At 43.4% G+C, this 144,179-nt stretch overlaps 3 long non-coding RNA genes across 7 annotated transcripts; all 3 read right to left on the bottom strand.

Annotated features, from left to right (window-relative positions):
• Positions 1-39,776: 39,776 nt before the first annotated feature.
• Positions 39,777-49,687, bottom strand: LOC122464905. The gene is made up of 3 exons (XR_006289331.1): positions 48,278-49,687; positions 47,620-47,748; positions 39,777-45,761 (listed from the first exon to the last, which is right to left on the bottom strand). It is a non-coding gene; the product is annotated as an uncharacterized LOC122464905 (long non-coding RNA).
• Positions 49,688-55,461: 5,774 nt separating this feature from the next.
• LOC114020914 lies at positions 55,462-100,633 on the bottom strand. Of its 5 annotated transcripts, XR_006289330.1 has the most exons (7): positions 100,368-100,633; positions 76,859-76,971; positions 76,202-76,309; positions 74,920-75,019; positions 73,952-74,049; positions 65,721-71,405; positions 55,462-56,847 (listed from the first exon to the last, which is right to left on the bottom strand). It is a non-coding gene; the product is annotated as an uncharacterized LOC114020914 (long non-coding RNA). The 5 variants fall into 5 exon arrangements; XR_006289327.1 differs by lacking the exon at positions 100,368-100,633 and having other exon boundaries at positions 76,859-78,286; XR_006289326.1 differs by lacking the exon at positions 73,952-74,049 and having other exon boundaries at positions 55,463-56,847; positions 100,368-100,530.
• Positions 100,634-104,786: 4,153 nt separating this feature from the next.
• Positions 104,787-113,949, bottom strand: LOC122462242. The gene is made up of 3 exons (XR_006284686.1): positions 113,864-113,949; positions 106,074-106,157; positions 104,787-104,968 (listed from the first exon to the last, which is right to left on the bottom strand). It is a non-coding gene; the product is annotated as an uncharacterized LOC122462242 (long non-coding RNA).
• Positions 113,950-144,179: the final 30,230 nt, after the last annotated feature.

Genomic DNA, 144,179 nt, shown 5'->3' with positions numbered 1-144,179 from the left:
CATCGGTAAAAGTTGGGGTTAAGTGGTGCCTTTCTGAATTTCACTCATTGACAACAATGTTGTAACAATTACTTACAGATTGCAATAGTGAAGATTTACATGGTGACCAAGATAAAATTACATGACCGTAATAGTTTGGGCAGTACCACAAAAACAAACAAACAAAACCCTGCTCCTTATTGAGATCAGAATCGATTTTAGCTTCAGTAAAAAGAAAAACGTGATCCAGGAGTTTCTCTTAGCATTCAACCTTTTCAGAAGTCATCGTTTCAATTTGAACATTGTTTCTGCCAAGCGTAAACATGTTCTACAAATTCATTTGTTTTTATTACACTTGACATTGATATGATCAAGTTTGCAACTTTTATTTACTCTTCAGTGTAATGAGGGAATAAATATTTTGGAAAAGACCTTCTTTTGATCTCACTGAGATAACTGGCATTCAACTGGCAAAAGCATTTAAGAAGAGGATTTAAGAAGAGGAAACAACAATAAAGCCGTTTCAGAAATGCCACCGAGTTTGGAACTCTTTGTCTCCCACCTGCAGATTTAGAAGGTTTAGACTGAAATCAAGGCAGCTTTTGCCAACATTTTTTTGCAGATTTCCATTGTCTTTGCAACATACATTATTTTTCAAATAAAACAAGTTGGGTTTGTCTGCTCTTTTCAAAATGAGTACAAAATTCTTTTATATACAAGTTACATCAACGTTTTATTTAGTCTCACTGTTCAGTAGTTCTCCAGCCTTAACATCAAGGCCAGAAGTAGGCAGGTCTACGGGTGCACTGACACTGAACTTTCATATGGTTTCTGTTTATTAGAGAGCCAGAAGAAACATTGCATAATAGGTCACAGATGTTAAAAAGGAGATGTCCATAGACATAACAGAAATAAAGAATGTTCTCTGAAAATTTTATTGGATTAAATGGTAAATCCATTTCAGTGTGAGTGTGCACAAGGCCTGAATTATTTGTGAATGGCAATTAAGGTCCCAAATGACACTGTAGCTGCAATAAATGGTATTTGCAATATAAGGAGAAGAGGATTTTTTGCACATACTATATACTTTGTAATATATCAGGAGGAGGGCACAGGACAAGTTTGGCCTTGTCTTGAGGAGAGTATGCCCCACAGACATGGGTGATGTCACCACTACTAAATCTGATTTGAATTGTTCTAGCTGTAGGATGGCCATAATCATCAAGAGCTAGCAACTAATTCAGATTAGTGGAATGTGCGCTCAGAGACCAGCAAGGTTCTTGCATTGCATAACAGAATTTATGAGCAGCTGGTTGATAATAGCTTTTTACAAATAAAGATTGTGTAAATGCACAAGCAGATTGCACAAAACTCTCTGAAGCTCAGTGACTGCTGTTTTATTTTCCCTACCAGTTGCAGCCAGAGACACAGAAAGATGGTAATGAAATGATTGCTGGCTGCGATCAGACGAGCCCAGAAAGATGGTACCTTCAGTAGAAGAGCAAGATGCTGGCGCTCCCTAGTGCCGTGGTGCTTGGGGAATTATTTTAGAAATTACTCAGGGGAAAGTGCGCCACCTGCTGGATGGGGTGTGGGTCTTCTATAACAGTGTTTCTCAATGATCTGGTCCGTTGGCATAGTGTAGGAAGGCAGCAAGCCAGTCCCTGGTATCAAAAAGGTTGAGAAACACAGTTCTATTAAAAAGAAAAAGAGGACTTGTGGCACCTTAGAGACTAACCAATTTATTTGGGCATAAGCTTTCGTGAGCTACAGCTCACTTCATCGGATGCATCACTGCATCGGATGTAGTTCTATTAAACTACTCTCCAGGTCTAAGCATGCTTAGCTTCTGGGATCTGATGATTCATACCCCAAGGCAGTGTGGTTGCAGGCAGCATTATGCTATTTACATTCACTGTTTACCATATCACTACCATGTCCAAACTAATATATGAGAGCTCAGAATGACCTCAGAGGAATTCTGTGGTAGATTTTTTAGTTAGTTTATTTTGGATACATTTTAGAATTGGTCTGGTTTTTATGGACTGCAGTGGTTAGGTATTTGCTCTCCTGTAGAATGAGTCTGTGGGGTTTTCATTGTCTATAATTTGTTTTAGGTTTAGTTTTATTATTCAATGTACAGTGATCAGGTTACTTTTTAGTGCTCATTGGAAAACTTTCTATACACTGATGCCATTGCACTGGGTGGATACCACTGTACTCCATGTTACTGCAGTGCCTATTTAATACCATTGAGCTCACTTATTCTGGTCCCTCAATAGGAGCCAGAAGAGCTCCATTACCATGGTGCCTTATTAGCCCTGAGTGCTATGGGCCTGATATCGCAAGGCGCTGAGCACTTACTGCACAGCCCCATCCTGAGCTCCCGCAGGTCCCAAGGAAGTTAATGGGAAATGAGGAGGATCTTGGCACTCTTGCAGGATCAAGTTCTGTTACCAGGGCTGTCCATATAGTACCACTGAGCTCTGTTTCCATAGTACAACTGTGACCCAGGGAGCCTGGGTAATATTCCTGAGCCACGTACTGAGTGAGACCCTCCACCAGTGGCCTTTTACTACAGTGGCACAATAATACCACTGAGTTTTCTTTCTACAGCATGCTATTAGATTAATATAACCAAGGCTTTGCCTGTAGCGCCATGTTCATGTCACTGAATTCCACCCTCACTGTTTTATTTCCCCATTTGATGCAGTCAGGTGTCACATTTGCGCGAATGGTAGTGGCGTTCTGGACGTCCACTCTCAGCTTGAATTACCTTTATTGTAGACGAAGGGAAACAACCAAACAAAGACGAGCAAATGCGAAGTCTCCACGAGATGATGCAGTGTATGTCTCCTATGTGACGTGCTGAATGACCACTGCCTTACAAAATGGCCCTACAGAAAGCCAGGGTTTAATCCTCTGCTGCCCTGCACGTTGAAAAAACATTTACAGCCTGTGATGAGGTGTGCACCCCACACAGACAATGAAAGGGTTAATGTTGGCATGGAAGGCTATCATAAACATAAAGGGAAGGGTAAACACCTTTAAATCCCTCCTGGCCAGAGGAAAAACCCTTTCACCTGTAAAGGGTTAAGAAGCTAAGATAACCTCTCTGGCACCTGACCAAAATGACCAATGAGGAGACAAGATACTTTCAAAGCTGGAGGGGGGAGAAACAAAGGGTTCTCTCTGTCTGTGTGTTGCTTTTGCTGGGACCAGAGCAGGAATGCAGGTCAGAACTCCTGTAAAGAGTTAATAAGTAATCTAGTTAGATATGCATTAGATTCTGTTTTGTTTAAATGGCTGATAAAATAAGTTGTGCTGAATGGAATGTATATTCCTGTTTTTGTATCTTTTTGTAACTTAAGGTTTTGCCTAGAGGGATTCTCTATGTTTTGAATCTGATTACCCTGAAAGGTATTTACCATCCTGATTTTACAGAGGTGATTCTTTTACTTTTTCTTTAATTAAAATTCTTCTTTTAAGAACCTGATTGCTTTTCATTGTTCTTAAGATCCAAGGGTTTGGGTCTGTGCTCACCTATGCAAATTGGTGAGGATTTTTATCAAGCCTTCCCCAGGAAAGGGGGTGTAAGGTTTGGGAGGATTTTGGGGGGAAAGATGTTTCCAAGCGGGCTCTTTCCCTGTTATATATTTGTTAGACTCTTGGTGGTGGCAGCAATAAAGTCCAAGGGCAAAAGCTAAAATAGTTTGAACCTTGGGGAGTTTTTAACCTAAGCTGGTAAAAATAAGCTTAGGGGGTTTTTCATGCAGGTCCCCACATCTGTACCCTAGAGTTCAGAGTGGGGAAGGAACCTTGACAAAGGCCAATTATGTTACACCCAAAGAGGGGGCTAGGCTTAGTGATGAAGCCCAGCTGGGGCAGAGCTGGATGGTGTCTATAAAGCAAAGAAAGCCGGCATAGAAGGGGGCTGCAGATTGAGAGTGAGGAACTCTGTAACCACTCTCTGAGACAAAGTGTAGAGAGACTGGGAGGGTCAAGGAGGAAGTCCTTGGATCCTCTCTTAAGTCAAGTAGTCTAGCAGAAGGCCAGGAGAGAGATGAAGCAGGCACTGGGGGGTGGAGCAGGCTCCAGTAGTGAGCCCTGATAAAAGGGCAGGATCCAGACTTCCAGGGAGAGAACCTTGGGAGGTGGTCAGGGGAGGAACAGAGCAAGGGGGCAACTTAAGAGGCATAAAATGCCAAGCCCAAGGGGTGTGGAAGCGGGTTTAAGTTTATACCTTTGGTTTAGGATTTTATTATGGAATTCCAGGGGAGAGGCCTGTCCATAAGAGAAGGATGAACTTAGAGAGGCTGTGAGGAGATGAACTTGAGAAAGGCCACAGTAGGAAGAAGCCCATGGAGGTAGCAGGGGGCAGGCCTGAATAGAGAGATTTTGCCTGCTCACTACAGGGTAGCTAGGGTAGAACCCAGAGGAGTGGGAGGACCTTGGCTCCCCTACCAGTCACTGGAGAAGGTGGCATGAACCCACCCACCCCCAATGTAAGGGAATATAGACAGTCAAAGCCCAGAGCCAAAATATTGCGAGGACCACAGGGCCCAGAGGTTGGGCCAAAAACCTGTTGTAAGGGCATTAGACTGTTTTATTTGTGGGCCTGTTACCCCGGAAGGAGTGGACTTAAATGGGACCTGACCAAAGGGCTCAGTTATGGGAAGAGAGATTATTGCAGGACTGGAGTGGCTGTTGGCAAGGGGGCACCAGATGGGGAAAGGGCCTGCTATGCCACACCTGACATTGAGGAGGCACTTTAGTGGTGAATCCACTCTTCCATGCCATTGTAGAAGCAAGTGAGAAATGAGAATAAAACACTGTCTTTCTAATGTGTGATACCCACTTGAATTCCCTTTGCACAGGCCATAAGGCAGTGGGGAATCAGGCCGCTGGACTCCCTGGAAGCATAAAGATGCAGTACAGATCAACCAAAGTCACACCAGTGACAGGACACTCGTATGCCATGCTGGGTGATTCCAGGTTGAAGGGCATCTTGGGTGTTTGCTCCTCGGACTTATGTTGACTTGCCACATCATGGCAGCAGAAGCTAGCCAACTATTCTTACACTACTCCCTCCTGGCCAACCAACATGACCTACTACAAAGAGTACCATTAGGACAGTATCTGGGCTAGATGGCACTCACAAAGCTTTAAAAGGCACAACACTGTAGTAAAATGGAGGGAGATTAAAAAGGTAACAGAGTGTGCTGCAAAGTGCATGTAAAGCTCCTTATTGTACAAATCCTTTAGCTGTAACTTTTGCTTGGCCAATGAGTTTGCACAGTCCTTGAGAATCCACATACTCTTAAATGTTCTGGCCCCTGCAGTACGAGCACTTTTCTGAGCCTCATAAAAGAGTCTGTAAAGACATTTACATTCCAGAGCTGTTGTACGTCAAAGTACAACAGCGCTCAGATGCCATTGCTGCGGGATATCAGAACTGAGCCAGAGCCGCCAAGTTGAGATCTAGATCCCTTCCCCAAAGCAGGTGGGGTGGGGGCAGAGGTGAAAGTAAGCCGGCAAGAGCTGGTGCGCCATACTGGGGTGGATTGGCTTCCCCTGGCGTAATTTAAAGGGCCTGTGACCCCCAGCAGCGGCTGGAGCCCCCGGCCCTTTAAATTGCTGCCAGAGCCCCGCTACCGGAGCCCTGGGGTAGCGGCAGCGGGGCTGGGGCGGCAATTTAAAGGGCCCGGGGCGGTAGCAGCGACCGAGCCCTGGGCCCTTTAAATCGTCCCCGGAACCCCGCTGCCGCTTCCCCAGGACTCCGGCAGGCTCCGGGGATGATTTAAAGGGCCTGGGGCGGTAGTGGCGGCAGGAGCCCCATCCCCAGAGCCCCGCTGCCAGAGCCCTGGGGAAGCAGTGGCGGGGTCCGGGGACGATCTAAAGGGCCCAGGGCTCTGGCCCACCACTACCGCCCCGGGCCCTTTAAACCACTGCCAAAGGCCCCGGTTACCACTGTTACCCCGGGGAAGGGGAAGGAGGCACTTGCTGGTACGGGGTGGGCCGGGACTGGCTCTTACCTCCCCCAGCCCTGCCCCTTCCGCCTGAGGCCCCGCCCCTTCCTGGGGCCAGAGCCGGCCCCAGCCCTGTACCGGTAAGTCCCTAGACTTACTTTCACCCCTGGGTGGGGGTGTGTGTTTGGATCCAGAGATTTGGGTCACTCCATTACAAAGGCGCAGGAGGACTGCAACAGGACACACTGGAGTTTGTGGATGCTAGCCCAGGTCAGGTGACTGAACACTCATCACACAACTGATGTCACTCTGATGGTGACTGTACCTGGTTACTTTTTACAGGGGCTCTCCAGGAGGATCCAAGTTTCCCCTGGGTTTGGGATGCTTGGATCAGGGGTTGAAATTCAGGCCCTTTGCCATAGTGAAGGCCCTGGCTCAGTCCTGACACACAGCTCGTTACACCAAGTACTAAACACCAGGAGTCTAGGAGAGGTTGTATTTTTCAGTGAAATATTTCTCTAAAAAGAGGCTGGAAACTGTAGCCAAGAGGAAGGAAAAGGGTGGTGATTTTTATTTTAACATTACTGTACCTATCAATCAGGGCTGATAATGAGGCCTCTAGTTAGGTAGAACTCTTTACTTTTATTATTCAATTGATATGGTTTAGACAGGAGTAAAATACAGAGAGGCTTTATAGTTTATTAATTACACCTCAAAATGGTATGCAGCAAAGGAATCTACCATACGGAGAGCGAGAGCAAAGGAGAAAGAGATGATTTCATTGCAATATTATTATTAAATCTTAGCTCAAAATAAAGAATAGGGGTGTGAATCTGCAGCTGGGAGGGAAAGGAAAAATTTTGTTTAAATTTCGGTCACTTTCAAACAGAACCAATTCCTGCTTGACACAGTAAGAGAGAGAGGGCTTAGCAAAGCCCAGATGAAACAGGAAGCAGAATGTTTAATACAGCTCTCCTCTCTGTTCTGGAAGGCTCAGGGGATTGGAAACAGAGTAAAGAGCTTTTGCCTTGTAGAATCAGCAGTTCAAATCCAGCCCTGGTTGGTAAGGGCCAAAAGTCACCACCCCCTGATGAATATTTGGTCCTGTATATGAAATGAGTTGAGGGTCTCAGTCCAGTGCATAGTGGACAGGTACCCACATCAACAAAAAGACATCAGAATTAGCTCCCATTACTCCCCACTTCTGGCAATCTCAGCAGAGGGTTAAGGAAATAATAGCCATGGAAACGGATTTCCCTTGTTACTCCTATAGGTTGTCCCTTCAGATTAGGGTAGAGACATATTGGCAAGAGTAGCATGGGGAAGCTTCTGTTAACTGTACTGAACTTCTGTGGAAAAATAGAGGGCAAGTCTCCAGGGCTCTCAGTCTGGTACCTTGCGTGTGTGTGTGTGTGAGAGAGAGATCTTTTTGCTATATAGTGATTTTTACAGCTCTAGTGACAGGAATAAAGCACAGGCACTGCTGGGACAAAATGTCCTTGGAAAAACAACAGATCTTTCTAACTTTACGAATTTATTTATTACAGCTACACATAGGAAATGAGAGCTGTTCATTTTAATCTCCATAGAAACATCCAACCCTATTTCCTTCCTAACGTGTGTATACCTGATCATACAATATATCACTGTGGGCTAACAAGTTTTATTGGCTGTTTCATACTTTTAGTTAGCACAGCATATGTTCAAGATATGCAGTGATCAATTACATCTGAGGAATTTGAATAAGATGTCTGTTCTATTTACAGGAGCAATTAGCAAAAAAGATCAACTAATCACGTGTCCTTTCCTGCTCATAGTTCATAACAGGAAATTTGTGATTCTGAGAGCTGTTTGCACTGTTTCTTTTTTAACAGGCAACCCAGAGATATTTTTTTCATGCATTTCTCTAATTTCTGGGTTCCACTATGGAATAACGCTACGACTGTGAAAACAGCATTTACAGCCAGCGCTGGGTTTTTTGTTGGTGAACTGTGCTATAGACTGGAATTTTGCCTCTGGGACTGTGGTTTGAAACTAAGTTGGGGTCTTAAATGAATTCCAAGGACTCACTTCAAGAACTATGGCCAGCAAGCTAATAAAGACTACATAAAACAACTCTACAAACTCTCCCCCCACAACAAAAGGGAGTCTGATGTTTAGGACAGATGAGGCTGCCAACACTGTCTTTTGGAAACATTTTGATTACAGTTCCTTGCCTGTTTGCTGCTCATAACATTTTCATACACAGGAATTTTCACAGAAACATTAAGATAGTATTCAGAATAAATGCAGTATATGTATGTGACCTCAGGCACGCCTGTATTCGCACCCTACACACTACTGCAATAACATTTGTACAAAATATGCCTTGTGGGGTATCAGATGAAAGCTAATAACACACTGGTTATTAATATCATTGTAAAATGCATGTGTCAACCTTATATATAAAGTTATTAATTCCCTCTCTATGATGTTCCTAGAACATGTTTAAGATCAGACAGCCAAAACTAGGTAAAGATGATAAACAGGTCTGCCTGAAACAAAGGAAGGTGGGTTTACCTCAGCTTATGTATTAGTAGTAACCAAAGCCATTGAGCTAAACCAGTGGGGGTGAACCTGAGCCTGATCTTGAGAGACAGAGAATTAACGTGGCTCCTGCACACAGAGCGACACAAGAGACTGAATCCTGACTTGTAAGAAAAAGACATCCCATTGGGACTATAAGGAACAGAGAGAGACTCCATCAGGATCCATCCCCTTAAGGAGACAACCAAACCAAGTGATTTGATCTCTGTGATGGATCCTGGCCCGGTGGGCCAGTAAAAAACTAGAAAGGAGACTGGGGTGAAGAAACCATCTTGAACAAAGATTGTATCTTGCTAGATTAAGTTTTAGATTTCTAAGTGTGTGTTTTTGCTTTTGTTTGTTTGTAACCGTCTCTGCCTTTATTGCTTACGTGGTATCATCTAATCCATGGTCTTTTGTTAATAAACCTATTTTACTTTTACTGTAAACAGCTCAGTGCTGTGTTGGAAGTGAAGGGTGTAGTTACCCTAATTAATAAGCAGCAAACTTAATATCTTCTGTGAATGCACAGCGGTAGGGGCTCTGTGTTGCAGAGAAACATCTCTGAGGAGCTCAGGGGCGGGAGTTCACTGATCGCTACCTGCTAGGCAAGGTCTGGGCTGGGAGAGCCTTGAGGAGCCTGCTGGTGAGGAAGACAGGCTGGTGTGGCAGGGAGCTGACACACAGTCTGATCTCCAGCAAAACTCACTCTTGCTGAGGCAAAGCAGTGGCTCATAGCTCTGGGTACCCCAACAGCATGTGCTGTATTGCCACCCCGTCTTCTGATATCAGTCTCCTGTCCTGACAGGAGTGTTGCCCCTCTGCCAGCCAGTAGCAGATGTCCAGGCCTTTGCAGCTTGCCTTCCAGCTGGAGTATAAATCAGTTATGTGGAATCTGGGTATCCTCTCTGGGCAAGTCTACTCTGCAATCAGAGGTGTGACTGCAGCACATGTGGACAGCCCAGCTAGCTTTTATCTTGCTAGTTCAAATAACTGCAGCCGCTGCAGCCCAGGCTGTGCAATTCTGCCTGGGATCGCATATGTATTTGAGTGGCTAGCCCATGCCACCGCCCAGGCTGCCGCAGCTCCACTGCTATTGCTACGCGGACTAGCTCTTTGAGCTGGCGTCCCTTTGGGTGTGCCTGCACATGCTGCAGACGCCCTCTGATTGCAGTGTACAGCTACCCGAAGTGTAGCTTGTTTCACTCACATATATACACCAGTCCTGGAATGGCTCAAGATACAGATCCACGAACTGAAAGCATGAGTAAGCCCCTGGTTCAATCCCCAGTGTCAATGAAGATGGAAGCGGTCCCATAATACAGCCTTAGCACAATAAATCCCTGATCTCAGTTGCAAACTCTAGGTGCTACCATGATAATTCATTCTGTGGCCCATTGTGTCCTGGGTTTTTCTGCTCAGGTCAGTGGAGAAGACCTTGGGCCTCTATTTCCTATGCCACCTTCACCCATTTCTCCTCTACCAGTAGCAATTCAACATGCACAGCAGCCGGGAGAAATCTTACAGAAGAGAAATAAACAAATAAATATGCATCCCAGCCAGAAACATTTTTGTAATGAGCGTGGATTGACCCTTCCCCTTCACCCGAGTAACATTTCAAATTCATCTTTAGAACAAAGCAACTGAAATATATTTGCATTGAAGAGACATAAAATGGGAAAAGTCACACTAAGGCTTTGACATAGGCTCACAAATTCCATGCGTCATGGCTCGGCCTACCATAAATATTTCTGAATGCACATTGCTTTCGATGCTGCCTCTGCCTCACTTCAGTGGTAGGAGAGACGGGGGTGGGAGGGGAGTGCTCTCTGCAGCATCTTAACGTTGTTTTAATGGTAAACATTTTTCATATAGCACTCAGTTGGAGTTGGTGTCTGGAAACAGTGAGAGTGGAGTTAGTTGAGCATGAATTTGTAAAGGAAGAGGTCTAATGAACTAAGTTCACCCTCTCAACCACCATAGCGATAGATTTGGCCAATTAACATGAACAAGGTATAGATTAGAAATTCAAAACTGATTAAACATAGGCTCTGAGTTAAATGCATCTAAGATAATGCAGTTTTAGCAGTATTTGTGGAGATTAACTTTAAGCTACAACCCAAAAGACCAAGGGCCAGATCCTCTGGTGGCGTAAACTGACAAAGCACTACTGAAATCAATGAAGCTATGCCAGTTTATGCTCGCTGAGTATCTGGACCTAACAGCCAAATCCCCATTTAAACTACACCTCCATTAAATCCAGAGTGGCTAAATTTACATTAGTGAAGCTACTCCAGTTATACACCAGTAAAACTGAAAGGAACATCTGGCCCTCACTGACTATAGATTTAAGATGCACATACTCAGGCCCTGGTTCAGCAAAATACTTACACACATTCTTAAGACCAATGACTTCAACGGAACTTAACCATGTGCTTCAAGTTCAACATGTGCTTAAATGCTTTGCTGAACTGGAGTGTCGATTCAAAGGAAATAAAAGCTTGGCTGTATGGGGTGAGATAGGAGCATGCAGCCACACCTTTGGTGCTTTGGTGTTGCCTAAGCCCTTGCGGTGAGAAATTTACAAGTTTAGCACAAAAGTTTACAAAATGCAAAACCAGATGTCTTCATATTCTATGGAGGTCAGATTAGAAAATCACAGTTGTCCCTTTAGACTTTAAAATCCATGGATAAATCTGGTGAGGCTAGAAAGAAGCATAAGGTACTGGAAACACAAAAAGATGTTTCCCTGTTTCTTCAAGGATACCATGGAAAATGGGTTGAAAGCTGCTTGGCAGAAAAACTTCCATTTTTCCTCTTTTAACAAACCATTTCTAAAATACGAGATCGACTGTATTGTGGACACTGGGGTGGTATGTCTTGGTACTCCGTTTTTGTAAGGTGAACTCTCAGCTTTCTTCTTCCTCCACATACTGGCCCCTGAACTACTGCATTTCTCATATTGCTTGGAGGTGCCATGGGGAGATTAGGAGCATGGAAGACTGCATAAACGCACAAGAACAACAGATTAGCACATCTGCAGAAATACCTGGAACCCTTCCTTTGATCAAACGATGTATCTGGTTACAAAGAGACTAGAAATCTGAGGATTGTTCTGAAGAAGAATTCTGGAAGGGACAATGATTCAAATGAGCAAGAAACCAAGAGGATACAACTCCTTTATATATATGAACAAACTCTTTTATTTAAGGCATCAGAATTATACACACTAGCCTTTATGCTGTTTCAACGAAGGCAAAGCCATTGAAGTCAATGGGAGTTTGTCAGAGAAAGGACTTCTGGATTTGGCCCATTTAAAAAAATAGGAGTGAACAATTTTTCCCTCTCCTTTTTGTTACAATGGATGCAGGCCCTCACCTGTCAACTCCACTCTCGATGAGAAAAACAAAAAGAATTTGAAGCATTCGGACCAAATTTGGGCAACATTTTTGCTGGAAGTAGAAGTGGCCTCTTGAGATTAATGATGCATTCTGCTCCCCGTGCTTAACAAGGGAATTGGGGAAAAGCTTCCTGAAAAATAGCATCAGTCCTTGGCAATTGTAAAATATGAGTAATTGGATGGCTTTGTAATGCATGTGTTTCTCTGAGACCCTGCTTTCTCCTTTTCCTTCTCATTAACTCTCTTTGTCCCATGCATCTTATCTTTTCTTGCCTCCTTCTCATGTCAGCTCATCTGATACCGTTTCATCCTTGCTTTTGCTTTCCCCCTCCATTTTCTATGGCTTGTGTACTGCAGGAGGCTGCAGGAGATGATCAGAATGGTCCTTCTGGCCAAAAAATCGATTGATATTTCCTATGTATCCGTCTTTTCTCCTGCCTTTCTTCTCATCTTTGCCCCCACACTCACAATCTATTTTCTCAGCCCACCCTGTATTCCGAGATTACCACCCATTTTATCATCTCACTCCTCATCTCTTTGCTCTCATTTTAAATAATTAAAGGTGAGGCAAGCTGCCCTTCATCTTTGTAGACTAATCTTCTTTATATCTCCGTTCTGGTTTTTGCTTTATCTGCTGGTGGTTGGTTGGAATCCCTCCGTGGCCTCCAGAAATGATCACAGAATCGTAGAGTTTAAGGCCAGAAGGGATGACCAAACCATCTAGTCTGACCTCCTGTACATCACGAACCACTAAACCCATCCCAACCCCCCAGTTACTTCTTCATTGAGCCCTGTAATCTGAATTAGAGTAAAGCATTACAGCCTCTGGAGATTAACCTGCTGTGTGCCAAAGGCAGAGAATAGGCACCAATGCCTGCGGCCTCTGCAGTGGCAGGGAATTGGTTTGGTGAGATATACCCAGATGAACCTAGCAAGCAACTTGTGCCCAGGGCTGCTGAAGAAGGCAACACACACCTCCAAAAAATTGGCAGTGTGAGCCCGAGTATGTGAGCAAGACCCACCAGCCAAGTATCCAAGAAAGAGAATACTCTATATCACCTTAGAGACCTGGCCCTCCCTGTCCAATGTTCCATGTCTAGCCATGGCCATCACTGATGCTTCAGAGGAAGGAGAACAAAACAAAACAACAGAATACATCGGGGGGAAATTCCTTCCTAAGCCCTGCAGGAGAACCCCCACTCCCTTATATTGTAAAATTGTTTTATTATTAAAACTCCTACGATGGGCCAGATTCTGCTGTCAGTTATAATGAAATGACCCCTTGAACACAAAGGGGTAAAAATTAAGCCCAAGTGTAACTTCACAGAGTTCCACCAGGGATGAATTTAGCCTACTGGGACTGTGCCATCTGAAAACAAAATTTGAGCTGATTTCTGCGTTAACTTCAGATCTCAATTATCCCATGGTAGTTTCAAAATAACTGTACTGAAGCCAGTGGAGTTAGTTTAACCCTACCATGACTGAGTACAAACTGTAGCCCAGAGCCTTCTGTGTCCCAAAAGTCAACACTGATGATTTCGTGCCATTGCTCTGAAAAATGACCCTGTAGAGCAATTCTAATTTAAGGGGAATACTGCGGTCCTGGTTAGAATATCCAGTTAAAGACAAACAAATTCTACCCTCAATTACCCCTGTGTAGCCCTGCTGATGTTAATGTGGTTGCATAGATGTAACCGGGGGAAGGATTTGGTCCATTCATTCTAAATATGTCCAATTCCAAATACCTGCTGCCTATTTCTATCAAGTGTGAGTGGAGCATTCCTTTGTATGAACATAGGAATTATTATACTGGATCAGATCATTGATTCCTCTAGTCCAGTACCATCTTTGAAAGTGGCCAGTACCTGATGCTTCAGGTAAAAGAGAAAGAACCCCAATTATAGACTAACTTGCCCATAGGAGAAGTTTCTTCCTAATCCTTGCCAGTCAGAGGTTATTTTATGCCCTGAAGCATGAGGGTTTATAACCTTTCTAGCCCTTTTAAGGTCTTTTTTAAAATAATGTATACAGACGTACTATTACAACTAAACTGTAGACTTCTTTTGGTGGGGAGGAAGGTTGCACGTTGAATCTTGCAGCTGAAGGTCCCACCATAGCATGGTTATCAGGGAACTCCAGATTTACTTGAGACAGCCCTGAGAAGCAGACAGTGAACAATCTAGGACTTTATCCGTAACGTACAGAGATCCTCTTTTTCTGTTGGTGAAAGATTTCCATCTTCACTTTGGCTCTGCCCCAAGCCTACTACGGTGCAAAGAATCAATGTAATTTGATTGGTTTTACATCGGTCTTTGTGTTAGGTCCAAGGGCCACACAAGGACCTAGGGTCAGACCCAATGCTAACTCTACACAGCAGAAGGTAGGGAAAGTAGTGAAGCACTGAGGGAGGGCTGATTCCGATGAGATGTTAAAGAACTCTTCTGCTCAATTTGATTGCTGTCCAAATTCAAGTTAAAGATCCCATGGCAATTTGACATGGATAGAGGATAACCCTGGGGTCGTAGTCAATATTTCATCCCTCAGTAAAAAACAAGCTCCAGTAACCATGAAAGCTATTGCTGGGTGCAGAATGACTATGCTTTTGCCTACACATCATTGCATTACCATTAGCTAAGAACCAAATTGTGGGGACCTTAATCATGTAAAATTCCCATTGGCTTCAATGGCCCACAGGATTTGGCACTAACTCCTTATTGCTAAGTACTTTGGAACACCTCAAATATGAATGGCACTATTCTAAAATCCAATCCTATAGTAAAGAACCAGCTGTCATGAATTAGCACATTTTAGTTTTTGAGATGTGGACAGCTGTCCAGTAGGGAGTGAATGGAGAACTCAACTCATTTAAACTTTAAACCAGAGATTTTTTTTTTGCCTTTCCCAGAAAAGAAAACCCTAGGGATTTTAAATCTATAAACCACATATAGAGTATCACCCAAACAATTTTTCTGAGGTTTGAACAAACCTTGCTGCTAACTACCAGTTATAGATGGCCTGAAAAAAATGCAGTTTTAATGCTGGGTTTAATTAAAATGCCTTTAATAACAGTCATGGATCTTGCAATGTAAGTGCTAGAGGGCCATATCCTGCTTTTGCAGCCCTGTTGAGTTAAAAGAACAAGACAAGTGAGTAACATGAGCAGGAATTGGCCCAAACTTTGTAAAATGGATTTTGCTTCTAAGCTGACTGAAGTCCCCTTTCCAAATAAGAACATGACTTGGAAAGCAATGGATTTACTGTCTGAATTCTATCATTTCCTCTTCTGCAAAACAATAGGAGTGGAAAGGAAACTTTCCAATTCCCACCCGCCCCCTTTAATTAAGAAGACATTCTTTAGTGTGTGACAGGAAAAAATGTGATGAATGTACTTGATAGATTATGATTAATCATGGTCTAGGGAGGTTTTAGAGACATGAGACGCCCCATAAACACAGAATTAATAACAAAGTGAACATTTTTATAATGTCCATTTTGGCACTCTGAGGTTAGTAGCTTTACATATCATTTAATTAGCTCTTTAAAAAAAAACACAAACAGCTCTTTGCAAACCATAACAATTCAATGCATGACTTATGTGGGTTTGAACTGGCACAGTTAGCAAAAACATTCCTAATGCCACTTTATTTCCACTAGCCATTTGTATCGTAAACTTTAGCAGAAAGCTCCATGCCAGGTTTGCAGAGGTCAGGCAGAGGGCACTTTGAAGATAGGGGTCAGACACTGCCTGCTCATCAGAATTATTTAACAATATAATTAGCACTAATTAGGGGAAAGGAGGCAATCTGCACCAACATTATGGATTTTTGAACTTTATAATGCAGAATCTACAGTTGTGTGTGTTCTGGGGAGATAAATTGCATGAGTCAGATCTGAAAATAGTGGATCCGATTCTCCTGTCCCACTGGTGTAAATCAAGAGTCACTCCAGTGGAGTTAATCTAGAATAGTACCAGCTGGAGAGGAGAATCAGGCCCATTATTCATGTCTGTAGTGATATAAGATGATGAGATGAGCACTTGAGCGAAGGCCATGTGAACCACAAGTCCCAGGCCTAGGCCGCAGAAATTTGTATGATATTTTGTAGGACCTGCTAGGTAGGTAGCAGTGGAGAACAGGGGCAGAAGATGGATCCAGGTAGGCAAGGGGACTCGGAGGACAAGCTGGCAAAATTGTACATGTTGAGCAGCTACAGCTCTGGGCAAAATGCAAAAAAAGGTGCACTGGCAGGAATAGCAGCAAATGAAGAGGTGGGCCAAGGACATGAACTACAAAGCTAGCCAAGGACAGCCAGCCCTGTGGAGACAAAGGGAATGCCTCACTGCAGTCCTTTGATTTCTGAACACTGCTATCTAAAGGCTAAGAGCATGAGGAGAGCACGTGAAAGTTATGAGATCTCATGGAGTTTATCTGGCCCACATCACAAATAGTTATTATTTGACCCTGAGAAGATTCAGGTGTGGGATACCTGACCCATATTTTTCTAAGGGTGGCTCCAATGAGACTTATGAGGATTGCTTTTCGGATCACATTTTGTATCAGAGTTTCCCAGGTGTTTCCTAGTTTTGAATACATGAGTATAAACTGGATAGGCAGCTGCCTAGTGCACAGTGTTTAGGGACTGAGAGGAGCAATGTGAATGGGAAGAGTTCCACTGCAGAAACAGCAGCCTGGCCAGAAGACTTCCCTTTCTTACCATGCTTTCAGGAGTCCAGCCCCAAAGCACGGGCAGCAGGAGGAAGCTGGCTGGCTAGAAGACAGGCTCCTTTCTGTAGTGAGCAGAAGAAAGGAAGGGAGCCAAGATGAGGGAAAGAGATGGGGAACCTCCTTTGTTGACTTGGGTAAATGGGAAAATTCATCTAATCTAATGAGGGCTGGCTCTGGATGAGAGTCTGATTAAATCAACCATCAGAGGGCTAGATCTTCAGTTAGTATAAATCACTGCAGCTCAATTGACTTCAGTGGAGCTATGCTGCTCTATACCGCCTGAGGATCTGGCCCATACTCTTTTCAAATGAGATTTTCAATGTTGCTGAGCAAACATTTTCATAGATTCCAAGGTCAGAAAGGACCTTTGTGATCATCTAGTCTGACCTCTGGTTTACCACAGGCCATAGAGAAGTTCCCAGAGCGTATCTGTTATAAAAATATTCAATTTGTAAATTGTAATTGATGGAGAATCTGCCACAGCCCTTGGTAAATTGTTACAGTGGTTAATTACCCTCACAGTCAAATTTACACCTCATTTACAGTGTGAATTCGTCTACCTTCAACTTCCAACCACTGGATCATATTGTATCTTTCTCTGATACACTGAAAAGCCTATTATTAAATATTTGTTCCCCACGTAGAGACCTATAGACTAATCAAGTCACCCCTTAATGAGGTTTGAGTCTAAGGCACATTTTCTAAGCCTTTAACCAATCTTGTGGCTCTTCTCCGAACCCACTCGCATTTATCAACATCCTTCTGAAATTGTGGGCAGCGGAACTGGACACTACAGTCCAGCACCAGTGCCAAATACTCCTAGTCAAGATTCCCCTCTTTACGCATACCAGGACTGCGCTGTCTCTTTTGGCATGGCATTACACTGGGAGCTCATGTTCAGCAGATTATCCACCACAACCCCCCAATCTTTTTCAGAGTCACTGCTTCCCAGGATAGAGTCTCCCATCCTATAAACCTGACCTACATTCTTTGTTTCTCAAGATACACACTTACGTTTAGCCATATTAAAATGATTATTGTTTGCTTGTGCCCAGTTTAGCAGGCAATCCAGATCGCTCTGAATCAAAGACCTGTCCTCTTCATTATTTCTGCCATCCGATTTTTGTGTCATCTGTAAACTTTATCAGTGACGATTTTATGTTTTCTTCCAGGTCACTGATAAAATTGTTAAATAGAACAGGGCCAAGAACCAATTCCTGTGGAACCCCACTAGGAACACACCCACTTGATGATAATTCTGTTTACAATTACATTTTGAGACCCGTCAGCCAGCTTTTAATCAGTTTAATGTGTGCTCTGTTAATTTTATACCATTCTATTTTTTTAATCAAAATATCATGCAGTACGAAGTCAAATGCCTTACAGAAGTCTAAGCATATTATCTCAACCCTGTTGCCTTTAACAGCCAAACTTGTAATCTCATCAAAGAAGATATCAAATTAGTTTGACAGGATCTATTTTCCATAAACCCATGTTGATTTGCATTAATTATATTACCCTCCTTTAATTTTTTACTAAAGGAGTCCCATATCAGCCATTCCATGATCTTGCCGGAATCATGAGCAGCACGTAACCCTCCCTTTGGGGAGGCTATCCCTGGCCCTGCTCCTTCTGCCCGAGGCCCCCCCTTGCCCTCCAGAACTCCGAATCCACCACTGCAGCCGGAGGAACCCCAGCTGAGCCACTCCAAGCACCAGCCCACCTACCCCAGCCACCCCGAGCCTGGGGTTGCCAGCCAACCCGAGTCCCGGCCCACCTGCTTAAGGCAGCCTGACCCCCAGGCCACCAGCCAGCCTGAGCACCAGCCCATCCACCCCAGCCACCTCGAGCCTGGACCACCAGCCAGCCCAAGCCCAGACCTGCCTGCCCCAGCCGGCCTGAGTCCTAGGATGCTGGCTGACCCACGCACCTACCCTAGCCCCCACTGGCTTCAGGGGAGAGGTGGAGGGAGGGCGGGTAGAGGAGCAGCATAGGAAAAGCGGGACATGGTAGTGGGGCCTTTGGGGCAGAGTGTGGACAGGGTCACAGCCTGGGTGTTTGGGAAGGCTTAGCCTCCCCTGGCCTATTATACCTGCCGTCCATGCCTGGAATCTATGTCAGGCTGATGGGCCTATAATTACCTTTGTCATCCTCTTTGCCCTTTTTATTAATAATTTATCAATAATTGGCACAGCATTAGCTTTCTTCCAGTCTTCTGGAGCTTCCCCCATGCTCCAAGACTTATTGAAAATTAATATTAATGGTCCAGCAAGCTCCTCAGGCAACTCTATCAAAACTCTTGTATGCTAGTTATCTGGACCTGCTGATTTAAAAATGGATGCCCCATTCTTGTTCACTTTAATAGGCTTTGAAAATTCAGCTTTAAAAGAAAGATACACAACCCACTAGTTTTCTTTTTTTGGCAAGTGTTTCTCCTTGTAGAGTTTTAACCCCAGAACCTTAAAGCTTAAAAAAGGGAGCAGAGGGGGAACTGTCACAAGACGGCAAGTTAGGGTAAAGCCTTAGTGAACCCCACCCTTTCAAATTTCCTGTGCTTGACACATCATCAGGATGATATCAAAGTGAGTTAACCAGACATGACACTTCATTCCAGTGATGTGGCCAAGCCGAGGAAGTTAGAAAGGATGTGGCTGACGGCACTGAAAAGAATCATTTACCGAAATGACTACTGCTGTTTTTCAATTTAAATGAATTTTAACTCCTTCTTCCACTCTCACATGCCCCTCTCCTTACACCACTTGGAATGCTGGCATTATGGAATTTGCAAAGATAGCAAAAATTGTTTATAAACAGTTGTGATGCAGTCGTATTTCCTATTGTGTATTATTTCAACTGCTGTGCCTATTTATGGAACAATATAAATGGTTAATAATATTAGCAAGTGCCTTTGCTTTTCTGGAGAACTTGAATGAACTAGCAAGCATTAAATAATCTGAACACTGGTAAGGACAATGGTAAGAATGGCCACTAGCTCTCTTTTTTGGCAAGTGTTTCATTTTGAGACGGGTAATTACCTTGGGTCTGATCTCAATGCCATGGAATTCACTGCAAGTCTTTCCACTGGGTTCCATGGGGTTTGGATTAGCTCCACAGAGATTGATGAACTGAAATAGGGAAATTATTCTTTGCAAACAAATGAAAAAAAGGGGAATGTGTATTACAGAGATACCGCAGTGGCTCCATAGTTAAGGTTGATGTTATATTTACATTCAAGGCGGGAATTAAATCTGTTGATATATAAGAATCCTCTCTCCTGCTAAAACTTACAGAATGTATTAAGTACAGAATTAATTTTCAGAGAATTTTCAAGTAAGTCTGTTAATTAAATTTATGAGTTATAATAATTTTACACAGATCCTTTAAGTCATTTTTGGCAAGATTAAACTTTTTGGGCTCTCTCTAGCCAATACATTTGATTTTTGAGATTAGAAAAAAATTGACCCACTTATAGACTGTAGTCAAATCTAATGCACATGTTACTTTAGGTTTATCAATGTGCTCCTTTTTTCCATTTAACAACACTATTAGTCAGAACCATTTTCATCTACATCACATCAGAACATAAGAACGGCCATACTGGGTAAGACCAATGATCTATCTAGCCCAGTATCCTTGTTCTGATTGTGGCCAGTGCCAGGTGCTTCACAGGGAATTAATAGAACAGGCAATCATCAAGTGACCCATCCCCTGTTGTCCACTCTCAGCTTCACACTGATTGCCAGTGAACAGTGTTATCAATATATAAGCAGGCCTAAGGAATTTTAGGAGATTTGAAATCTTTTTCTGCCTTCTTTTGCACAAGAAAGAGCATTATATCTGGCTCTGTATGTGGACCTCATATTAAAAGATATCTAGAGTTCTTTCTGAATAAGGGTGCTAGGAAAATATAAGCCAGATGTGTTGTTTGTTGAGAAGCACTTTACATGCTATTTTCTCTTATTCCATTTACACCAATGTGTATGTGTGTGTTCCTTGTGAAGTTTTTGGTTGAAATTTTCAAAAGCACCAAAGGGACTTTAGGAGCCTACGTCCCATTTTCAGAAGTGCCTAAGTCATTTAGGTACCAGAAGCTTTTGTAAATTGGATTTAGGCTCCTAGGTTATTGAGGTGCTTTTGGAAACTTTACCCATTGTGCCATGTGTAAAATTAGATGTAAATTCTTCAGAGCAGGGAGCATGTACAATATACTGGCACTCTGAGGCACCTAGCATGCTTTGGGGTGCTTTAAATAACTAATAACTCTTGAGACTATGGCAACGATCATAGCCAAATATTCACAAAAAAGCATATTAAAGGGGTCCTGAATATTAGCAAAGCAAATTTATAGGAATTAGTCTCCAAAATATTCATGAATATGCTATTCTCTACTCTTGTCAGGACTATTCTGACATAGTCTGGCCTGAAAAGAGGCCAGACAGCCATTGAAGTATGTTATATTTATTTTTAAGAGTGAGAGAGAAAGAATATGTGACTCATACTAAGGAGAGACAGTACACGGTAACACTAACTGCTAGAGGGTCCAATAGATAAACACAGCCTCAAACCTTACAACCCCTCCAGTTAAAAGGGGATATCTTATTTCAGGAATGCAATTGTTTTTTTCTTTGTTTCTGTTGCTGCTTCTCTTTAAGGTGTACGTTTAGCACCTCAACTTCTGTTGCTGATACACGTATAAGAGGCATTCTCGTATAAGAGGCATTCTCGTAGCAGTAGTACATGAAGCTTTTTGGTAAATCTTAAGCCCTCAGAATTCATCTTATCTCTTCGGTGACAAGGATATGTTTGTAATGAACCAATAGGGCTTGTTGGGGTATGCACTGTTAGATAAAAGCTAGTGTTGCTGATCCAGGGCATTTCCCAGCTTCTTGAGAGGGTTTGAGAAATGGAGAAGTACTTGATTATTAATTAGCCTTGTCTAGAGCACCTATCTGACTGGAGTTAAACAATAATGATGCCAACAGACTCGAAGCTTAGTTAATTTACACAAGATGATAAGTGACTGTGGAATCCAAGGTGACTAGACACACTGTCATATGTGCTTTGTGGTGTTTTCATGAAGAAATGATTTAGTTTGGCAATCTGAGGTATTTTTGGTCAGGCTGTTGTTTCTGTCATAGAATTCATTCCTCAGATGGAGATCGGGAGGGACAGAGAGATACACACCAGCCTAGTACTAAGAAGAAAATAGTTCCCATGTCATAACCGTTAATGCTGGCATTGAACTCCCCACATAAGCCCACCTTCATTCTCACTTAAAACTGAAGTAGTGTCACAGCCCTACTGACAGATGGGGAAAGCTGGGGATATACACCAGAAAAAGGTGCAACTTTAAGTTTAAGCTAAACAAAGTTATCAAACTAACGATAATAGTGCCAATTTTTTCCTCATGGGACAGACTTCTCTTTTCAGGAGAGATGCCTCATTCTCTAAAGGACAACATCATCCAAAGCTGAGCTGTCCATATGTGAGAGGGGCCGAGGTTTCAGCTAGAAGAGACATTCCAGTCAGAAAAATCCATAATGGGCAATTATTAAATAACCTGCCCATAGGGGAAGTTTCTTCCTAATTCCCATCAATTAGTGACTGGCCCTGAAGTCTGAGGGGCAGCTGGGGGTTGCCAAGACACAGCCAGTTGTGTGTCACAGGGGACATATCAGGGGTGGGCTAAGGGCAGGAGCATAACACACTCTTGCAATCCTCACCAGCAAGATGGCACCAACAAGGCAACTCTACAAGTCAGGAGAAGTTAGAGCAGCCCTTAGAGCTGTCTAATTTGCACTGGGAGCCAGTATGGCCCCATGCAAGGATCAGGAAAGGCAGAAAGGTAGCTTTGAGCCATCTGTGTTTCCCCTCCTCAGGTGCAGTGAACTATGCACTGCTTCAGCTGAGGATTTAGACCCAAGTCTAAAAATTCAGCACGCCTCTGTAGCAAGGCATTACAGAGATCTCCACAGGGCAGGAAGTCTGTCATCCCATGTGTGTGGCAGCGCCTAGGCAAAACAGGGTAGAATAGGGATGAAATTTCGGCATTCTCTCTCAGGTGATTTCAATTCAGTCCGTATGGTCGGAATTGCACTTTAAAGTGTGTCATGAATCTGTGTGAATAGCCATTATGCAGGAATAACATTACGTAACAATGTAGGATACATTACATGACATTGCAAGCAGCAAAAAATAAAAAAAGTTAACTATTTACAGTAATTACAAAGGACTTTCTGGTGGAGTAATAAACTCTTTTTCTTTAGTTATAAAGTAATAGTATTTTTCCCAGTGTTTCTTTTAAACATCTATTACATTTTCTTTCACACAAACAACATATTGTTCTGAGGCCTGTACAGCAGCCATCCAAGAAGCCCCAAGAGGACAGAGGTCACTAGTTTTTCATGAGTTCTCACTCCTGAACTCAGCGATAATTCTAGCCTCAGTAAGAGAGAGCTAGTGGAAAGTACGGGAAACCCATGTTTTGATTAAATTCTCTGCTGATTTCTCCTGATTTATACATCAGATGTTTGCCAATGGGTGGGGGTGGGGGTTTTTTTTCCACTACCAGTTTGCACTTTGAACAAAGCTTTCAATATAAGTGTGTGTCAAATTTTTGTTATTTTTAGCCTTGTTGAAAGAAAAATGTTCAAAAACCAGCCCTCTCTTCTTTGGTCTCATTTGACATGTTCATGTGCATGTCCCTCTAGATCTCATTGTTCTTGAGCAAAGATTTATAGTACTTTTTTCCTAGAATATTTCAAATCAGAAACTATAGTTTCAGGACCATGAAACAGCACACATTATGATGGCTGTCATGTTGGGGGGTGGGAACAGTGGTGGTATAATCTCCAAAGGAAAAACTTTTCCCTTCAAGAAGCAACATCTTTTTGACTTTTTATGAAATGTACAGGTAAATGAGATCTATGCAAAGCATTCCAAGATGGTATCTCAGAGGGATCTGACCAGGCAGGAAAGTAAGATTCTGAAATGCTGCCAAGCTGGAAGGAAAGGCAATAGCTGCACATCTGTAGATATTATACAGACCAGGGAGCTCTGGGCGTCTGTCTGCAAAGTCCTTGCCATACACTGTTTTGTTGTGTTGTTTATTTCAATCTGACGCCGCCAAGATCAGCGGACAGTACGTATGTGGCTAATTGAGCAGTTTGGTGATACTTCATTGAAGTCCTACATACAACTTAGCAACCCTCACCAAAACAAAACAAAAAAAACCCCCAAAACCCTGTTTATTTTTTGAGAAAGGAAAATATTTTAAAACAAAAAACGAAACTGTTTAAAAAGTTAAAAATGAAACATGATTACTTAACCTGCCATCTCCCATTCTTTCTGAGCAAATGAAACATCTTATCAGACTAAGGGGAAGGTTTGCAAAAGCATCTAGTTGACATAGGAGCCTAAGTCCCATGTTCAAAAGTGATTTAGGACTGGATTTTTAAAGGTTTTTAGGCACCTAAAGATGCAGATAGGTACCTACTGGGATTTTAAACATTTTAGTCACCTATCTGCATCTTTAGTGATTGAATACTTTTGAAAATCTGGCCCTTATGCACTTGGGAGCCTAAATCCTATTGACTTGCATTGAGATTTAGGCTCCTAAATGCTAAGTCACTTGTAAATTACACTTATGTGCCTAACACACTTAGGCACACATCCTCAAAGGTATTTAGGTGCCTAACTACCTTTGAGGATCTTGACAAATGTTACTCTAAAGCTTCTATTACCATTCAGCTGGGCATTCTATAAGGCCATGGAACTGCTCCAAACACACCATGTACAACTGTGAGAGACATCGGTCAATTATCAGAGGGTTAGCCGTGTTAGTCTGGATCTGTAAAAGCGGCAAAGGGTCCTGTGTCACCTTATAGACTAACAGACATATTGGAGCATAAGCTTTCGTGGGTGAATACGCACTTCGTCGGATGCACAAAAAGCTTATGCCACAGGACTCTGCCGCTTTTATCAGTCAATGTTTGTGATAATCTTTAAAAATATTACCTTTACAAATTGCCATTAGATGCTAAGTTACTCACCCTGCATTGAGCTGTGGAGGGGTGGACCACTGTGCCCATGCAAGCTCACTGCAGAATCAAGGCCTATGTGATTATTATTCAGCTGAGTTATAAGATGCAGCCACAGGTGGGTTAAGTGCAGGGGTGAAAGTAACTTGAAAGTCTTACTGGTACAAGAGCCTTGGGTGGAAGGGGTGGAGCCTTTGGCAGAAGGGGCGGGGCTGGGGGGGTCAGCTTCCCCCAGCCAGCCCTTCAGTGCTGCCCGGCCTGCGCCACCCGGGGCTCTGGCAGTGATTAAAGAGCCCAGGGCTCCGGCCACTGCTGCGGTAGCAGCAGCGGCCGGGAGTCCCAGACCCTTTTAAATCGCCAGCCCCAGGGCAGCTGCCCCTTTTGCCCCCCGCTCCCCCTCGGTGGCCCTAGGGGTGGGGGGGGAGGGAAGGGGCAGCAACATTAAAGCACTGCCACGGCAGCGCTTTAACATCAGCTGTGTACAGGCTCGTATCGGCGGGCACTTCTTACCGTATGCCATGCCGGCCCACTTTCACCTCCGGTTAAATGGTCAAATTTATCACTGGGATTTCTCTCACTCCAACTGCTCTCAAAATACTAACTATGAAAGAAGGGATTGCAGTTGGGATGAGATTAGGTTGCTGGGGAAGTGTTCTAGAGTTGTGGGAGGCTGGGTAGAAAGGGTCTGCTGACAGGGGTAGTCAATTATTTTTTGTCAAGGTCCAAATTGGCCAAGGTATAGCCAAGGTCCAGACTCCAGAGAAAATAATAATTAAAAAACCCAGTAATGACAATAAAGTAAATAAAAAGATTTTGGAGTCCGTTCAAAAGCATCTGGTGGTCTGCCTGTTGACTACCCCCAACATAGACAGTGGAATTAGTAGGAAGTTATCATGAATATCCATACATTGTGTGCACAATGGAAAGCTACCGCAGATCCATTGACTTCAATGAGCTCTGTGTGTGTGTGTGTGTGTGTGTGTGTGTGTGTACATATAAAAGAAAACATCAAATGCGATTTTTTTTAAAAAGCCCCTGAATCATACTAAATCCCATCTCTTTGCACACAGTGCGTTTGCCAAAGCCTTCTTCAGTACTCTGCTACATATATTCCTTTGGATTTAAATGAATTATACTAAACTGAGCTGTGTGTGACAAGTGCTGTCTAAATGAGCTTTCCTTTTTGCATATGCGGAGCAATTTCCTCAGGATATAATTTTGTTCAGTGTCTCGCATGACTGGGATGGAACAAATGGGGCATTTTGTGAGCTACATTATATAGGTACATACCCTAATCCAGGAAGATATTTCTATAATCTTCACACAAACAGCCCTTTTCCTGTCTGTTTGATATTAAGTTAATGATGACAAGGAGTCATTTTTATAGGTCAGAGGCATTAGGTAATGTCTTAAGCAACCTATCTATTACAAAAATTCTGGCAAAGATAATTGTTACAGGTGGATCCTAGGAATGGCAGATTCAATGCAGTCACTTCTGCATGTAATTACTATCTTATGAATTTTACATGCAATGCAGGAGTAGAGCTGTTTAATTAATACAGTCCTGGGTATCTTCTGGCAATTAAATCAGAACAATCTCCCTCTCAAATCAACAGGGTACATAACCAGATGGAATGCATCAAGATAATTTCTCTACTGTATATGTCACCCACGACAGAAACAGCTCAACAAGGGATATTTCAGTCTTTTAAAGTCAGATTGTTTTGACATATAGAGGGCTATCCAACCTGACCATGAGGGAATCCAGTGCAGAGCTGGAATGCTGAACCTCTTTCTCTAAGCCTCCAGCTTTGCCTCTTTCCCCCACCTCACCTACAGAGACACCACAAAGATGGGCAGGCTAGAAATGCCATAGATAAATAGACATAGCCGTTATTGCTTCAGACCACACTAGGGACGAGAAAGGAAATTTACTCTGGGGCAGAGGAAGGTGGCAAAGAGACCCTGCCAGTAGGGCTGGCCCCACCCCTCCAGCCCTGTCAGTTATGTATAAAAGGGGAAGGCCTTTAAAAAGGAGGAAACAGCAGCTAGCAAGTGGAGGGGGAGAAGCAGGATTGCCCTGTGCAGCAGACTGTTGGAGTTATTCTTGAAGCTCAAGAAAGAACTCCCACCCAGGAGACCTTCACCCCAACCCTGAGGAGAGTACAGTGGCCTCCAGGGTAAGATGGACAGACTAAGCCTGACTCAGAGGCCAGCCAGAGCAATTTCCCAAAACCCATTATGCTGGCGCTGGAAGCATTGTAGACTCGCTACCCCCTCAAATGCATTGGGTTTTGTGACTTTCATTTTGATTCCCCCATCCGGAGAGACTTAAGGCCCACAAAGAGTAGGGCCCCCTTGCAAGGAGTCAGGAAGTAGGAACTGTGCTGGAACCACCCAGTGTAGATAGTTGGACATGGTCCAGTTCTCCCACCCTCTAAGGGAGGAACTGCAGAGGACACTGTTACATACACACACGCAACCCAGGGTGGAATTTGGCTCTGTATGTGTTTTTGATTATAAATGGGTGAAGCCCCAGTCCTGCAATGGACAGCGTGCAGACAAACTGCTAGGCTCAGGTACGGCCCCACTGAAGTCAGTGGTGTTATGCACAAGTATCACAGCCTACCCGTGCAGGATTGGCACGCACATCTGCCTGTTCCACTTGCACTTTCCCTTCTTCTGCAGATTGTGAGAAGCCTGGGAGCAGTCAAATGAGAAGGGAGTCACAGCCAGCTCCTGCCAGCCTCCCTCGGCTCCCATGGCGATGTAGACCTTTCTACAAAATGGAAGTAATTATCATGCTTATTCTCCTTTAGTCCTTGTTGGACAGGACTTTTCTTGTATACTTGAGAAAAAATCTTGCCTGAGTAAGGGCTACTTGACTTATAATTACTACACATTTTAAAGTGAAATTATGAAATGTACTGAATTGCCGACAATAGTATCTTTGCAGTGTTGTTGGAGCCATGCTGGTCTCAGGATATGAGAGACACAAAGTAATATCTTTTCTTGGAGCAACTTTTACTGGTGAAATAGACAAGCTTTCAAGCTCCTCAAACCTCTTCGATCTGTTCCACCTTGTATTTAGTTGTGACACTCTGATTACCCTGCCCAGCCCCGAAGTAAAGCGCTGTGTAAACTCGAAAGCTTGTCTCTTTCACCAACAGAAGTAAATCCAAGAAAGGATATTATCTCACCCACTTTGTCTCTCTACAGTAGTATAGTCATTTATGACTAAATTGCTCGACTGAAAATTAATTATGATTACAGCATTTTTATTTTACTTTGGGGATGGGGTGGAGCATAAAGGATTCTTGGATAGGAGGTGATGGGAGATTAAAAATGGGTGTGGTTTAGGGTCAGGGAAGGTTGAGACTTTCTAGTCTAGCACAATCACAGCAAGTTGTCGTTAATGGCTGACCACAGTGGTTATTTCATCATCGCTTAGAGTCTTTGAATTAAGACTGGTCATCTTTCTAAAAGATAAACTCTACTTCACGCAAAAGTTTGAAAGAACTATTCTCTCTGCTGCTGGAGTCACCGGGTAAAAGTCTATGACTCGTATTATGCAGGAGGTCAGACGAGTTGGTCATTATGGTCTCTTCTGGCCTTAATCTGTGAATCAACTGCTGAAAGATTAGTGAAAAATATATTACTGCTTTATGCATTATAGAACCAGAAGAGTGAGTTTTGACTTGCTTTTAATTTTTTTAAATAAAGTTTTCACCTTTACTTGGTGCTCATGTAAGCTAGAAATTCCCTCAAGGATTTTCTAGGAGTGCATATGAAATATTCAACTAGTTCAATAAAATCTGGCTCTGCTTCGGCTTTCAAGGAGCTTTAAAAATTAATTTCTATACCTCCTCCGAACTACATTTCTTTTTTTTCCAAGTATTTGAGAACCATGATTCCTGCAAATGAAAATCGTTATAAGAGGTAGGCAGTCTCTGAATCAAACAGGCAGCATTATGAAATCACTTTGTCATTTGAAATGCCATTATTAGCCAGAAGGGCCTTTTCCCCCTTCCCACACACCACTGCAAATAGCAATTAGTTCAAGTAGAAAAGATTACAGCCAGGTGCAGTGTTTGAATTGGCTTTTTTGGGAGGAGGGGGATTTCTCTTTTGTTAATTGTCTGCAGAATATGAGTGCAGTGGTAATTCAACAGGCATTTGAGGAATTTGGGATAATACAACCTTTTGTACTTAGCCAACAAAATATAACCTCCATGGCATTTGTGAATTGGGTGGAGGATATTGGGTTTATTGATGGTTGTCAGTCCACTGAAGTGAAAGATGATATGATGGAAGACTTATCAGTGGAGACAAAAGAAAGGGCAAAAAAATATTCCTTTACCGTCTGCTATAGCACCGTGTATTAACATTAGGATGTAGTTTAAGTGGTCACTTATGTAGTAGGGAAGATAAATCCCTCCACTGCAGAAATTACTGGGTGAAAATCTATGGTCTGTGTCATGCCAGAGGTCACAATAGATGATTACAATGGTTTCTTCTGGCCTTAAAATCTGCGAAACAGAGGAAATTACAGGGAAATATGTTCATATAGTATACAAATATAAGGTTTTGAAGAGACTGGTGCTATCAAAATTTCAGCAATTCCATAAAATATTGGATTAACTCTTATCCTTTCAATCATGGATAGGAGTCCCAAGGAGGAATGTAATTTTATTATTAAATATCATCAAATCTTTATGTTAAGAAATGGCATCTGAACTAAGGGCCACCTTCCCTTGTCAGTGGCTAAAGTTTAAGATCCTGAATGAATAAATAGGACAGCCATAAGGGTTTTGAACAAAGTTACAGATAAGTCAGGTGGATCAGCAGCCATTTCTTAGGGAGCAATGTGAACCTGCTCTCCACAGCCCCTAACAAGCCCTCTGCCTTTGATGATATTCTAATTGAGGAGCCATCAGATCTGAAGTCGTTTGGCATGGATGCTCTGAGCATATCCAGGGAAGCTAACTCAGAGGAGCCTGGGAGTGCTTCAGAGTTGAGTGAGCAGTTGGCCAAGCCCAGCGGCTTCTTTTTATTATTCTTAGTGCCACATGCTAGGCTGTATCTTAAGTGTAGACCCATAGCTTTAAAATGCAATAGCAGGACATGTATCCCAGGACACATCGTTTGGGGGGAAATATTATGGCCAATGTTTTCAAATTTAGGCACGTAGGCCCATATTTAGGTGCCAAAATAGAAGTGGCCACCACTTTGCGAGGTGTTGAGCATCTGCACATCCCAAACTTCAATCAATGTGAGCAGCAAGTGCTCAGTACCTCTGAAAATCAAGCCATCAAATTAATTGCCTAAATATGGGTGCAGGCGCCTAACTTTAATGACTGGAGGTCAGAGTCTCCACTCTATTATGGCCCTTTTATGTTGTAAACCTGATGGATGTGGCCCCACCCAGGGAATACACTCAGCATAAGGGAGTGGCCAGGTGGAGATAGGGGGGAATGCGAGGGAAAGGGGTGCGTAGCCAGAACACACTGTACTTTACCTATTCTCAGCTTGGGGACTGCTCCTAAGGCTGCTCTAACTTATTCCAGTGGTTAGACAGCTGTATGGAAGGGCCAAGCATGGAGCACAGCTGAGCTGGAAAGGAGAAGCGGGCCCCTAACTTTGAAATTCGGCCATACTGTTATGATGGTGGAGTATTTAAATCATATGGTGGTGTTACTCCTCTACTGAGCAGTAGCAGTTTTTGAAGGCGTGTAGGTCGGCTTCTCTTTGGAGGAGAAATTCGTGTTGCCAAGTCTGGTTATATTCTCAGTGCAACTTGTTTATTATGCACCGTGTGCACTAGCCCTTGTACATAGGTGATTACAAAGGGAATGCAGGCAATCCCTTTTTTTCAGGAATCCCAGCCCAAACATCAATGCCTGGTTCCCAAGGAGTAATTGATTCTAGTTAGAGAGATTAAGGAAACTCTCTTGCTCTTTGCCACAGCTCCCCACATAGAGAACCTACATCACATAACTAACAACAATACAACATATGTTCAAAGACTGTACACTACTTGTACTGTAAGCAAAAGAACTTGTAATATCATGTGTAATAGCACCATCTGGGGATTCCTGCCATAAGAATATATAGTTAAATAATGTATATATAAAACAGGTTTGCTTTTACAAATTAATCCTGGGTGCAACAGGATTAAAACATGATGGGTTAAATTTTGTGCTCAGTTAATGCAGTTACAATGCATTATTTTGCTTTGTACAACAGTGCAAGATTTGGCCCAATCACTTTTCTTTTGTGACTGGGAAGAAATCTGAAACTATGGGCAAACAACAAAGTTTTAGAAGAGATAACAATCCATAGCTCTTACACAGTAGCACTTTTCATCTTCAGATCTCAAGGCACTTAAAAAAATCGGTATTATGATGATCTAGTAACTGACCGTCTATTACTGCATAATTTAATTTTAGCAAAAAGATAAACATCAGTAAAAGAAATCTAAGCTACGGTGCAATCTGAGGAATAAATTCTAGGTGTATGGGGTTGCTTTCTCCATCAGAAAATTAAGACAGAAGTATGCACTGAAAGGGGCAAAACTGAATCTGTTGCTTCTTTCCACTTTTCAAAATTCTGAAAGGAAATGCAATTAAAAAAAAAAAACACCACTGGCCTAATATCTAGGAAGATAAGGCATTGGCAGTGCCCTCCCTAGTGCAGGTCATTTAAACAACACCCTGGTTTGACACACCAAATCCATAGTTTAGAATTTAGGAACCATAAACCAAATCTCTCTCTGCTTAAAACAAGGGCTTCGAGATTAGAAGAACCTTTAAATGCTGACGAGTGTTGTTGGGTTTCTACCTTGTGGTTTTCATCCTCCTCCCAGTTGCTTTTGTATGTATCAAAGATGTGTTTATCATACCAATGTTTGTGCTCTTCCCAAGCTCATTCTCTCCTGCTTTTTAAACATGCAGTGAAGTAATGATACTGAATTTGAGGCTCTCAGACATCCCCATAGAAACAGACTATGATGTCACACACACAGGATTAGGAGTTCCAGGCCCAGCTGAGCAGAAGGAGAAAGCTCTGATTCAAAGAGGTCCAACAATAGAAATGGGAATTTAGAATGTGACTAATCAAGTAAACCCTCAGTAGTAAATTGTTCAGAATCAGACAGGAACTCTGAGCCAAAATCTGGTCTCCAGGCCTGATTCTGATAGCATTTACATTAGTGTGAGGCAGGAGTAACTTCACTGAAACTAAACAAATATTGCATCAGTGTGTGGCATTAGAATTAAGCCCAGTTTCACCCATGTAACTCTTGAGTGTAAATGAGAGCAAAATATGGCTCTCAAAGCTTATGTCTTCCAAAGATTATAAAGATCAAATTTTCAAAAGCTGCTTCTAAAACTGGGCAATTTCACACATGCGGTCTTGGTGTCCAATTGCAAAACCTTGCATTTGTGGGTATAAACTGCATGTGTGTATACATGTAAAGTAAATCAGACATCCAACTACATTTCAATGCAAATAGATTTGAGTTTCTGCACATGAAAAAGTTTAGATGTGAAAAACAGAGGATGAAAAATTGTGGATGCAATTTTAGAGGCTGAGTTGGGACTCTTTAAAAATGTGATTCTTAAGATACTGTTTTTAATAATAGCGTACAGATGCACAGCAATCATAACAAGAAGACTGACAATTATATATGGGGAAACTGAGGCAAGTGCAGAGTGTCTGGGGTCATATAATGAGGCAGTGGCAAAGCTAAGAGAAGAATCCATGTTTCCTGATTCCCGATCTCCTGGTCTAGTCACTTGACCACACTTCCTCCCATCTTCTTAACAGATTTCTGACTTCTGCCACACACAAAAAACTGCTCACTGTATCACTCACCGTGTTTGTGTAAATTGACCTGTGATATCTCAAATATTAAAACAGATGTTTTAGAAAAATTTGTTGGACTCTTTGTAGTTTTAAAAAATGAATCCCCTGAACGTTCTCACCTCATTTGGAGTCTGTCACAACTTTTTAAGTCTTATCTGCCACATTTGAGCTTCTGTAAGTCAAAAAGTTCTAGCTACTTGTTAGATAAGGAGCTTTAACAAATCAGCATGTTGGACAAGACAGACATGTAATGCTCTAAGGACTCAAACCAATATATTTAAACAAGTTATCTGGGATATATCTAAGGTAAAATCCCGCCCCCCACCCCCAAGAAACCCCAAAACGAAACCAAAACAAAAAGCAAGTAGGAGACTAAGTCCCATTTTCAAAAGGGACTTAGGAGTCCAAATCTCATTGACTTTCAGTGAGTTAGGCATCTAAATACCTTTGAGAATCTGGACCTTAGCAGCCAAATTGTCTCTGAAATCAGTGAGAGTTAGGTGCCTAAACAGCTTTGAAGGTCTTGGCCCTCAGAGTGGGATCCACAGTGGTATTTAGATGACTAACTCCCAGACTCATGTGATTAACAAATCACTATGATCCACAGAACTCTTGTCAAACCCTCAGTATTTAAGTTTTTCCAGAATAGAAGTTCCCTAGCTGCCCATGTTTCTGCCTCTGTCATGCATATTGCTGCCTCACTCTGGGCATACAGATGCATATCTCCTATCTAAGCCCCAAAGTGAGTCACAAAACTGGGAAAGACAGTCATTCGGCCACCTAAGTTGCACACAGGGCCCAATTTTGTAGGCGTGCTCAGAGGCTACCAACTAGATCAGGTCCCATTTAGAATCCAGCCAGTAGAGGTAGAGGTGGTATCTACCATACAAGCTTTAGGCCAGTGGTTAGAGCATTCACCAGGGATGTGGGAGACCCAGGTTCAATTCCCCCTTCTGATCAATGACTGTTCAAGTATTTATCCACAGCAGAATAGTGAGTGGACCAGGGAGAAAGAGAATGACTCTAGCCCAGTGACTAGGGCACACACCTAGGAGTTTGGTGAACCCGGGGCCAGTCCCGCTGCTACAATCACACTTTGATTTTTTTTTTAAATACACAGGGAACTGACATTAGAAGAAGAGAGAGGTAGAGAGAGCCCTACATCACAATATCTCATAGTTCAGTGGTTAGAGCACTATCCTGAGGGGTAGGAGACAGCTGCTCAAATCCTTTCTCCCCTTCTAGCAGAAAAAAAGAGGGACATTGAACCAGCACCTCACACATCTCAGGTGAGGTCTCTAACCACTGGGCTAAAAGTTTTAAGGTGGGTAGCACCACCACCTCCTCCTCTGCCTCTTTTGTGTGGAACAAGGCAGGCGCCTAACTCATTCCCTCAAAAAAAGCAGTTTAGGCACTTAAGTCACCTGACTCCAGGCAGCAGGTTCCCATTTGTGGATTGCTAACAGAGACAGGTACCTCTCTGCATCCTGGACTAGGTGCCTATTCCTTGCCCAAGTAATTATTTTCATGTCACTTGTGATTGTATAATGACTCATTTGTGTGAATTAATGTCAGCTGTTGGTTGTTAGTGACTGAGAGAGGGGTGGGGATTAGCACACACCACTCTTGTCAGCATTCCCATTGGTTGGCTTAGGTGACTCCTCACTTAGCATGCTGGCTTTTGTGGATCCCATTCTTAGGCGCCTTTCTCTCCCTATTCCTGGCACCTAACTCGGCTTTGTGGATCACAGCGTTCCTGTGATTTTTCTAGATGCCTTAAAAAGTTAGGTACCATGATGCTCAGCATTGTAATGCCTAAATCCCTTTGTAGATCCCACCTTAAGGGCCTAACTAGCAACTGAAAATGAGACTTAAGCTCCTAAGTCTCTGAAATGCTCTTGGAAATTTTTACCCTAGTTTACTTAACTCAAATTGCAAACATGCAGGCTTATAATATTTTTCAATAAATGTCACTGAAGATTTTTTGTGCATGCATTATGGCCCTGATTCAACCGAACAATCACATGCGGACCCATTTTCTATTTACTCTAGGCCCCTTTTCACTGCCAGCAGGGTGTGAAGGGGCCTTAGTGTAAATGAGAATCAAGCCTCAGTTTTCTCTTCTGCAAGAGGATCCGTCACTTGCTAATGGTCTTTTAGAAAAGGCTTGTTGTGGTATTTTAGGCATGTGATGTAATAGCTACACATTCTCACAGCCATCACTGGTGCTACCATAGAAGTCTGAGCAGTTGTTGATTAGGAAAAATATAACATTCCAGAAATAAAACCGGGATAAAGTCCGATGAAGAAATGGCAACCTCATTAAAGTACTAATTTCTCCACCTTCGTTCCCTGAAACAAACAAGCAGTTTGACTGAAACACCCCACTCTACTGTTTCTACTGCCACTTACAGCATCACAATTTGGCAAAATCTACCAGAAACCAAACAGTGAGTAGGAATTTATATAAAGAGTGAACTCAACCTTTCAATGAAAGCAACAGCCTGGGGAGTCAGAGCAAGAGTGTCAGAATTATCAACCATCTAAATTGGGACTGGATATTGAGGTTAAGATCAACAATTTTGTTCCACAATATATGTGATGCCACCAATATCCTCTGATGGCATCATAAATTGCCATGTGTCACGGCTCCATAGGGTTGGTGCTAAACCCCAGCTTTGGAACAGTCTCTAGGAGGAACCTCTTCGGTGTGCCAGACCCCCCAGGGGTCTCACTCTTCCACCAGGGTAAGCAACACGACCTCACCGCCTCCTTAGACTGAACCACTAAGGCTCCAGCACTCCTGCTTCACATCGTGAGCTGTGTTCAGTGAGTCCAACTGAGACTCCTGCTAGAGACTTGTAAACTCTTCAGGAATTAACACACCTCACCAAGCATTTGCAGTGATGCTCACACGGCATTGTCAAAACAGTAGGGTTTATTAGTCAACTGAAACACAGCATAGGAAGTCCTTAGGTTAGCATAGAGAATTGAATGTTAAAACACAAACCAGTCTGGTTAGCCCAGAGCCCAGCCAAGCTGTAGTGAACCCCATTGTTCAAGCTTTGTCTCTTCATCTGACCTCCTTCGTCAGATCCTAGGTGAGATTCCCAACTCCTTCTAGCAGCCAGCTCTTAAACTCCCATCTCCAACCTTCCCACTCCTTTGTTCACAACCTGAGGGATGTTGCTCAGCTTCCCTGCTGAGAGGTGGGAAAATCCATCTTCCTCTGGGTCATTGGTTGCTAGGTGTCAGTGTCCCCGTGATTAGATTTGCCACTGTCTTCTGAGATTCTCCACTGATATAAGGTTGGCTTCAGACAATCCTATTTTAATGACCCATTCAGGCTCAGACAGCTAGGTGACATTCATATTTCTCTCTCTTAGCCTGCCCTGAGAGCAAGCAGTCCTTTCCCCCCAGGTAGTCTTACAGAATATAGGGAAAATGGAGGCACTCTTAGGATAAATAAAGTTATTCAGAAAACTCCCACCTTGTCACACCATATACCATTTACGTCAAAATTTACTGAAACCAGGACCTCAGAAGCAAGGATACACCCTTCTATTCTGTATCTTTCCTTCATGTGGTTCTAGCCTATCCACTCTCATTTTTCACTGGGCTACCTCAGAGTATCAACCCCTTGTTAACTAAAGAACTCAAATCTATCTTTATTTCTAAATACACCTACACATGGGTCACTAAACGAATGCTATGCACCTGCAGAATTACACAGAAAAATGTAGATCACACTGGGTGCATTTGTCCTTGCTTTTGCAACTAGAATGGATGAGCTGTGGCAGTGGTTCTAGTATTGCAAAAAATAGAAAGGCTTGAGCTTAAATGGCTACTAGGTTTTTAAGGCTAGAAATGAAGGGGAAGGCATTTTCTTGCAATTGAAATACAGGGTAATTGGGGAGCAAAGAAGACCTTCAGTCTACAAAAAAATTTCATTTCTACATAGAAACATTTCAATCCAGATATTTCATAGAACATTCTAGGCATTAATGGGCAAAATCTTATTGATTTTGGTGAAAATTCGAAAACCAGATGAAACCCTGGGTTGATCTTGCTCTGGCGATGGCATTACAATCCCCATTCTGCCATTCCCTTTTACCAGCAACACAGTCAATACCCTGCCTGACCCATCATAGTGTCTATTGATGTTTGAAACATCATCCAAAAATATGGTACTTGTAGCCTCCTATAAAGACATGAAAACAGCCAACGTCCACCTAATGCGTAAAGTACCCTGGAATATATTGTGGTGCCTGAGTGTGTGACAGATGACTCTCAAGGACACAAAGTAAGTAAGTAACAAAGATTAGCTTCAGTGCAGTTCAATTGCACATGGTGCTTTCTTGGGATGCACACTCATCCCTAAAAGTTCCTGAGAAAGAAAGGGGATGTGCTTGTTTTCAGCTGGATGACTTTAGTGGCATTCCCACTGATTAGCTCCTGTGTACTCTAGTGACTAGATTTTGAAAAGGGATCAGCATAACTTTTGAAAGAGCTCTGCTGTACTTAAGGCAAATTTAGCCCTAAATCCTACTTATGGCTTGATTCTGTGCAGGAGGCTTGCAGTGAGATTCATGGAAATCAGAAAAATGTCGTGTGAAGGACTTTCAAGACTAGTGCTTTTAGCAACTAGAGGGCCAGATTCACTTTTATTAGTGGCAGACCTGAGACATGTTGTGGTACCAGTGACTGATCCTCTTCCTTAGGCTTTCTACCAGGGGATCATTCGGAGTGGGGACTGCTAGGAAAAATGATCGAAGTCACATCCCCTGACTGACTTAGGCACATCTTCCCCCTGGCCCGAACAACCCAGTTTTCAGGCTGCACTAGCCATTTGCATGTTTTCCCAGTAGTAGCGAGGTTGTGTGGTCACTTTGCAGTAACAGAATACACCCACTTTCCTCTGGGAAACCTCCTCTCTTTGGGGTATGAAACACAGGGTTTAATCTATTCCAGAATGTTCCCCACACTATTCCCATGGTACCTGAATTCTCATCTTCTCTGAGGTCTCCATTTGACAGGTAGTCCATATCGAGGACATCAGCCTGGGTAAGTCCAGTAAGAACACAGGGCTGCATTAGTTACCTCAGGATAACTCTTGACCCCATAGGAGAGAATAATTTAGCTCACAGATAGCACATATGGGAAAGCCATCAGTGGCTGTGTGACAGTGTCACAGTAGGAGATAAACCTTGAAGGAAAACACAGATTGTTCTTGGACTGTTTACCCACTCTGAACAGACTTTGGAGCAATGGAGATCATTTACTTACAAAGAGGAGAACTCTGCCTCGGATATACATGATCCTTTCATTGTCTCTTCTGCTGCCTTCCACACAATCAAGGCACTTTCTGCAGCAGAACAACATGTACCAACTCCCTTATTTTTGTTTACTACACATGAAGAATCATCCAACGCTTTGTTCTTGTCCATTCAGGATTATGTTCCTTTGGTTTGTTGCCCATTTCTCTTGCCAAGTGCGGTGACTTCTTTCTTGGGCTCCTTTAATTTCCCTCTGACTGCACACGTTTCACAGGCACCTGTTGCAGTTCAATCTGCCTAAGAGATTATCAGAAAGTGACCCACACTGCAGGGTCTTCGTTTTCTCTGCTGCCAGATGGTTCTTGGTTTGTAGATACAAGAGGAAATAAATTCTAAGTCTTTTGTACATCGCCCAGAAATCATTAAAAAATCCCAGCATGAGAGATTGTTATGCAACTCTTAGGGATGAGCAAGTTATAAATAGTATTAAAAACAAAATCATCATTGACTCTGGAGCAGTTCCACAAATTTAAAAGCCTGTGGGACCCTCAGAATGGGGATAAACACAGATGGACAGCACCGTTGCCAACGAGGAGGATTACACAGGACCCATGAGTGACACCAGGGAATGGTCAAGTGGAGCAGAACATTTTACTTCCCCAAATGTCTTACTTTCTAACCGCTTCCAGTAAGATGATACAGGAAATTCTTACCCCCCATTAAGAATTCTTGAAGAGAAGACCTTTTAAGGGTGTGAGTGTTAGTTCTGTCTAGGTAGGCTCTTTTGGCATCCGTCTCTTTTGAAAGCTGACCACCATGAGCTTCGTATGTTCTTCCCACTTGTCTAGGATCAGGGCTCTTGATGTGCAGTGTCAGCCAGCAATGGGGAATGCCTGAAGCTGGTTACACTCTGAGTTATGCTTTGGCGACTTCCTTCAGCTGCTCCGTGTGTTCCTTGCTAACACAATTCTGCTTCTTTAATCAAGCTTAACTTCCCTGCATGGGATAAATTACGTCACTATATGGAGACAAATTGCTCACATGAGAATTCAATTCCCTCCTTGGGGTGAGGTTATTCCTTCTCCTAAACACCTAATTTTTGGAACCAATTAAAGAGTTAAGGCGAAATGCCTCTCATGTAGTGGCTTCTCAAGGGATGACAGTCCATCTGGGTAACAGCAGCACTTAGAAAAGGAAGAAATCTTGACATTTCCCCCCACAGAGATTTGGACTCAATGGAGGATACTTATTTCAATACACTGTATAGCAATGTTTCCTTGAAAACTGACTCTTTCCAGTGATACCAGCCTAGATGCAGATTCCAGAGGAACAATAGCTTCTCTCCACACACCATCACCTTACATCCAGTGCTGGGTGCTTTAATGGGCCAGGAAGAAAAACGTAACCATCCAGAGATGGCTCATTCTCTTCACATCCTGAGGGCCTTTAGCACTGCAGCACATACCTCTACCATCTGAGCTAATGCACTAATGGTACCATTTTCAAAAAACTTATGTTTTATGGCATAAACATAGAGAAGTTAGATTAAAAACAAACATTGTTGCTGGAAGGTTGCATGTAACATTACTTTATTGCTTAGAATTCAGAACGATAACACAGAAGAACCCAAAAACAGACAAGCAAAGCAGGCTGCTCCCTAGAACAGAGGCACAACTCACCTCACTTTACTGTGTGCTGGCTGGCTGCGGACAGATTGCTGCTAACAGGCCCAGATCACACTCTTCTTTACAGAACCCTCTATCCTGCAAGCAGAACCAGGAAAAACTTCTGCGTATCTAAAGTGACAGTTTATAGTTTCAGGTTTCAGAGTAACAGCCGTGTTAGTCTGTATTCGCAAAAAGAAAAGGAGTACTTGGTTAGTCTCTAAGGTGCCACAATTTATTTGAGCATGAGCTTTCGTGAGCTACAGCTCACTTCATCGGATGCATACTGTGGAAGCTGCAGAAGACATTATATACACAGAGACCATGAAATGATCAAGCTCATGCTCAAATAAATTGGTTAGTCTCTAAGGTGCCACAAGTACTCCTTTTCTTTTTATAGTTTCAATATACCACCAAAAGCACCCAAAGGGCTTTTGCAAATGGAGTCCCTTAGAGATTTCCAAAATTTTGCCTTAAGTCCATTAGCTGGGAGCAGCAGCATTGAGCTACCTCCTGTGGATGAGCCACAGAGTGGCTGAGAGCGTGTAATAATGTCCAAAGGGGAAGGGGACATTAATTAATACGGTCACCACTGTTACAAAATTGTGATAAATCTTGTACAAAGCATGCCTTGTGAGACATCACTGGAAAAGTTGTAATCTGCTGAATATTATTATCTTGTTGTAATGTATATATCAACATTGCGTGTGGAGTTATGAAATTTTGCTATGTTTGTAACTCAAACATGTGGTGGGTCTGAGAAATACCCACAGGTGAGTTCTTTGGAAGCAACAAAGGAGCTGTAAACAAGGGCATCTGCACGTCCTCCCCGAAGACACCTCACACTGTACATAGGTAGCAAGCTTGAATTTGCAATTCATATGGAGGACTGATGGCCAAGCACATATGCCGTGAAACTGCCTGACCCAGGACACAGCCAAGATTTTTCCAGCAAAAAGGGTCAAGATATAAAAAGGGAAAACAAAGGCCCTTGGCTACCTTTTTCCTACCCAATCTCTGGACTGGTAAATTTTGACGGGAAGTTTTGAACAAAAGGACTGAGGTCCCCAAAGCCATTTGGGCAACCCAGAGAGACTTATAAAAAACTAACAGATTTAACACCCCTCCTAACATTTTGGACTACATACACTGATCCAACTGTAATGTACTTTACTTGTTTAAACCACTTAACTTCCATTTCTTTTTCTTCATTAAGAAAGCTTTAGTTAGTTTACTAAAACATTGGCCCCAGCATTGTTTTCGGGTGTAAGGTCCTGAGCATCCATTGACCTGGGTAAGTGACAGGCCCTTGGGGCTAAAAGAGCCGAATGTGTAGTGATTTTTGGTTTTAATAACCTTTCATCACAGAAGTCCAGTTTGCTTGGGTGGTAATATGGGCTGGAGGGTCTCAGGGGACTGACTGTGGCTCCACATTAAGCCAATATAGGGATCCAGGAGCACACATTTGTGGCTGGTTTGGTTAAATCTGATGATAGAATAAACTGCCAGTGTGGTAGTGTCTGCCAAGTTTTTATCAGTCTGACCTGAGATTGGCTCTCTCAGCTGTGATCCACGCCAGGTGCAGTGACAAGCATAACGCACTTTTACAAAGGTATTCAAGGGTTAAAAGCTGGCACTCTCAGAATTAGCTTAGTACTTTTGATATAAACTCTCACTTGTTACAAGACCATTCTGAGGCCTAAGCCTGCACAGAATGTTGCAGCTGCAAGTTCCCATTCATACCTGGGGAAATATTCTGGGCTGATCAATATTGTCCTTGAAAGTTAGAGTACAGAGAGCTGAATATTTCTAAGGGCCCAATTTTCATTTATACCAGGGCCACTTTCTACTGCTCGAGTAGTGCAGTGTAAAGTGGCCTTGGTGTTAAGTAAAATGATGCCCTAAACAAACAAGTTCACCTATTTGTCAGGTATCTAACCTGGGTCATTAGGGCCATTCATAATAGCATGTTATTTTTCCATGGTCATCCAGCCACACTATTAATAACTCTTCATTGCAGTGCCAAAAGGCACTTTTTGGAAGTGATATAATGCCAATTCATTACAAATCAGACTTTAGCTTCTACCTGTTATCCCAGCCAGCTACGAGCAAAACAGACTTTGAAGCCTGCACCATTATTAACCTGAGACTTATTATTGCAAGAAAGAGCAAAATAAATCCCTTCTCCCAACATTTTCAACCAGTGTAATAGCCCAGGAATGGCAATCTAAACATTACTTCAAAATTATCGGACTTCATTTCTCATGACTGATAGCAAGCAACAAATTATACTTTATCTTTTTAAGCTCAGTTGACAACAAACCTGGAATGTGCAATATACCAAGGCCCTCCCTTCCCTCCGTAATGCCAGTCCCAGCACAAACTGTATCATGATAGAATATTTAGTACATTTTTCTTCTGGTTCTTAGCACAAAGATATATTCATAAGTCTGTTAATAAAAAAAAAATTCAAAGCACTGTGTTACAGTCCTGTTAAGCATGCATCTGTGCTGACCCTAGACGAGAATGTGGGGTTAGCGTGGGGGATATTTAAAAAAAGAAAGACCATTAACACATCCCTGGAAATCAGCTTTGGTCTGGGTCTTTCCCTGTCCAGAAAAACAGTTTGTAACCACTCAAACATTTGGAGTGAGGTGATGTGATGTAACAATGATCAGCCCCCTGTTTTAGATGGCCAAATACCTTTACAGTGAAGACTTTACTCTCCATCTGACAGGTAGTATCAGGCTAGAATTTGCTTACATTTCATGGGGATCATGCACTTTGGAATGGACTTAATTACTGGGTACAGAAAGGCATTTCAACCTCCAGCAAAATAAATGTAGTGGATTGTTGGGTTACGTTTTATTTCTAGCTGAAAAGTTGGCTGTATAAAAATTTGCTTTCCATCTTTTACAGCAATGGTTTAGCCATTCTGATGCTTCAACTAGAGGAGAGGGATAGCACGGCAACAAATTTAAACAAAGATTGAAGGCACATATCTGGAGTGTGGGGTGGAGGAAAGTCATCCAAAAACATCACTGGGTTGGTTTGGAAAAGCCAGACTTGGGATCCTTACTTAATTAGACTTAAAATTAATAGGGTGGCTCAAAAAGTCTTAACATAAGTACCAAGGAATGTTACACTAAAAAACAACCTAAGCATTTAAAGGTATGGAAATAAACAGTTCAAATAAGATAGATATTGATCTAAATAGTCTACATGATTTGTGAGGCCATTATATATACACAGCTAAATTATGACATTCAAAAACCAACTTTAACTCTGCTCCCCTTCACCAGCCTACCATCCATCCAACAGGGATAAGGCTTATATCATAAGCACGACTTTAAAAGTATTTGAAATCATTGACTATGAATGATAAAGGCCATTTATCTTAGGTATTTGCTAAGGTGTCTGTCAGTGCTATAGTATCATATTGTCTTCTGAAGCTACATTGACTCCTTTATCTCCTTCTTGGGAAATAAGAAATGTACCATTGGAGCAGGGGCCATCTTTTTGTTCTGTGTTTGTACAGGAGTCACTGGATCAAATCTGAGTGAGTGGCATTGTGACCTGGCATGCAGGGTCGCAATACCACTCAGGTTTGGCCCAGCTGCCCCTCCTTCATCACAAGGGGTGGAGGATGATGGGGCAAAATTTGAGTAACTGGAGTTGTGACCAGACACACAGGGTGTCGGAACCCCTCAGCACCCAGTGACAAGCCCAGACCTGCTTAGTCTTATGACCCTGTGCACCGGGTCAAAATGCCCCTCATTCAAATTCCACAGGTTTGGGTACCTGCTGTAGTGAGAGGCCTGGGGCAAATTCTCCCCTTTTGACCCTAACTCTGGGCAACCCTGTTCAGTTTACATGCACTCTGCACGAGGGTGCACGACTACACAGGTGCAAGGCAGTGAAGAGCAAGGCTCAGAAAGCCTGCCCGATCACTCCACCCTGTGGATTTCTCTAAAGGGTTTTATGTATGGTCCATTAATAGATGAACCAATAAGGACGTTTGTCAGGGGGCAGATTTTTGTCAGAGACTCATTTCTTTTTCTAAGTGATGAACTTCCATTTTCTCTTTTTCATTCACATTTTTTTAATTCAACTATAAAGATAATGGTTTCCTATTTAATGCAATATTGAATTTCTTTGTGATACCAAAGTTTCCATTGTGCTTGTCAAATGCACACAGCCATTATGAGAATGCTTGGGGATGTATTTTTCTCTGAATTGGGTTTTCATACGATGCTTTAGTGATTTTGCAAGTCCAGTTATTTAGTTCCTGTTTGGAAGACTGTGGGAGAAAATAGCCTTTTCATAATAACACCTCCCTCTTCTTCTGTAAATAGCTGTTGGTGTATTATCCTTTTGTCATTAAATTCCAATGTTATTGAACTTGCTCCACAGGAAACAATATTTTCAAAGATTGTTTAACTATGTACAATTTGCGAACATAAACTGTTTTGGATTTTTTGTTTGAAAGTTTAAGTGGCTTCATCATTTCTGGTGATATGTTTTGAGAGTGATGCAATAGAAAGAGAATCAAGTATGTTGAAACTGCACGTACCCTTTTATGTTTGTGTTTTTTTAGGAGAGGGGGGAAGACACACTGAGTACAAATTAATTCAACAAATGCCAGTTGTGAGCAAATAAGAAATTTATTCCTAGTCTTTGGAAAGGATAAGAAATATCTGGCCAGATTGTGATCTTACAGTCCAGTGATGTAAATCATAAGAGTGGAAGGGACCTTGAAAGGTCATCTAGTCCAGTCTCCTGCATTCCTGGCAGGACTAAGTATTATCTAGACCATCCCTGGCAGGTGTTTGTATTGACTGTAATTGAGATCAGAATTTGGCCCATCAGCAGATACAATAAAATAAATGTCTTCACTTGGGTGTAGCAGTTGATTAGGCATCATAAGATTTGAGTTCTTTATCGATATTTGATGATTTATTTAAGTGCATACTGAAAGATTAATCACTAAAAATGAGAGGAAAGGAGATAAAGGAGTGAGAGGAGAGGGTAAGGAGAGAGAAAATTAGTATGACAAGTGGTGTGTTACGTACTGATGCTCACTATTCTATTCTGATTCCATTTCAGTCCATTCAGGTTTGTATATTGCACTTATCACCACAGTATCTGAGTACCCATCCTTCATAGAGAAAAGAGGGACTCCAGTGACTATTTCTTCTCTCAACCATCTCCTCTGACTCTATGAGTCAGAGACAAGGACATGGCTATGGGGGTAGGGGTGGTGCAGGGTCACTCAACTCTGCATCATCCTTCCCTGAATAAAAATGTGGAGTTTTCAGCCCAAGGTAATGCTGACATTGACAGCCTGTGCACCCAATCTGTGCTCTGAATCTCCTCACAGGCCTTGGGACATGAATGGCTTTGAAGTGCCACACTCCTTGCCACCTCCATGGATCACATACCCTGCACCCATCCCGGATAATCCCATGGTTTTGTAGCCCTTCTGTGTTTTTCCCATAGGAAGGTATTACAGGACCATCCCAGACCAAACCCCAGGTGTACAGAAGCAACTCACTGGCCAGAGCCTCCTGGTGGCTGGGTGCAGGGTTGTTGGGCATTCGCTCTTGGTCACCACTGTCTGGGTCTCTGTTGGCCTAGTCCTCCAGCCAGCTCACTTAAGAGTTCAGTCCCTTCTGGGGTACTCAAAATATACCACCTTTAACAACAGTCCTACGTTAACACAAGAGGTCTTTGGCTGTTCCTGGGATCAACTCACAGTTCTGTTCACTCTTAGTGCACTGACCCCTTGGGCATTCCTCTGTTTGGAGTCCAACTACCATGAAAACTGCAATGGTCTTACGACCCTCCTGTGCTTCTCTTCAATTTCCTGTTCCTTTGTGGAACACTGGCCCCAGGCCGGCCTCCCTGGAGCCTGGCCCCTCATCTCAGGGGCTCACCACAGGAGATCGCCTTTCGTGTAGCTCCGCTCTCCTGCCATGACCCAGCTCAGCTGCTCTGCTCCACAACCAGCCCCCCAGGTGCTGGGCTCCCTCCCTTTTTAAGTCCTACAGCCAGCATAGTGCAGCTAATTAAACAGGGATGGCCAGTCCTGGGCTTCTCGGGCCTTGAAGGGGCATGCCATTCTGTTAAAGAGGGATGATTTGGCCTGTAAGAGGAATGGTGTAAAGGTGCGACGATAGAACAAAGAGACAAGAAGTCCTGAGTTCCAATCCAACTTCCAGAAGACTTACTCTATGATCTTGGGAATGACATTTAACCTCTCCATCACAATTTCTCCTACTGTAAAAGGAGGATACAAATACCAATTAATCCATCATTGTGATGTAGGTTAATATTGCAAAGTGCTATATATCATTGTTACATTTATCCAGCTACATTCCTCTACCGTAGTAGTTGAACCCTTAAATAAGTTCCGTTTTCTCCTTGTTATTGTCAGCCGTCTTATTTTGATTCCTTGTTCAATGCACTCTAGTTGAGATTTTAGCAAATTTCCTTTCATTCCATTTTAGCTGCCCTTTGTCTCATCTGTGTTGTTTTGCTCATAGTTTTTGTTTCTCCACTTGCTCACTTCTCAAAAGAACTTTTCTTTCCATTTGTGGCAATTTTACCATTTGGGTCCAGGAAATGACAAAAAGAATAAAATTTTAAAAAGTGTTGGGAAACTTTTAGTCAGAGTTTTATTTTTATTTCAACATTTCAAAGCCCAGTCTCCAGGCTTTTCTGAGCTTCATCTGTCTTCAGTTTACTTGTTACCCTCTATAGAACAAGATGCTACAACCATACAAAAATATCCATTCCTAGTGATAAAGTCAACGGACTAGCTTCTGTATCCAAATTCCTCTTGGAATATAGTCAGTTTACTGAACATTCTCTCAGCGTATCAATAAATAAAGTCTGATTTTTAAAAAAATTTTGCTAAACAGTATGAAAATTAATATCTATTTGGTAGCGCTGGTCAAAACTAGTGACAATTTGTCACTAGGTTTTTTGGAAAGTTTTAATGAAAAAAGTGTGTGTTTGTTTTTTAAACTTGATCAGATCTAGTATTAATTTGTGAAAATACTACTGATGAGTGAATTCGAGCAGCTTACTGGGTCTGTTTGAAGCAATATTATAGCTGGGTGAACTAGTCTGTAGAAAAACAACAAATGATCCAAGTTCTCATTTCAAACAGAATCCAGACATGAAAAGCTATTTCTGTACTTCCAATCAGCTTGGAAAAACACTTTTCCCTGAAAGTATATTTCATTTTTGAGCATCTTGCACTTGTGCTCTTTTTGAGTGCACTAGCATCTGGGTCATCTAAGCAGGGCTGGCCCCCCACCTAGCAGTTACAGTTCGTGGCAGCACAACGTATGGGAACCTAGGCTCCCCCACTCCACCAGGTTCCTCTTGGGAGCTATAAGGAAGGTGCCCTTTACCTGCCATCCAGCTAATGCCCTCCCCCGGGTCTCTTCCTACCTCTCTGTCCCTCCTCAGGGTATGTCATGGTTTGATGTCTCTTACAACCTGGCCAACAGGCCTCTGCAGGGTGGGGAGGTCCAGCTTCGTGCACCAGTCCTACTTCCGGAGATACTCTCCTGGCATAACCACACCCTGCTGTGGTGGGTGGAGAGAGACTCCCTTTTAAGTCCCTCCTCCAACTGGAGCAGGCCCAGCAGACCAGCCGAGGCAGAGCTTCCTAGGCCTGGAGTTGTTCCTGCACCCCTCTCTCCCCAGCGTGGTGTTTATCCACCCCGTCATAGGACAGAAATACCTAAATACTGCAAAAAATGGCTGCTAGTCTGGTGTTTCCAAGCAGAAAGTACCAGCAGTCTCATGAAAGAAACTTTTTAATGTGAGTTCCAGCCCAATTTAGCAAACTCAAAAAGAAAGGAATCAACGAACAATGAAATTAAGCCCTGTGCAGTGAGCCAGCACAAGTCCCGTGCAACCCTTACACCCTATTTTGTGGATCTAAGTAGGACTCAAAAACTCAGGCCTTGAGTGAAATTCACACTGGTACAGATAACCTTCCATTCACAGGGGTGAAATTCTCCCGAGCGGAGTACAGTAATGGAAGCATATCACAGATTCCTTTACTCTTGTAACTCATACCCTCCCCATACGCCGCCACTGCCTCAACCCTCTGTCTCACCTTGTTTTGCTAGGTCTGATTTTAACGGGGAATCTTTTGAGGCGCCTGTGATGTGCCGAGGGACGCTGTTCCTACTGAAGTTGATGAGAATGGAGGGCAATCAGCACACAATGGAATCCTGCCCCTCTACTGCAAACATGGGCACAGAGAAATAAAATACATTTATAACAATGTGCAAACAAACAAGCAGCTGAACTTTTGCCTGAACCAAGCACGTGAGAGACCCCCATTATTTTTTAATGCTGATGCCGTAGAGCTACATAGAGAGGTGTGACAGCGTATGCTGCTCAACAGCGCCTCCTCCTGGCCATTCTGGGGATTAGCTCTGCCAGGCCAACACCCATTTGTGCGGTGGCCCTCAGTCACTCCCGCTCTGCAGCTTCTTCTTTGTGACTCAGCCCTCCAGCTGGGTCACTAAGAAGTTCCCCATTTCAGGGTAGAGTCCTTCAAAGTCTTTCTGCTCACGCAGCCCCAGGCACTCCTCACACCCATCACCCTGACCCTGTCACTCCTGTAGCGACCCAGGCAATTCTCTAGTTCACTGCCCCCCAGCAGTACCAACCTGCAGTGGCTGATAGGAGAATCCAAGCCCACCCTCTATTTTGGGTTCCAGCCCAGGGCCCTGTAGCAAGCAGTTAAGATCTATGACTACACCTACCTTACTACTCTAGCCGCTAGACTACATCCTACCATGTTTCTCCAGTCCTGCTACTCAGACCCTGCTCTCTCTCAAGCCCCTAGGTCTCATGGGTTCCTATCTCCCCTTCCTTCTCTGTTACTCCAGGAGGAGACACTACAGACTTCCTCCCTGCTGTCCCCTGCCCCCCACACTATCACCAGCCGCCTAGCTTTATAGAATCCCCCTCCTGTTCCCCCACAGGTGAGCTTCTTTCTAATCAAGGATCTCTAAACAGCCTAAATCTCTCTCATTTGCGGCTTGATTGGGTCCACCTGGCCTTATTCAGCTCTCAGGGCCAGTATGGGGAGTACACCCCATCACAAGAGGTTAAAACCCTGGTTCTTGCCCCAAGGAGTTTACAGTCTCAGATCCTGATACAGTAAGATGCCTTACCATGGAGCCCTGCAACCACGCAGAATCACACATGCCTGAATCTCTGTTACCCTGCACTAAGGCCCAGATCCTGCACCACTGAAATCAGTGGGAGTTTTGACATTGCTTTCACTGACACAGGCTCAAACCCCATATGAGTATTTTATACCAGTGCAGAGTGGTAAAATGGTAGTGTTTACACCCACTTTATATTAGTGTAAAAGACAACTCAATGAGCAGGGCAATAGAGAAGCAGGCCCACATGTCTTTAGTTGATTCTTTTGTTCCGCTATAATAAAGGCCCCAAGATGTTGCCATGACAAATAAAAAATGTTTTGTGTGATTCTCCATTTAATGAGCGATACTTTAGGGTACCAGCTGATGTAGTCCACCTGCAGTTCTTCTGGGGGTATGTAGTTTATGACAGCCAACAAAACTTCATAGCTTGCTGTTTCACTTAGTGAATGATCCATTCTCTGGTAATATATTTAGCATGGACATTGTCCAGGCTGTATCTGCTAGAAAGTCACATTCAGAAATTTTGGAAATTCTTTTATAGTCAGACTCCAACACTTGTTATATCCAATCTAGTTATTTTACCAAGCCATTTCATCCATTCCTACAATACACCCCCAAATCCTTCCGAGGCTTATAACCATCCAGCATTCTCCTTATTCAGTTTCCAGTTCCTTTGAGCTCTGAGTGCAGAGGTTTCAGAAGATTAAAATAGAGATGAAACCCGATTGTTGTTACATGCATCTGCTTTAAATCGGGCAGCTCTGTTTATTTTATGGAATTCCAGTGGCTTTCAGTACAACAGTAAAACCCTGTTATGTGGACTATATCTTGCTACACAGGTCTCTTGTTTTACCACCATAGTCAGAGTGTCACTGAGTGTTTATCTGCACTGCAAAGTTAACGTGAATTATGAACTTGCATGCTGCCCTAATTCAAGTCACATCCACACACAAAACCTCATAACTCAAGTGTGGTGGTGCTTTTAATTCAAACTGGCTGGCCTGAGCGGGGGAATAGGCTACAGCTCGAATGAGCACAACAAAATGGCAACTGTTAAAACAACCACTCTGCAGTGTGGACACAGACTAGTGCCACTAGTCCTCCAATGCCTTTCCACAATTCCACCCTCCCCCTTACCCTTTCTTTGCCCAGTAAGGGCAAACAAGCTCTCCTCTACTTCACTCGGAAAGAATTCATAGAGGGCTCAGCTCACTTCAGTGTTACAAAACCATGGGCCATGCCCCCAGAAGTCTCAGCACCACATACAAGTGAGTAAAGTACCAGTGTGGACACAGCAACTCAAGTGTAATTTCACAGCATGGCCCTTCTCACTCGAGCTAGGCTAACTCAGGAGGAGTAACCTGAATATAAGTAACTTGAGCTAACACTGCAGTGAAGACATACCCTGACCTTTCCCTGGAATAAGCCTGACTTTCTAATTTAAATAAGCCGTTAGGAATTTGTCAACTAGGGTAAAATTCACCCTCATGCCAAGGGCCAGCACAAGGCCTACGCATCATTTAAATTTAAATGGTGCTTGAACCTTGACCTTCCCTCAGCATGAGGATGAATTCCACCCATAGTGAATTACTTGCTCTCTGTCAGGCTGAGTTCTGAGGCTAGCACCTTGTACGCTGCACAGCCAACATAAGGGCTTATTCTGCAAGATGTTAGGCACTTCCAGCGAGGTGCTGAGCTCCTTCAATTCCTAGTGGCCTAATTGGGATTCACTTCCAGGAGTTACTCAGCACTACACAGGATTGAGTCCATACTCTGGAACTAGTTGTATAGGGCTAAGTGAGTTGATCCCAATAGACCCCATTCTGTCGTGTTGTTCAGTGCAAGTGTAAAGAGGACAGGGAGGGACTGCTCAGGCAACAGTGTGTTTAACTCTGCACTACCCTTCTTCCCGTACCTCAGTGTAACTCTTTGCTGACACATAGACCAGAGTTTTGTCTTTTCAGGACTTCTGAAACAGCATTACAAAGAGTTAAACCTCCGGGCTATTGTATGTAAACTCATGATAAATGGATGTTAGTAATTCCCAGTCAATTTCAAACAGAGAACACCACAAACTCTCTCTGTAAAACAAACATTTAATGCACAAAAAACATTGTAAATAGTGTTTGGAATATTATAAATAACTTAAAGCAATTAGATATTAAATCTACTGGTGTTCCTTGAACAAGTTCCCCTGCCCTGCGCCTTTCGTTTCTGTTATAAACATTCAAATATAAGGTTTCAACATAACATTTACCATACTTTAGCACACATCAAAAGACATCCACCTCTGATTTTTTCTCAGAGATGATTCCTCAGGCTTACAGTGTGACCAAATGTGTGTATCACCTGGACTCTTCAGCGCTTGAGAAATGGCAGCATCTCAGTCCTTTCCAACACTTCAGAGCCCTGTCAGCAAACAAACAGTCTGGGGCAGTGGTTCTCAAACTTTTGTACTGGTGACCCCTTTCACATAGTAAGCCTAAGAATGTGATTCCCCTTATAACTTAAAAACACTTTTAAATATATTTAACACCATTATAAATCCTGGAGGCAAAGCGGGGTTTGGATTGGAGGCTGACAGCTCGTGACCTCCTGAGGGGTCCCGACTCCCAGTTTGAGAGCCCTTGGTCTAGACACAATCCAATGAATGGAGGTGGCTCAGTGAAATAAGTTTCAGGTTTTAAGACACTTGGGCTTTGTCTACACTGGCAAGTGAAAGACAAAACTTTTGTCATTCAGAGGTGTTAAAAAAACCAGACACCCTTCCCCGAAAGGCAAAAGTTTTGTCAACATCGGCAGAAGCGCTCTCCTGCCGACAACACTAACGTCGCTCGTTGTGGGTGGAAGTTTTTTTTGTCGGCAGAAGAGCTCTCTCTTGCTGACAAACAGTGGCTACACTGCACACCTTTTAGTGGCATGGCTGTAGCAGCACAGCCATGTCGCTAAAAGCTGTGTAGAGTAGACAAAGCCTTAGAGCTTGTCTACATGGGGACATCTGGGAAAGTTAATACAAATTAACTAAAGGTGTGAATTTGAAGTTCCACCACTTAAATCCGCATTGCAATGGAACACCCTCATTTAGTCAGAATTAGAGTGGCCTTAATTTGGTTTAGTTTAGTTCACTTATAAAGTGAATAAAAATAAACTGAATTAAGGCTGCTTTAATTGTGAATAGCAGTCTTCACACAGGGATTTAAATGGTTTAACTCAGTGGTTCTCAAACTTTTGTACTGGTGACCCCTTTCACATAGGAAACTTCTGAGTGAAACCCCCCTTATAAGTTAAAAACACTTTTTAATATATTTAACACCACTATAAATGCTGGAGGCAAAGCAGGATTTGGGGTGGAGGCTGACAGCTTGCGACCCCCCATGTAATAACCTCGCAACCCCCTGAGGGGTCCCAACCCCCAGTTTGAGAACCCGTGGTCTGGAGGGTTCCACAGCCCTCAGCTCTCCAGCCCTTGCATTAATAACTGACTGGTCCTCGCAGTTGCTGGTGAAACAGAAGTCTGTAGCCTGTATCCAAAGCAGCATAGGGATTGGAATCAGCAGATAAAATACCCATTCCCTGGATCTCCATAAGACTCTCATTCTATAGGGCACCATCTTCTCCACAAAAGCCCAGCTAAGTCAGGCGAGAATTCACAACCCTCCACCTCACTATATGCTGCCCTAGTCTTTAATTGAGACAGAATCCCCATTTAGCGCAGTTAGCTGATAGCTAAAGGTAGGTTCTTCTTTGAGAGATTGCTTGTGTGCATTCCACTCCCTGCGCACAGTCACCGGAAATTTTTCCCTCAGTGGTGCACCCATCAGGGTGACTTGAGCGCCCTCTGCTGCTGTGCACGGCTAGTGATGACATAAAGCGCCTGGCTGACCCCGCATCTCCTCAGTTCCTTCGGACCACCAGTGACGGTCGCTGGAACTGCTCTTCTTGAATTTGCAAGTTCTCTCAGTGGACTTTCTCTGTATATTGTAAATAGTTATCTGTGTTTATTGCTTTTTCATCTGATCCCCAGTGCTGAGGGATGCCTCGGTCATCAGACTTCAACTCCGGCTTCTCCTGCAACAAGGCTACGCCCCTGAGTGACCCGCACTCCAGCTGCTTGAGGTGCCTGGGAGAAGCTCATATTGGGGACCACTGCCAGATCCGTAAGGACTTTAAGCCTTGCATAATGAAGGATCGTGAGGCCAGGCTAAAGTTCCTGCTCATGGAGGCAGCACTGAGACCTCCATCCGTGCAGTCCAGTGAGACTTGGCACTGAGTGCCTTGGCATCGGTAAGGAGTGCTCCTCCTACCGCACCAGGCTCCCGGCACCAATCACCATTCCCTGTGCCTAGAACAAGGCATAAGAAACAAGCTGCCAAAAGGGGATGACCCCCAGCACGAACGGCTGCCAGACATTAGGATCAGAGTAGAGTGCAGTCTAAACCAAAGCACTCCTCTGCCATGGTATTGCAGAAGCCAGCACTGTTGATTCCGGCACCTACGTAGGTATCGTTGAGTCTGGAACTAGAAGAGGCTTCCTTATGGGCAGCAATGCGCTGTACCGATACTATCTTGGTACCAACCACACCAGAGGTGTTTGCAGCTGCCAGGGATCTTCTCTCGCAGTTGATACAAGTATCACTGGCAGTACAGCAGTGGACTTTACTGGTGCCAGCGGACAACGGTGAACTGGCCACATCTTTACAATGCTTAGTACCATGCTGACCCCAAGTACCCAGGATGGCTCGCCCTTCGGTACTGTCAAAGGAGAAACCTACAATGCTTGCCTTGGTGCAGACCTTTCCCTCCAGCATCATTCGCTGGCTCCACTGGGTGCGGAATCCCTTTTGTCACCAGAGGAAGACTCAACCTCTTCTAAATTGGAGATCGGGTTGTGCATTTCCCATCCTCAAAGTCACTCTCACCACTCCTCTAGACGTTTTCACCACCTGGATCTGAGCACAGGAGGACCATTGAGTGGTTGGCCAGGAGGTGACTGAGGACCTGCACCTGTCCAGTGGCCTTTGGAATCCAGGGAGTTTTACCCCAGTTTCCAGACTGTATTCCAGGCATTCCTATTCAGTGGCCTTGGAAGGACATATGGCACCACCCTACCATACGGTATCCCGTCCCAACTCCGGGGCTGGACTCCAAGAGCCAGCTCAATAGATCCTCCTGATGCAGAAATGGAAGAAGAGTATCCACCGCTTGTGCTGGCCTCCTCTTCTTCCTCCCCGGATGAGGTGGTCTTGGGAGGGGGCATATCGCCTCCCCCAGATGACTATAAGCCGCACCAAGTGTTGTTAAAGAGGGTGGCCTTAAACCTGGGCATACAGATGGAGGTAGTAAAAGAGTCCTCCCACAGTCTGGTTGATGTTTTGGCTGCTGCAATTTCTTCTGAAATAGCCCTGCTTTGCAATGAGGCCATAATGGACCCAGTTAAGACTCTGTGGCAGACTCTTGTATCCTTTCCCACGCACTTCAAAAAGGGCTGAACGACAATATTACATGCCTGCCCAAGGTTATGAGGCCCCCACCCTCTCCCTGCCCCTAGGGTCCCTTGTAGTGTCTGCTGCCAATGAGAGAGAAAGGTAGGGGCATCAGAGCACTACTCCAAAATCAAAGGACTGAAAGAAGTTGGACCTGTTGGTAGGAAAGTTTATTCTACTGGGAGGGTTACAACCCAGAATTGTGAACCAGCTGGTGCTACTGAGCAGATACAATTTCAGCTTGTGAGACTCCATGGAAAAGTTCAAAGACTTGCTACCACAGGATATTGGACAGGAGTTCTCACTTCTGGACAATGGAAAAATCGGTGGCGAGGGCCACTTTACAGGCTGCTCTGGATGTGGCTGACTTTGTTGCCAGGTCCATGGCTTTGGCAGTTGCCAAGCACATGAGTTCATGGTTGCAGTCCTCTGGGCTCCTTCAGAACCTGCCTTTCGAAGAAGCTTTGCGTTTTTCAGAACAGATGGACGCAAAGCTTCATGGACTAAAAGACTCAAGAACGACCCTTACATCTCGTGGATTGTACACCCCAGCCCCTTCAAGGAAGCACTACAGGCCTCATCAGCCTCTTCAAGTACTCTGCCCTGGCTGCCCATCAGGACCTGCAGAGGAAGAGAAATAGGTGCAGGCCACCTTCTATGTCTACATCAATACCAGTCCCACCCAGACATCCAGGGGGTTCTAAACAGGCATTTTGATGGGACACTCAAGGAGGCTGTACCAGTTCCCATGATGCCATGATTCCTGTTTCTCCTTTATTTGCAAACTGGTTTTCCCACTTCCTCAATGCTTGGTCCTGTGTCACCAGAAACCGTTGGGTTTTGAGCACTGTAAAGGTGGGATACACCCTCCTGCACAGGCGCTGACTCCGTGGGTGCTCCAGGGTTGTAGCACCTATGGGGAAAAATTAGCTCCGCACCCCTACCAGCTCCTCCCTCCTCGCCTCCTTCTCCCTGCCCCCCCGAATGCACCATGTCCCCGCTCCTCCCCCTCCCTCTCAGCACTTCCTGGCCCCCCACTGCCTAACAGCTGTTCAGCGGCGCTTAGAACTTTCCAGGAGGGAGGAGGAGGAGCAGGGACGCGATGCACTCTGGGGAGGAGGTGGAGAAGAGGCAGTGCAGGGGCGGAGACTTTGGGGAAGGGACAGAATGGGGGCGGGGCGAGGGCGGTGTAGGGGCAGGAAGAGGTGAGCCGGGGCGCCGGGGTCGAGCACCCACCGGGCAGAGGGGAAGTCTGCGTCTATGCCCTCCTCTTCATTTCTACCCATCCTTCCCACCCTCCCGCCCCATCCCTCTTCAGGGACCCCTCCCATGAAAAACTTCTACACCAGGAGGTTCAAGCCTTCCTTCAGGTAGGAACTGTAGAGGAGGTGCCACAGTGGTTAAGGGGGAGGGGTTTCTACTCCTGCTATTTCCTAATTCAGAAGGCAAAGGAAACTCTCATGCTATTCTAGACCTGCACGGACTATCTCAAAAAAATAAAAATTCCACATGGTCACCCTGGCATCCATTATTTCCTCCTTGGATCCCGGAGACTGGTACGCCACCCTCGACTTGAGACACCTACTATCACGTGTCGATGTATCAAGGGCACAGAAATTTCCTCAGATTTGTAGTGAACCAGTTACACTACCAATTCACAGTGCTCCTGTTTGGCCTGTCTGCAGCTCTTCAGATGTTCACAAAATGTAGGGCCATAATGGCAGCATTCCTGAGGAGATTAGGGGTGCAGGTCTACCCTTATCTGAATGACTAGCTAGTCAAGGGCCGGTCCAGGGCTCAGGTGGTATCCAGCATTTGAGTCATCCAGTCAATGTTCAGGGCCCTACGCCTTCTAATCAATGGAGACAAGTCTACCCTTTGTCCAATACAGAGAATAGAGTTTACTGGAGTAGTGTTGGACTTCACCCAAAGCATTCCTCCCGGAGGTGCAATTCGAATCAGTCCATTCCCCGGTGACACACCTCAAAGGTCACCCAATCACAACAGCCTGGAACTGTATGAGGCTCCTTCGCCACATGGCCTCGTGCACTTATGTGGTACAACACGGGAGACTGCACCTCAGACACCTCCAGACGTGGTTGGCCTCAGTGTGCTCACCAAGCCATCTTCATTTAGACACTGTACTCATGGTACCATCACGAGTCATCATCTTGCTGGATTGGTGGTTGGATCCTCTCAATGTTTGTGCAGGCGTTCCTTTCGTGTACCCTCAACCATCAATTACTCTGGCCTCAGGCATGTTAGCAGTAGGGTGGGGAGCCCACCCAGGGCCCCTCACAACTCAGGGCCTTTGGTCTCAGGCAGAGCTCTCCCTTCATATCAATGTCAGAGAGCTCAGAGTGGTTTGTCTTGCCTGTCAGATGTTCCTGCCTCACATCAAGGGCAAAAGTTATCTTGTTCTTACGGACAACACTGCAGCCATATTTTACCTAAACAGGCAGGAAGGAGCTTACTCTTCCCTCCTTTGTCAGGAAGCAGTCGACCTATGGGAATTTGTATAGCCCACTCAATCAACCTCGAGGCCTCTGACCTTCTGGAGAGGCAAAACAAGCTGGCAGATCATCTGAGAGATCTTTCTCCGGTCAACACAACTGGATTCTTAGCCTGGATGTAGCCAGAGACATTTTCCAGCACTGAGGGACTCCCCAAATAGACCTGTTTGCAAACAAGTACAAAAGAATGTGTCACCAATTCTGCTCCCTGGGTTCCATCACAGTCACCTTCCTGCGACCCTGGACAGGACAGCTTTATTATGCTTTCCCCCGCAATCCCACCCCTTCACAGAGTGTTACTCAAAATCAAGTGAGACCACTCCTGCATTATATTAATAGCCCCAACATGGCCCCGTCAACACGATTCTCCACTCTGCTAGACCTCCCAGTGACAACTCCAATCTTACTCCCATTACATCTGCATCTGATCTCCTGGGACCATGACTGGTGCTTCACCCGAACCTAAACTCCCTTCACTGAATGGCCTGAAAGCTCCAGGGCTAAATCCCAGAGAACAGGCTTGCTCAAAGCGAGTTTGCCAAGCGTTACTAAGTAGTAGAAAGCCCTCCACCAGAACTACCTTCCGATTAAAATGGAAGCAACTGTCGGGCTGGGCTTCCCAAATTTGAGTCTCACCAACGAATTCATCCATTCATAGACTGGGGACCATTCAGATCATCTAGTCTAACCTCCTGCACATTACAGGCCACTGAAACTCACACACCCACTTCTGAAAGAGACCCCTAACCTCTGGCTGAGTTACTGAAGTCCTCAAATCATGGTTTAAAGACATGGTTTAAAGTTATGGAGAATCCACCATTTACACTTGTTTAAACCTGCAAATGACCCGTGCTCCATGCTTCAGAGGAAGGTGAACCCCCATCCCCAGGGTCTCTGCCAGGAACAAATTCCTTCCTAACCCCAAATATAGTGATCAGTTAGCCTCTGAGCATGTGGGCAAGACCAGGCTATCAGGCAGATACCTGGGAAAGAATTCTCTGTAGTAACTCAAAGCCCTCCCCATCTAATATCCTGTCTCCAGCTGTTGGGGATTTTTGCTACTGGCAGTTGCTGATGGGCCCCATGCCATTGTAGGCAGTCCCATCATACCATCCTCATTCAAAATATACTCAACTGTTTGTTGCACCTGAAATGACAAGGCTTATCCATTTCCTCTATCAGCTGTCCACTCTCCGGTGGATAACTGATCCCTCAAAGGACTAGAAAGGTGGTACCCTCAAGTAAGGGCACCTGTTCCCCCCAGGACCTGAACTTGGTCTTGTCCAAACTTATGGGACCACTGTTTGAGCTGCTAGCAACATGCTCCTTTCTAGAACTCTTCTGAAAAGTGGCTTTTCTAATTGCCATCACTTCTGCCAGAAGAGTCTCTGAACTCCATGCCGTTACATTGGAGCCACCATACACAGTCTCTTTAAAGATAACGTGTCTTTACATCCTCACCCCAGTTTCCTTCCCAAAGTAGTGTAGCAATTTCATAGCAATCAGGCAATTTACTTACCTGTCTTTTACCCAAAACCTCATGCAAATAAGGAGAATTAACAACTTCGCTCATTGGCTGTTAGATGGGCTCTAGCATTCTAGATAAAAAGGACTAAACCATTTTGGCGGTCCACCAAACTGTCTATGGCTGATTGGGAGTCACCCGGAGTGGAATGCACATGTGCAATCATGTGAAGAAGAAGAAAAAACGCTTACTGACCTTTCATAACTGTTGTTCTTTGAGATGTGTTACACACGTCCATCCCACGACCTGCTCTCCTACCCCTCTACATTGGAATTTCTGGAAAGAAGGAACTGAGGTGGCATGGGGTTGGCTGGGAGCTTTATATTGGCGCTAGCAGCATGATCATTCAAGCTGCCCCAACAGGTACCATGGAGGAAAAAATTCCTGGCAACTGTGCGCAAGGTGCGCACACACCAAGAGTGGAATGGACACATCTCGAAGAACAAGCTATGAAAGGTCAGTAACTGTTTTTTCCCCCATTGGCTCCATAGCCTATAGGGTAACAAATGCTTGCGCTCCAGCTCTCCCTCTACATCCATAAAACACAGTGCAGTGGACCAAACATTATCCTAATAGAGGCCTCCCTCGTAAGTAAAGCTGGAACAGCACTCTCCTTCATCCAAAGTGGTACTAATAGTGAAGTCCTGCCCTCACAGCAAACACATCTCTTGGTCCTGCGTCAATCAGCTGCTAAGTCCACAGGGCTATCTGTAATTCCCATATGTATAAATTCCACCCACCCAGCTCCCTGACTGGCTCAGCTCTCAGAGGCTGACCAGGGTGGAGCCTGCTAGCAGGGTTGCCCCCCGCGTATAGCCTCAGAACATATGCAGCATCCGAACAGCTACTGCACAGCTGTGTCACGTAACTGCCACTCCCTTTTTTGGAAGTTTCTGGGTCCTTCTGGCTGAGTTGCCCTGCTCTCTGCACATGTGAAGTGACACAGAATATCAAACTAAGATCCATGTCTTATTCTTCCTACTTCCCAAGCCTACTTCTCCCCCCCCCACCCTTGAGAAGTAAAATATGTGGGTTACACAAGTACCATGCCTTTGCTTTAAGGACCATATATCTGCTCCTGGATTATGGCCAAAAGCCCATTTGATGTTATCATTTTGTATAGGTCTAGCGGAGTGTAAGTTGCATAAAATACGGGTAGGTAAGAGCTGTGTAAAACAATCTGCAGTAACTTCCAGTAAAAAACACCATAAAACTTGCTGTACAAAAGAGTTCCGCCTGTTGTATTAGCTACGCAATAATGTTAATCAGAAGAAATGCTAGCATTTCTAACGGGGGAGGGGAAGAACAACAAGCCCATAGCAAGCTGTCTGCTGTGTTGATGAAATGTATGTTTATTAGACATCTAATTACATCCAAGGGCATTCTGGGAATTGAGATAATGTTTTCTGGTGCCAGGCTGGGTTAAATGTACACAGATAATAGATCCTGCAAATGCTCAGTCAGATAGATGCAGAAAAATCGTGTTTGTTATATTCAGATGCCATCCAGCATTTATTCTGCATTTACAGGGCAAGTACAGAGGAGAAATGAAGAGGAAGAGGTTTACCACAACAAAGGCACTCATAGCTTCTAATGTCTTTCCAATTACAAGGAGCAGACGATTGCTCATCAGTGAGAAAACTGAAAGGAAAAAAAGCTAGCCATGTATGTGAATGAAGAGATTGCAGATGAAGTTCCCCACTCACAGAGGCTGATGTCAATAGGGAGTGACTCCACTGAAATCAAGTCACCTTCTCTTTGCACCAATCTAAGTGACCATGGAGTTTAGCCCCAACTCTTTTGTCACTTTCATTGTGGAGGAATCTACTCATCACAGGGAGAAAAACCCACTCAACACACCTGTCATAAATATAAAGGGAAGGGTAACCACCTTTCTGTATACAGAACTATAAAATCTCTCCTGGCCAGAGGCAAAACCTCTTCACCTGTAAAGGGTTAAGAAGCTAAGATAACCTCGCTGGCACCTGACCAAAATGACCAATGAGGAGACAAGATATTTTCGGGGGGGGGGGACAAAGGCTCTCTCTGTCTGTGTGATGCTTTTGCCAGGAACAGATCAGGAATGCTCTTCAGAACTTCTGTTAAGTTAGTAAGTAATCTAGCTAGAAATGCATTAGATTTCCTTTTGTTAAATGGCTGGTGAAATAGGTTGTGCTGAATGGAATGTATATTCCTGTTTTTGTGTCTTTTTGTAACTTAAAGTTTTGCCTAGAGGGATTCTCTCTGTTTTGAATCTGATTACCCTGTAAGGTATTTACCATCCTGATTTTACAGAAGTGATTCTTTTCCTTTTTCTTTAATTAAAATTCTTCTTTTAAGAACCTGATTACTTTTTCATTGTTCTTAAGATCCAAGGGTTTGGGTCTGTGTTCACCTATGCAAATTGGTGAGGATTTTTATCAAGCCTTCCCCAGGAAAGGGGGTGTAGGGCTTGGGGGATATTTTGGGGGGAAGAAGTCTCCAAGTGGGCTCTTTCCCTGATCTTTAACACGCTTGGTGGTGGCAGCATAGGTTTCAAGGACAAGGCAAAATTTGTACCTTGAGGAAGTTTTTAACCTAAGCTGGTAGGAATAAGCTTAGGGGTCTTTCATGCAGGTCCCCACATCTGTACCCTAGAGTTCAGAGTGGGGAAGGAACCTTGACAACACCTTTTAAGCTTTCCCTCAAAATATTGCGCTTCCTAATTTTCAAGATTGATATCTGCTTGGAAAGTCATAATAAAAAACTGACTCTTTTCTTTAATTTGCCAAAATGAAGATTGTAGTTGTGCTTGATAAAAATCAAGAGATGCAAAGCTCTAGCTGTAATGATGAGCCTATTTTACATTTGTGCTTCACTAAGGGCCATACTCATTCTTGGACCATCACCACTGAACTCCACTGATACACAGGTGTAACTTTCAATGGAGTTGCATCAGCATAGAACTGAAGTAGCACAGTCGTGAATCAGTCCCAGCGTCTATCTTCATTTTACCTAGGGCTCACTCAAAATGGCATGGAGAGGCTTGAGGATGTGTTAAGGATTGTTAATTGACTTGTAAAAAAGTCTGTAGGTGCACCCAAAAAATGAATTGTTGCTACCATCTGTACCCTGTCTGTCACCAAAACATTGAAGTTGGCTTTAACTGTATTAATTAACGAAGTTCTCTCACCCCAGGGAGGAGAAACCCCCACATTATTTCCAAATAAGATGTCATTTTAGCCTCTAACTAAAACAATAAAAATATAAAGTAAATTAAGTCATTTCACACAAAGCTACCAAACAGCGAACATGGTGCTCTTGGGGCTGCCCAGTGACGAAGTACACCTAAACTCTATGGTGCCAGTAGCATGCCAGATGTACCATGCCTCAGAGACAAGCACTGTACATTCTTCTGCAGTAGGCCTTGCAGGTACTAGCCCTGATCTGTCCAATAACCATTTACTATAGCTAGGTGAAAGTGTATTTTACTAGGGCTGGCAGGATAAAGAAAGTTTGCAGACACCCTAGGTAGAGAGGCTTGAACAGTTACAGTTCACCGTAAGCAATAGCAGGAAGTGTTTGGCTCCCTGGGGCAGTCGAATCAAGAGTCAGGGCTCTTCAGGCCTGCTGCTTGGGGTGCCCTTTCCAGTCCAGTCTCTATTCAAGCAATAGGCACTTGTAGCTTTCCAGGCCAGGCTCAGTTACTCTCTCATTGGGGCCCCTTTGCACTGGTTCTCTGTCCAGCTGCTGCTAATCCCCCACAAACCTGCACCCCACTTGGCACTCACAGCCTGTTCCACACAAAGCTCTGCATACAGTTCCTGGGGGTTCCTCTCTTCATCCTGCTTCTCTGCAGCTCCTGGCTTTCCGTATGACCAGTACTTCCCAATCTGATCACTTCCTGGTTCAGGATCTTTCCTCCTTGCCTGGCCAGGGGAAGGGAATGTGCAGTGGAGAGGGGACTGACTGCAGACGTAGTCCCCTGCTTAGCAGTTCCATCACAACAAAACTACTTCCCGCTACTCATGCTTCATGTCCCTGGATGAGTAAGCTCCAGAGACACAAAAGAGATGTAAATCTGCTTTAAAAAAAGCACCTGGATAACCCTAGCACAGAGGAATCCTCATGTATGCCAGCTGCTCCTCCTCCCCACCGGGGATAGGAGTATGAGGGGTGGGAGAGGGCAGGGCCATGTGTGCTCATTTATAAGCAGCAAGTGACTCCTTGAGAGCTGTCATCCATTGGTACAAGTTAGAGCAACTTCAGGTCTGCTCTAACTTGTGCTAGTGTCTGGAAAAATAAATCTCGCTACTTAACATCAGATTAGCATTGGGTGTACAGCAGGGGTCTCAAACATGCGGCCCGCGGGGTTATTTTCTGTGGCCCGCCAACTCCCCGCAGCCCCCCCAGCATTTAGCTAGAGCGGCTCCAGCCCGGTGCGCACCAGGGGCAGGGCAGGCTCCCTCCCTGCCCCCGCGCCGCTCCAGGAAGCAGCTGGGACCTGGGGGAGGTGGGCCACAGGGGTCTGTGTGTTGCCCTGGCCGCTCCTCCAGGTACCTCCCCTGAAGCTCCCATTAGCTGCGGTTTCCCGTTCCCGGCCAATGGGAGCTTCAGGGGAGGTACCTGGAGGCACGGCCAGGGCAACACACAAACCCCTGTGCCCCCCCTTCCCCAAGGGGTGGGGCCTCATGGAAGTGGTGGAGTGGGGGCAGGGGTGGGGCCGGGGCAGGGGTGGGGCCAGGGCAGAGGGTGTTCACTGGTGCGGCCTTCAGGCCAATGTACTAGTCCTCATGTGGCTCTTGTGGTCATTTGAGTTTGAGACCCCTGGTGTACAGTATCCAATCAAGTGCATCTTAAAAACCTGCAAGTCACCAGGTGTTGCTAAGGCAAATTTCTACTACATCAATCAATGCTCATGTTTTGATGTGAAGCAGAGATGCAAACAGTTTTGAAGAGGTTCAGTTTTATTTAGCCAGTTGATAAGTGTGCTGGTATTTTTAGTCCAAGACAAAGCCATTAATCAAATGACTGACCCCAAGAAATAAATTGGGCCTGATCTTCCCTGGCTCAGCAATGCCAAAGATGTTCTTAGCTTAACAACACTGGTTGACACTTGCACATTCCCAGTGGTTTCCCGTGCTTATTTATTAAGGTGAATGTATTCAGCTCAGCACTTTTACAGTTCCCTAAACAAGGATTCTGACATTATTTAAAATTTATAAAGCATTTAAGTTGAACAGCATAGCTAACCTGGAACTTGAGTTAAGCCTTGATTTATGTGCTGAAGGTTTCCACTAACCCCACTATGAGATGCTTTCAGCACAGAACTGAATTTTGCAGTTGGCTCCTGTCTCTGTAATTGATCAGACTAAAACCCTGCATTCAAATTCTGGATGCCTGAGGTTTGGATTTGAATTGTTCAGTGTGGGTCCATACTGTTCAGTTTCAACACCCAGTCAAAAAATGGACCCTAGTGTCTCCAATCAGCACTGCTGACCAAGCCATTAAAAGTCCAGTTGGTGGCGCAGTGGGGCTGGCAGGCTCCATACCCGGCACTGCACAGCTTCCAGGAAGTGGCCAGCATGTCCCTCCCACTCCTAGGCAGAGGAGCGGCTACAAGGCCTCTGCGCGCTGCTCCCGCCTGCAGGGGCCACCCCCACAGCTCCCATTGGCTGCGGTTCCCAGCCAATGGGAGCTGTGGGAGGAGGAGGTGCCTGTAGGCAGGGGCAGCGTATGGAGCCCCCATGACTGCCCCTCCACCTGGAGCAGGAGGGATATGCTGGCTGCTTTCCGGGAGCCGCCTGAGGTAAGTGCCGCCTGGAGCCCGCATCCCTAACCCCTCCTGTGCCCCAACCCCCTGCCCCTCCCACGCCCAAACTCCCTCCTGCAGTCCACACCCCAAACCCCCTCCTGCACCACAAACCCCTCATCCCCAGCCCCACCCCAGAGACTGCACCTCCAGCCAGAGCTCTCACCCCAACACCCAGCCCAGAGCCCCTACCCACATCATGAATCACTCATTTCTGGCCCCAAACTGGAACCTGCACCCCCTGCCGGACTCCTCACCCCTTCCTGCACCCCAACCCATTACCCCAGCCCAGTGAAAATAAGCAAGTGAGCAAGGGTGAGGGAGAGCGAGCGACAGACGGCGGGGGGATGGAGTGATCAGGAGATGGAGCCTCAGAGAAGGGGCAGGGAAGAGGCGGGGCCTCAGGGAAGGGGCGGGCCAAGGGTGTTCGGTTTTCTGCAATTAGAAAGTTGGCAACCCTAGGTCCATTTCTAGTCATCATCCCATACATATTGTCCATTCCTACCAATAAACTCACACATGACTCTAATGGAGTATATAGGCTTCTTTGGACCAGTGGCAGCTTTGTCAATGCAAGTCTTCCAGCTCACTGATACCTTAGCTACATTCTGAATCAAATTATGGTATCCGCACACACTATATTTTGGGATACAGGATAGAACTCCCTTAAGTCAAGATTTTATAGTAACATTACATCTGTCACATATGGTCATATCCATTACGTCTTGTGCCCAGAGCACTGAATTAGCACTTTATTACAAATCAAATTGTACAAACTAACATAGCTAATGTTGGCCCGTGCCCTACAGAGCTATTTCTAAGGGAATAATTAGCTGGAGACCTACTGTCTAGCCCATCTGTGGGGATAACTTAGTTCTTTGCCCTTTCATAACAAGGATTCAGCTGCCTCACCTCTGCAGTTGGAAATAGTTAGTCAGTCCAAATCAGGAACCTAATCCTGCTGCCACTGACATCAGTCAATGACAGCATTAATGAGTAGGAGCAGGCCTTACATTAACAGACTCTCTCATATTAACTCTTCACTATAAATATACTTTCATCTGCAGGGGATCCCCACTTCATCCGTTGCCTCTAAAAAGTCAATTGAGCTTAGCAAAGGTAACTTGGCAATTTTATTAGCACATCTCTTACCAGGAATGAGGGAAAAAAAACAAATATGTGTCTGAGTGAAATATCTGCTTGAGGGAGGAAATTATAACATAAAAAAACCCGCAAATTCAATCAATTGGTATGAAGTGGTACAGACTACTCAGCATAAACAGATGTGTGGTTTCTAACATAAATTGATTAGAACAACAAGGAGTCCGGTGGCACCTTAAAGACTAAACAGATTTATTTGGGCATAAGCTTTCGTAGGTAAAAACCCCACTTCTTCAGAATCAAGAAGTGGGGTTTTTACTCATGGAAGCTTATGTCCAAATAAATCTGTTTTGTCTTTAAGATGCCACCGGACTCCTTGTTGTTTTTGTGGATACAGACTAACATGGCTACCCCGATATTTGATTAAAGCAGAGTTAAGTAAATGCAGAGCACATTTGGGAACACTAGAGGCATCTTAAGTGAGAGGGTAAAGGAAGGAAGCAGGAGACAATCAAAGTGGGGATGTATGAGGTCACCAGAAAAAAAAAAAAAAAAAAACACATATTGTGACTGATGCAAGGATCTGATGCAAAGTTGTATAGAGAAAAATTATTCCCACCTTGGCTCTTCCACGTTTTGCTTCATTTTGGAAAGCTCTAGCAGTGATGACACCCCTCATAATCTTTGCTGTTTAGATTCAAGCCCCAGCTTCTGGAGTCAAATGATTTTGTGACGATTTCAGCTTTGATTTAAAAAAACAGTAAGCTTCTAGCCTTCATGCTTGCAGAGAAAAAGCTTGAAAATATGACCTGAATGCACCCTAAAGGCTCAAAATCCAGAAGACAAAGAAAAAAGAATTCAAGATTTATTATATTTTCATAATCCCATAATTTGGGGGGGGGGTATGGCTCATGATCTGAGTGCTTGGGTTTGTCAGTACTGCTGTAGGACACTTGTTGAAGCCATATTCAATAAATTACTTACAGCTACTAACAATAATAATTTTGCAGCAGGATGAAAGCAAAAATTTTCCTCTGCAATGACTGAGAAACAAAGGGAGGGGAGTCATTTTGCAGCCTGCTTGCCTGCCCTTCCAAATGCTATACCTGATTCTACAAGCTTTTGATGACTTTCTTCTCTTCCGAGGGAATAACACCCCAGACAACCAGTTAAGAGGTGTGAAGACATGTCCCTCTTCAGGAGGGAGAGAGATGGATCACAAAGTAGGAGCTAACAATAATCACCAGCTGGAAGGGAGGAATAAACAGAAAACAACAGCCACAAACAATATGGCTGTCCTAGCATGGCAACTGTTTATATCTCCTACACTTAAAGAACCAGCTACCAGAAAAGCAGTCTCATAGTTTTCTTTGAAAGGTGAACACTGAGTGAGAAGATTCAGTAGTGGCAAGGCAGTCAGAACAAAGGAGCTTTTAGAGCAGGGGCTGAATTCCCACTTTCCAAGGGCCAGTGATTTATTTGGAAGACATCCTAGGCTTCCAGAGCTGGAGTCTGGAGTGTTGGAAGCAGTTATGTCATTTTATTTCTCTTTTATATCATCTTAACATAATCAGAACAAAGGTGCTTTCTGGGCATCCACTACTTCCTGTACCTAAAGTACAATCAGCCCTGCACAACAACAGACATAGCACTGCATTGTGTGAATCAGTCTCTGTGCACAGTTTCAGCCATCTAGCCAACAAAATGATTCATGATCCAATAATCGTAAAGACAAATACTTCCAAAAATCAGAGAACTCCTGCTAATGGAAGAATACTGAATTCTCAGTAAGACAGATGAGTTAGTTAAAAGAATTGAAGCAGCCGTTAAGGCTAGGATTTTCAAATCTGCCTAAGAGATTTGGACACCTAATTCACATTAATTTTAAGAGGAACTGGACACTCAAACCCATTCAGTGGCTACCTGTGCAAAAATCGCTAGACCTGGTGTCGTTTCATTATCTTCTATGCAACCTGCTGACACTCCACAGAACATAGAAATGTATGAGCATAAATATACATGCATTAAATGGAAATGTTACAGAAAAGGGCATGTAATTGCCAGTGGGCAGATACACAAACCATGAGAAAAATATTGTGTTAGATGAGGGGACATCCCCCATCCGCCTGACTTCCCAAAAAGTTTCAAATGTCATAAAAACCCAACATTGCTCACACATGTAAATCTAGCACTCTGCCAGAAAGGTGGCACTATCAAAAATAAGTTTAATGTATCATGTTTGCCAAAATAGTTTCCAGTTTGGCAAGAAATCAGGTATCAAATATAGTCCATCTCTGTGTAGGTTCAGTCCCTCAAGCAAAGCTACTCACTATGCATGACAGTGAATGCAGACAGATAAAAATGGTAAAGAAACCAGTTGGCAAGTGCCAACCTTATTCTGTAAGGGCCAAATCCAGGTTTTGTTGATGTCAGTGGGAGATTTTCCATTGACTTCAGTGGGATCTGAATTTGCCCCAGTGACAGGCTATAGCTGACCAGCACAGTGATTTCTATGGAAGCCATCTTGGTGGATGCCCCAAGTTCGATTTGCACTAGTAGCTCTCTCTTGGGTGCACACGATCTAAGGTCAAGCTTGGTGTTTTAATGCTTGTTTCCCATATAAATCAGGCAGGACACCCCTATTATGATTCTAGTCCTAGTCTATGGGTCTTTGTGTTAGGAGTGTGGATTTTGCTTGATTCAGAAGCCTTTTGGTTTGTATTGTGCAGTAACACACAAGGGACTGCAGTTTTATTTCCCTATTATAGGGCCTGATTCGCCACTCCATTACACCAGCTTCACTACATTGGCTGCAGTGCAGTTATACAGACACAAAATTGGTGCAGTGCAGTGCAGGATTAGGCCCCCAGGTCCTACCTCATCAGTACAGTAAGTCTTGGGAGGACTGTCCCATTGCCCTAGAGTTCAGTACTGCACTGCTCTGCTTGGCTGCTGAAAGCACAGAGTAGGTTGCTCTGGGAGTTGGCTTTGTAGCCTGGAGGTTTTTGTAACAGCCTAATAGAAAATAAGGAAAATTGGAAAACTTGTAGAAGTCAGTGGAGCTAGGCTGATTTACACCAGCTGAGGATCTGGCCCACAGCATACATCTAGAACATTTAACTTTCAGTTAACTGGGTACAGTTCTTGTTGTACTTCTAGCCACCGCCCCCACACCAAGGAAAAGCTTACAAAACCAGCACCTGATAATTGAAAGCAGTTTTCCCCCCCAATATCTGAGCCAAGTGGTTATTATGGAAACGGTGATAGAAAAATCAGAGTTGCTTGGTGGTGTGTGAAACAATCATCTCTAGCATATTTTGATCTGTTCTTTAGCCTGTGGACTGGCACACAACAGGGAACACGGGGCAGGGGGGAAGTGAGCTGTATTTAGCTAATAGGAACCTTACTTCCACAGCATGCCTGAAGGTACAAATGAAAGAATATATCTTAGCACAAGAATGAGCAACTAGTCCAAAAAATCCTGATCTATTAAAAAAAGCAGCTGGCTGACTAACGGGAAAGGAATGCACAATCAGCCTTTATCAGGTTTAACTCAGTCAATCCTTCTGCTGCAGATTCTGCTTTTCAGATGTTGTATGATATAGGTCCAATACTTATCAAAGATGGCAAAATTATCAATTGTGATACAGAAAAGGGAGAAGTCTTCAGCAAATATTTCTGTTCTGTATTCGGAAAGCAGAATGAAGTATTCATATCTTAAACTGATACTGAAATACTTTCTATTCCATCATTAATTAGGGAGGATGTGAAACAGTAGCTATTAAACATGTTTAAATCTTGAGGACTAGTTACTTGGACCCAAACAGTTTTAGATGAACTGGCTGAGGAGCTCTCTGAATTAATGTTGATTTTTTAAAAATCTTGGGACACGTGAAAAGTTCCAGAAGACTGGGGAAAAAAGCTAATGTCACACCAATATTTTAGAAGGGTAAATAGGAAAACCTGGGAAACTACAAGCCAATTAACCTGATGTCAATCCTGGGCAAAATCATAAAGAGGCGGATATCGGATACAAGGCAATTGACTTAGTCCCATATGACAATCTAATACAAAAATTAGCAATATACAAAAATCAATGTTGCCCATATTAAATGAATTAAAAACTGGCTAATTGATACAATTTTGGAGATCTCAGGGGATCATCCAATGGGGGTGTTTCTAGTGTGGTCCCATAGGAGCTGTTCTTGGCCCAATGCTATTCATGATCTTTGTCAATGTGGAGGAAAATATAAAATCATTGCTGGTAAAGTTTGCATATGACACAAATTGGTGGAGTGGTAAATAGTGACGCAGACAGGTCAGTTATACAAACCAAACTGGATTGCTTGGTAAGTTGGGTTCATTTGAACTATGTGCATTTTAAGAGCCAAATTCAAGTTCAGACATCTAGGAAAAAAGAATGAAGATCACACTTATAAGATGGGGGATTGTATCCCAGCATGGAGTGACTCCGAAAAGGACTTAAGGGTCATGTTAGATAACCAACTGAATGGGAGTTTCCAGTGCTATTCTGTAGCTAAGAGGGCAAACTTGATTCTTGGATGTATAAGTGGGGGCAGATCAAGGAGTAGGAGGAAGTTGGTATTGTCTCTGTTTACAGCTTAGTGAGCCTGTTACTAGAATACTGTGCCCAGTTCTGGTGTCCACACTTCAAAAAGGATATTAAAATGTTGGAAAGGATTCAGAAGAGAGCTGTTTGACTGATACAAGTTCTGGAAAGCATGCCTTATAGTGAGAGACTAAAGAAGCTCAATCTATTTAAATTTATCTAAGAGAATGCTAAGAGGTCAATTCATCAGTCTACAAGTACCTAAATAGGGAAGAGATTTCTGATAGTAGACAGCTCTTTTAATCCAGCAGAAAATGGTACAACAAGATCCAAGAGCTGAAAACTGAAACTAGACAAATTCAGACTAGAAATAAGGCATGAACTTTTGACATGGAGAGTAGTTAACCTTTAGAATAATTTAGCTGTGTACATGATGGATTCACTTGCCCAGTCACTTTTAAAAAAAAAATATCCAATCTCAATTTAAAAGATTGCTATCAAACAGAAGTTATTATTGGGCTTGATGCAGTGAGGTTCTTTGGCCTGTATTACACACAGGTCAGACTAGATGATTGTAATGGGTCATTTTGGCTTTAAATCCTATGAATCTATATTTATATTTGCAATGTTTATTTTCTTTCTAACTAAAGATGAGTTACAGCTTTATTGGAAAATTTGTTAGTTGCCAGTGTCTTTCAGTGTTAGACATTTTGAGGATGTAATATTTTAATGAGAGCACTGGAATATGTCCAGTGTAAAAAAAGCATTATCTCTATTCTTTAAATCTAGATTAGGGTCCCTGTGACATATTGCAGAAAGCTGTAGTGTATCTTCCAGTTAAAACAGGGAGACTTCTGGGCTCCAGAGTATTTTACTTTAAAAAAATAGATCTACAGTGAACTATACTGATTTTGAGTTTCTGCCCAGACTAATAAAATGTATTTTAACCAAAGACACCAGGAGAACTAAAATGTGAAAATATACTGTTGAGAAGATACAATAAAGAGGGATTTTGTTCCAGGTATTTACTGGGTGGTTAGAGAATAGACTCTTCTTTCACACGGTGTAACTGAAGATCCCATATAGCCCAAAAGTCATATTAACAAATCTGCTGAGATTCATGGGAGCTTAGATGTTGCCATTAGAGCTGGTTGAAACTCAGAATTTTGTTTCATGAGAAATTTCTACATTGCAAGATTTGTTTTCTTCCACATCACAAAAAAAAAAAAAAAAAAAAAAAGAGAGAGTCTGGATTTTTCCATAAAATGGAAAGTCCATACAATTTTGTTAGTAAAACACCCAAACATGGTGTTTCTGAAATAAACCATTTTTTCTGAAGTCCTCAACAGCTGCTGACTGAAATTGACATTTTTGTCACTTTCGCAGCAGATGGTTAGTGGTGGGCAGGCAGAAGAGTAGGGAACACTCAGCATATCTGTTTCAGTCAGCAGCTGCCAGGGCTTCCAGGATTCATGGCTCTAGGGTAGCCACTATGTGGACTGCTCCAGGGCCATAGCACCCTAGGACTTTCAGGACAAGTGGCTCCTGAGTACACATGGAGCCATGCTCCATAGAAGTTGTGGGCTCCCAATTCCAAGGCAGACTTTCAGTTGGGTCGCCAAGAAGCTGGGTGGATGAGCTGGCTGGAAAGGCATCTGGCAGACAGTTCTGTTGGAGTCTCCTCAGTGATCAACCAGGATCCTAGTTTTCCCCATGATAAAACACGAAAAGTCTCTAAAAAAAAAAAACAAAAAAAAAAAACCAAACAAACGACACAAATCTGTTTTTTCGCAATTAAAATGAAATGCTGAACTTTACTTTCCCATGCCACACTATATATAAGTATCAGTTGAACACAATGTTTTATTGATAAACAGTTGAACCCTGTTTATCCGAGCCTCCATTACCCGGCTCTCCATATTAACCGAACCACCAGCTTCCTGGGGCTGACAGGAATGGGGCTCAAGCAGTCAGCCCCAGCCAACTGGTGGTTTGGTTAATACTAAGAGACAGATAATGGAGCCTCAGATAAATGGGGTTCTACTGTATATGATTTTATTCTTTCACAAAATGTAAAAACCTAAAGATTCTCTGTAAAAACAAATTCCCTATTTTTCTGCGGCAAATGGATTTCTAGAAACCCTGGTGATCAGTAAGAAGATTTGTCAATATGTTTCCATTAAACATTTTACTTTCAACACATTTGGCATTTTCCGAAGAAAAACTTCTGTCAGAAAATTTCCAGCCAGCTGTAATTGCCATTCACTAGCCAATTAATTAGCCATGTGGATGCCATCAAATCTCATCATTCTGGAACTGCTATAGTTTGGAACTAAGAATAGGCCCCCTTTATTTTTTTGTTTTCTTTAATATCAAGAAGGAAAATGTAAGACATCTCATTCAAAATTTATTGCATGTGCAAAATTTCCTTAATGAAACCAGCACCCAGGCAAAACTTATCTGGCTTTGGTTTTCATTAGGTACTCAGACTAGGTTCAGCTCATGAAGATTTCAGCAAATCTGGAATGATTTATGTTTTCCATGGCTTCCACCACAAAACAGATGAAATCACACAGCCATGGCTGAGTTTCACTTTGAGTTGGAGATCATTTAAACTGGAAACCCAAGAGACGTGACCTTACATGGGCTGAAACCAGAAAAAAAAATTCACATGAAACCCCTACAAAGTAAAACCACTGAAGTTTGGTCAACTCTACTCAAAACCCATAAGAGATAGGTCATTTAGGGGAGAAAAAAGCATTCATTAATCTGGCAGCAATGGCTGGATAGCAACATAGCACATGCCATGCTATACACAGTGACATCGGAGGAGCAACCTCTAGATTCTTGCAATCTAGACTGGACTATCCAAGGAAGTCTCCTCCATCATTATGGACTAGAGCTTTAGAAATAACCAAAGCAGAGACAATCCCCCCCAAAACTCAAAAAATCCTCTCCAAGTTTTATTAAAAAAAACCCAGTGCTTGTTCTGAGGTTTTGATCCTGAAATGGAATCAACAGCATAAGGGTCTTCCAGATCAGATCCCACTGCAAGATTGGTGCTGGGGCAAGACACTTCAGAAGCATTAGTCAGTGCCACAGTGGTCACCAATAAAGTCAACATTTGCCAACAGTTACCAAACTGTTTATCTAGAATACCATTTAATTCTCTCTACTTAGAACAGAGAATAATCATGGTGTCTCATAACCCACTGAATTATAGCTATTCATAAATGGTGAGTGCTCTATCTACTTTTAACCCGCTTGCATAAGTTCAGTATAGGGTCTCTTTCTTCATGTTAATAGTGAGTCTTAGGACCAAATGTTCAACGAGCCCTCTAGCTGACTTTCATGAATGAGGGTACAAAATTAAGGGCATATACACACACACACCTATGCTTTGAAGGTACAAATGTCTGCATGGACACTTAAAGGTCTAACACTGCACACATCTAAGTGTTAGAATCTGCACCTGAAAACCTATTAGGATAGGACTTTTGACAACCAAATTTCAACACTTGTGTATATTGGAATTATTCATGTTTGCACTTGTATCATATGCCAGATGTGTATTTGTGCGTGTAAGTTTGTAGGAATACAAATAGAACCTGGGGCTGAAATCAGACCCTCAACATAATTCAAAGCTCCACGGCATTTAGAAAGCACCACAATCCAAAACAAATGGTAATGACTAGGTCATGGAGGACAAGGATCTCACTATTAAACTCAGAAATCTGGAATTGCCTGTTAATTATTTATTTAGTGTATTGCAGTAGTGCCTAACAGCCCCAGTGTGCTAGGTGCTATATGAATTCCAAGTGAAAAGACTTTCCCTGCTCCAAAGAGTTTACAATTAGAGCTGGTCACCAAATTCCAACTAAAAATGTTTGGTCAGAATTTTTCTGAAACTGAAACATTTTGTTCAGATTTTTTTTATTTCACTTAAGCTCCAACAGAAATCCTACTTGCCATTAGTTCTGATGAAATACTGCTGTCCTAGCAGCTCACCATTGCAGCTCCTTGACAGCCCACTAGGACGCTATGGGGAATCTGGGCTTTGAGGGTTTGTGGCTCCAGGGCAACCCACCCGGCAAACTGCCTCAGAGTTGGTGAGCCCAGAGCTTCCAGGGTCCGCTACTCCGCTGCAGCCCCACTTTGCAGACAGCCCTGGAGCCAGGGTTCCATTCCCTTTCCCTCAGAATTTCAATATTTGGGGCTTCATTCTGAATGGGAATTAAAACATTTTTGAAATATTGAAATCCTCCACAGAACAGAATTACCTTTCTCCACCCAACTCTATTTATATGAGCAACAACAGGTAGATCCAGACAGACAGTCATGGGAAGCACAAGGTAACAAGAGTTGATTGCAGTTAGTCCTGGAGGACAGAAGTAGTCAAAGTTTTACTCTATGGCCTCAAAATATACAGAGGGCCTCTGTAACATCCACTTGAGGAGAGGATTATGAGAACAACATAGGGGAGTTTGGCAACATCTCTTCTGGACTCTGCTCTGATCGGAGAGATTACTAAAACTATTATTGACTTGAGTGGTGCAGGATTGCCCTGCTCAGAAGCAAGGAAAAGGAAACTTTCTTAATGATAAATGACTATAATTTATGCTTTATAATATGTGACAATGTAATGCCTGGTGCCGAGGTGGGACAGGGGGCAGTCCTGAGAGGTAATCAGGTGTGCATGGGTGGCCTGGTAGCCAGGAGGTCAACTGGTTCAGAGACAGTCAAGGGCAACAGTTGGAATTCTTGCAGGGTTAGTAGCTGAAAGGTCCAGTCCAAGAGGCTGGGTCAGTGGGTTAGGAAGCAAGGTCAGGTGAGGCAGCAAGGCAGGGTCAGGCAAGATAGCAAGGCAAGGTGGTCTAGGCAGTGACCAGCAAGCACCGACAGCTCAGACAGCTTCCTGTTGGGGCCTTTAATATATAGTCCCTGTATGCAAAGAGAGCGCTGCCTGTCCATCCAATCAGGGGCCTGCAGTGTGGTTGCTGTAGGTCTGTAGACCTTTAGCACTAAGACTGTCGGTTGGGGCAACGGTTCAGTGCACTGTTATGGTGCAGCAGCTAAGGATGCTGCCTTTAGGCCTGGATTCAATACCACCATCCTGAGAGACGTATCGCAGCTCAGAGAGCGTTAACCAGAAGCTCTGAAATACAGACGAGTTCTCCTTGGATGTGAGAGTTCGGAACAGAAAAGTTAGAGCAAGTTAGAAAAATAAAACATGCAAAACTAAGTTTACCTGGCCAATATTTTTGTAGTTTCTTCATTCATTATCAAATGAGCTTCTATTTGTTAAAGGTCTTTCTTCGTCCCTTATTACTATTGCCTTCTGCTTCATCCTGCCATAAAAATCATAACCCCACTGTGAGCATAAAGGGGGGAAAAAATGGTTGTGATTGACATATCTGCTATTATTTCTTCTCTGCAACTTTGACTAGGATGGAAAAAAGGTGAGGAATGATTAAGTTGCATGTTGCAGGAGAGGAGAGGGAAAAAAAAAAAAAAGATAACCGCATGTCTAGAGAACAACCTCTCAACAGACTTAAGTCTCTAATTCTGGAAGTTCTCTAGTTTTAGGGCCTGTCCCTCAGCAGGTATAAGTTGGCATCACTCTCGTGAACCCCATGGAGTCATATACTGAGTTACGCCAGCTGAAGATCTGGCCCCTAATGTACAAACACAGCCCATATAACATGAAAAAAGGAAGCTGATGGCTCTATGGAATCACCTATTTAGGTGGTACAAACCCTCAGCATGCAACAACATTCTGGGCAAGTCAGCACCACTGAAATTGCTGTTCAACTGCCCAAGTGGCTGATTTCATCTTCCTTCAGTGCATTCCTTTGCCATGACACTGCACAAGTCCAGGAGGTGCAGTTACATGAGGTAATCAGCTCCCGGGGTGTTACAGGCACCTGACTGTGCTTCACAGCATGTAAGTTGCTAGGTGAGCGTTTATCTCCTGATAACCACACCATAAGTCACACGTTGTATTAACAAATTGCCAACCATTCCTAACTTCCTACATGTTGCCTTAAGAAGCACAGACAGTGAGCCAGATCCTCCACTGATGTAAATCAGTGAGGTGCCACTGAAGTCAGTGGTGCTATGCAAATTTACTCCAGTTGAGAATCTGACCCAGATTCAAAATTCTTTTGATGTTAACGCAATAATATTAAGAGCAGAGACCTACTGGCCTGCTACCATTAGTATTTAAATTTAGAGCCGTAATTGGGTTTCTCTAACAGTCAGACAGGAAGAGCAGAGCTGCTGCTTCCTAAGTGTTCAGTGTACAAGATTAGTAGTAAGGTCTCTGTTGGGGCTGTTAGGCACAGCCCTGAGTAAGCTGCATGCACACACCTTAGGAGGACCAGCCAGGGCCTAGGTCTCATTTCCTCTTTGTTCCCATGAATGTGGTTTATGTTTCCAAGGGTGCTAGAAGGGAGCAATCTGACACCTCCTAGTACAGGGACTGCAGTTGTTCCTGGCCCATGTATGGGAGTGTAATAGGGGGCACTCACCTCTTGAGCACCTCCAAGCAGCTGGGTGTGATACTACAGTCATTTTCCCCATCACTGGAGCCCACTGCAGGCTGTCAGCGGACCTTGGTGGTCTTCTGTGACTTGGTCCTTTGGCAAAATCCAAATGAACCCCTTCTGGGTTAGTAAATAGTCTAATAAACGAACAATCCCATTGCCCTCACTAGGGTCTTCAGCCCAAGTCTGGGCCCTTTAATTCAGCCCTTTATTTAGGGTCTCAAATAAGCCTGGTCTCTTTGAGGTTTTTGCCACTGTGGCCAGGAGGGAAACCCAGGCCCACCCACTACTCCAGGTTTCAACCTAGGGACCCTATAAACAGCAGCTACATCCTGCCCAAATTAAGTTCATTGCTGCTTCTTCCCTGGGCCTCTTCCTATCTGGCCTCTTTTAGCCACACCCCTACTTCAGGGATAAAAAGGTCTTAGATCCTATCTCTCCCTGCAAATCCAGATTAAACAAATGCAGCCAGAAACAAACTCCGGTTATCCCTCAGGCACCTTTGGCCAAAGCAGAGCACCCTTCCTAGCTCCTCTGATCCCAGCCAGAAAGTGAGCGGCTAATGTGCCGACTTCTCTGAGCCTGCTTGGTTTTGATTGGCAGCTTCCATAAGACCTCTCTAGGCAGGTCTGGAGGACCTACCTTCATGGCTTCTTTTCTGAAGCAAGGCCCAGGGCCTTCTTTAGGGAGCCACAAACTCCAGGTACATCCTGCCACAGGGAGACAGAGCTGGTTGGAAACAGTGGGATTTTCCCCTGTAGAAAATGTCAATGAAAATGAAAAAAAAAAAAGTATGTACTTTCATCAAAATTTAAGGCAGAAAATTTAGATTTTTCATCAAAAATCTGAAAACCAAATTCTGTCAAATTTTTGGCCAAATATTCAGGTATCTGGTTTACTGATAAAAAAAATCAAGTTTTAGAGAAAAGCAGACACTAAAGGGAATTTTACTACTGTCAAAAACCTAATTTTCTGTCAAAAAAAGTTTCAAAAGAAAGTTTTGATGTGCCCCACAGGAGGCACAAAGGGAAAGGAAAGTTCCTTGTATCATCACTTCCTCTCATACACACATAAGAACCAGACACAGACACAGTCTGGCCATAAATTTAGAACCAGGCCCAAATCAAAACTCTGGAAAAATTTGGATCCAGATCTAACTCTGAACTTTGCAGTTGTTCCCTGTCTCTGCAGTGTGTTGAACCAAAACTCTTTATCTGAGCCCTCCCAAAAGTTTCTCAAAGTTTGGATCAGCCTTGGCCCGCCCATCTCATCTCTAATTAAAATGTTGTTTTCCCTACAGCAAATGGCAAGAGAAAATGCTTCTCATTTTCTCTTGAAAATATTAAAAGCCAGCTGGTTGATCAACAGATTCCAACTGGCAGTGTTTGTGCTGAGTCATTTAGATGACCTGGAAAAAAGGAAGAAGTGAGAATTTGCTTCTCTTAGGAATACAAAATCTCCCTGATCCAGAGGCTTGTCACAGCACTGAATATGTTGAGCCCAATCTGTCACTATTTGCTCACTTAATATGCTGCAGTCTTTTCAAAAGTGAGAGCCCAAATGAGAATCTGGGGTCTCAATACCCCTGAACTTAGAGGGCATTTGAAATTGAAACCTAGATTTGGATCAGAATTTTGTAAATGGATCTTTGCTTCATGAGGCCAGATTCTGGTCACTTTACTCCTGTTGAGTAGTAGTTTACTCCATAAGTAGTTTCACTGATTTCAGTGGGACTACTCTCAGAGTAAGTGTTCCTGAATCTACCTCATAGTGAGCAGAAACAAAACCTCAGTATGAACACCCTATATACCAGGAGTGGGGAGCCACTGATACGGATCCAATATCCCACATTCAAACAACCCTGAACTCCAAAGGAGAAGGAACACAGTGAGGAGATGCAACGTCTAGCAGCTAGAAAGTGGGTAAAGACTAGCTGGATGGAAGAGGTCTTTCTTGCTTGGCATCGAGACGAGGCATCACTCAGCACAAAGTGATATTGTTTGGTCAGAGGGGTGAGAGTGCCAATCTCGAAAGCTGGAAAAATATGCCCCTCTGGCTGACACCTTGAGAACTAGAACTTACGCGGTTCAAACTCATGTGCTGCTCATCAAAGCCCTGGGCACATGGGACCCCAGTAACGAGCAAATGTTGAGAGAATGTGGAATCGGTCAACACTATGCTCAGCTGATCTGGCAGCTCATGGTGTTGGACGCCATCAGGTGGTCAAGGGACATCCATCTAGAACACATCACCAGACACTGGCAATACCAGGAGAGATGAGCTAGAGTGCTGATAAGAAGCAAAGTCAGGAAAGTAATTGAAATACTTCCCTGATGGATTGTATTTTCTAAGGGACGAATTACTCTGCCCCTCAGTATTTGAGGGATTAATCTTCACTCATTGCAATATTTGCTTTCAACAACTGTGTAACTTTTCATGAGTGATGTACCCAAATATTTGGATGCTAACATCTAAAATTGTATTGTTAAATTTATTCACCTAAATTTGAGTTATTACAGATTATGTACTATATGTATTTTATGATGTTTAAACCAACCTTTGTACTTTTGGATAATCTAACCACTATACCCAGATTTTAAAATGTTATTAAAGCTAGTGTCTGTACATCTGAAATGTGGCATTTCTGCCAACAGACATGGGCAGTGGGTATCATAGGCTGGGGGAGGCTCAGCCTCCCCAAACAGCCAGATGTGGCCCTGCCCATGCTCCACCACCAGGCCCCCTCTGCAGCTTCCTTGGTGTGGCAGCCCCGGCGCCCACCCTCTCAGTGCTCAGGGGCTGGGGCCACACCACCCGTGCTCCTGGCACTCTGAGGCACAAGCTTGGGGCAGGGGCTCACAGCTCTGTATGGGGGGGAAGGGGGGACTCTGAGCTCTGGTGGAAGGAGGCAGAAGGGGCAGCACTGTGGGTTTGCCTCCCCCAGCTGGCAGTTCACGTGCCGTCCATGCCAATAGATTTGGGCAAATAAACAACAATTCCTTCTGCTCCTGTATCCCCAATCATCTTATCTCAGAGGGGTTTGTCATGCTAGGTTGGAAACTGGTAATCTGTTCTTTTGGTTCACAGTGTACATAATTCAAATAATTAACAGTGGCCTAAAGCCTGATGTCCTTACTCAAGCAAAACTCAGTTTGTAGCAGCTTTTCCTGAGTAAAGACTAAATAAAAGCTGAGTAAAAACATCAGAATTTCACCCCATAATAACTAACTGAGACTTGGTATAAAATAAGAAAGTGTTCAAGTTAATGGGAAATGATTTAAAAAACAAAACAAAAAAAATGAAGTATATCAAGTTCACTTACAAACATACTTTAAGTATAAACATCTTCATAAACTAAACTAGCTCTTGTCATCTCAGCCCAATGGACAGATCACCACTTCATCTCTTCAATAACTTTACACTGTTTTCTCCAAGCTAGTAATGCATTAGATTGAGAGATGACCACGTGCTTGCATTGCTGTATTTCAGTGGGCATCCTAAACTCAGAAATGAAATAAAGATCACCACAGTGTTTATTTTCGTCTCACTGTGGGAACTTATCTCCCTGAAATCCTCCATTATTGCTCTGCATGACAGGACATGACAGCACAAGTAACTTTTACAACAATGCAATTATTTTACCAAAACCCCATTAAACTGTCATGTAACTATTCTATGTTTACAAAATAAAGATTAATTAGTTACAAATCACAATGCCTGTACAAGATACTGGCTATTAAATCATTGGGAGGAGAGGGGGAACTATTCTCAGAATTATGTAGTTTTCAAAAGAGTTTTGTTGCAAAGAATTAACTTTCAAACTAAACTTTATTAAATTTAGTGCTTGAATACTTTTCCCTTTGGAAAAGACCCATTCTTCATGAAAGCTAGAAGACGCCTTTCATGGGATTCATTCCCAAATCAAATTCAGTGGAGTAGCTGGGATAGTGTGTTCAGACGCATATGTCCAATTAAATGCGAACATGCTCTTATACAAAAACTCCAATTCAATTACCTCCCAAGTACAGAGCTTGCAGAGAGGCAGATGTGATCTTTATTCCAGCAGGTTTGCTGAGCAAACATGAGAGAAAGAATGTAGGAGAAGTGTATGTAAAAGCAAATACTTCATACCTTATAAAATCCCCATTGGCTGATTACAAAAATCTCTTGGAAATGCCAATTAGTCAGGCTTCTCTTTGTCCTTTTTAATTTTTCTACCATGTTAAACCAGTATCTCAGACAAATTAATGGCTCTCCAAACTCTAGGTCAAATACAGAGGCAAGAGGAGGTAGGATGAAAGGCTGTGTTTAATTTTGCACCATGATCTAACTGTGGACTAGCAGAGAGGGAGAGAGGGAAATAATTTAGCTTGATTAAATACGTTACAGTGCTTTGAAAGGAAAATTGGCTTTCAATCACAGAAACATCAAGGCATCCTCTAACCAAAAACCATTACCACTGCTGGTTGCAAACTCATGACAAATTTGTTCTAGAGGCATTACATTTTTAATTCCTTATTCACTAGAAGTCTTATCACCTCTTAGATAACAGCCCACAAAATGCTGAAATACTTCAAGGCTGAATTACTAACCAACTACTCCCCATATACCATAAATAGGATCTGTGCAAAACAAGGTTCTCCTGTCCAGAAGTTTCTGCTTGTTTGAACCTTTTCCAGCAGGTGCAGGATATCTGACCTTGGAAAGTGGTGAGGGTGGGAAGCCTGCTTGAATGCTGTGTATCGTTTTGAGCTCATTTATGCAACAAAAGATGTGTTGGAGCAACTGCAGAAAACAAAATGTTGCTGCACAAAGGCCTCAATAAAGCGAAAACGTTCTGGTTGGCCAGACTAAAATAAAAGGCCATCATTTTCACAAGAGGACATGGAAGGACAGATTCTCAGCCGGTGTTAATGGGTGTAGCTCCACTGATTTCAGTGACACTCTCCTGATTTATGCCAGAATCTGGCCCATCACTTAAATATTTTTTTAAAAAAAAAGAAAAAAGAAAAAAAAAGCCTCTTCCCCTTTTCAAACGTACAATGTAGTGGGGAGAGAAAAATACCATTTGATACCACAGCAGACTGGCATCTTTTTTTTTTTAAATGCGAAAAGTAAATCACACTCAAAACTCTCCTCCCCCTCCCTCAGGCCTCATCATATTCTTGATAAATACACTGATCAGCCCTAACTTGTAAAAAACACCCTCAGGAAGGTATGCTCGTGTGGTCATGTTTTGATAGCTACACTTTAAAAGGAAGTGTAAACATGTGGAATCACGTAGTGCTTACAAGAGAGATTAGATTAGATTGAACTATTTCCTAGTAATATCCTGGATGTACCAAAGGGATGTATGAGTAAAGTTTTAGAGGAACTATAAAGAAACAGGAGGTAAGCATATACAAATCAATTGTTATATTAACACCCTGCATCTATATAACCCTCCTGTTGTCCAAGGATCTCAAAGCACTTTGCAAGCATTAATGGCAGAGATCATGGACCACCTATGCAGAGCCATAAGGAGAAGAAAGACACCCCCTACATCCCATAGGAGCTTCCTCATATTGTCCCTCTGTGCCTGCAGTGGACACTGTACTCAAAGTACATCCCCTGCAACACAGGTGGGTGGAACTGGGCAGAGAGGGGGTAGGGCTGGGTGAAACCTTTGGCTTCACCTCATGGCGCACCCGCCAGCAAAGCTGACCCAGTGCAGGGTGGCGATCAGCTACTGGTCAGGGCTAGTAGCACGGGAGCAAGATGGGAGCAGAGAAGGAACGGTGTATCTCTGAACAATTCCTTCCCTGGGTTCCCGATTCCCAGTCCTGTGCCATCCCAGCGCAATCACTGTTTAGATGGCTTTCAAACAGCCAAACACACATTTCATCATTGCCCATGATTAGCAACAGACGCATTAGTACAGCAATAATGTTTTATAGGTGTCCTTTCCAAACAAAAGCCATCTACAGAACATAAGGGATTAAACCTCCCAAAAGTCTGTGTGTGATAAGTATTATGACCTCCTATTTGACAGGTAAAGAAAAGAAGACAGAGATGACGACTCACCTAGAAGTGGCTATTCTGCTTTGCACCAGTGGGGTGATACAGAAATAAAGCATGGTTGGCGTCATTCTGCTCCGAGTCTCTTCCTTGCTGCAGTTCCCACTAGCAGGGTCAGGATTTTTCCCTGAGACATCTTTCTATTCTTAGATTCTAGAAATCACGTTTCCTGGACTATTTATGGTATAATAATCTCTGTTCCTTCCCTGAACCTCCCCTACATAGCATACCAATACTGAATGGGACTACGCAACTAGCCTGGAAAGGAATCTAAATCCACAGAAACCTACCATGTTCTTTTGCCACCATCCAACCTTAATTTTTGCTGGATATTCTGTAGTTTTACCACATCTGCCCCTGCAAACTATTACTCACATACTTAACTTTCCTCTCCCGAGTACAGTCAAACATATGTGTAAGTGTTCAAATGCCCATGACCTACCTTCCTATGCATTTGTCATCACTGAGTACCTTGAAATGTATTTTTTTTCCCAATAAAGTACTTTGCAAAATGGAGATACAGCCATTTCTAGCAATTCTGAGCAAATGATTATAAACTGCACAAAATCAAGTGCCTATAAATGAGTAGGCATTTATATTTTTATATCTATGCCTACACATTACAATGCGCATACAAGTCAAAGTTATTTACACATGGGTCTGACTGGCAATTTTCAACACTCAGGGCCCTATGTCACCGATTTATACCTAATGCAGTCCCACTATGTCTAACGTTGGACTTTGTTTGGATGTATACTAGCATTTTGTGTGCAGGTAATATCTAAATAGGCACCAATGTTTGCACTGCAGTACTCCAGCTATCGCACAATGCTCCTTAAAATGTCTTCATTCCTGATTTTCTCAGACTGATTAATATTCAGGATCTAATGAAAGAACAACAGTTGCTTCTCTTCTAATTTTATTGACTAACAGGCCTCCAAGCCACATGGCAGAATGAAAATGATACTAGTATCATTCCCGTTCGCTTTTCAGTGCCTACAGATTTTTACTGATGCTCTATTTTACAATGCTCCAATCCTACAAACTGCTTAATGAGGGCAGAGCCCAACACTCCCACTCACTGAAACTCATGGGGCTCCACACAGGTGCGAGGGTCTGTCTGGCCAGAGAAGTTTGCTGGATCAGAACTGTAGTCTATATATTACTGGTGGTCTGAGACTTCTGAAATTCTGATGCTCTGCTCCTTTGTATTTCAACTTCTACTAGTTGTGACAGTGCGTGACTCATCTTAGCTCATGTTTAAGATGTCATTTCCCGTCATTCACCGAGTATGCAACCACAAGAAGGAGCAAGAACCCACCTATTTCTGATCTCACATTTGTGTTTATTTTGAAACAATCAGTCATGGTGACATCTGTTTGGACACGATCCCGATTTTTAATACATAAAGTTTGGTTAAATATGTTCTGTATAAATCCATGCTTTACTGTACCACTACAAAGGCCAGTATAGGCTGATGAATGCATTTTGCAAAAACAACAACATTTTAGGATAAGCCCACCTTGGAACTCCAGTAATTTGCCAGTAAATGTAGTTTGTGAATGGCCTTCATACTAGATGGCTGAGAGATCAACTTTATCTCTGGGCTTGAAGTCAGCCAGTGGGCAGGATTCCAAGTGAAAAAATCCCAAACCTCTTCCTCCATATCTGTACTGTTTCTTAACAAGGATTGCATTCTTTGATGAAAACGTTTTTGCGGGAGTATTGTGGTCATTGAGTTATTCCTTTTCTGGACTCCTGGTAATTCTTCTGCATCCTTGCTACAATGTTGATTCATATTTTAAGGCCAGAAGAGACCATTCTGATCACCTAATCTGGCCTTCTGTACAACACAGGCCACAGAATTTCACCCACTGCATCAACCCCAAAAAAACTGGTGGTTGAGCTACAGCATCTCTTTTAGAAAGACTTCCCATCTTGACTTCGTCTCCAAGTGATGGGAAATTTACCACATCCTTGGTAATCTGTTCCAATGGCTAATTACCCTCACAGGTAAAAATTTAGGCGTGATTTCCAGTTTGATTTTTTCTGACTTCAGCTCTGGGATTTTCTTACGCCTTGGTTGCTAGACTAAAAACCCCTCTAGTACCAAGTGGATTCACCTCATGTGTTTATTTCTAAACTGAACAAGTGGCCTCTCAACCTTCTCGCTGATAAGCTAAATAGACTAAGCTCCTTACATCTCTCTTTGTAAGGTGTGCTTTTCAGACCAAAAAAAAAAAAAAAAAAAAAAACTCACTCACATAACTCTTCTCCAAAGCCTATCCAGTTTTTCAGCATCCTTTGGAAAGGGTGGACACCAGAACTGGACACAGAATTCCAGCAGTTATCACTGGTTAGAGTAGCACCTCTCCACTGCTGCTCAACATTTCAGTATTTATACATCCAAGGATTATGTTGGCCCTTTTAGCCACAGTATCATGCTGGGAACTCATGTTCCTTTAGTTATCTACCATGACCTCTAAATCCTTTTCAGAGTTGCAGTTCTCTAGAATGCTGTCCTTCATCCTTTACGTTTGGCCTATGCTCTTTATTCCTAGCTATAAGATCTTCCATTTGATTGTATTAAGATACATGTTGTTTGACTGTGCCCTGCTTACTGATCAATCCAAATAACTCCATATCAGGGACCTCTCCTTCTTATTTACCACCCCACCGATTGTTGCGTCATCTGGAAACTTTATTAGCAGCAACTTTATATTTTCTTCCATATAAATCAAAGTTAATAGCTACTATATTCTTTACCTTTATTGCTTTCCTTATCTCTTCGAGTACTTCTTGATGCAAAATACATCCTGTTCAAGGAGCATTCATATAGCCCGTATTAATCAGCTATGCAAGCTGCCACTGCCATAGTGACATGAGTATTTTAAGCCTATTTTAGAGGACATAGACACAGATTTGCTGAAAGAATAGCACTTAAAGTGTTCCATAAATTATTGGCTATGTCTAGTCCTGGAAATTTTCCTTTCATCTCTTGAAATACTATACTTGCTATGTTATCAAATAAAGGAAAGACTTATTTTGAGTTACTAGCGCTATAGCTTTAAGATCTCATTGCAAGTCTCTTCCCATTTCATCCACATGCAATAGTTAGTATTGTACTGAGTAGTAATTTGTCCTTGATTTGCTGCTGAACAATCCTTGCCAGCTATTTTACCCTCTTAGCCACCATTTCCCCGAGCAGTCCTCACTCTTCCGAATGTCTTTCCATTAGATGAGCCTGTTGAGTAAAATGGTAGTGTGACTATTGAGAGTAGCGATGGACAAATCTCAAAATGTGTGGACAAGTTTAATTGGCTTCGGACAGGCCACCAACATTTGGGATACTTATCAAAAGCATCCCAACCGCTTGAGTCTGCAAAACTGGGAGATGTGCTCAGAGCTTTTGATGGACTGTATAAGCTCCACACTTGAGAGCCAAGGGTTAATGAGCAACTCTGCACACCTGCTGGGCATGCTCACAATGGAGGCAAGGCTCAAAAGGGTGTGGCACAGGTCAGTCAGTGTGGACAAAGTGAGGGAGCAGTCCTATGCTGTTACCTTGTGCAGAGAGGCCATCGGAGCTCTGCACTTACTGGACCAGACCTCGCTGCCAAGCCGCCCAAGGTCCCCATGGAGATGAGGAATGGTGGGCCACAACTGATGGAGAAGAGCCTCTGGATCACTTCAGTCCATAAGCAGACTTTGCTGTGGCTTTTAAGGGGCAGAGGCGGTGATAGAATGTGACCCAAAGAGCAGACTTGGGGTGCATCTGCCCCAGGCGGTACATCTGACCTACCAAACACAGGGCCCTGGGTTGGACCCTGGTGGAGCAGGGAGGGCCTGAGTTCTCCTACTGCCAGCCCCATTGCATGACACTACTGGGCTCAGATGCCAAACCCCCATGACAGAGTCCCCTTCAGGACCCTGTCATGCCATCTGTAATGCTAGAATCATGGTGTGCTAGGGGCAGGCCTGGTGCAGCAAGGCAGGTACTTCACAGGAGTCCAAGTGTGACCAGAGAAAAACCCTGTCTTGGGTTTCAGCTTCTTAGTGACAACACAAGCACAAAGGACTCTGCATCTGCTACACACACCTTGTGTTACAAATACAAACCATCCACTCATACCAGACAGTATAGATGGAGGCTTCTTGAGGCAGAAGAGCAGCTGTATGTCCTGGCCTTTCTACAGCAACCTATCCTGTCTCTCCTCCCACCACTAGCACAGCCCAACTGCTATTTAAGGCTTGGAAGCTAACTAGGCTCAACTGCATCTGCTCACCTCAAGTCAGAGAAGTTCTCCCAGCTGGGACACTGAAAACCCATACTGGGATTTCCTCTCTCCCTCCCCAGAGCACATGCCCATCTCCAGCTCAGTGGGGCCTCCCCCTCTGGGGTACAGTATGATAGGGGGCATACCAGCCGCAGGGTACCCTCTAAGGGTCACCCAAGCACACATACTGTCCATCACACACAGGTTGGGACCTTACCAGGGCTTTGATATCAGCAGCAACAAGATGTATCACTTTTATGGGAAATATTAAGGGGCCTGATGAGAGGAGTCTGGTTTCAGGCTATAAAAATAGTGACTGGCCAGTGTTTAGACTTAAAAAGGGAAATTACTGTCAGTGTTTAGAAGATCACCACACACGCAAATAAAAAACAGGAAAACAGGCACTGCTGTTCTCTGATAGCAGCCCAGGGGAAACTGAATAATCTGGCAGTTGAGAAAACAAGGCAGTTGTTTAGACATAACACTCAAGCTTATTAAGAACCATAATACAAATGGCACATACAGTTCACATCGTGCAGCATCTCAGTCAATTATAGCAGCACTGAACGGACTAAGCTGTGGGCGACACCCTGACAGAGACCCCAGATGTGTCAAACAGCTTGAGGTCTTTTTAGGAGATTCTATATGGTTATCACTGGCACACAGGCTGAGCAAGATGTATATCTGGGAGCCTATAAGCTTACCATGTCAAGAGATGGGAGCCAATCTGCAATTAGATAGATTAGACTCCGTGTGAGGAGGGAGCTGGGCAATACATGGACAGTCACCAACCCCAGCAAAGCTTCTAGCCTAGACAGACTTATCACATTATAAAAGACTTGTACTAGCTCCAGTTTTGGTGAGTGCTATGTAACGTGGTTCCAACCACAGGGATTTTTCTTTCCAGCATCTCTGTTATTCACAACAAGGACAAGGTTTTGGTAGACTGCAGATCATACCAGCCCATTTCTTTAATAATATGCAACCCTTTTTCCTAAGATATTCTCTGCTAGGGTGGAAGGCACTCTGCTCCATTTAGCAAAGACTTGAGTAGGTTCACTGCCAGGCCTCACATATTAGGCAAGCTGAATGTAATTTCTCCACCCAGTCAATGAACAGTCTATTTTTATTCGTTTCATAACATGCTGGGGGCAGAGGGAGAGGAGACTGACAAAAGAGAAATTTTTTTTTTAAATGCACCCAGAGACGTAACAGCTCAGTGCTAGATATTAGTGAATACTTAGTTAGTCTCAGACTCAGTTATAACACCTAATGTAGAAGTGTTTTTTACTTTCACAGGAAACAGCCTAAGCAAGATTCCTATTCCGCTGGGCTAGAGAATAGCAATAGGCAACATAGGGCAGGAACTAGAGAAGAAGTTACAAATGAAACTGCTAGGGAAATGCAATTCTTTTACAAAGGAAATTATGGGATTTGCACTAGTATTGCTGCTAGGAGACACACACCTAGGATATAGCGTGCAATCTCCTTTCTCCTCTCACATGCTGTCCCTTCCCTTTGTCTGTCTGATCTAATTAGATTGTAAACTCTCTAGGGCAGGGACTGTCTCTTAATCAGTATTGCCAATCTCAAGTTTGCAAAAATCATGAGTCAGGCCATAAAAAACATATGAGACAGACTTTAAAATAATGCGATTTTTTAAAAATTTAATAAATGTTGGGTCCTTTTCATTTGCCTTCTGGTTTTTGAACCTTTTAGGGTACCCTTGGATTACGTTTTCCAGCTTTCCTCCCCAGTCATGAGGGCTAGAAACTTATTTTTCAATGAAAGCTGAGATTCTTATATCAGCACAGGACTCCAGGAGCTGGGTCTCTATGAAGGAATCAAGTATCACAAGACTCATAATTAAAAAAAAAAAACAAAAACACAAACATACACACACACACCACACAAGAATTGGCAATACCGCTCTGTTATCTGTCCAGTGCCTAGCAACATGGAGACCCAAACTCTGTTGTGATCTCTAGGAAGTACCATAACACAAATTAGTAACAACAACTTGTAGTGCCTTTTTTTAAAAAAATCAGAGACACTTAACCAGTGAAAAAGTGAGGCCTAGATCACCTAGGAAATAAAACCCTGTTCCTGGAATCTGATCCAAGAGGGCAAACCCTGGCACCCATACGCAACCACACTACAATCACTGGAACTCCATGTGGATATAAAGGTTGGTCCATGAAGATCTGTTTGCAGGATTAGGATCTCTGGCCGTTAAAATGGCCTTACACTATATCACTAGCCTGGATCTCAAATGAAACCCTCAAACACCAGTTTTGTTTCACACACAAATGTCCCAAAATTCAAGACTTTAAGGGTTCTTGGCAACCCAGGCTACTTAAAAAAAAAAAAAAAATCCCCTAACAAATCCAGGGTCTGCATCGTAGATAGAGTCAAACAGAAGCAGGAGTTAGCAGCACCTCATCTCTAACTACTCCCATGTAGTTGCTGCTGGAAAGGCATGTTGATGAAAATGTGGGCGGTAGATCCGGAAGTACTTGGGACACAGAGGGAATGGCTGATAACAGAGGGGATATTACCAAGAAAACCTCCATACTAATAGCTTGCTTGCTGTAGAAACATAGTATAGACTATTGTTTAAGTTGTTTCATGCCTTGAAGGCAATTCTAAATGGGATACATATGTTAGTCCTGAATGCATTACAGAGTTAGGAGAGAATAAAAGCTTAGTCAGTGGACATGGTCAATCACATTTTTAGGGTAATTTTAAATTCTATCTAGGGTTTCTGGTTCCAGGATAAAACTGGAGCCCAATAAACCTCCTACCAAAACAAGAGGGATGAAATCCTAGCCCCATTGTAGTCTGTGGCAAAACTCCCACTGACAGCAATTAAGCCAGGATTTCACGTGAGGTGTTTATAACATTCAGCTACTAGTGCAAGCCCATGCTGTCACATGTGTTGGTTTTGTGGGTGGTTTTAAAGAATTGTGGCAGTTGGGCCAAGTAACCCACCATCTGTGCAGTCTCTCTCATATAGCCACTGAAATCATTGCATGCAGATTAGGGGTAGAGTAAAAATGGTGATTGGCTGCATTACCTCCAATATCATAATGGTCTCTCTCGGACTCTTGGCACAGCATAGGCGTATGTTTTACTGTTGCACAGCTGTAATTTGTAAAGTCAAAATGACCGAGCACTTAAAAATCGAACACGATATTCTCAACAGAGAGCTCTCAGCCATGCCTGTAAGCTGTTTCCATCACTTCACACTGACTGTGCAGGCATTCTAGGCTTCAGAGTAGCAGTGACAGTGACAATCCTGGGATCTTATTATATAGATACTGCTGCTCCTCAGCCAAGCAGAAGGGGATGCCAGGGCTCTGTAGCAAGTCAGTTGCTATTGCTAGGGAGTCAGGCATTCTCTAATGTAAATTTATTTACACTATGCACATGGTCCTATTGATCTTAAACAGACCTGTTCCATACTGAACGTAGGCAATCCCCTCTGCAGAAATGGTACATCAGTCCCCACCGCCCAGCTGCTGGGCCAAGAAACAACTCCCCTATCACTGTCCCTCTTAGCACGCAATCTTGGAACACCTTTGGGATGTTGGGTGTGGGGCGGAGGTTACCTTCCTCAGCTACATGGAGCATGGGTCACCTGCTGGGAATCAGCTACGCATCTCTCACCTAATCAATTCCCTGCCATTGCAGGGGCCTCGTGCATTGGTGGCACCCTGGGTCTCCCCTGTTCTCTGCCTGTGGCACACAACAGTTCAGTCTCCTGAAAACTGAAATGCTTTAGTCTAACCCAAGTTATTGAGCTCAATATAGAGGTAACTGAGTGCAACGTTATGGCCAGTGATATACAGGAGGTCAGACTAGACGATCTAGTAGTCCCTTTGGGCCTTAAACTCTGTGAAACACTCTTTCCCCCCTGTGATCACTAACTGATTTAAAACACTTTGTTCCCCTCTTTTGCCCAAATCCTGAGCTTTCAACCTGGGAGACCCCTAGTTGAAAGCTTCTACTATAATAACAGCACCCATTATAATCAAATGGCACAGCTATTCCACTTATAAATATTACTTGCAGAAGGGCTGTCAAATGCCAGTGATCTCTCACACATACTGGGAGCTCATTCCCAGGAGCACAGGGCTGATGGCAAACTGAGTAAATGGCTGAGACTGCTGCCCAAGGGAGAAAGCCTCTCTCCACCCATTGGGGTGCTAACATTTAGTGGTTGGGGCATCCTTTTCATGGAGAATGATCACAATCACATTATGAGAAAATGTGTATGCCACCTACACTCAGGCCGATTTCATCTTTGGTGGAAGACAACTGAAGCTAGTGGAGTTATGTACATGCAGAACTTCAACAGCCAATTTCTGTATTTCATATTGGTCTCTTATTTTTTTCTTGTTTGTTCGTTCTGCTTAGGGGTGGAAATGGTGGCTGATAGACAATTGCAATCCCAGAGCCTGATCCAAAACTCATGGAACTCAATGGAAAGCCTCTGATTGAATATCATGGGCTTTGGATCAGATCCCCATTATGCTCTGTGGCAAATTTAATATTATGCTGCATTCTGTTTGGAAGATTTAAATGCGGCCAATAAAGAGGATAAAGAATGTGGCTGAAAGAAAATTGGCCATTTGAGGATATTTTCTTCCGGTCCCTCTTGCGTTGTCTTTGTTGGTTAACAGGTAAAATATTTTTACAACTATCAGTTCTTCAAATGTATAGTTGGTTAGGATTAAAAAAACTGGGCAGTGCAACCCTGTGATGAATTAATAACATTTCTAGCCTTGGTTGACACAATTAAATGCTACGATTTTCAACCACCATGAAAAGTTGGATAGTCGAGTAAGGGCATTTTGACAAATGAGAAATGCATGTATGGCCAGGATGAGATAGTGCCCTACATTTTAAACAGTTACAGTCAGAGGAGAAAAATGCAAAATTGGTTCCTAGATAATAATGTCTAATCTTTATTTTGATGGCACACTGCTATGCAATTAAGGCTGGCTCATGAAAGCTGTGCATGAACAGACTCTAGTTGCTTAACTAACTCATGGATGTCAGGGAGGAAAAAATAAATATCCTACTGTTTATACTTTATAAAGTAAAAACATTGATCTAAAGAGTGTGAGTCTGACAGGTGTGACTTCCTTAGCCTTAGATTAATGTATTCGTCATCGGCATCTGTGGCTGATAGCACTATACCGTTGATGGAAGAAAAACATTGTTCAGATACTGACAAGAGTATAAATGCCTGGGTCTTAGAAGGGGCTGACTTGCGAATGTAAAGAATTTCAGACATTTTGTTACATGGACATGTGGAAGAGACTACATTTGGAATAACGGAAAATCATTCTTGTGCACATCTCTAGCTCCATGGATTCTGCTCAGCCCAGCGTTGGCTTAGGGAGGATTGTAATGTAGATGCGCAAAAGTAGATTTGCGTTGAACCAAACCATGCTGGAGGCGATAGCGGTGGCCTGAGATTCTCATCACAGATTCCATACCTAGTTTGTTCTGCCCTTTGTGCATATAGAGGAGCCGGTAACACCTGAGGGATCCCAAGTTCCCAACCTTGACCAATCTCTGGCCCATGGGATTCAGGTAGTAGATTAAAAATCTGGCAGAAACAGATCCTGTCCATCTAGAACTCCTTCCCTGCTCTCTGGTTGCAATGCTGCATTGCCATCAAAACCATCCTCATTTTGCAGTTTGGCTATTTATTTTCTATATTACAAAAATATCTTATGTACACATCACTATGGGGGCCAGTCTCCTTTACAAAATTAAAAACACAGTTATCCCTAAACTAGTAATAACCTGATTCTAAACTGTATTGTTCTAAAATGCACACTCCCTGACAGTACACCCACCTGAATACTCTGAAATTAAGAAAAAGTCAAACAGAAAGGACATGTCTTGTGCTGCACCCTAAACGTGGCCAGACATGGGCTCTGATGGACTCCCAAAAGTAAACATGTTCCAGAGCCAGGAACCTCCAATGAAAATACCCTACCACCTGCTCTCTGAAGTTTAACCTTGGAGACAGACAGCATTCCAACCAATTATGATAGCTATGAAAGGGCAGAAAGGCATTTATAAAGCCACTTAAAGCTTTATAAATGATAACCAAGTTCAACAGTTCCAACCATAACCTGAAGCAGACTGGGAGCGAGGGGTGAACACAAAGCACAAATATTGCATGCTCAAATGAATCTACCCCTACTAAAAAGGCAAGACATCACATTTTGCATACACTAAAGTTTCTGAAAGGTTTTCAAGAGCAAGCCCTAAATAGAGTGCTTTACACTAGTCCAGCCTGGCAATGACAATGACAGGGGAGGACCTGAGCAAGATAATGCAGTAGCTGATATGCGACTCAATTAACACAGAATTAAAGGAGGGCAATGTAATTAATGCTAATTGACATGGGTATATGGAAAATAGATCCCATCAAACTAACTTGATACCTTTTTTTTTTTTATAAGTTTACAACTTTGGTTGATAAAAGATAAGAGTGCTGATGTAATATTAGTGTTAGACTTCTCTGAGGCACTTGTCTTCGTACTGCATGACATTTTGCTTAAAAAAGCTAGAATGATATAAATTAACATGGCACATATTAAATCGATTAAAACTGGCTAATTGATAGTTCTCAAAATGTAAGTGTAAATAGGGATATCATCAAGAGAGTGTATTTTCAGCGTCTCACAGGTAACAGTTCTTGGCTCCATGCTATTTAACATTTTTATCAGTAATCTGGAAAAAAAAAATCACAGATAAAGTTTGCAGATGAAACAAAAATTGGGGGAGTGGTGAACACCACATGATTCAGAGCAATCTGGATCACTTGGAAATCTGGGTGCAAGCAAACAGTATAGCATTTTAATACAGCTAAATGTAAATGCATACATTTAGGTACGAAGAATGTAGGCCATACTTACAGGATGGGGGACTCTATTCTGGGAAGCAATGTCTCTGTCACAGGGCAAGACTCACCCCTGTGGAGCCTCCTGCTGGTCTCTCAGGGAATTAGCTCTTCCAGCCTCCAGAGCACCCTCCGCAGGCCCGTGTCCCACTTGCCACTGGCCCCCCCGCCCCTCCCAGACCCCGGTACCCCTTTTACCCAGGGTTCTGCTCCCTGGCAGTACCCCCACAGTCTCTGGGTCTCCCCTCCCCAGGAAACCCCCACCCACTATCCTCCCCTCACCTCAGTCTTTAGCTACTGCCAGTCACCACTGAGCCCCCGCACACTGGGGCAGACTGCAGTGTATAAGCCAATCATCACAGGCAAGGAGGGGGTTGGACCTGCTGCCTCTGCCTACCCGTGGGCTGCCCCCTGCAACCCCAGTACCCTTTTTGGCCTTCCACTAGGCCTGCAGGGTTTCTAGGCCAGAGCTCTCCAGCTCCTCTAGCTGCTCCCCAGCCCTGTTCCATCTTAGGTACCTTCTCAAGCTCCCCAGCAGCCAGGCTCATCTCCCTCCACAGATGGAGGAGACTGTCTACTCCTGGCCCACTGCCCTCTGATAAGGGCCAGCTGAGCCCTGATTGGGGCATGGCCACATCTGAGCCTGCTTCCCCCAATCAGCCTGGGAACTGCTTGCTCCTAGTCACAGCCCTCTCCTGGGCTGTTTTAAACCCTTTAAGGCCGGAGCGGGCGACCACCCCGCTACACTCTGAAAACCATTTGGGGGTCATGGTGGATAATCAGCTGAACATGAGCTTTCAATGTGATGCTGTGGCCAAAAGATCTAATGCGATCCTTGGATGCATGAACAATGAAATCTCAAATAGGAGTAGAGAGGGTTTGTTTTACCTCTGAATTTGGCACTGGTGCAACTGCTGCTGGAATACTGTGTCCAGTTCTGGTGCCTACAACTCAAGAAGGATGTTGCTAAATTGCAGAGGGTTCAGAGAAGAACCACTGGAATGATTAAAGATTAGAAAACATGCCTTATAGCAATGGACAAAAAGAGCTCAGTCTATTTAGATTAACAAGGAGCAGGTTAAGGGGTGAGTTGATTACAGTCAATAAGTATCTACATGGGGAACAAATATTTAATAACAGGCTCTTCAATCTAGCAGAAAAAGCTATAAAAGGAGCCAATGGCTTAAAGTTGAAGCTAGACATTGTCAGACTAGAAATAAGACATTTTTGACAGTGAGAGTAATTAACCATTGGGACAATTTACCAAGTGTGATGGTGGATTCTCCATCACTGACTACTTTTAAATCAAGATTGGATGTTTTTCTAAAAGATCTGCTTGAGGAAATATTTTGGGGAAGTTCTATGGCCTGTGCTATAGGGGAGGGCAGACTAGATGATCACAATGGTCCCTTCTGGCCTTGGAATCTATGAATCTGTCATAGAAGAATGGTTGACTTGCAAATTGCGACCTAATAGGACCAATGCTATTACCTGGGAATCCAGAAACAACAAGGGGTCCAATAAGATCTTGAGATCATGAACTATTAAGGAAATGAGTGTTCATACTCTATTAAGAGGGAGCAGCCATAAATCCCATAAACTGCTCAAGATGCTCTCTCTCTTCCAGCAAAATCACCTCCATCTTGTTTGGATTGAATTTAATCCAGCTAGCTTTCATCCAGTCCTTAACTCAGGCACTAGGACATCAAGGAGACTAGAGAATCCAGGTGCAATGAGAAGCAGCAGTACAGTTAAGCTTCCTCAGAACACTGATGGTACCGCAGCCAAGAACGGCACCCTCCCCTCTAGTGTTCTCACATCTATATTGAACAGGATGGGGTGACATGATTGTACCTTAAAAAGCCCACAGGCAAGAGAGCCAGGGGAAAAAGAGCATCTCATATATACTTCAGGCTTCTGCCAAATTCTAGAAGGACCATGGGTACGCGAACAACCAATCCATCCACGACCATACATACATCCTACATACTATGCTACATTGATAGATACCTTGATTAGGTAATATAGCACTGAGTGCCATGGACTGTTTGTGGTGAAGAGGACGTGTAAAAAGAAACAACTCAAACCTCTTAATACTTCCCTTATGGAAAACTTTCTAGTACAGTTTACTGGCCTTCCCAGCTGTTATGATTAGTTCAAGTTTTTATGAATAATCATCTGCATATTCTTTTTTCCTCTTGAGAAGTTGATTTGCAAGTAGTGGCAAGAATGTGTTCCATCAGGACTCCAAACAGTGAGGGGAAACTGAAAATTGGCTCTAAAAACCTTTATCATTTCAGCTGGTAAATTATAAACATCCCAGAGGGAGGGAGAGGAGACTGGAAAGCTTACTGCATTATTCACCATGCAGCATGATTTAAATTTAAAACAATGGGAAAATCTGGGTTAGACTGTGATTAAATTGCACAGGAGTCTAGACCACGCACACACATACACGCATAAAACAGCTAGAAAACTGAAGACCAAATATAGGCTCCTCTCATTCCCATTCATGATAACTAAGGGGACCAACCCTCTCTCCTTAAAGTACAATTTTACTTGGAAAAGTGGCTGTATAAAAGATCTGCTTCCTGGGTGTGTTCAGCATTTATTATGCTTACATCAGTGACAAAAATAAGTGTTTATTACTTTTTACTGCTGTGAGCACAGAAGAACAAATAGAGTCCTAAGAGTAAACTGGATGTTATTCCATCTCACGTATCAGTAGAACTGATAACTAAATTCCAATAGATAAGGTCAGCTAGTGTTAATGGCACTGCCTAGGTATAACTGAAGGCTGAATCTGAAGATAATGTGGTTGCACAGTGTAACCCAGGCAGAATTTGAGCAGCAGAATCCTTGTTGTCAGTACTGAGGCTCAAGCAGGAAAGCAACCAGCATGACTTTCAGGTCTCTGATTGATCATGCAGGGCTAGCAATTGGGGGGAAATCCTTGCATTTCTCCATTTAGAAAATTTAATCTGGAATCAGTACGACACAATAAACATGGACCTCCACCCTGCCATTTTTAAGAAGACACTTTTCAGAGTAGAGCTGTGCTTCAAAGTCAATGGCAAACTTCTCATTGACTGTAGCGAGAGCAGGATCAGTCCCAATGTAAGCAACACTGCCAAAGGAAATATACTAATTAACAGTGGTCAATACCCAACGTGAGTCATTGTTAGAAATGTATATATTTCATCAGTTCTTTTCAACAAAAAGCTGTACTATCAGTTTCCTCTCTAAACATTTTCCCATGGCCATGGTTAATATACAGTGTGATTTTACTTTCCTTAGTCACAAAAATTCAATCTTTGTATAACTTATCAAAAGGAAAGAGATGTGCTTATTTCTGTAAGAGTATTTTCTCCACATGGTGGATCAACTGGGCTCCAGTGGTAACTTCCAGTAAAAGGCTGGCATTTAATTTCAAGGCCCATGACAAGGAAATGGAATCACGTATTTGTTACACTTCCAGAAATGAGAAAATATTAGAGGGAGGGGGAAGCGAAGAACCACTGTTGTGCACCACTGAGCCACGAAGCACACAGCTGAGATGGATCAAGAGAGTAGAATGGCTCCCCAGCCTACCATAAGAGGCATGTGTAGCAATGTTGGAGTTTTGCTGTAGTCCTAAGCCACAAGGGCACTTCCAGAATGTCTGAACACAGAACTTGGCATGAGATATAGGAGCGGAGGGGGGAGGGAGGGAAGAAAGGAGGAATGACTGGAGATTCAAAATGATCCCTTTTCAGAAAATCCGATTCTCTCTTGCATAACAAGATGCACTGGATACTAGTAAATATCAACAGTGACATGCTCCCACTTCCTCCCCCATTAATGTTGACTTTAGCTGGTTTCCACATCATTTATCAGAAGGAAAAGGCTGCAGAGCTTTATTTAGAAAAGGTTATAAATAACAAGCCTGAAATAAGGAACATGACACCAGAACTACAATAACGACAACAATAACAGCGCGGGCTGCCAGGCACGCTTCTCTAGCTGGTAACAGCGCAGCAATCCAGCCCAACGTTACCACATTCGGCTGCCACCCTCGACTGATTCAGGCAGGGAACCCTGGCCTCTTCCTCCATAAATAACATCAGACTCCAACTGAGTGTTGTTATTGAATTCTCCACTATGTTATGTAAGTGCTCTCTGAGAATAGACAAATAGGCTGATACTCAGACATGGGTGATGTTCTTATAGAGTTTCAGGCTGGAAGGGACCACCAGATCATCTAAGGGACCACCTTCCTTCGATCAAATTACTTGTAAAATTCAGAGAAAACTGTATAAAATAGCATAGTGGTTTTTAAAGCGGGGGGAGGAATTCCATTTAAAGAAGCCGCTCATGTGCCATCAACTGAAGTTATATAACTGCTAATCTTAGGTTCCAGCTCTGAAAAGTATTCAAGGAGCCACATATCAAATATTAACATGTTCAACAACATATGAACTTGTAACCAGTCCCAGTTTTTCTCCAATATGGGCTGTCATAGTAAACACCTTCCGCAGTCCCATCAAAGCAACCCCAAGTATTGTTCTCACACAGCCTACAGAGTATCTGTTTGCCTTGGCCGCAAACTGAAATAGATTCTGACAAAAGCATTCTCCAGAGAGAGCTAAGGTTGAGAATGTTTCCCTTTAAAGCAATATTAACAGAATGTTGTTGTAATAATACAAACCATAGATCTTAAGAACTCAGGAAATTTGCAGCTAAGTGTTCTTCAGTCACCAAGTTCCCTTCCACCCTGGATCCCTACCCAGTCTCCACTTGCTGGTTGGAAACTTGCACCAGATGCCATATTAAAGATAGATCTGTCCTACGGGAGTATATTAATTCCAGCATTGGGCATTAGCTGTATGAGGAGATAACCCATGCCCCACCTTGTTGGTCTCTGTCCACAAACTGGAAGGCTGTCAGGGAAGATCTTTGTATCCTTGGGATCTGGACCTCCTTCCTGAGATGCCCATGCACACTGGCACTGAGCTAATTGCAATGTGCATCCCCAGTCTGAGCCAGCTGCAGAATTTTAAGCCCCTCAGGTTACATCATCTAACTCAATAACTGACATGGGGGAATGTAAGGAGGCGGCCAGCAGGATCTTTTGAGAGAAACACAAAGATGCTGCTAAGTGGGGCCTCCAGGCATTCCAGCTCCTCTCTCTCCTCCATGAGGTGCAGGACAGAGGTAAAATCCTCACTCAAGTGCGAGGTGCACGCTGAGGTCTGTGGCCATTAAGTGTAGAGAGGATGCGGTGATGGTGAATCTCTAGAGAGTGGGTTCTCTGAGCCTTATTTAGAGGATGAATAGGCCCATATATGGAAGGTGAGTGAGGTAGCACAAGCTTTCTGGAACATAGCAGAATGGTAGTTGATAAGGGAACCAGGGGTGGCGGAGTTCTATGGGCCTGTGGTGCCCCGGCTCCAGCAATATTCAGGGCCCGGGGGCCCGGCTCCACCAATGTTTGGGGCCAGGTCTCTCCCCGGGCCCCACCTGCCACCCCCACACGCCTCCCCCGAGTGTTCCCTGGACCCCACTTGCTGCCCCGTGCACCTTCCATGGGTTCCGGAGCGTCCCTGCCTCTCCCCTGCAGCTCCGCACTGCCTCCACTCCACTCTGCGGGCTCCGGCATCAACTGCCGCCACAAGGTCCTAGTGCCGCATTCACTACTGCTAGGGCAGGCTGCCCTTACCCTGCCCTTCCACCTCAGAGCCTTCCCTTTTCTGGCAGGACCCTCCACCAGCACAGAGCCCCTCCGCCCAAAGTCACTGCTCCTGCCCCACACTGGGTAAGGGGCAGCCCCATTCCCCACCCCCGGTGAGGCTACAGTGAGGGGCAGCAGCAGGGGAGGAGGCGCACATGTGATGGCAGCTCCCCCCCCCCCGCCCCACAGGGGAGGTGAGGGGGCTTCCTGGACCTGAGAGGGGCCCTAGGAGTATGTGTAGTGACAGTGGTGTGGGGTGAGTGTGGTGAGGGGGGAAGAGGGCCCCCTCCCCCAGAGCTAAGTGCTGCTGGTGGGGAGAGGGCTGGGGGGGAGTCCTCCTCTCTGGTCCCAGACCCAGGGCAGCCTGCCTGCATCCCAAACTCCTTGTCCCCAGCCCTGCCCCACCCCAGAGCCCACACCCCCAGCCAGAGCCCTCACCCCCCTGCACCCCAACCCTCTGCCCTAGTCCTGAGCCTCTCCAACACCCTAAACCCCTCATCCCCAGCCCCAGACAGAGCCCTCACCCCGCTGCACCCGTACCTTCTGCCCTAGCCCTGAGCCCCTCCCAAACCCCTCATCCCTGGCCCCAGCCAGAGCCCTGATCCTCCCCGCACCCTAACCCTCTGCCCCAGCCCTGAGCCCCCTCCTACATCATGAATCCCACAGCCATCACCCCAACTCTCTGCCCTAGCCCTGAGCCCCCCCCACACCCCCACACCCCAACCCCTCATCCCCAGCCACACCCCACAGCCCTCACCCCCACCCCACAGCCCTCACCCCTCCCTCCGCACGACCTCCCACCCCCAAACTCCCTCCCAGAGCCTGCACCCCCTCCAACCCCCAAACTCCATCCCAGAGCCTGCACTCCTCACCCCCTCCTGCAAACCCACCCCCTTGCCCCAGCCTGCACCCCTCACCCCCTCCTGCACCCCCACTCCTTGCCCCAGCCCAGAGCCTGCACCCCAATCCCCTGCCCCAGCCCAGGGCCTGCGCCACAGACCTCCCCCCTCCCAGAGCCTTAGGCAGGTGGGGGGGGTAGAGTTTGGGTAGGCGGAGCTGAGGGGGGAGGCGGGTTCTGGACACCACCAAAATTTCTACAAACCTGCCACCCCTGAAGGGAACATGTAGTTTCTGGGCAATTAGTGAAGTACAGTGGCGCAAGTGGAATCCATTTCTTACCGTGGGTGGGTCCAGCAGCTAATGGGGGGGCACATAACCTCCTCGCGTGACCCTCCACGTGACTCCTCCCAGCCCGGGGCCCCTACACTCCCCTCATCCCCTCCCCATGATCCACCCGCCTTACGGGGGGCGGGGGCTCCACCCTCCTCCCGCTGCGCCGGAGACCTCGGAACTGCAGCTGCAAAAGGAGCAGAACGTGGGGCCGCTGGGGGGACCCGCCCCACGCCCGCGGCTCCTCCGGCGCGCCCGTACCGCCCCAGCCCTTCCACGCAGGGTCTCCTCCGGTCTGCACAGCAGCAGCCCCGCCGGGGGACAGGGCTGGGGGCCGTCCAGGCGCGCTGGAGGCGCTGCGGGCATGGGGCTGCCCGGGGGCCCCGCGGCTCTGCTCCTTTCCCCGCTGCGGTTCCCGGGAGAGCTGTGCGGCTCAGGGCTCTCCTGGGAACTGCAGCGGGGAAAGGAGCAGCACGCCGGAGCCACCCCCAGCCCTGTCCTCTGGCGGGGCTGCGGCTGTACGGACGGAGCCGGAGGAGACGCAGCTCCCTAGACGGGCAGGGGGCGGGGCTGGGGGTTCTGCAGAACATGGGGCCACCGGGCAGCCCCCAGCCCGCCGCGGCTGCCCCGCCCCCAGCCCTGGCCTCCGGCGGGGCTGCAGAGCAGACGGAGGAGACCCTGCGTGGGAGGGCTGGGGGCGGGACAGCTGCGCCGGAGGAGCGGCCAGCGTTGCTCCCCCTGTGTCTTTCCAGTACACCGTACCAGCTGTAAATCTCTGGCTGGTGCGGCGCACCATACCGGCCTACTTGCGCTGCTGGTGAAGTGTAAGATGTAACTGGTTTATACTGGGAGGGTGCACGTTGGGGGGGGGGGGGGGTGAGTCTTTGTTCCCTATGAAGTGGTGGGTCAGTAGTCGGTGTAGAGAGCGGATGAGGAGATGGGTCAAGTGTTGGTCTATGTCCCATACTGGAAATATAGATCGGAAAGTGTAGGCAGAGTAAAGGCACATCTTCAGGCTATATGCAGGAAGGAGGCAGGTATAAAGGGGCACCGTTCGGGCTGTCATTAGAAGCTCCATTGTGACTTTCCCAAGTTCCTATCATTTAGTTGCTTTTCAGCTGTAACATTCAAACAGCAATGCTATTTGACATGCAGTACAGTGTCCATACTTAGCTCTCTGGAAGATTTTGCCTGAGAAATTCTTTAGGTTTTTGGTGTTTGGTTGTTTTTTTTACAGTGGACATTTTCCCCTCTTCTCATAGCTCCTTCACAGTGTTGGTGAAAGTCACAGGATCTGATTCTCATCTGTATTAAGGCAACTTTACACCACTCTCTAAGAGTGTAAACAAGCCTTAAGGTGGATGTAACTATAATGTACTCTCACTTTAAGGTCCTTTAACACTGCCAGAGGAATGTAAAGTGGCTCTAGTGTAAATGAGATTCTGAGCCTCTAAATCCTCTGATTCCTACATACCCATTCCACTGCACATACAATTCTCTCCTTGGGGAAAAGATGAAAGAGAATGAACTGGACATGACAGATGTTAGCCGTGTCACTGAATGTACTACTGGAAGGTGCTCAGATTGGTTCTTATATGACCTTCATCAACCTATGTAGAACAGCCGTATAGAAAGATTCTCCCTGTGCATTCCCTCTTGCATTGGGAATGGTGATGGGGCTTTGAAGAGTCCACTGTGGGAGAAGATGTGCGGTAGCCCTGGTATCCTGCCTGTGAAAAGGACTGCTCCAGAGGGAGAGGGGAATCTGTTTTTCGTGCACATTATAACCGCAGTGTAATTAATGTAGAGGTTTTTCTGGTAAGCAAAAATGTATCCGAAATTATAACTAGAGTTTGACCGTTCTGTAGTTAATGTATGTGTTCATTAACTCAAACTAGCATTGTGGATATTTTCCAACCCAAAAATGTTTTTCCAGAGGCTCATACTACCCCAATGGGTATGCCTACCCATAACATTCTGCTATGGAAAACCAAAAGAATAAAGCTGTATAAAGAATAAACAATGCAAACTTCTAAATACCCATTTTTTTCCTGCTAGCATTTTGTTTATCCACAGACCTACTTCATTTTATATTGTTTTATTGGTCATTTAGATCTGTGGGCCAATTTTCAGTTGGTCTAAATCCTCAGGGCTCCTTCAGTGGACCTATGCTGATCTACACCAGCTAAGAATCTGCCATATAGAGAGAGGAGAAATACTATATTTCCTGTTGTCTGGCCCTGGGTCTCTGGGTTATTATTCATCAGAGATTTGCCACCTATTTTGATACAGCCTGCTCTCCACATACCAGCTCCGGGGTCAGACAGAATAATTGTACTTTACAGGAGATATATTATACACACAGTGTTCTGGTCCTTCCCCCCTCCCACCAGCATCTGTTGCCTTATCAGCTGCCCAGAATCATTTGCATAAATCTCCAGTAATAAGTTCCCGCCTTTCAGCGCTAAACACCACAGAGGCATCTGGTCTCGCTCACGCAGTGGCAATGGACTAGCCAAGCAGTGACTGAAAAACAAGAAACACTCTTCACTTACAGGGGCCTGCTGTTGCCTGTCAGCCACTGTGGAACAAAGTAGCAGAACAACAGTTGTCCTGCCAAGGGGCCAAAAAGTTTGTAGTGGGCAGTGTGACAGTGAAATTGGCTCCTTATTTACCACAACCTAGTCACCACTATGACTTTCCTTCATCTGACAGATTTCCTGCCAAAGAGCGCCTGGCTTTCTTCAGAAAATAAACCATTCACAGTGTGTCTGCTGTCAAAAGTTACCCTGCCCCCATGTTACAGTCCTGCAAAGGACTCTGCCAACACGTTTTAACAAATTACACAAATCTTGTACTTTTCCTCACTGATATTTATAAAAACTCATTGGAAGCCAGAAAGTGAATCTATTTCCTTATCAAATGTTCATGTTTTCCATTGTGAACGCTCATTGATGTGTTATGGTATGGTTCCTCAAGAGTGGCTAGGTTGCTGACATTTATTTTTTTAATTTTTTTTTAAAAGTACGTAGACCCCCAATTCAGGAATTACTCCTGTACTTAAAGCTAAGTACACACGTAAGTGACGTGCTGAATGAAGGCCTAAAACATTTGTTTTGAGAGAAAATCACACAAAGTACCACATGAACTTTCCAAATAAACATAAACAAAACATCCAAGATAGATAAAATACATGCAAAGCTAGTGTTCTGGTGACCTATAAGGGAGTTTTACCACCAGTAAGTTGACATGAATCTAAATAAGTAACTATAAGGGAGTCCAGAGGAAATCTAAATTAATGTAACTTACATATCAAAGCTGGATAGGGGTAAAAGAAGGTGTATATTATACCATATTAGATTCCCTCTGGACCCACTTAGGGCCTGATTGTGCGACCCATGCTCTGCTTAGCGAACACTGAGTTAAGTGAATAGTCCCAATGTGTTCAATGGGACTACTCCATCTCAAGTACTTCGTGATGTCACCTCTGAATTTGGCCTTAACAAATTACTTGGAATAGTAAAACAAACTTCCTGTAAAGCCTAATCCAGCTCCCATGGAAGTCAATAAGAGATTTTTCCATTGACTTCCCTGGAAGAAGGACTGGGACAGTCGAGATTAATCATTTATTTCCCCAGTGCTCAAGCAAATCAAACTGGAATTCAGATGATCACAGAGGCTGATGAACCTGACTGGCTATGTTCATCTTGTTTCCAATATATAAAAAATAATAACTCTCCAGGATTCCTTTTCTTTTCCCATTTTCCTCTAGCATTTCTGGAGAATAATTCTCTAACAGTAAAGAATTTTGGAAGCCATTCTCCAAATCATAAAGTTGGCTGGGTGGGTCTCTTTGACACATCCCCCAATACCGGTACCCATAGATGATAATAATAGAAGAATTCTTTGTTCTTATATGATGTGGAGGTGCATCATGAACTCATCCCCTCCAGATATTACGATTGGCGGGTGTAAACACTGAGAGATTTGCCACTCAAATTATCCTCTTCTTCAAAACTGCACAGCCCTGAACTTCCCAGCATCCCTGCTTTAATTTCTTCCTGTATCACCATATGCTTGCTCCATTCCTCTCCCCTAACCTCTACCTTTATCTCCTCTCACTGACAGCGTTACACAAGCTTTCATACTACCCATTATTTTTTGAAAAGTCTCTAATTTCTCACGTACCAAGCTCCCTTCCTCCCCTCCTACCAGCCTTTCTTTAATTTTTTTGCAAATCCTATGTTAATCTCCTCACCACACTGCCTCTATTCCAGGACTTTTGTCTTTGAACTGTTGACCTATATATCACATAATGCTCTATTATGAAGTCAGTGAAAAGCCTCCCATTAACTTCAAGACTTTAGATTGTAAGCTCGTCAGGGCTACTGCATCTTGTACGAAGTGCAATGTACACTTAATGTGTTCTCTAAGTAACAATGACAATTCAGAGTTTATTGAATTTGGGTGCAATAATTCCAACATACAAATGCATTGTATCAAAGCTGTCTTAATATTTTTTATATCTTGGCAAAAAGGCTGTAAAAGCAGAGGTGGGTATGTGGGTTGTGCCTTTTCTACAGCATCTATTCAATTTTAAATAGTTCATCCTGTAAAAAAAAAAAAAGCCTATGTATTATTTTTCCTCTGCACATAATTAATGGCTTGCTGCCATCCTTTGCGGCACAAAATCTTTGAAATATTTCCTTCTCCCATTTATATACTTTTCCTCCAAAATGAAACAAAACTCAAAAAGTTAACTTAAAAGTTCAAAACTATCCAAACTATCCATCAATTTCAATGTGCTGCAAAGGAAGACAAACAAACTGTGGTATGAAAGGACAATGGAATCTTTAAAATGCACCCAGTTTCCCCTGACTAACTGATACACATTAAGGGACTTTCTTGGTTCAAACTCAAGGTTGATTGTAAAACTTTATGACAGATAACTGAGCTATTTTTTATACTTAAAGATAGTGGTTTTAGTGCTATTTCCTGCTATGATTAAATAGGATGTGTTAACAGTGCCAACTTTAATCTGCAATGTACTGGCCCTTTGGTTTTCCTTGGGGATTTAACAGGATTGTTCTCTTCCTGTTTATTTCTCAATGTGGACTTTCCCCTTCCCTCCTCCCTAAAAGCTCCAAATTACAACTAGCTTCCTTGGATTAGGAGGGCTGGAGGGAACCCCCTTCGAAGTCCATCACTGCTGCTCTTTGCCAGAGACATCACTGCACAGTGACTCTGGGTGCTTACTGCAGCGTTCCCGGTCACTGCTGGCTCAAGCAGAGCAAGGCCAGCTCCAGGAACACAACCTGAGATCTTGCACAGCACTGAGGAGGGCTAACACACAAACACCAGGCCAGCCTTACATTTAGTTTCTTGACTTCAGTGGGAGTCACACCTGCTGATACAAGGGCTAAATTTATTCCAGAATTTCTAATAAGAGACTGACACAGCCATTTTTCAAATACTTCATTTTATCCTCCTATCAGTTTGCACAAAAGGATTTTAGAGTGCATTCATTAGTTTTGTTCACCTATAAATTAACTTGGCAGGTAGGCCTTACACAATGGATCCTACTCATCACTGTCCAAGAGACAAATCTGGAGTAAATCAACTGAACTGTGCAATTATTCCACATTTATACCACAGTATGTAACTGAGATCAGAAAATAGCCACCCCAAAAAGACAAGATGCAGCTTTTTCCCTACCATAGAATCCTGTCTGAGTATGGCAGAAATGCAGATGTGGTGGTGGTGTGAATAGTCTCATGTCCTCTTCTCTTTTAAAGAGTCCTGCAGTACAATGGCAGGGTCATTATAGAATTGTCCATTCTTTGTACATTGTTCCATTAAAGAAAAAACATCTCTGACAGTCTTCTGACCATTTCCAGATGGAAATGGTCAGAAGACTGTCAGAGATGTTTTTTTTCAGGACAGTATGAATTGGGAAGATGTCTTCCCCCTTTACAAGGACGTGTGAAGAAGTTAGTGGGAAACATTCCTGCTATACCAAGTGCATTTTTTACCCCAGTGTGATGCTGGCAGAGCAGGTGCCAGCTTATGTCAACGTACCTAAGTCTCACTGAACACTTACAAATGCCTAGCTGGATACCAGTCTTGCTTATCTGTGTATCAGCATTATCAAAATAGATATTGGAGTTATAACAATGTGTTTAGTATTTAGACTTTCTGGAATGTTTATAGGATGCTGCATCTATTAATCCTACTTGTAATATCTGTATCCCATGTTATAAGGCAGTGGTTTTCAACCAGTGGTCCACAGATTCCTGGGGGTCCGCAGACTATGTTTAAGATTTCCAAAGGGCGCTGCACCCTCCATTTGAAATTTTTAGGGGGTCCTCAAATGAAAAAAGGTTGAAAACCACTGTTATAAGGTAATGTTTAAATGTTTGTTCTGTAACTATAAAAATGTTTCATAAGGTTGTACAATCTGGGGAGAAGCATTACCAAATGTGAAATATTAGTGTATCCCAGGAGGTGGTATCTCCTGCACATTAGGAAGGACTGTTGAGTGACCACAAATTGGTCATTGTGAAATAAAGACTTTGTCGATTGCTCCCCGCACACGCTCATGAAGAGGTTACATGCACGAGCGTTCGTTCCATCAGCCTGGAGTCTGGGGCAAGAGGGCATAAAAATCCCTGTCAATGAGACACTGGATCTTTTATGCTGTCTGAATTCTGAGGGGAAAAGATTCATAGACATAAGCAAGAGACCCCCAAGGTGCTTGGCTTGGGTTAGCCCCAAAGGACATAAAAACTTGCTTATTATAGAAGCTTCTATTACCTTTTGAATTTAAGATTCTACCTTATTTGTGTATGTATGCTTACCTGTTTTAATCTTGTAAATAATTCTCATTTCTTTTCTTAGTTAATAAACCTTTAGTTAGTTTACTACAGAATTGGCTACAGGCATAGTCTTTGAGGTCTGAATACAATTGACCTGGGGTAAATGACTTGTCTGTTGGGACTTGGAGTAACCTGAATATTGTTGTGATTTTTGGTGTAAAGTGACCTTCTATCACATATCCAGCTTGCCTGGGTGGTAAGACAGACTGGAATGCTCGAGGGGACTGTTTGTGTCTCCATTGTAAGACTGTTGTAGTGCTTTAGGAGTTCACATTTTTTACTGGGGTTGGTGAAACCTAATTATAGAACACACAACCAGTTTGGGGTTTCTGCCCTGCTTTGTGACAGTCTGCCTTGAGGTTGGCACTCATAGTTGTGAGCCACTCCAGACAACATGACACCCAGTTCCTGATTGCAACCTTATTTTAAGATTTCCAGTGGATAGTCTCACAAGGGCCATGTTCGTATTTGTCTTCTCGTCTTTCCATACTGGAGCAACTGAACGGCATAACTATCCCAAACTATACCTCTCGCACCTAACCTCATAGCCAACATCTATCCATCAAGCAGGGGACTTAAACAATGTCCTGAAAAGCTATGAGCTACCTCCCATTGTAGACGTTATTTATGAAACCATTGGGACAGATCCTCAGTTGACATAAATTAGGACAGCTCCATTGAAGTCAACAGGGATTCATCAATTTACATCAGCTGATGGTGTGGGACAATGAGTTTTAGAGATGTCTAAATGTGTTCGGATTTTCTGATTGCAAAGTCTCATGACATAACTATGTATTTTTTTCCCAGAGCAATTTCAACTGCATATATCCGGGCTGTCAAAAAATTTAAATGAAATATTGGAAAATGAGGTATGACCCAAGGTGCCTACGGTAGCCCACACTGAAAATGCCAAGGTCAGGGCAGGCTGCAAAAAGAAGAGCAGATTCTCCCAAGACTGGTGGTTAACACTGTAGATAGATTCACCAACCATTCACAAGCTGTGCTCCTGATCCCCCACACTGGTTGTCAAGAAGCTGAAAAAAAGAAACCACACAGCCCCCTTTATTGCATTCCAGTCTCTGGCTCCCAATGAGCAAATAAGTCCACTAAAGTGAGAAGTTACTTAAAACTCTATTCACTAAGACCTTACATTCGCCAGGCCTCTTCACAGCTATGGCATCATTCTTTCCTCTGAACTCCCCCTTATTTCCAACCTCTCTTTTGTTTGCTCAGTTATTGGCAATCTGTCACCACCTCCAAAGCATTGCTCAGGTATATCAGTGTCCCACCTATCTCTATACCTATAGCTATGCTTCCATCTTCTCTTGTCTTAACTATTGCAGCTCACCCATTAGCGGTCTCCCCAAGTACTAGATGATGGCATGTATAGATCATCCCTACCCACACCTTCATTCTCAACTAACTTCACTGGATTCTTATTTACTGCAGGATCCAATTCAAAATCACCCTCCTTGGGATAGATTGCCCTTTTCTGCAGAAAAGCCCATGGGAAAGGGCTCACAAGAATGGGATTTCTGTGAAGTCCTGTTGCAGATATTCCTTATCATTGCACCAGCAGAAAGGCAGGTGAGGTGGAGCAGAGTTTGACCTCCATCGAGTAACTGATGTACTGAAGGAGATTCTCCCAACCCACATACTGAGCTGACTCCTCCTCCAGCCCACCCTAATCCATTCCTCTTTCCCCATACATAGATCCCCAGTCAACAGCTCCAAGGAAAGGGGAGATGATTTTGCAAAGGCAGCAGAGTCCCTCTTCTACTCTGGATGGGGGAGCTCCATATGCAAAGGTCTAATTTATACTGGGCTGCTACAATAATGGGGGTGGGGACTGGAAACGGTCCTGAGAAACACCGTGACACAGGGACACCCTGGCCACATTCCTTTCGTCTTCATCGATAAGCCCTTTTCCATGCTACAGCAGTAACAGGGAAAGGCAGTGGCCTAACTGTTATTTAGATATCAATAGTACTAAAATGCCTCAACCGATATAGGGACCCTAATGTGCCATGCACTGTACATACACAGAGGGGGAGAGAGTCCCATGCCTGAAGAGCTTACAAGCTGAATAGTCAATGCAGACCAAGAGCGGGAGAAAGGGATTACAATGATCCCCAGTTTGTACACGTAGGGAACTGAGGCATGGAGATGAATGGCCTTGCCCAAGGTCTCACAGGAAGTCTGTGGCAGGACTTCTCCATTGCCTTAAGACTATCCTTTCCCTTTCCATTCACTGTGACACACCCTTATACACGCTGCTTCAAGTGTCTTTACAGTGAGCTTCAGCGGGTGATGCCGTGCAAGTGACTGAACTGGAGGATCTGACTTTGTTTTTAGGCTCATGCAAAAGGGGTTCTGGCTCTGCTGTTCATTTAGCATTCCGATGATTCTGAGCACTTTCCCTGGCAGCAATAAATAAATAAATATCAGCAGTCAGACAAACACTTGATTCAACTGTTTGATGGCCCAGAAATAACATGCTTTCTACAATGTAAACTCACCCAAAGGATGAAGTGTTAGGACATGCTAAACAAATGGCTCCGTCCATGACTTGGACGAAGGAGCATGTCTGTTCAAGAGCACAGAAGGGCTTGGGGAAGCCTGTTAGGAGTTGTCAGTGTAAGTACAATGCGGCACTCGCTGATTTAAGAGCTTCTGAGACGGGTTCAAATATCCAGCACTTGCGTGAAGCCTAGCCAGACACAAAATCACCTAATGGGGTATAATGAAAGTATATTCACTGAAACAGCCAGCACACTTACCATCAGCATTTCCTAATGACAAGTTGATGAATAGTGTATCTTCTGTTCAGTGGAGCTGGCTGAATTGTTGACATTTATCTTTGGTCCATTTAACATACATGATTATGATGATGAACGAAAAGGCTTATTTGCAACCAGTCTTTAAGCAGCAAGGAGACAGACAGTAATTAAAGCTTGATACACCTCAGAGCTCCAATGGACGGCCTCATAAGCCGTTTTAGCAAGTCTGTTTTACCAGCATGCTTATTAAATGTTCATTTTTTTAAAAAGTGCTGACAGTTTCAATATACTAGATCAGAGCTTGACACTTTTAAGGACAGACTCGCTCAAAAGTCAGCCTTTTGGTTTGCATGGATGACCGCAGTTTAAATCTGAGCTCCTCCTAACTGTCCGTATTCAACAAAGCTAAACAGCAGACTGTGTCAGTGAATTCCAAGAGCCCAGTCACGTCAGGACAAGGGGCGTCGCCCGCTCTCAGTAATCTGGAGTTAACCTCTCAGAAAGGCAGGGAAAATGGGATACTGCGTGGCTTTCCTGTGGGTTTGCACTAGTTTCGCCCTCCACTCTGTCATGTTGATTACCAAGCAAACTTGGCAGGCAGAGGCCATTATTATATCTGAGAAAGGCACACTGCTTTTATTGGGACCAGGCGCATTCAGAGATCAAGCTGGGACATGTTACAGGAATATAATCTGATTCTCAGTTCACAGTTATACTCTACATTCTGTATTTTAGTTTGACAGATAATTGCAGCTTTTGCTCAGATTGCTTAAGGTTTGTTGAGAGGAGAGGCATAAATATCTGTCCTTCACAGTACTGTTGCTGTTCTGTACAATGGAAACTCCAAGATTAAACCCCATGGACTTCAATAAGACTTGAGCACATGCTTAATGTCAATCTGGTTCATAAATCCCTTACATTGGTTAATCCAGGCATTTAGCAGGGCGACATGGAGAAGGATGAGAGAGAGAGATTCATTGGGAATTGGACAGGTCTATAAGCAGAAAAGTGGGATTTTCCCATGGACAGGGAGTGCTAACTGCCAAGTAGCTCAACATGGGATCTGGCCTAATGATCTCATTGCTGAACAATTTAGTGAGTCCTTTCAATGGACATCAGAAAGGATGATGTCTTCAAGGGGACCAATGCCTACTTGCAACGCCATAATAGAGTTATCACAGGTGTGCATGTGTGTGTGGGGGGCGGGGATTTGCTGACAATACCCTTTTATGTGAAGACATTAAAAAGAAATCCACATATCTGAGGTCACTAAACCTACTCTTTGGAGATCTTCCATTGAATTGCTCTCTGCTTTGCATCAGAAAGTATGGCAGTCTGTTATATGGGGATGTGATATTGCTACAATAAATTGTTTTAAAACAGAAAACAAAGGCTGGCTTCTCATTTCCATATTATTTTTCTCCATTTTGTTTAAATCTTAGAAGCTGTTTGATTGTTTCTTTTAGTTTCCTTTTTGGCATACTGCACATTTACATAAACAGCTGCAGAGAAATTACAAACTAATCCCCTCTGTCTTCTCTTATTCTCTGTTAAATTATGTTGAGAAAATAAATATGAATGGCACAGATGTTCCATTTTTCTCTCTGCATAAAATAGTTTATGACATGCTGCAAATGTTGCAGAAATATTTCTTTATAATTAAACAGATTACGTATCCGAATTGGTTAAAGAGGCTTTGGCAGGTTAAAATCATGGGAGAGAGGTTAAAATGTTTTACTAGTAGCACCTCAATTTATTAAAATAAACATTTTTAAATTAATTTTATTTGTCATCATTTGCGTTGTAAATGCTGTTGAAGTTTTCAGGGTTACTGATCAGCATGTACCTTACTTGTACCTCTCTCCAGATCTCCAAATAAAATAAGACTCAGAGAAGAAAGATTTGGGTTCTGAACACTATTCTGTGTGTCATGATAGATAGAATCAAAAAGTACATCTTAAACATAAACGATTATTAAAGAAAACAGCAACGATTACAGACAAATGAACAAACAGACAGACCTGCACACAAGGTCAGTTCCAGCTTTATCGCCTTCATTTACCAAGGAATATACCCTACCAGGTGTTCTCTAGAACACATAAAAGAAACCTACAGGCTGAAAAGTAGAACTGGTTGGAAAACCATTCCAATGGAAAATTCCTAACAGAAAATGCCCTTTTTGCAAAATTTCAATTTTCTGTCAGGAAAACCAAAAAGACAGCACCCAAGCTCCCCACCTGGAAAGCTCCGGCAGGGAGAAAGTGTAACTGAAAAGAGCCTTCCAAGTGGCAGCAGCCACTGGGCTGAGAGGAGGCAGAAAGGGCAAGGGCCTTGCACCTCTCCACCTCCCCCCCGAGTCCAGCTACTGGGGTGTGTTTAGACTTCAGCTGTCCCTCTCAGGGGCTCTTGTGAATTTCACTTTATGCCTGCAGGGAGAAGGTGCTATTGTTAAGAACTTTCCAGGCAGCCAGCAAGCTGAAAAATTCTGTTGCATTTCTGTCCCATGACAAATTTTGAGGTTTTTCAGTTTTCATCCTGAAATGTCCACAGGAACAGAAATTCCATTTTCCGGTCAGCAATACTGATTAGTAAACTGCAAGTCATTTCATCAGATAAACCGCAATTTCATCACATTAGGCTGGAAATATGCAGCTACAGAAATCAATAAAACCTTTAACTAAGGGGACCCTCTTTATGGATTCCCTCAGCAATCAACTTACTCTGTCTCTCCCACCACATTCAGTAATTGGACCTTTCCCTCTTAATGGAGTCTTACACATTTTGCCTTCCCCAGAGGGCTTCTCACAGAGTGTCTCCCTGACAGGCCCCCTCTTGAGGGGTTTGCCTGAGCAGGGAGTGATCTGGCCCAGTGACAGTACCTTTAATTTTGTTTTGTTTTTTCTGCATCCCTTTACTAGATTTCAGCCTCTTCTTACTGTTACATAATTTAAGTGAACTATTTGCAATTGCCAGTCTTATTTCCAGACATCTACATGTTTACACTTGTATGGCTGATTCCAGACTGGCATGTCATGGTGCAGTTCTGTATGGAACTATAACCAAGTAAAGATCTGAAAAACCTCCTTTGCTATCTTGAGTGTCTTCTAGACAATCTGAACTGTTCATTTTGCTTCTCGGTTTCCTAGCAAATTAGCTAATATTGTCAGCACGAGCAGAACCACTTGTAATGACGTCTTCTAACTTTGTTTTAATGCTGCTTATTACACTGTTCATACACTAGCTCAGGGCAACAGTGGTGGAGTTGCAGTCCCTTCTGGGGAATACTCACTGTTTTCACATTTCTTGAAAAAATATTCTATTAATATTAGGTATTGAGAAGTGTTCTATGTGTATACATTTGTTTTCTGCCTATGCAGCTGCTTTGGGGGATTTTGTAGAATAGGCCAGTAGCACCCTTTTTTACCAAGGAAAGCCAGGAGGCTTCCTTGAAGTATTTCCATATTCACCGTAGGATAAGCCTGACCATCATATGCTCTCTGGCATTTTCACACTATAAAGTTCCTTAGGAATATCAGCAGTATGAGTTCATGACAATTCATATTTGGCTTCATAACCAGCACTGTTTTATATTTGAAATCAAATCTGAGTCAACACTGATATCATGGTATTACAACATTGCTGGAGGTGAGACTCCATTTTGAGGTGTACTGTAGTCCTATATTCAGATCTGAATACAGGGCCTGAACCAAAGTCTTCTGAAGCCAATAGGAGTCTTTCTACCAGCTTCAATGGGCTTTGGATCAGACCACTATCATAGCTCTAGCTACAATCAGTGTACATATGTGCCTGGTCCCGCACTGCAGGGGTGAAAGTAAGATAAAAGACTTACCGGTACAGGGGCCCGGCCTTGGGAGGAAGAGGTGGGGCCTCAGGCAGAAGAGGCAGGGCTAGGGGTGTTAGCCTCCCCCAGTCTGCCCTTTCACGCTGCCCGGGGCTCTGGCGGCGATTTAAAGGGCCCAGAGCTCCGGCCGCTGCTGCAGAAGCAGCAGCCAGGAGCGCCGGACCCTTTTAAATCGCCAGGCCCCAGGGCAGCTGCCCCCTTTGCCCCCCCCCCCCTCACGTTGGCAGCCCAGGGGAGGGGGCAAAAGGAGCAGTAACATTAAAGCGCTTTAATGTCGGCTGTGTACAGGCCAGTACTGGTGGCCACTTCTTACCGGTATGCCGTACCGATCCGTACCGGCCCACTTTCACCTCTGCCACACTGGCACAGTCACATGAAGTTGACCTAAAGAACCAGTGGTGAGTTTGGTAAAGCATAAGGGGAAGTTGATAGCTTAAATTAGCAATGCTTTTTCAAAATGGGAAGGATGGGCAAAGGAATCTCTTTTTTTAAAAAACAACCCGTTATAACCAGGGAGCAAACAACAGGAAGGCGGAAGAGCTTCTTAAAATAAAGGACAATGTTGGCACAAGACAAATGGATATAAATTGGCCAGAGTAAGTTTAGGCTGGGAATTAGAAGAAGGTTTCTAACCCTCAGAGGAGCCAGGCTCTGGAACAGCCTCCAAATAGCAGAAGTGAAGGCAAATAACCTAGCTAGTTTTAAGATGGAGTTTTGATACATTTATGAATGGGATTATGAGACAGGGTTTTCTGTGATAGCAGGGGACTAGACTAATGACTCAGGAGGTCCCTTCCAGCTCTGTGTTCCCATTATAAACTCTTCTGCTAATCAGGGTGTGAGTGTGCTCTAAGGAGAACGTGAAAGTAGCCATTCAGAATCATGGTGATATATACAAAGTTCACATCTTTTAAAATAAATCCCAGGAAAGAATTTATTTATTGTAAAGGAAGGTTAAGCAATTACTAGACAGTGAGTCTTGCAAAATCTCACAAGTTTCACATTTTACAGTCTGTGCTGTGAGTTGGAGTCAGCCACCACTGCTGTGATTCACCAACAAACAATGGAGGCAAGAAAAAGGCAGGATAAAAAGTGGTCTAGTGGATTGAGCCCCAGACTGAACTCAGGAATGCTGGTTTCTGTTCTTGGTTCTGCCACTAGAGTGAATCACTTCCCCTCTCTCTGTGCCTCAGTTTCCCCATCTGTAAAATGGGGATAATGATTCTGACCTCCTTCATGAAGCTCTATGAAAAGTGCTATGTAAGAGCTTGGTATTACTGATCTTGCAGCTATTGTGCAGAGTGTGAAGCAGGTTCTATGAACTTTTCTTGGCTCTGCCACTGGCTTCCGATATGACCACTTAACTTCTCTATGCCTTGGTTTTCCCATCTGTAAAACAGGAATACTACTACGAACATACCTCATGCTGTTTGACTTAATTCATGCTTGTAAAGCCATTAGAGAGCCTTAGTGCTGTAAGTGCAAATTGTTATTTATTCTTATGTTCGAAATAATTTAGCTTTAGAAGACGCGATCAAGTTGTCTCAGAGAGGGCAGCAGTTATTCTTATAGCTTGTTCATCTGCAAGAAGAAACTCCAAAGAGGCCTCGTCGATCATGAGACACATCTGGATTAGTACATGTAACAGTTGTTTGCAGCTTAAAAGAAACGTCTTGTTTTGCTACAGGTATATCCTAACACAATTAGCAGGGAATTGAGCAGCTCTGCTAGAACTCAACTATCCAGCAGCATACTAGCCCAAGTGATTTATTCACAACTCCTTCGTTCCCTTAGGAATACCTCTATCTGTAAAGCTGGTGGTAGCATTTTTTATGAAAGCTTTCTGGAAATTTTTGCAGGTTATTATACAACTAGTGCTGTGTAAAACCTTTGCAGCAAAACATGAAACCAGACACCACTGAGCAGTTTCAACTGAATTTTGATTTGTGCAACTCAAGCCCTCACAGTAAAATGCAGCTCAAAACACAGATTGCAACAAAACACAATATCCGTGTGAACCCCTGTGAACTGAAACCAAGTTTCCCAAAATACTAGCTAATTGCAAGCCAATCTGAAAGAATCTCCCAGACATACAATTTTCAAAAGCGCCTAATTCACATAGGAGCCCAAATTCATTAAAAGTCAATGGGACGTAGGCTCCTAAGAGATTTAGATGCTTTTGAAAATTTTAGCTGTACAACCAAATGCATAAGATACAAAAGCATTTTAAAATTTAACCTGAATAACCTTTCCTAAAATCCCTTCTGTTGCACAAAAAGCTGTTTCAGCTGTCTAATACCTTGATATTATTGAAGAATATGAGGAAGGATAGACTTGTGGTTAAAACTCCAGTCTGGGACTCATTTTGTGATCACTTCCCAGTTCTGCCATATTCCCTGTGAGCAAATCACTTGGGCCTAAATACCTTTAAGAATCTGGCCTTGATCTCTTTGTGGCTCAGTTCCCCATCTGTAAAAGGAGGTTAATAATATCCCTTTCTCCCACCCTTTGTCTGTCTTGTCCACTTAACTTGTAAGCTCTTTGGGGCAGAGACTCTCTCTCACTATGTGTCTATACAGCATTTAGCACAATGGGCCCTGATCTCAGTTGAAGCCTCTAGATGCTACCATAATATAAATAATAAGGGGTCCTAGTTCATGACTAGGGCTTCTACGTTCTGTGGTGATTCAAATTAATAATAATTTTAATAATTATGTTATGAGCTGGGTGAAACCTTGTTATGAGATAGAGTTGATAGGTGCGAACTCACCCTTCAGTTAACAAAATTGTCAGCATTTGCCCCCACCTAAAACAAAAGAGGTGTGTGAACCTGCCCAGGAACTTTTGCTGTGCATTGTTTGGGTAGGTTTGTGCCTATGGGAGGAAGACACAACACAAAGAAACTGAGAACAGACAAGAAAGACAGACAGAGAGAGAGACAGGATGGAGGAGCAGCTGACAGCACTGTGGCTGACCCTGGAAGAAACGTGGGGAGAGGGTTTTGGGTCAGGGCTGCAGGCTGAAAAGAGTGTTGTTTGTGCTTTGAGCAAAGGAAGATGTTTCCTGCTATTTGACTACTTCTGTGTTCAGAGACACCTGAGTTTGTACATTCTTTGTAAACAAAACTGCATCAAAGAATTACCTATCACCAATTTTTAGTCCTGTGACATTCCCCAGGGTACAATCTGATGGATAGCTGATGGATAGCTGTGTCCCCTCAATTCCCCAGCCTGGGGTGCTTTTTTACACTGCTTCACTATGAGAGCAGCCACTCCTGATCTACCCACGCACAGCCTTTCCAGCTATATTGTATGAGTGCTATAGCCAGTCACCCATGAACTACACTGCAGGGCAAAACTAGCAAACTCCCAGCCCCAGACTTCCCCCCAGAAATGTGTCTTGTACTGCCCTGCACCCTCCTGGACAACACAAGCTCATATAAAGTCCATCATTGCATTAATAGAAAATGAAATGCACAAGTTATCTCAAATTGAAGTTCCCAGACACCTCTATCCAAACACACTGATTTAGGTAAAACAATAAAACAAGAAAGATAGATTTTAAATGGATTACAAGTAATGAGTAGGGCTCTGTGTCTGTCACATAGGTTGCAGAAGTCACAGACTTCTGCAGCTGCCAGTGTGGCAGCTGACCCCAGGGTCCCCCAAGCAGCAGAGTCGCCCAGGGGCCAGCTGCTCAAGCAGCCCCAGGGACAGCCACACCAGCCGCTGCTGAAGCAGCTCCGCAGCCAGCTGCTGGGGCAGCCCCAGGGCCAGCCACACCGTTGCTGCTGGAGTAGCCCCAGAGCCAGACACACCAACCGCTGCTTGAGTGGCCCCAGGCAGTTGGCCCTGGGGACTGCATGAGCAGTGGTCCTGGAGGCAGCGGGACCAGTGGCAGGTGGGTGACCCCGGGGGCAATCAAAGCAGCCGCTTCTCAGTGGCCCCTGGCAGCAGGTGCTACTGCCCCAGAGCACCCCCCCAAACAGCAGCCCCCTGGTCTCCCCCCAAGAGCAGCACCCCCCCACAGAGCAGCGGACCCCCAGCCCACCAGAGCAGCATCCCCCCCTCAACTAAGATTTAGTCAGGGGTGTATAATAAAAGTCATGGACAGGTCACGTGCATGAATTTTTGTGTATTGCCTGTGACCTGCCCATGACTTTTACTAAAAATACCCATGACTCAATCGTAGCCTTAGTAATGAGGCATAAAAGTCAGAATTTGCTTGCAAGAAAATAAAAGGTAAAACGCAACTAATATCTAACTTAAGAGGCTAAACGAATTCATAGTAAAATGTCTCTCTGACCACATGATTTTGCAGTCTTACTGGCTAGATGCCTTTCAGCCAGGACCCCTCCACCAGTCCAATGCTCCTTTCCTTGTCCTTCAGGCATTCTGGATGTTTTGGGCAGAGAAAAAGGGAAGAGAGAAAATCTGGGGAGTTTGCTCCCCTTTCTTACAGTAATTTTCTTCTTTGAGAGTCATCTCTAGCTGGGGTTTTGGCAACAGGAACTCTGTTTGCACAGGTACCTCCAGCTGTTCCATTGCCAAGATGTAAATTTCTCGCTCACACCCTTCTTCCTGCCACAGAACGGCCATTTAACCAGGTAATAGCCCCTTTGGTTTTGTTGTTACCTGGCTCACGCATGAGTTTGCCTTTTGTCTCTGAGGAACTGGTTTGTGCCTGCTTTTCTAAACTTGGAGCATGTTTCAGGAACGTCACACAGTAAAATTTTATAAATTTTACATACAATGGTGCCACATCTATTTTACCAGCACAATAATGATCAGCACATTATGAGTTTTCAGATGATACCTCACAAGGCATACTTTGTACAAAATCCACTATAGTTTGTAAAAAGGGTGAACATAAGGATACAGACTGTCACAACTCCCAACTGGAACATCCCTGGGGCTCCAAACTTTGACTAGCTGTTCACTTCGAAAGGGGCAACAATAATTGCAATGCTTATGAATACAGCAATAGATCACTAACATGTTCTGTCTGCATTTTATAATGAAATATACTCCTGCTTCTACCCCCACCCCAAATTAATTACGGCATTATTCACAGAGCTATATCTGCCCTCCCTTGCATAGGGTAGGAGCTAGCAAGTATCTCTAGAAATAGGGGCATCAAGTTATGTCTCTGAAAAGAGAGAAAAGACAAAGCTCTGAAGCACATATTTCCACAAGCAAAGAGAAAGAAAGTAGATTCAATACATTCCATCTACTAATATAGAAACCCACTTGGGCAATGGTGCAGCTTTTTGAAGTCAAAAGCACGGTCAATGCTGAAATGGCTCAGCTTCCTATCAAACAACATTTTTATTGAAAATTCCACTTATGTTTTCACTTTCCCAACTGATATTGCACAGGAAATGTCAGTAGCTGTACTAGTCTTTGAAAGAGTAGATGGATAAAATAGGTGAGAGGCTATATTTTACTGGACCAACATTTTAAAAATGTGTGTTCTAGCTTTTATGTCAAGCCAGTAAAAAGGTAGCATACTTGTCTATATTGCCTTTTCATCATTATCACTCTTTTTGATGTGCTGTTCTTTCCTCCCCCTTTTCTTGCCACCTGCGATTTGATGTGGCCATGTTAAATTGCACCATATACATTGTGATGAATGAGCAGGGTGTCAACTTTTGTCTTCGTTGAGTAATATTGTTAAAATTAGTATTCACTAAGGTAAGGCTGGGATTAAAGCATATTGGGGCTCCAATATCCTGCCGGCCTTTGGGTAATTTGAAATTAAAAACTTGAAGTTATTTTTCATAAGCTAGAACAATAGCTCTTAGATCTGTTGGCACATGCTACTGACAGGGTGCTGGCAGCAGGCAACTTGCAACAGGGCTTGCCAATGCCTTCATGCATACTTCTAAGAATAACTCAGTGTCCAAGAATTTGGCCTGTTATATTACAGGCCAGGGCCAGCCTACAGCTGTTTTAAATTACAGTAGACTGAATGATATTAGCTTTATTGTAGTTGGACTGACACTCTGCTCTCTCTTAATCGTCTTAATGTTCAGATTTGCCATTCGGCCAGCAGTTGCGTGGCATTTATTTAACACTCAAGGTTTTAGTCACAAGTGACAGATTGGTTGGATCGTCTGTACACCTGGAACATGATCAAAGTAAAGGACAGCCTATAGATTCAAGGCTAGAGATTTTTGTTGCACAGCAGAAAAGACGGACTCTTAGACAGATCTATTCTAATTTTTCATAGAAGAAAGACATTTCATTCTGTGCTTTACAAGCTTGATCATATCCTGCTTTGGTTTCTCTTTGAGTCCTGGGGAATTTCACAATGCATCAGTCGTGAATCTCTAACTGTTGTGTACAGCAAGTAGTTTATAGACACCATCAAAACTCATTTACTGTATCCTGAGCCCATTGAAGTACATAGCAAAACTTCCAATGACTTCATCAGGATCAGAGTTTGCCTCTTAGAATTTTGAGTGAGCTTTTGGCAGTTCATTAGAAATTTCCTATTTCTTTATGGAAAAGGACAATTGGATGTGGTTTTATTGCTCATTTGTCAAAATATTGATGAAAGAAGTAAGTCAAGGAGAACTCAATTAAAAATTAAAACACAGAATCTAATCCATTTTTAGGCTTCTTAATATCCTGCTAGCGTGCTTGAATTTTAGATTGGCTAATTTTCATCCAGCCTCCATAACTGGAGTCAGTAAAATTGTAATAAAGTTGTATGCAATTTAAAGAAAATAGACCAAGTTTTCCTCTTTCATACTGGGGCAGACCAAAGGACCATCTAACACAGTATTCTGTCTTCCAGCAATGGCCAGTGCCATATGCTTCATAGGGAATGAACAGAACAGGGCAATTTATTGAGTGATCCATCACCTATCATCCAGTCCCAACTTCTGGCAGTCAGACATTTAGGAACACCCACAGCATGGGGTTGTGTCTTTGACCATCTTGGATAATAGCCACTGATGGAACTGTCCTCCTTGAACTTATCTAATTCTTTTTTGAACCCAGTTATACTCTTGGTCTCACAACACCCCTGGCAACGAGTTCCACGGGCTGACTGTGTGCTGTGTGAAATACTTCCTTATGTTTGTTTTAAACCTGCTGCCTATTAATGAGGCCTCATCTGGAGTACTGTATCCAGTTTTGGGCCCCACACTACAAGAAGGATGTGGAAAAATTGGAAAGAGTCCAGCGGAGGGCAACAAAAATGATTAGGGGACTGGAACACATGACTTATGAGGAGAGGCTGAGGGAACTGGGATTGTTTAGTCTGCGGAAGAGAAGAATGAGGGGGGATTTTATAGCTGCTTTCAACTACCTGAAAGGGAGTTCCAAAGAGGATGGATCTAGACTGTTCTCAGTGGTAGCGGATGACAGAACAAGGAGTAATGGTCTCAAGTTGCAGTGGGGGAGGTTTAGGTTGGATATTAGGAAAAACTTTTTCACTAGGAGGGTGGTGAAACACTGGAATGCGTTACCTAGGGAGGTGGTGGAATCTCCTTCCTTAGAAGTTTTTAAGGTCAGGCTTGACAAAGCCCTGACTGGGATGATTTAGTTGGGGATTGGTCCTGCTTTGAGCAGGGGGTTGGACTACATGACCTCTTGAGGTCCCTTCCAACCCTGATATTCTATGATTCTATGATTCATTGGGAGACCCTTGGTTCTTGTGTTACACTAAGGGGTAAATAACACTTCCCTGTTCACTCTCTCCATACTAGTCATGATTTTATAGACCTCTACCATATCCCCCCTCAGTCATCTCCTTTGTAAGCTGAACAGCCCCAGTCTTTTTAATCACTCCTTGTATGGAAGCTGTTCCATACCCCTAACCATTTTTGTTGCCCTTCTATGTACCTTTTCCAATTCTAATATATCTTTTTTTAAATGGTGTGACCAGAACTGCACACAGTATTCAAGGTGTGGGTGTATCATGGCTTTATATAGTGGCTTTATGATATTTTCTGTCTTTTCATCTGTCCTTTTCCTAGTGGTTCCTAAAATTCTGTTCGCTTTTTTGACTGCTGCTGCACATTGAGCAGACGTTTTCAGAACACTATCCACAATGACTCCCAAAATCTCTTTCTTGAGTGGTAACAGCTAATATAGACCCCACCATTTTGTAAGTATAGTTAGGATTCTGTTTTATAATGTATTTTACTTGGCATATATCGACATTGAATTTCATCTGCCATTTTGTTGTCCAGTCACCCAGTTTTGTAAGATCCCTTTGTAACTCTTCACAGTCTGCTTTGGACTTTACTATCTTGAATAATTTTGTATCAACTTCAAATTTACCTCACTGTTTATCCCTTTTTCCAGATCATTTATGAATGTGTTGAACAGCACTGGTCCCCATACAGATCCCTGGGAGTTAGCACTATTTACCTCTCTCCATTCGGAAAACTGACAGTTTCTTCCTACCCTTTGTTTCCTATCTTCTAACCAGTTACTGAGCTATGAGAGGACCTTCCCGTTTATCCCATGACTGCTTACTTTGCTTAAGGGCCTTTGGTGAAGGGCCTTGTCAAAGGCTTTCTGAAAGTTCAAGTTCACTATAGCCACTGGATTACCCTGATCCACATATTTATTGACACCCCCCCCCCCCGCAAAAAAAAGAATTCTAATAGATTGGTGAGGCATGATTTCCCTTTACAAAAGCCATGTTGACTCTTCCCCAATATATCATGTTCATCTATGTGTCTGATAATTCTGTTCTTTACTATAGTTTCAACCAATTTGCCTGGTACTGAAGTTAGGTTTACCAGCCTGTAATTGCCAGTCATGGGATAAGTGGTCCTAGTGATTTATTACTGTTTAATTTATCAATTTGTTCCAAAACCTCCTCTATTTACATCTTAATCTGGGACGGTTCCTCAGTTTTGTCACCTAAAAAGAATGGCTCAGGGAGGGACTCTCTCTCACATTCTCTGCAGCGAAGACTGATGCAAAGAATTCATTTAGCTTCTCTGCAATGGCCTTGTCTTCCTTGAGTGCTCCTTTAGCAATCTGATTGACCAGTGGCCCCATTGCTTGTTTGGCAGGCTTCCTGCTTCTGATGTACTTTAAAAAAATTGCTGTTTAGTTTGTGTCTTTTTGCTAGTTGCTCTTCAGATTCTTTGTTGGCCAGCCTAATTATACTTTTACACTTGATTTGCCAGAGTTTATGCTCTTTTCTATTTGCCTCAGAAGGATTTTACTTTAAATTTTTATGAGATGGCTTTTTGTCTAACTGCCTGTCTTACCCTGTTTAGCCATGGTGGCATTTTTTGGTCCTCTTGGGGTTTTTAATTTGGGGTATGCACATAATCTGAGCCTCTGTTATGGTGTTTGAAAAAAGTCTCCATGCAGTTTGCAGGCATTTCACTCTTGTGACTGTTCCTTTTATTTTCCATTAACTAGCTTGCTCATTCTTGTGTAGTTCCCCTTTTTGAAGTTAAATGCTACTGTGGTGGGTTTCTTTGTTTTTTCCCCCTACAAGGATGTTAAATTTAATTACATTATGGTTGCTATAACTGAGCAGTTCAGCTATATTCACTCCTTGGACCGGATCCTGTGTGCCACTTATGAATAAATAAATGATTGCCTCTTCCCTTGTGTTTTCTAGGACTAGCTTCTCCAAAAAGAAGTCATTAATGGTGTCAAGAAACTTTATCTCTGTATCCTGTCCTCCATGAGCTTATCTAATTCTTTTTTTAACCCAGTTTTACTTTTGGACTCACAACATTTTATCTCTGTATCCCATCCTGAGGAGACTCAGATGCCACGACATACCAGGGTACAATTCACATTAATGAGTAGCTGTGTCACCCCTGCCTATAACCTATCGTGCCCTTCACAATGCTTTGCTGTTGTAGCCTCCAGCCTGGATTGTTCACAAACAGCCTCCAGCATGTAAGCCACTCCCACCTACGTCTGTGTGTGTGCTGCAGCCTGCCCACCACACCTTGGCTCTTACCAGCCTGGGTTATATTGCAGAGTGACCCCTACACACTCCCAGCCTTCGATTTTTCCCAAGAAATGTATGTCCTGTACTGCCCAACTCTCTCTGGAAAATACAAGTTTATATGTAGTCCTTTGTTTTTTCAATAGAAATAATATGCACACAACTTGCCACCTTAAACAGCATTTCCCACACACATAGTTAGATAAAACAATAAAACAAGTTTGTTAACTACAAAGAGATAGATTTTACGTGAAGCATGTACATCAGAAATGGTTACAAGAAAATAAAGTTAAAATGCTGTTGATGCCTAACTTAACAAATTACATCCAATTCAAGCAAAGCTTCTCTCCACATGCTTTCAGCAGTCGTACTGACCAAGCTCTGAAGGTCAGGACCCCTTCTCCCAGAGTTTGACAAATGTTTCCTTTGTCACTTCTGGTGCTGTGAATGGGATGGGTGGGTGAGGGAGAGAGCTTGGAGTGTTTATTCCTCCTTTTTATAGTGTCAGTTCCCCTCTTGAAAAACATTTCCAGCTGGGATTCAGGAGACAAAAAATCTATATGGAAGGATGTTCCCTGCTGCTTTTCCCTCACTTTTGTGAGCATCCTTTGTTTCCCTTCTGTTTACTGCTTAAATGCAAATGAAGGAGAGACAGACCTGTTTGCCAGCCTTAGTTTGGAACGTGTGTTAATAGCACCATACAGTGGAAACTTATAACGTCACATATACATAAAATGTTGTTTCACATTTTATCAGGACAATACCTAACAAGGCATAAGTTGTACAGAGATTATTACAATAGTGTGTAGGGTGTGGACACGGGGGTACATTCTCTGACAGCTGCAATACCACTGAAACTTGGTAGAGTTTTACTGGTGTAAAGAAAACAATTGGAACAAAATAAAATAAGCAAAATACTGCACCAAGAGTCTGATCTTGCAACATCAAAACCAACAGAGAATTTTTCTGTTGATTCCAATAGAAGCAGTATCAGGACCCAACTTCTGTATTTCATTTTAATTTTTTCATGAAGTCTACAATAAAAGTGTTAGCAAAAATGCAAGAAGGGAGTCAATATACTGATTGACCAGAAGAATGAGGACTTATACCTTCTTTATCTATGAGTACAATATTATGAAAGTGCTTTTCATGGTGCCATAGTTAAGGTTAAGAAAGTTGAGTTTGCATTTAAAGCAGTAATTTAGCCACTTTGTTATATATGAAGAATTCAGCATATCCTCCCCAAAATTATAAGCACTTATGGAGAACAGAATGAATTTTCTGAAAATATACAAGTAAATCTTTTAATCAGTTTGAGTTAAAAATAAGTAAAAATGGGTCCTTTAAGAAATTTAGCACCCTCTACCAGACCATTTTTGTCCCGAATGTTAACAGGAAAACAAAAGAGACCCTTCAAACATCTCATAGAGTTACAATTCACTGGAATCCTGGGCAGGGGCTACATTTCAATAATGTATTTAGGATCCATGCCTTTTCTCCTTCTCCCCCCGCACCTTATTCTTCAGAACTGAAAGTTTCTACTTCAGCACCTGCTGACAAATAGTGTTCTACCACCATTAACTCCATGAAAAATTGTCCTCTTTATACATGGCTGCCATCTTTCATTGTTGTTAATGGGACTGAAGCCACTGTAGTCTCCAGGTGGTGGCCATTTTGAAAAGACCATCTCTTTCCCATTGTTCTTGGAAGAAATCCAATGATATAGTGGGAAGGGAGGGAAGAATCTGATGTGTTTATAAAAATCAATTTAATCTAATCTGGAACTTGAGGACTAATCACTATCATATGGTTACTGATGGCATCACTCCAGTCAGTACCCTTAACTGTGCATTTACATATTTTAACTTGTTTGGATTTCTTTCAAGTTTAACTTTAATTCTGAATTTCCTTGGTCTATAATGCTCTGCTTTGGGATAATTACAACATTCCTGTAATGTATTTTACCCTAAATTACTGATATGTGCTGTCAACCATAACTCCATATTAATGTAGTTTGTGTCAGAGAATATAGAGACCAAATTCTGGCATAACTGACTCAAACGGGCACATGCATATTTTTAGCAGCAGGATTAATGTGCACTCGTTTTGGCTGAGTCCACATAGAGCCACCTTGTGCAATCTATTCCTAATCAGAATAGGAATCTTCTATGATGGGCTATTTGTGGAGGCTACTACCAGCCAGGTCAGGAATCATATACACAAACATGCAAACCATTGCTTCCCATCTGGCAATGACACTATACCCATTAAAGCCTCTCCATGGCTCCAGTCACAGAGTGTCTTTTCAGTTATACTTTGAGAGGGTAGCCAACTTCAGCCCTCTCTCCAGCTGCTGACCATGGGCTTACAGATGTTTAGCTCCAAGCAATAGCAACGGCAAAAAAACATGGTTGACTTTAAAACGTTGGAGGCCGCCAGCAAGCCTATTCTTGGAGAGAGGCCCATCCTCATCTCTTCTTTCACAGAGCTTCTCAGTGGATCCTCTCCTCACCCTCCCCGATCAACATAGTCAGACAGCAAGAGATCCCACAACTTGGAGACTGTCTCATAAACAAGGGGGCCTCAGGGACTCTGGATTTCATAGGTCTCAAAACCCAATTCTGCATCAAACATCTTTAAAGGGCCAAATAACAATCAGTGGAATCCCCTAATATTGACCAAAAAAACCCAGCAACAGAGGCAGGGTACTCAGAGACCAGGGTGATGATCTTATCAAAAGTTATACACAGTCTTAGTGATGCTAATCAAACTCCAGGAAGGAACAGAAAAATAACAGTTAGCTTGCCACCTCAAACTCCATATTAGGTACTACCAGTGGCATCAGACATTTTAGCTCTATCCAGGAATGGCCTTATATAAATATCCAGTAGAGAGAGAAGACTGTAAATTTGTGAGACATATTTGATATGTCGTGTCCAAAAAAGTTTCCCCAAGTTTCACCCAATTTCTGTTGTCCAGAGATAACAACAGCAGCACATACTTTGCATGACCTTTCTCCCCACCCCCACCCCCACTTTTTTTCTTCTAACAATGTCTAATTTACCACTTTAGCCTGACTTCTCTGGCCACACACACACAGTAATTAACATTGTGTTTATTCTATTATTCCACAGCCTTATGGGGATTCCCTCTAACTCAGTGTGTGGGGATTGCAAAGGATTAATAGTAAAGAGAGTTAAGTACCTAAATCCCCCATGATTCAAGAGGTGAATAATAAACCCCTTCATCTTTTCAACCATCTCACACTGACTTGTCCATTACAGTAACCATACTGAATCATTCTCCCTTCTCAGAGCAACAGGCTTCCTAAAGGGGTTTATTTTTAATCAGTGTTAATCTATTATGGTCTATGGCGCATGCTCAGTAAAAAAGGGGGGTAAATCTTCAAAGTGAAGTTCAAAATCTGTTAGCCATTATACAGATTTTGTGGGTATACCTCCCGCACATTATTTTGAAAACTTGCCCCTTAGCCCTTTGAGCCAGCTGAGGAAATTTTCAAATCTGATGCATCATTGGAAATAATGTAGTGGACTATGCATTAATGTCACTGTTTGAAATTTAAACATATCTGGCTTTCCATACCAAAAAAAAAAAAAAAAAAGGAAGCAATTTCAAGGAATGCTTGGAATGTATTCAGCAAGGAAATATATTTAATTATACTGAAACAGAATCCTAACTTTGTTATAGATGACTACGCTTGCTGATAGCATGAGACAAAGAAGGACTTTAGGAAAGAATTACAAAAGTATGTTCTAATGGCACAAATGCTAAACAAGGGTAAGGAAAAGAGGTGCTAAAATTACTATAGTTAAGCCACATTAATCTTTTCATTAGTAGGTAAAAAAAAATCATAACTTTCCTTCTTAAGTCATTATGTTGATGTGGCATCTTTGATCTGAAAAAACAGCAATAATCCCAATGGGAAGCCAGAGGTGTTTTTGATTATTATCTTTAAAGTCTAAAATTCCTTAGGTGAAATTCAGTATGAAATGCATCCATGCAATGATGAAGGTGAGTGAATATGTCAACATCTGTGCTTTATTAAAGCTGAACTATTTTTACTAGGCACTGAACCAGAGAGACCAAATTCCCTGATAAAACCAGAAACTCCAGGAATGGATCTTTGAAGGCATTCCTTGATGTCTTCTTATTGCAAAATGCAACATAGTTTTTATTTTATTACACTGTGTCTATGTTGAAGACACCATTAGTTTGCCCAATTGCACATCATTGTGATCTAAAACAGTCTTCTCCCAAAAACGCACAGGTCACAATATAAATTTCCTTCAGACATCATCGGTACCAAACGGATCATCATTGATATTTTTTCTGTGGTTATGAGTGATGCCAGTTGTAATAAAATGCAACTTGAATTAATTCCAGGTCCAGAAATAAAAATCAGAACTGTATTTCTCTATGATTTAATCACTGATACCACAGTTTTACAGTTTTGGAGAAGGTAACATTTTGAAGGCACAGCATCAGAAAAATCTCAGAAATTAAGTTCAGTATCTTCTGTGAAAACATATTTGCTGATTTTAAGGCAACAAGGGACCATTAGATAATCTAATATGATCTCCTGCATAACAAAGCCAGTAGAATTTCACCCAGTTCCTCTTGTACTGAGCCCACTAACTTTGACTAAAGTATGTCTTGCAGAAAGGCAACCAATATTGGTTTGAAGACATTAAGGAGACGGAAAATCCACCACATACCATACTGAGCATGGTGGGCTGGAGCAGCCTGATCTGATAGCCATTAAAATCAATGGAAATCTGTCCACTGACTTCAATGGGCTTTAGACCTAGACCCCCAGCCTAAATTCAGATTAACTTTTTCAAATAACAATAGCTCTGGAACACATATGAATAACAGAACATATTCAGATCTGTAATTCATGGCTAGGTACAACATTTTTGAGAAAATTTTCACAAAACTTAATATTAATTTATTTCTCATTATTTCATACACTCCAAAATTTTGATTTTCATGAAGTTTATAGGAGACTGGAAAATTATTTACAATGAATAATATAGAAACCTCAAAATCCATTGTCAGAAAAGTCCTCATTATGCACTGTAAGAAAGATACATTATAAAACACATGTTGATTAAGCAATTTTAATTAATCCATTACATTTGTCACCACTCTGTAGAGTGGTCTTTAGCTAAGGTAGAAACTAGAGAGCTATTGTAAAATTGTAAGTTTTATTAGCCAAAATAGAATTTAAATAATTGAAAGAATACGAAACTCTAGAGCCTGAAATACAGATCCTCATCAATTTCCAATTAAATATATATGCCAATGCAATTATGTGGCTGCCTTTGATAGTTCAAACTACTTGAAAAGTTAAAACTTAGAACTTTTAGACAAATAACTTAATTACTATGAATATGAATTCAATATTACTTTCCCAAGTGGTATTCAATAGCCAAGCTTTTCCCTTCATACAAACACAAAATTATCACACATTAAACCCCAAATATGCAGATAATTTTTTCAACTATTGTAATTTCTCTGGAATGTCACCAGTACTGTAGATGCTTATGCCACTTTAACCACCAACTGAAACGTTAGAAAAATCTTAGAGACTAAACAATTTATTTGAGCATAAGCTTTCGTGAGCTACAGCTCACTTCATCGGATGAAAGCTCACGAAAGCTTATGCTCAAATAAATTGGTTAGTCGCTAAGGTGCCACAAGTACTCCTTTTCTTTTTGCGAATACAGACTAACAGGGCTGCTACTCTGAAACCTGTTAGAAAAATCATTATCTTACAAGCCCATTCAAACCACACACACACAAACACACAGAAGCTGTCAATTTCTTTTGACCACAAAACATGTGTAATTTCTAGGTTGATCCCTTTGAGATACTCAGGGTTTCTCTCAGCTATATTTTGCTGTAGGTAAGCACAATTTCCTGTTACAAATGTACTTGACTCATAGATTCCAAGGCCAGAAGGGACCATTGTGATCGTCTAGTCTGATCTCCTGTACAACACAAGCCATGGAACTTCCCCAGAATTCCTAGAACTCCTCTTTTAGGAAAACATCCATCCTTGTTTTAAAAATTTTCAGTGATGTAGAATCTACCACAACCTTTAGCAAATTGTTTCAATGGTTAAATTCTCTCAATGTCAAAAAATAATGCCTCATTTCCAGTTTGATTTTATCTAGCTTCGACTTCCAGCCATGGGGTTGTATTATACCTCCCTCTGCTAGACTGAGGAGCCTATTATTAAATATTTCTTCCCCATGTAGGTATTTATGGACTGTAATCAAGTCACCCCTAAACCGTCTTTTTGTTAAGATAAGCAAAATGAGCTTCTTGAGTCTATCGCTATAAGGTATATTTTCTAATACTTTAGAACTAGGCTTAGTGTAATAAGTTTTTCCAGCCTCAACAGTCCATTACTTATTGACTCAGCACAATTTCTAGACTGATAATTTGATAAAGCTATACATTTCTAAAGAAAAGTAATGTTACTGAAGATGAAAGTCATCTGAACACAAAAAGATCTTCTTAGCTATTCAACTGAGCCCAAAAGTCCTCATTTGATAACTTGACTCTAAAGAGTTGCAAATTAGGGGTCAATCCTGAAGTCACTTCACACAGAGAACCCCTATGAAAGTACATATAGGTGCCACACACAACATGGCTACAAGATCAGGCCCTCAGTAGTAGTTTGACCCATAAGAGCAAACATCTCTCCGTATTCAAAAATACACACTCTTGATAAATATAGAGTAAATCCACAGCCAACAGTATGGAGGCCAGTTTCATTGACCCAATGACTATCCTGCCAAACTGCATATTTTCTTCTTTAAAACTATTTATTGGCATTTTTAACAAACATAATGTAACACAATTTGTTTTCTGTTTATCTTGACTCACTTCTGCCATGTTGCCTGAAGAACACTGTCAGATGAGATAAATGGTAGGCAGGTGTCCTACTGTATTGTGCGTACAGCTAGTCTACATGAAAGTGTACTTGTATTACTGTTACTTTGTCCTCTTCCCTCACTTCCAGCTGTTTGCTTCTTTCATCCACTTGTTACATCAGATGATTAATTTAGATTGTGTCCTCTTTAGGGTAGAGACTGTTTTTATTATAGTGCCTAGTACAATCAGCCCTAAGAGGGGCCACCATAATATAAATAATACAGGGGGAAGAGAACAAAGGCAATGAACCCATTGATTATGTTTTGTAATGGGATGATCTGTGTGCATCTACCTCAAATATTTGGTGGGCTAATATTTTATGTTGTTGTTTGGCCTTTTCTCTTGATTTAATTTCACAGGCACCGAGTTTCTCATTTCCCCAGGGGCGCTTAACCTCCGCTCCGCCCTAGGCCCCACCCCCACTCCACCCCTTTCCTCCAGGCCCAACGCCCGCCCCTTCCTGCCCTCACTCTGCCCCTGCCCCACCCCTCCTGTTCCCGCTCAGTTCCACCCCTCCCCTGAGTGTGCCCCACCCTCACTCCACCTCTTACTGTCCTTGCTCCTCCCTCTCCCCCCCAACCCCTCCTACCCACCACTGAACAGCTGATCAGTGGCGGGAAGGAGGCTCTGGGGAGGAGGGGGAGAAGCTCATCTTGCTCCGGCCCTGGAGCACCCACGGAGTCAGTGCCTATGTCTAATTTACAACATGTCTACATGGTGCTGGAGACTGGCCTGTAAGGTCTGAGGCCTTTTCCTGCAGTAAGCAGCAGCAGCCATGAACTAAGAAACAGAGCGACACATCCGCACGTTCCATCTAAATTGCATCAGAGCAATGTAATATCGGGCTGGTAAGAAGGCGCTCCTCTGCTCATAGAACCCACCATCACCAGATAAAGAAACAGATCTTAAGATGTCTAAAGAAAACTTTGTCTGATAACATTCTGTCTGGCAAGGAACCACTTATCAACAGTTGTGATTGTGAAACCTATTCTGTTGTTTTGACTTGTGGTCCCTACTTCTCTATTGTTCATCTGTACAGTCTCTGTACAATTCTTTAATTGTTTTTGTTGGTTGCATAACTAACTTTGCAAGATTTAAATCAGCTAAGATGGTGGAGTATGATTGGTTAAATAATTGTTTCATAATGGGAGAAAATACTGTTTTGTACCACTTTGGTTTAAAATGACTGGTTAAGGTACCACTAAGCAGGACTCAAGTTTAACTATATAAACTGGGTCCAAAAGAAAGATTTTTGGAACCTAACTCTAAGACGCAGCCCAAGATCCAAAATGCCAGACCTCAACACCCTGCCAATCATCCTGTGCAGAAGCTGGAGTCCCCAGCCAATCTAATCTTGTCTGCCTTATTGGGAGAAGTGAACATTTTATGCTTAGCAAGTGTATTCTGTTTTGATAACTGTTAATAAATAGAGGTTAAGGATATTACTGTGAAAGGCTCTTTTACTGGTAAAAGGCCCCCCACACCTACATAAGATTATGCCCTGAGCCCTAGGAACTGGGTATGGGTGGCCTTGAGGCCTAGGAATTGGGTATAGTTAGGTGCCTTTTGCCTGGAGCCCTAGGAACTGGGAAAGAGTGGGGTGCCTAAATTAACTGGGTTATGCCTTGAGCCTACAGAAGGGAAAAGGTGGGGTGCCCTCGAGTGTGTGGGTAACAGCTGTATGGGGGGGGTAAATTGCAGATTGCTCTAACTGACCCATGAAGACCACATGTAGATCGTGCCAACTAAAAGGCACCTAGTTTTCACTGATGTAGACCTGTTAGGCCATTCTGCTCTCTGGGGTGGGATCCTCATCTGGACTATGTCTGGCATAATACACCACAGCATTATCCATGTTGCATAATTGCCCCTGACCAACCAGGGGGAGAGTGATGCACTTCTGGTTTTTGGTCAAAGTCTTGATGGGAAAAAAATGAGTTTTTCTGCAGAAAGCAGGGATAGTTTTGAACAAAAAAAAAAGTGAAACCCCCCATTTTCTGTCAAAAATCATTTCAATGGACAATTTTCAACCAGCCGTACTAAAAACAGCTCAAAAGTCATCCTGACATAGCTGTATATTCATTTGTGGCAGTAAAAAAACAATCATTGGGCTAGATTCTCAGCTAGTGTAAGTCTGCATTGTTGTGCTGACTTGATTTACGCCAGCTGAAGATCTGGTCCAACCTTCCCGGTCAAGTTGGTCTGACATCTCTCTAACACCATTCAGGACCCAGTTTTCCCAAGATACTCACAACCCTTTTATCTTTATTAAGAAATGTACCCATATACATTCCCCCTAAGTATTTTCTAAGATACAATTCTGGTTTTCAAAGTATGAATTATGATATTAGTGGAGTTTAAATCTTTACGTAATTTAAAGAAATACTCTCAGGTGTGTCTGGTATTAGTAATAAATTGTTCTATATTTCCCCTGGGAATTAATGTTCCATCTTGTAATTTTAAAGAATTCATCTCTGTCATACCAAAAATTATTAGATACCAGTTTAAAATCTGGCAGTTTCATTCTCTTTTGTTACATTTCTTGTGCTTATTTTAATGTAGGGTCGGTTATTTTGTAACAAATAGGCTGACATTTTTCTTTGATATTGATAAAGTCGTTTTTTTTCCCCAATAGGCATCATCAGGGTACTGCCTCTTGGTTCTGTTTTTGTAACACGCCTTGGACAGTGGGTTCCTGGTCCAAGACTGGGACTCCTAGGTGAGGAAGTTACCCTGGGAAATTATTGCACATTCAGGGGCTGGGGCACTGATTAGATTGCAGCTGTGAGTGAGAAGTAGAAAGCAGCCAGTAAAGCCAGGAGAAACCCAGAGAAGCCCTGGTAGTATGGCCCTAGGAGGAAGTCCAGTGAGAGAACTCCTATTGGGTAGAGTGTTAGCTGGAAAGGTAAGGTAAGAATTGTGAGCAAGAAAACTGCCCCATTTATTCCTACTGTGTTCAGGGAAACAGGACTTTGTGTACCGGCTTTGTAAACAAACAGGATTGCACTAAAGAAATATCGGACTCCCAGTGGAGTTGGTTGGAACATTTTTTGACCAAAATTCACTTCGGTGAAATATGCTGTTTCACAGACACATATCAGCAGGCAGGTTTTGGGGTCTAGGGGAAGGAAGGGAAGAGTCTCTCTTTTTAGGGAGCGAGTGTGTGCTGGAGGTTAGGGTACTGCCCTGGTATATGGAAAACCCAGGTTTAAGTCCCTCCTCTGCCTGATTTGGAGTGAGGAGGAATAAAAATCTCAGCGCTGAATCAGACACTTGAACCTGGGCCTCCCCTCATCACAGAGCAGCAGCCTAACCTCCAGGCTGTAGAATGCTTATACAATGCCAGTCCTGTGCAAATGGTTGGAGGGTTTTGTTTCCCTCCAATGTAGCATGAAAACAAATGTTGAAACCTCAGAAGTTATCATGAAAGAGAATTATCATCCTCCAGTCAGCTCTATTCATAAAATCAATTTCTCCTCCCAAAGAAAACAACCCAGCAAGGCCCTAAATATTGGCAACTGCTTGAGCTAAAAGGGGACAATATTATATATTTGTTCAACCCAACCCAAACAGACTGCTGTACTTGAAATAAATGTAGCTAAGCAGAATTTAGATAGGGATAGGAATTCAGGTTGGTGTTATACTGTGTTATCTTTACCAAATTCCAACATTACTTACAACATTTTGGTATCAAAAGGGTAGGATCCTGGGGGGTGGGGGGAAGGGTCAGATCATCAGTTGTGTCAATGCTGCAACTGGCACAGCTGCAGGGGCACAGCTAGCTTTACACTACCTGTTTGGCCCCCTGGTTTTAGGAAAAAGAAAAGGAGTACTAGTGGCACCTTAGAGACTCGTACTCCTTTTCTTTTTGCGAATACAGACTAACACGGCTGCTACTCTGAAACCTGATTTTAGGACTGGCTAAGGGCTAGTCTGGCTCTCTGATACAACCTAGAGCAACCAAAGGCTGCATTAAATTGCACCTGGCTTCTTGATTTAAAGGGCCAGGGCTCCAGCTGCGGTAGTGGCGGCTGGGAGCCCGGAGCCCTTTAAATCACCTCCGAGCTACCAGTTGCAGAGGGGGCTGGGAGCTCAGCGGTGATTTAAAGGGCCCAGGGCTCCAGCTGCCGCTACCGCAGCAGAGCCCTGGGCCCTTTAAATCACTGAGGAGCCCTGGGGGCTCCCAGCTGCCACTGCTACCCCAGGGCTCTGGGCTCTGGCAGAGCTTTAAAGGGCCTGGGGCTCCTCTGTGGTAGCAGCTGCAGGGGCCCAAAGCCCTTTAAATCCCCGCCTGAACCCTGCTGCCCCGATGGAGCCCTGGGGATTTAAAGGGCCCCAGGGCTCCAGCTGCCGCTACCACCCCGGCCCTTTAAATGCCCACCGGAGCCCCACCGCCACTACCCCAGGGCCTCAGCAGCAGGGCTCCGGTTGGTTTTTAAAGGGCCAGGGCAGTAGCAGTCGCTGGAGCTCCGGGGCTCTTTAAATCCCCACCAGAGCCCCCCCCACCCCTACCCCAGGGCTCGGGCAGCAGGGCTCAGGTGGGGATTTAAAGGGCTTGGGGCTCCAGCCGCCGCTACCACCCCGGCCCTTTAAATCCCCTCCAGAGCCCTGCCGCTGCTACCCCAGGGCTTCGGAAGCAGGGCTCAGGCGGGTATTTAAAGGGCCCCGGGGCAGTAGCAGTGGCTGGAGCTCCGGGGTCCTTTAAATCCCGGCCTGAGCCCTGCTGCCCGAGCCCTGCGGTAGCGGTGGTGGGGCTCTGGCGGGGATTTAAAGGGCCCCGGAGCTCCAGCCGCTACTACCCCCCCTGGGCCCTTTAAATCCTGGCCTGAGACCTGCTGCCTGAGCCCCAGGGTAGCGGTGGCGGGGCTCTGGCGGGGATTTAAAGGGCCCCAGAGCAGTAGCGGCCGCTAGAGCTGGCAGGCCGTGAAACATGGTAAATCCACAAAACCGGGGCTCAGGCAGCAGGGCTCAGGAAGGGATTTAAAGGGCCCCGGGCAGGAGGGTAGCAGCAGCTGGAACTCCAGGGCCCTTTAAATCCCCGCCACAGCCCTGCCGCCGTTACCCCAGGGCTTTAAATTGCCCTCTTGGAAAGCGGCTCCTGGTACGGCGCACCGGCTCTTACCGGTACGCCGTACCGGGGCATACTGGCTTACTTTCATCTCTGCTTAAAGTTTTGCCTAGAGGGATTCTCGATGTTTTGAATCTGATTACCCTGTAAGGTATTTACCATCCTAATTTTACAGAGGTGATTCTTTTACCTTTTCTTTCATTAAAATTCTTCTTTTAAGAACCTGATTGATTTTTCATTGTTCTTAAGATCCAAGGGTTTGGGTCCGTGTTCACCTGTACAAATTGGTGAGGATTCTTATCAAGCCTTCCCCAGGAAAGGGGATGTAGGGTTTGGGGGGATATTTTGGGAGGAAGATGTCTCCAAGTGGGCTCTTTCCCTGTTCTTTGTTTAACACGCTTGGTGGTGGCAGCATAGGGTTCAAGGACAAGGCAAAGTTTGTACCTTGGGAAAGTTTTAACCTAAGCTGGTAAAAATAAGCTTAGGGGATCTTGCATGCAGGTCCCCACATCTGTACCCTAGAGTTCAGAGTGGGGAAGGAACCTTGACAGGAGTGTAAGTTGTATATTTAGAGTTTAGATTTATCACATGTAGGGACCGTATTTTGATTCCAATCCTCCACTATCAATCTAACTATAATTAAGATATACCCTATTCTTCACTTTTAGGTAGAAGCAAGATGCTATCTATATTAAGTGCCTTTGTGTTAACTAGGGCTACTATGTGTCCCTATATTAGACACAGAGCTAGCCCTGATGTGCACAGTTTGAAGCTAGCTCCAAACTCTTCCAAAGCTCAGGAAAAAGTTTACAAATCAGGAGTTATTCAGGTTTCGGGTAAGGTTCACCTCTAGTTTGTCAAATTACGCTCAATATTATTTTCACCATCTTTATATGCTTTCACCATTTAAATTTCTAAAGACTTGGAAACAATATTGACATTCTTTTCTCTTTCCCCTGGAGTGTTGGAATTTTGTGTCATCTTTCTAGGAACCTTATCCAAATTCTGCTGGAGTCAACGGAAGTCTTTCCACTGACTTCAGCGGGCTTTGTGTCAGGCTCTTAGCAAAGGAGCTACATGCAATATTCTTAGATTGTCTCTTTTCAATGTGTTTTCTGAAGTAAGATAATGTTTGCTTTTTTATTACAATTATGTTACTATCTTCTGTCTCTTAACATATTTATTAAGGCCTTGTACATTCCAGTGAAATTTGAAATGAGCAGTTCTTTACATGTAGGTCACAGCTCATTGGCAGAGGGTCCTAAACCCACTCCCTTTCTCTGTCTCTGATCTCCCACTGAAGCAGATTTTACTTGTAATTGGTCCTCCTCAGATCACAGAAGCACTCTATAAATCATTATATCAGTTTCTGTAGTGCTTACCATGGAAACCAACACAAAGGATTCTGGGGAAGCCCATTTACCACTCACTTCTCAAACTGATGCACTGTGCATCCTTAGGTGAGTCACTTGACCTCTCGTTGGGCTAGTTTCTCAGTAAAAGGGGGAGAGTGACAATCGTATTTGCAAAGCCACATATAAAGGCTAAGTATTATAATAATTTTTTTCTCTATGCTCCATGCCCTAGTCTCAACCCACCATCTCCTGAAACTACCACGGCTGATCCTTGTCAGAATTATCAGTACTTTGAAAACTGCCACTACTTAGTTGCTTCTTCCTACTCCTTACAGTAGGACTTCTGGTTGGCATCAAGTGAGGAACTGAACAAACAACAGTTGTTCTCTCAAACTGCCTCCCATTTGTCTTAAGAGGGAAGGTATTTCTAGTTGACGTGTTTGCCTGCCAAAGGATGGACTTAATCAGTTAGCAGACTCTCCCATCTTGAAGTTGGATTCACTATGGTTTTAATTTTCCCCTCAGTGAATCAACTCTGCTGACTAGATTCAGTGTTTTTTACACAGCGGCAGCACTGATATGTGAGTAAGTATAATGGTAACCACTGAAGCCAGTCCTGTGACAGAGTACTGACCCTTAACTTGACCTAGATCATGTGACTGGCCCTGGAAATAGAGTCTTGGTTCTTTCCAGCACTCCTGTGCATCAGATGCTTATTACAGGAGAGGAGGAGCAGGCCATATATTTACAACTGCCACTGCTGACAGAACTCAAATGAAGAGAGCTCAATAGGGTCAAATCTGTCCTATAAGTCAAATGGAAATTTCCCATGATTGAGTCAGAAGCTGTGCAAAATTCTTATATGAAGTAATTCTTATAGCGCTCACAGTTCTCTTAGGACATTGTTAATTTTGTGTCAGAATTGTTCTGAAGAGCTTACCTATTTCTACTTTGCTACTGAAATCAAAGACATCCTCCCAAACCTCACTGGGTGAAAAGCTATTGAGAATTCCAATTCCATAAAAGGAAGGGAGGGTATTTATTTTTTTCCCAAACTAATACATAAAGTATAGTTTAGGGAAGAAATATAAAATCACAGCTTGCTTTAAAAAGTGTACAAAAAGAATGCCTTTGCAGTAGCAAAGTTAAGCTACTGACGTGCTCATGCAGTAAGTATTTTATCATTAAAATTAGTCTTTTTTTAAGCATACTCCAGTTCACAGCCCTAGGATAGTATGTAATAACTTGTGGCACTGTTTTAAAAATAAAGTCTTTGAATATGCCAACCATAATAACCTTAAGGTCTGCAATGGCTATTCTGGGAAACACATTATTTTGACATTTCTGAACATCTCAGCCAGAAATGCCTCACCCAGCAAGAAGTGCCACTGTCTTGCTTTAAGTTGCCGTGAAAACTACTCCACTGGTAATTAGCTACATCGGATCCTTTTAAAAATATATATACACTATAACAGTGGGGGGAAGTTACTTTAAACTGGTTGTCATTGTACCCCAAATCCTGAAACTTGGGTGAAATTTTCAAAAACAAACACTTTAGATGTAAGAGTCTAAATCACTTGGGTGCTTTTGAAAATGTTGCACTAGACAATAATGCAACTTTGCTGACTTATTAAATCTTCATATTTCACTTGTTCTTTGGTTGAATCACAGTGTCAGATACAGAATCTGTCAGACTAGCTCGTGGAGCCCCCAGGAAGCCGATTTTTAAAAGGAAACCATGGGAGAAATAGAGAAAAATGTGCAGACCTCTCATGTCACTCAGGAGTGTTTCCCTGTGAAGCTGGAAGCTAGGAAGCTATGAAATCAAAGGGAGCGTGAAACCAGTGCTGACCATCAAGCCAAGCGAACACGCTTATAAATCTTTCAAGCAACAACTCAACTGACTAGAATTTTTCTTCATCTCTTTTGGTCTCTGGAGAAAGATTAAGTTTGTGACTGTTTCAGTGGTGGGCAGAGATAAACAGGAAACATCTTTCTGGAGTAAACCATAATGAGATCTGACAGATCATCTCAGTGCAGAACCGTGTCAAAGAAATAAGCACGAGAACTGTTTGGTTTTTTTAATTCATGAGACTACATTCTCTATTGAGTAAAGTTACAAACTTGACTGGGTCTTCCTATATGAAATTGCTGCCCACATTCTGAACCCCATTAAGGTTGCTTTGTACTGCTTTGCAAAGCAGCCTTAAAGTCAGTTTGACAACTCCATGGCATTTCCCAGGTATAGGGGAAATCAGCCACCTCCTCATCCTCTTGACCTTAGCACAGGAGGCATCTCAGGGGTATGGCTAGGGAAGGGATCCTCCGGAGGATCCCTGCAGCTGGGTGTAGTTTAGAACAGTCCTGAGGCACAGCCAGGGATGTGGCTCTCTAAAGTTGTGATACAAAGCAGGACACAACAGCACTCCTGGGGCAGTAAAGTGACAGTTGAGCCCTGAGGAGGAGGGGCAGCTATCCACTTAGGGTCATTGCAGTTGGGTGCAGTTTAGAGCAGCTCCAAGACGCAGCTGAAGATCTGGCCCTCAAGCTTACTCTGCATATAAAATTTGCATGGCTTTAATTAAATTCCTTTCAAAACTGATTTTAGTTAACCTGGTGCAAGTCCTGTGTGGGCACTAGCCCCAACTCCTATCTGTGGATATGACAGAAGAGTTCCATCTCCTGGTACAGCTATAGGCCTAATTCTGATCTCACTTCAACGGGTTTTACATGACTGTAATTCCATTGACTTCCAGAGAATTATGCAGGACTCACACAGGTGAATATAAAGGGCCTGCTTTTCAGTCTCCAGGTGAGCCCCATTTGCCTGTGTGCCAAGACGTGCCTGCTTTGTATGTGCATACCTGGATATAACCCATTACACATGCACCTATTTAAATGCAATTCTCTTGTCAGACATGCACACAAAATAAGTGTGCATTTGTGCGATCCCATAGTGTCATTCATATTACAGTGCTCATACAAATCCATCCACCACAGGGAGAGCTATTCCTTAATTGCATTTGATAATCCACCCCCAGGCAGATCATCATGGGTTTAAGTGGGACTGAAGTGGAATAGAATCCTTGTGCTGGCCCTCTGTCCGTGGGTGAATTTCACTCAGAGAACTAAGGGTCTGATTTTCAAAGGTATTTAGGCACTAGAAGATGCAGATAGGAACATTGTGGTATTTTCAGAAGCATGTATGCAGATTAGGCACCTACCTGCCATTGAAGCTACCATTCAATACCTTTGAAAATCTGTCTCAAAGTAATAAAAACATCACATTTATACATATTAAAGTGCACAGCCATTCAGAAGGTGGCTATTTTCTCTAGTTGTCGTGCATTGAGTTTATAGCTGAAATTGTTTTCTTACAGGGTTGTCTCTGCAAATCATGGGCTGTTTTTGAAAAGCAATGAAAAAAGTTAACTGGGTTCTGCAAGTTATGACTCACCAGTACCCCAGAGTCCCAACGGCCTTTTATGGTGTTGCAAACTCTCTTCTCCTAGCCATTAACAATGACACATTAAGCCATTCACAACGTTTCCCACATTTTAATAACTCTTGTTGTGTTCATGTACTCTTGTGGTTTGTCATTCCCTTCCCATATTACTAGGTCATTATAAGTATTTATTTTCTTAAGTGCTGAGAAATTTAGAGCTTATAATTAACACCATTTTTTTTGATACTGCAGTTATAAACAGGGATTTAGGTCTTTTCCATTATGCTCCCAGGACAGACAAAGATAAGCATTAGAGAGTATATTAAAAAATGCTTAGGAATGTTCACACAACCAGTTTGCTAGACTAGCTAAGCAATGGAAGTGGCTACTATTGGACTCTTCCATATTAAGGGTATAAATATGGGAGTAAGAGGAATGAATTCCTTTTTCAAACGTGCTTGTGTTCCAGCTGTATAAAAGCAGTACAATAATTTTTAAAGATTTAAGAAACCTTAGCACTTACAAAGCACTTTTCATCTTCATATACTACTTAACTAATGAATCCAATCCTCCAACACCCCTGTGAGGTCAGTATGTATCAGTTAGTGGCATTCCCAATTTTACCAAGGGGGAAACTGTATTGAGCAAGATTAAATGACTTGCTTAGCTTCCAGAAAGTCAGTGTCAGTGGTAGCTCCCAAGTGCCTGGCTCCTGAGTCCTGTCTTGAAATCTTTAGATATCACCACCCTTTATTTATATATTTAGCACCACAAAAAAAAAAAAAAAAAAAAACAAGGGACTAGATAATTCAGGAAACGAAAAATGGAAGACAGGGTGTTTCACGTCTAGATGATTAGTTTAAATCTGACCTCAGTAGCTAGAAGGCATCTCTTTCTGAAAGCTATTTGCATCGACGATCAATGTGAAATGAGTAGGTGATCTCAGAGCACTCCAAATTTACTTCGCAAAAGAGAACACTCTCGCTGGCAGTCTTAACAGAAAGCTCAAAGCACAGAGACTGAACTAGTAGTTTAAGCCCAAATTTCCTGATCGAGGTTTTTCTATGTTAAGAGAAGTACCAGGACAAAATTAGACATTACTTAAAACAATCGGAATTGCAAAAATGGAGCATTAAGACTGAAAACCAGGGCCCTGATTCTGATTTCTCACAGGATTTATGTTGGTCTAACTCCAAGTTACTCCAAATTTATTCCAGAACTGAGATCAGAATTAGGCCTAAGAATCATTTAGGTTCCATAGGACCTATTGAGCAACACTTCCCATGTCTGCTTGAGTAATCCCATTGGAGCGACAGTCTGGAAGAAAAAGGACAAAACTACCACAAGTATCCGATTATTTTAAGATTTAAAATGACAACAAGGATGAAATGAAAGGCAAGCTGTATTCTGACAAGCAACAACATGTAAAAGAAGGGAAGATCTTGGAACTGGATAATAAAATAATCGTGCATCAGAACTGACAAATGAACTATTAGCTTATTCAAACAAATGAGTGGTAGAGAAGAATGGGGATACCATCACTGTTGAAATCAAAGATGGCTTGAGGATCACACAGAACTCCTCACAGGGGAAGTGTCAATGTCCATGAACCTAACTTGGGCAACATCCTGGAAACCCTTACGCATGATTCTTATTCGTGTGAAATTTCACTGAGTTCAATGGGATCACTCCCATTAGTAAAAACTATTCATGTGAATAACGGTTTGCAGAACTGCACATGTGAACTTGTAAGTAGAAACCAAAATGACCAACAGGAGGATAAATTGCATTTAGAAATAAGAGAAGGGAGATAATAATGAAGAGAAATATTCCACTACAATTGTATTTACACTGCAATGTAAGCCCAGGGTCAGACTCTGGCTTGACCCCAAACCCCACTTCCATCAACACACAAATCTCTCAGTCTCTGGCTCGGACCTGGGGTCCTAGGACTCTGCGGGGATGCAGAGTCCAAGTGCAAGTCAAGCTGGGACCCAGGGCTTGAGCCCTCTTGCTTTGCAGTGTAGATGCCCTCCCCACAACTCTAGTCCTGGTAGTCAGCCCAAAGTGTCCCACAATCCCATGGGCCAACTTCCTTTGTCTATCTCCAATCGATTCCAGTGAAAACAGAAGCAACTCTCCCGCCCCCTGTACTGCAGCAGCTCAGTGAGTCAGCATTAACCTTACCACTGTTTTCTGACCGCCAAGCTGCAAACACACCAAGAGCCTTCTGTGGTTGCAACAGAGACTGAACAAAAGCAGCTGTTTGCAAAGTGCCCTGCTTCATGGTCATGGGAGCACAGCCCGATTTTGGTAAATCTCTGGTGCAAGGCCAGCAAACGGTAGACTTCAGTAAGAGTACCAGGAGTGACTATGCATAACAGCAAATAGCAAAGAAGCTGGCAGTACTGCAAATTTATTAGACTGTGACCAGTGCTGGGAGCGGACTAAATGGCTCAAGACTGAGTACGGGAAAGCCAAGAACCAGAACAGCACCTCGGGCAGCTCTCCGACGTCATGCCCATTTTATAGGGAGTTTGACTGGGTGCTGGGCAGTGCACTGAGCACAGAGCCAACCGTGGTGGATGACGACCTGGTCAGCTGGGATGGCGCCCTGCTGGCCCCAGAATCTAGAATGGAAACTGATGGGACCCAGCAGCAGGCGCCGAGTGAGGACAGTGAAGTGATGCTGTTGCTGAAATTGGTCCTAAAAGAGGCTTTGGAGCAGAAGCAGCAGCAGCGCATCCTGGGGCCATACTTAGAGGAGCTGTTTGATGCTCACCATGAGGAATTATCCACTGTGGAGCGTGTAGCAGTCACAGAAGGGACAGAAGCCAGCCACGAGCCTGGTAAGTTTCTGGATTCATTTTAATGAATATGAATACAGTAATGGAAGGGATTTCTGTTCTATGAACCAATGCAAATGTTATCAGAAGCCCTGGCTAGCAGCATATATCCGCTAATGGCGGATTGCAAGCCAGTGCCTTGGCAACCTCCCCGCCTCCATCATGTGGTGTTCAAAATGGCAACCAGGAAATGCAAACAGTAAAAATGCCTTGCAAGTGAATTTTTACTGGAAAGGTGCAGATTTTTGCTAGGGCCATTCCTGTTTCTTAAAAATAACAACATTACATTGCCATGACTGTCAGTATGCCACTCTGTAACCATTCAAAGCTCTGTCAACCCACCTGAAAACAGTGAACTGTGGGGGGCAGACAGCAAGTGTGAAAAATGGGGACAGGGTTGGGGGGGCTAATAAGTGCCTGTATAAGACAAAGCCCTGAATATCAAGACTGTCCCTACAAAATCGGGACATCTGGTCACCCTAGGGGCAGATGGGAGGTGGAAATGTGTTCCATTTACAAATCTAGTCCATTTCAGTACATAGGTGACAAAAATCATTTGTTCCAAATATGACTGGGGTTTGAAATTTTGTGCAGAAAGGTGCAGAAATGTGGTTAAGGAGGATGGCTGTGGAACTCTGTGTTTGCACGCAGCCATAATAGGCTAAGCCATGTGGAAGCTAAC

This window comes from Chelonia mydas, chromosome 1 (genome assembly GCF_015237465.2).
Source record: "Chelonia mydas isolate rCheMyd1 chromosome 1, rCheMyd1.pri.v2, whole genome shotgun sequence".
Lineage (NCBI taxonomy): Eukaryota > Metazoa > Chordata > Testudines > Cheloniidae > Chelonia > Chelonia mydas.
Note: the sequence above shows the minus strand (reverse complement) of the source record. Positions and strands in the feature narration are given on the sequence as shown.